Source organism: Lynx rufus, unplaced genomic scaffold (genome assembly GCF_022079265.1).
Source record: "Lynx rufus isolate CCGP_SWC_20201006 ecotype Redwood Valley unplaced genomic scaffold, mLynRuf1.p SCAF_8, whole genome shotgun sequence".
Lineage (NCBI taxonomy): Eukaryota > Metazoa > Chordata > Mammalia > Carnivora > Felidae > Lynx > Lynx rufus.
The window spans coordinates 8400868-8545046 of record NW_025814896.1 but is presented as its reverse complement, the minus strand read 5'-3'; the positions used below and the strand labels follow the sequence as shown (position 1 = coordinate 8545046).

The 144179-nt window shown below is 46.3% G+C and overlaps 1 protein-coding gene and 1 long non-coding RNA gene across 9 annotated transcripts; one reads left to right on the top strand and one right to left on the bottom strand.

Annotated features, from left to right (window-relative positions):
* Positions 1-24677: 24677 nt before the first annotated feature.
* LOC124504255 (uncharacterized) lies at positions 24678-39362 on the top strand. Of its 3 annotated transcripts, XR_006960354.1 has the most exons (6): positions 24678-24762; positions 26325-26419; positions 26977-27175; positions 37540-37639; positions 38348-38526; positions 38964-39362. It is a non-coding gene; the product is annotated as an uncharacterized LOC124504255 (long non-coding RNA). The 3 variants fall into 3 exon arrangements; XR_006960352.1 differs by lacking the exon at positions 37540-37639; XR_006960353.1 differs by lacking the exons at positions 26325-26419; positions 37540-37639.
* Positions 39363-42346: 2984 nt separating this feature from the next.
* BCAS1 (brain enriched myelin associated protein 1) lies at positions 42347-133166 on the bottom strand. Of its 6 annotated transcripts, XM_047069522.1 has the most exons (13): positions 133095-133166; positions 130957-130964; positions 130405-130466; positions 107578-108149; positions 86727-86885; positions 85695-85739; positions 83152-83286; positions 78384-78560; positions 72073-72114; positions 63930-64103; positions 55779-55844; positions 49790-50053; positions 42347-42469 (listed from the first exon to the last, which is right to left on the bottom strand). In XM_047069522.1, exons 1-13 carry the CDS (start codon positions 133164-133166, stop codon positions 42395-42397), a joined length of 1851 nt encoding a protein of 616 aa, XP_046925478.1. In that variant the 3' UTR covers positions 42347-42394. The 6 variants fall into 6 exon arrangements, with proteins under 6 accessions (XP_046925478.1, XP_046925479.1, XP_046925481.1 ...); XM_047069523.1 differs by lacking the exon at positions 83152-83286; XM_047069525.1 differs by lacking the exons at positions 55779-55844; positions 83152-83286.
* Positions 133167-144179: the final 11013 nt, after the last annotated feature.

The window sequence follows — 144179 nt, the reverse complement described above, 5'->3', positions numbered from 1 at the left end:
GGCTTGAGGTTCATTCTAGGGGTGGGGAGACTGAATCAAAGGGTATACGCTTTTAAATCATCCTCGATGTACCTGATGAAAGTGCTTTGCAGAAAAGTTGCCCCCATTTTACTTGGTGTAAGAGTTTACATTTAAAAATCGGGAGTCTTATGGTATTAAATAACAAACAGAGCTGGTTTGAGCTCACAATAACACTTCTAGAAAATTCTGATAACTGGAAGAGGCTTTCAGAAGGAGGAGCATACAATATGTTGGGCTCAAATTCTACTCGCCATTTGAAACTGAATGGATGGGGTGTATTTCCTCTCAATCAGTCCCATGGTACTCATTGCATTTTAATCCTCCCAGAATGCAAACAGATTGGATACAGTTCAAAGACTGGGCAGCAAAACATAATTAAGAAGTGACTGACTTTTGGGAAAAGACGAAAAGAGCTCCAAGTCCGAAAGTCATGTTGCAGAAACCCCTGGAAGGAGGTGATCACCATTTCCAAGCATGGAAATTCAGGAAATAAAAGACGAGGAGAGGAACTTCTGGGAGAGGGGCAGGAGTTCAAAAGGTAATGGGATCTACTTGAACAATGAGAATTCCAGAGTGAAATCTCAAGAGGAAACTTCCCCGTGGTTCTTTATAAGAATAATCTGTCAAGGAAATGATAGAATTCCTTTAAAAGAGTAAGTGGGTAAGCCAGTAAGGGAGCGCAGGTCAATTAGATAATGGGATTTTTTTTTTTCTCCAGAGGGTGTTGCATGAGAACCTACTAGAATGGGTAAGATTGGCCCTTCCCCAGGAGGTGAATGAATATACACAGTGTCTGTGATAAATCACAGTTGAATGGAGAACCGTGATTTGAAGGGAAGAGAAGGCACATTTCCTCTGAGGCTAAACACCAGCACCACCAAAAAGCCCATCATTTAGAGTGGGGGTCGGCCAACCTTTTCCGTGAGAAGCATGGATCATAAATGTTCTCTGCCGTGTGGCCCTCCCGGCTCTGTGTCACCTGCTCTACTCTGCCTTTGTTGGCTGAAAGCAGTCATAGATGATATGTAAATCATACGCGTGGCTGTGTTTCAATAAAACTTTATTGACAAAGACAGTGCTCGGGAAGCTTGGTTTGCTGACCCCTGATCTAGAGCAGCGGGCAAGAGGTGGTGTAAAAAAAACAAAACAAAACAAAATGAGGAGGTTCTGGAGATGTGGGCTCAAAGGCCGTTTCTACGCCCGCCGGGCAGTGTAACCCCAGGCAAGCAAATTGACTTTTTGAATATCACTCTTACCGACTCCCAAAAGGGGGTAACTGGAGGGTCTACCTTACGAATTTGTTCTCAGAATCAAATAGAACCATGCCTGTATCATGTTTAGCACAGGCCTGAGCACATAGCAGCGGTAAGAACAGGGGGAGAGAAAAGAAGGCAGGTTTTCCTGAGGTCCTTCTCCCATGGTATCTGGGTTTGTGTCCATGTTTCCTCCAAAAGCACAAGTTCCCGAAGTTCGTCCTGTTTTTTTTTTTTTTTTTTAAATTTTTTTTTTTTTTTCAACGTTTATTTATTTTTGGGACAGAGAGAGACAGAGCATGAACGGGGGAGGGGCAGAGAGAGAGGGAGACACAGAATCGGAAACAGGCTCCAGGCTCCGAGCCATCAGCCCAGAGCCTGACGCAGGGCTCGAACTCACGGACCGCGAGATCGTGACCTGGCTGAAGCCGGACGCTTAACCGACTGCGCCACCCAGGCGCCCCTTTTTTTTTTTTAATTTTTTTTAATGTTTATTTATTTTTGACAGACAGAGAGACAGAGCATGAGCGGGGGAGGGGCAGAGAGAGAGGGAGACACAGAATCGGAAACAGGCTCCAGGCTCCGAGCCATCAGCCCAGAGCCCGACGCGGGGCTCGAACTCACGGACCGCGAGATCGTGACCTGGCTGAAGTCGGACGCTTTAACCGACTGCGCCACCCAGGCACCCCAGTTCGTCCTGTTTAATACGCGTCCCGGTGCCTATGCCTCGGCGCGTAGCGACCGTCCTGTCTGGCAGGGCCTCTAAGAGCGGGAGGAGGGATGAGGACTGGGTGCCCACGGGTGAGCCAGGGAAAGCAGCCAGGAGACGGGGAGTGAGGGAAGCAGAACAGGGCAGGGAAGAAACTAAGTGCAGATTCAGCCTGACCGCACGGCGTTGGCCTCACCCGCAGGCAGAGGGGGCTGGCCTTTCACCCTGGGACAGTCGGTCACTGGCCGTGGGCTGACCACATCAAGGGCGAGGAGCTGTCCCCGAGACGCATGGCTCCTGTTGTGCCGAGGGCAGCTCTGAGCATGAACGTGGCTGGGAGCTGTTAGCCGTAGACCCAAAAGAGCCGGAGGAGGTGTTCTGCCCGTCCGGCGGGGATCTGGAGGGACACTGACGGCCTTGCACGCGGTGCCCAGTTACGGCAGGTTACGTAACAGCCTGCGTGTTCTGAGGTCATGCTCCAAGCCACCCACGAGACATAGCTGGCTTATAGAAAAAGGGAGAAGGGCCGAGCCAGGGTGACTAAGCCACCATCTGTCACTCCAAGGATACGTTGTTTAGCTTACAAGTTGGACCCGGGGATGGTGAGGTCTGGGTGGTGATGTTCTCGTTGTGCAGGAGCAGGAAGCGGCTCCTCTCCCAGCGACCTGTGGCATTTCCTTTGCCCGGAGGAGTGAGTGCTGTCGTGCTGATGACCCAGCACGGTGCTTGGCACAGTAGCTCTAATGTCACAATTCACTAGTGGGAGTTTGGCAGCTGGTGGGAGTGGGGTCAAATTCTAGCTCTGCCCCTCGAGCCACGTGACCCTGAGCCAATTACGTAGCGTTACTAAACCTCGGTTTTCTCATCCATAAAACGGGAATCACAATATTTCCTAATTCATAGGGCTTTCGTGAGGATTTGAGTTAATGTTTTTTTTTTTTAACGTCTATTTTTTTTTTTTTTTGAGACTGAGACAGAGACAGAGTGCGATGGGGGAGGGGCAGAGAGAGAGGGAGACACAGAATCCGAAGCAGGCTCCAGGCTCTGAGCCCGTCAGCCCAGAGCCCGACGCGGGGCTCGAACCCACGGACCGGGAGATCGTACCCTGAGCCGAAGTTCGCCGCTTCACCGACTGAGCCACCCAGGCGGCCCGAGTTAATGTTTTTAAGAAACTTAGTACGGTGCCTGGCACCAAATTACTGTTTAACACACAGTAATTTTTTTTTGCTTTTTCACTTTGTTGCGGTGGTGTTTTTGTTTGTTTTGGTTTGGGGTTTATTTTATTTTGAGAAACGGCATTGTCTGGTGCACCGGCTCTCAATTGTATTACTTTGGATTTTTGCCATATCTGTTACCACCTGTACTATTATGTATTTCGTGTACATTAACTGACTCTAAAAAAAAAAAAAAAAGAACCCTTAGGCACTATCCACTTGCAAATGAGACCAGTGGAATAATGGTTCAGGTGAACCAGTGCCCGGCACATGGCAGGTGGGCTATAAACAAGTGCTCCGATCACCATTGACGTTGACATTGAGAGGCTGCTAGGTTTGTATTTTTTTCTTGATGTTTATTTATTTATTTTGGGGGGGGAGGGGCAGAGAGAGAGCGAGACAGAGAATCCCAAGCAGGCTCCGCGCTGTCAATGCAGAGCCGGACGCAGGGTCCGAGCCTACAAACTGTGAGATCACGACCTGAGCTGAAATCAAGAGTCAGACGCTCAACCTACTGAGCCACCCAGGCGCCTCTAGTTTTCCGTTCCACCGGAGAACCTGCGTTGACCCATTTCATTCCTTCCTTTTAGAATCAACTCTTGGGAAACCCTTCAGAACCAACTCTTTCCCTCCACGGAGTGAGGTCACATCTTTGCTCCTGCATAAGCTCATTGATGTGTTCTCACACTGGCTTGCTTGGCTAGGAATTTGATGCATAATATCAGGGTGGTTTTTTTTTTTTTTTTTTCCTTTTAAATATCTTGGGCTCTGACAGATTACAAGGAAGTGGTTACTCAGAGGGGAGTGCTCACGACTGATTACAGGGAGCAGTGGAAATCCCCCTTCCTTGCCTAAAATAACTGGGACTGGAACACGACAATATGAGCTTTGTCCAGGCTTGAAACAATATCCTTTCCAAGTGAATTTTGTACGGAAATACTTACCAGTCTACGGTGGTAGTTCTCACTGACAGGCTAGAAAAAGGTTAGTCATTCCGTGTTCCGAAGCTAAAAGGGCCATTGTTAGTGACGATGAGTCCCAGAGGAGTGGAATTTAAGTAGGTGGACACGGGAATATTGGATTCACCAGGCTTCTCCCTGCCCCTTATCCCATTTGATTTCTCTACTATCACACAAGCCTAATTCCAGAAATAGACGTGCTCTCCGTTTATTCAGTTACTTTCATTGCAAGTCCGTTGGTGACAACCTTTCCCTGGACACTCCCGGGCAGATTCTGGGGAAGTGAGAGGAGGAAATGCCCGGGTTTTTATGGCACAGCAGAGTTCAGGGTGGCTGAGTCAGGACGAACGTCTGTGAGTTCAAATTCCACAGCAATTTTTAATCGCATGTCTTGAGCTGGGTCAGAAGGCCTATAACCAGAATGAGGGCAGGTGTCCAGCCTGCATCTGACTCAGGATGGAAAGATGTGGGATTTGGTTTGGATGACTATCCTAACACTGAAATGCTATTCTGACTCTTGCAGACTTAAAAAAGAAAGAAAGAAAGAAAGAGAGAAAAAAAAAAAAGACCGGGCAGGATCTCGAGAAATCCTTCCCTCTCCGTTTTTTGAAAGTTTTATTTGTTATCGTTTACAAAAATTCATGTAAGGGGAAGAGGAAGGGGGGGCAGGAATAAAAATGGGAACCCATAAATAAACTTCTTTTTCTTTGTTAGGTTCCAAGAAAATTGTTATTGTTGGTCATGCTAGCCAGTGTTAAGATTTTTCTCAAGGCCTGAGCTCCTGGCCTGTGATTTATGAAGGTAGAGCACCCGTGTCAGGGAAGATTTCCTTGTAAAAAAAGAAGGGCAGGGTGAAAGGTCCTTTTGACTCACTGTTCTTGGCTGAGGACTCTATCTGTCCACACTCTCAACACAGCTCAGGGAGGGTCCCCCTCCCACTAGCTGGGATGGTGGGGGGAGGAGGGGTGGAGGGGAGTGCCTAGGACATGGATTTGGTCCTTCTACCAAATGAGGCCCCGTGCTGGGGGGCCGGGGGGTGCTTCAGAGTTCACTCAAGCCTTTTCTCTTTTTTCCTTCTCCTCTCATATTTTCTTACCAATGCACAGGAGTTAGATCGTTATGCACATTGAATTTACAGGACTCCAACTCTGCATCCCAAGCTCGGCCAGGGGTAGTAACAAGAGAGGGAGAAAAATAATAAGGTTCGTGCTGAGGGTGCTTTGCGGATTCTCTGGAAGAGCCTGCGTGGGAGGCCCGCTTGCTCTTTCCTTAGAGGTGGGGGGCGGGGGGAGCCCTCTTGCTTCTTAGTGGGTAAACACAGTGTACTAATTCATTTTTTCCCCCCTTAAACCTTGGCACCTAAATGTAAGCCAACGATTGCACCCTGTATTCAAAGTAATAGCCACCTCTGTATTCCAGAGTGATCTAACATGAGTGTTGAGGGAAACCTGGAGAATTATCACGGCAGCCTGGTTTGTAACAGTTGAAACAACTGAATACACATAAGGTGGCCAACTAAGAGAGAATGTATTCTGGGTTGGCTATATACCCAAGACTAGTCAGTGGAATTCTTACCTGGGACTTTCGTTAGGGCTACTGGGAAAACTCTGTGTGTGTGTGCGCGTGTGTGTGTGTTTCCCTTGGACTCATAATCCGTGAGGATCATCTCAGCCTGAAGCTACAGATGACTGCTTTGCTACAGTCACATGGAGAGAGTATACCTGAGAATATTGCCAACATAAAGGAAAAAAGAGCCAAGAAATGGAGAATGACGTATTCCTGCTAACTGCATTTACACCCGGATCCAGCTATGCCTGATGTCAACCATAAATTTGGATGCTTCAGTTACATAAGATGATAATTCCCTTTGTAATTCTAAAACCAGATCGTGTTATGTTGCTGTCACTTGCAACTAGAGTAGTCTTGGCTATTAAATCATCCTTTTGCTGGTGCGAACTCTAAATCGATAGGTAAATACCGATCTGGGTTCATGACCAAACTTTGCAAGAGAGAAAATCCACTCATCCAAGAATCAAGTGCTTACTCTCATCTATGCTCAAGGTTAGACTTTTAATTTAAATAATTGGTCTGCTGCAATTGCAGATGAGTTTTCCAAGGGGAAGTGAAAAGGTTTTCTAATTGCTGTTGAATAGCCACTTATGGACTAAGTTAGGATCAGTCAATGCTATTGAATGTTGGTATCTGTGATGAGTTCCAAGCATTTCTTTAATAATTAGGTTCTTTATTTATTTTGAGAGAGAGAGAGAGAGAGAGCGAGGAATGGAGGTGCAGAGAGAAGGAGAAAGAGAGAATCCCAAGCAGGCTCTGCACCATCAGCATAGACACTGACACGGGGCTCGAACTCACAAACCATGAGATCATGACCTGAGCTGAAATCAGGTGTCCAACACTCAACCAGCTAAGCCACCCAGGTGCTCTTAATAATTAGTTTTGACCGAGGGATATAGGAGTACTGATGCATAGGGGCACTTGTACCCCAATGTTTATAGCAGCACTCTCAACAATAGCCAAATTACGGAAAGAGCCTAAATGTCCATCAACTGATGAATGGATAAAGAAACTGTGGTTTACATACACAATGGAGTACTACGTGGCAATGAGAAAGAATGAAATATGGCCTTTTGTAGCAACGTGGATGGAACTGGAGAATGTTATGCTAAGTGAAATAAGTCATACAGAGAAGGACAGATTCCATATGTTTTCACTCCTATGTGGATCCTGAGAAACTTAACAGAAGACCATGGGGGACGGGAAGGAAAAAAAGTGGTTAGAGAGGGAGGGAGCCAAAACATAAGAGACTCCTAAAAACTGAGAACAAACTGAGGGTTGATGGGGGGTGGGAGGGAGGGGTGGGTGGGTGATGGGCATTGAGGAGGGCACCTGTTGGGATGAGCACTGGGTGTTGTATGGAAACCAATTTGACAATAAATTTCCTAACAAAAAAAATAATAATTAGTTTTGATACAGAAGTGCAAACTCACCCGTTGAGTCACTGGTTGGCTCATAGTTCTTCCCCACCCCCTCCCTTTGAGATGGCTACTCACTTATATTTTAAGTTTATGACCAATGCATACTCCCAGATATCTGTCCTTAATGAGCCTCAGGGTAATGCTCTGGCACGTGGGATGCTGCCCCGTAATCCTGTGGCTTGGGTCTAACCAGGTACCCGTTTCCCATGGCTGCCCACTGAGTGAGCGGTGATTTCGCCATCATAAGCCCTTGACTTGTTTTTCTCGTAGAAATAGTGCTCCATGCCAAGTCATCGACAGAACAGCACGCAACCAGGGACAGAGCTGAGCTGTCTAGAAATGCAAAAGGAAAGTTTTGTAAGCTGGTTGCATAACCATTACCTCCTGTTAGAGCTTGTGCCTGAGAAGACTGTCTTCCTCTCTCAGTCTCCCAGAGAGCTGTGTGCTCCCAGGGGGTGAGTAGGATGGGGATCTATCTCGCAGAATGTGGACACTAAACAGGGACCGGGCCCAGGACCACACAGAAGCTGGGAGAGGCCCACGTCATACCTAATCAGTGAGGCGTCTGGCATCCCAAGATATAAAAGTGAAGAATCACCAAAAATTACGGAATTTTTTCAGCGTTTACATTGAACAAAATAAGAGCTTGAACACACACAAATTACTGGTCACTGTAATGATATAGTGCTTCGCAGAGGGTCATAAGATTTATAAGACGAATTACCTTAAAATGAAATACAGGCAGCGTGATCTATGGAGGAGACTTCTTCCCTGGAAGGCCTACAGTCTTCTTAGAGATGGCGTCAGAAGGTCAACACGAGGCTTAGGCCACATGCCCCCAGACCCCTCCCTACCAGCCCCACTAGGTGACATTAAAATGAATTTAAAAATGATTAAATTGTGTCTTGTGCTTCTTACTTTCTTAGACCTGGAAGTGAAGGGCATTATACTGTAGCAGAACCATTACTTGATGGGGACCCAAAGGAATTGAATGCTTGCCCTCTGGCTTTGCCCCAACCGGCTGTGTGACCTCGGGGAAGTCATTCAACCTCTCTTGGATTTCCCCATCTATACAAATGCAAGTGTTGGAGGATGACCTTGCAAGTTCCTTCTAAAACTTTATGATTATATCAGGTCCCTGTGAACAGTCTAGGTCCTAGCCATACAGTGGTGGGGGGGAAAATAAAGCTAAAACCACCCCACATAGATCCAAGTCCCTGCTTAAAGGGAGCTTCCATACGATGTGGGGTTGGGGTGGTGGGTGAGGCTAGGGATGTGGGAGTTGTGTGTGTATATGCGTGTGTGTTGAGAGTCAGCAAAAATGACCACGATACAATGCCAGGGAGAGTGCCCGGAAGAACAGAGCACTGAATGGAGAGACAGAGTGTCAGGGAAGGTATCTCCGGAAAGAGGACCATTAGTGCTTATTAACTGATGTGATACTGTTTTAGCAAGACACTGATAAAGGACGTGCAAAGACGTGATTGGAGGACTCAGTGGGCAGAAGGGCGACTGAAGGATCCAATGGATACAGGAAATGACTCCCTGACAGGTCAAGAATAGAACGGAGAAGAGGAAGGAGAGAACAGTGACATCAGACCTGGGTTCTTGTAAGCTCTTCTGAGCACGTCATCAGGCAGGTGTGGATTGGAATCCTGACTCTAACCATTCACCACCAGTGATCCCTACCCTCCTCATCTCCGAGCGGTTGCAGTGGGGGGGTGGGGGGCGGGGGCGGGAACCAGAAGCCCTGCCTTGAGGGGTATGGAATGGAATAATGTCTCCAAAAAAGGTTAGCACAGAGCCACGCACTTACTAAATGCCTAACCTATAATTAGCACAGTGCTGGCTAATATTTACTGAGCGTCAACCATGTCGTGCTTACTGTGTGTTACTTCCTCCCCCCTCCTCCAGACAATCCTAGGAGGCAGACACTATTATGATCCTATTTTATGGAGGAGGAGGCTGAGATAAGGCACTAAGCCAAGGCATGAATGTTAGTCATCATTATTTGTCCTCCGGCAACACTGGTGGAGGTTATGGTGACCCAACAGCTCAACAGGAATGTCAGCATAGACAGGCCACAGTTGCCGAGGCCGGCACTTTTTAGGCGGTGGAAGGTGAAGAAATACCATCTTTGACAAAAGCTCATTTTTGTTTTCATCCGACATGCAATGTATTTTATTGAGGTATAATTTACCTACAACACAACTGATCGAGGTCGTCTTCTTTAGAATTCTGCCAAACGGATACCGCCACGCAACCATGACTACAACGATGACAATTACTGATTTGCATTTTGTCTCTAGAGTTTTGCCTTTTCTAGAATTTCATATACACAGAATCATGCACTATTTTCCCTGAACATGTCTTTGGGATTCACCCACGTTCCTGAAGCATATTAGTAATTCCTTCCCTTATGTTGCTCCTGGGTAGCGCCTCGGAATGGGATTGTTGGGTCGTATGCTAAATGTTTCACTTTATAAGAGACACTAAATTGTTTGGCCAAGTGGCTGTGCCATGTTGCATCCTCACCAGCATTGTACAACAGTTGCAATTGCTCCACATCCTTGCCAGCAGCTGGCATTATCAATTTTTAAAACTTTAGCCATTCTAGTGGGTCTGTGGTAATAGCTCATCGTGGTTTTAATGGGCATTTCCCTAACAGCTGATGATACTGAGCGTCTGTGTGTCTTTGTTATTCTTTTTTTCTTTTTAGAGAGAGTGAGTGCGCCAGTGCAGGAGAGAGGCAGAGGGAGATGGAGGTGGGAGGGGAGAGAGAAAAGAGAGAGAGAGAGAGAGAGAGAGAGAGAGAGAGAGAGAGAGAATCTTAAGCAGGCTCCATGCTCATCGTGGAGCCTGACCCGGGACTTGATTCCACGGTCCTGGGGGATTATGACCTGAGTCAAAATCAAGAGTCAGAAGCTTAACTGACAGAGCCATCCAGGTGCCCCATTATTTGATATCCTTATTATCTCCTTTCGTGAAGTGTCTGTTTGAATATTTTTCCTATTTAAAAAAAAATTTGTCTTCTTATTGTGTCCTATAGATTTCTCCATATATTCCTGACACGAGTCTTCCATCAGAGATATGCTTTGCAAATATTTTCCCAATTTTTGACTTGGCTTGCTCATCTCCTTCCTTTCTTGCTTCCTTCCTTCCTTCCTTCTTTCCTTGTTCTGTTCCTTCCTTGCATCCTTCCTTCCTTCTTTCCTTTTTCCTTCCTTCTTTCCTTCCTTCCTTCCTTCCCTTTCTTCTTCCTTCCTTCCTTCCTCCCTCCCTTCTTTCCTTTCCTCCTTCCTTCCCTCCCTCTTACTTTCTTTCTTTCTTTCTTTCTTTCGGCTCCATGAGTTCAGCTTGGAGCTTGAACTCATGACCCTGGGATCAAGACTTACATGCCCTACGGACTGAGCCAGCCTGGAACCCCTGCTTGTTCATCTTCTTAACAGTGTCTTTTGAAAATCACGCATTTTTAATTTTATGAGATCTAATTTATCCATTTTCTCCTTTATGTGAATGATTGTGTATCTTAAGAAATATGTGCCTGACTCAAAGTCACAAAGATTGTTGGCCTGCCTTCTTCTAGGAGTTTTACAAGTTTATCTAGGTCTGTTAGCTCTATGGCCCATTTCAAATTAGTATTTCCTGTATACTGTGAGGAAATGGCCAAGGTTCATGATTTTTGCGTATGGATATCTGATTGTCCTAGCATCATTTGTGGAAAAGATGACCACTTTTGCCATTAATTAACTTGGCACCTTTTTATAAAATCAACTGATCATATTTGTGTGGGTATATTTCTAGATGTTCCATTGATCTCTCTCTATTGATCCTCACAGCAATGAGGTGTTGTCTCGGTTACCGTGGTTTGTAGGAAGTCTTGAACTCCAGTAGCTGAAATCTTCTAGTTTTATTTTTTTTCCTCAACATTCATTTGGATGTTGCACCAACTCCACATGCAGTCCCATTCATTTGTTCACCGACTCATTCAAGAAATATTTCTGGAGCGTTGATTGGGTTCCAGGCTTGGATTTACATGCGGGGGCACAGTGGTGATAAAATATATATAAATTCCTTGCTCTCATGAAGTTTACAATCTATTGGGGGTTGGGGGGTCAGGAGTTGGAATGATAAGCAGAAATATATACATTTCATTTGTCAAATTCATATATATATAATATATATTCATACATATCAAATACACATACAGTGCATGTGAGTGTGATCAGATAGTAACCAGTGCCATGAACAAAAATAAAGCAAGGAAAGGAGGGAAGCAGTGAGGGAGAGGCTCTCTGAGGACGAGAGCTGGACATCACCCCACAGAAGCAAGAGTTTGAGCCACACAACACATGCTCCTCAGTGCAGAAGGGAAAGAAGTACCCAGAGCCTGAACAGCCAGGGAAACATTCCGATGAGGTTTCTGCACTATATTTGTTTAGCAGAAACAATCCAAGTTATAAAAAATTCCACATAGTGGTCATTTCTATGAAAAAAATAAGTAGAATGAGCTGGATGGCGGTTGAGTTGAGACTTAAATGAGCAGCTGCAGGCAGTTATGTGAAGCACCGGACGAGAGCTTTTCAAGAGAGAGAGAACAGCAGGTACAAAGGCCCTGAGGTAAGTACGAGCTTGGTGTGTCCAAGAACCAGAAAGCAGACTACTATCAGTCTTGGAGATGAAATCCAACAGATAAACAAAGACCGAATGCCCGCAGGGTTTTGTGAGCCAGGGTAAAAGTTTGGACTCCATCCTAAGGGGCCACGGACACCTTTGGGAAGCTTTAGGGATGGGAGTGGCAAGCCTGATTTCTGTTTTTAAAAGGTTGTGTGTGCTTCAGTGTGACTTGGTGGCTTTTTTTTTTTTTTTTCGTAAATTTCGTAAGTCCTGGGAACCCGTTGGGGTGTGGCTGTGCCATCTGGCAGCTTCCTGGAAACCCCCTAATCTGGGAGAATTTATGAAAATGTTCAAGGATTGATGGACTTCACATTGTGACTGTTGAATTGTCTTGGGTGCCAACAGGAACTCTTCCTTTTATTGGAATGAGGAATGAATTTTGATATGTGGTCGGTGTGTGTGCGTGTGTGCACACGTGTGTGTTTGTGTGTGTGTGTTTGGAATCCTTAGTCTTGATGAGTCACGAGGTATATTTCCACATTTTAACTAAATGAACATTCTGTTTACTGTTCATAGACCTTCTCTGTCCCCAGCTTTTAACACATTTTGCTTGATTGTCTGAGTGCCCTCTCTTTCTCTCTCTCCACACACACACCCCAATAATTTTTTTCTGAACCACTTGTGGTTGTTATATCCATCATGGCCCTTGACTCTGAGAGACTCCAAGTTCATTTTGGCTAAGAATAGGACAGTCTCTTACCCCGCCCCTCCCCCGGGAGGGTTAACTTCGTACGTTTATACTGAGGTACCTCTTTGATCTAATTTATCATCCATATTCCGATTTCATCTGTTAACCCGATGCTGTTGTTTATGGGATTCTCCCCTCTAGTACAGGTATAGTCCAGACGTAGGATTTGCATTTAATTTTTATTTAATCTAATTTAATTTTAACCTTCTTTCACCCGGAACATTCCCACAGCTTTTCTTTGTCTTTTGTGACATTAGCATTTTTGAAGAATGTGGTCCTGCCTCTGTCCCTACCCCCGTTATCATAAAGTGGTCTTCATTTGTGTTTGTCTAATGTTCCCTCACAACCAGGTATGGACTATGCATTCTTGGCCTCAATGCGGCGCACAGAGGATGTCATTTTCCGCTCCGTTTATCACCTCCGGAAGCATACGATGTTTCTCTCTCTGTCATTCGTGATGTTAAATACCCCCAGCCTTTCATCCAACCTTTGTGGACGACATGAAGTGGAAAGAGAGGAAGAAAGTGGAAAAAAAAAAAAACGAGGAAACATGTGACTCAGCATTAAGTTCCTGACTCATCGTGTTGCTGATTTAACCACCCGAAGCAAGGTTTTGTATAATCACAAGGGGTGAACACCTGCGTGCCCACACACCCGAACACACTCACACACACACACACACACACACACCCCTGCATGCCCAGACCTAAGCTAAGTTCCAGTTTGCCTTTTTTTTTTTAATTAAAAAAAGTTGTTTTCAATGTTTGTTTATTTTTGAGAGAGTGTGAGCGGGGGAGGGGCAGAGAGAGAGAGAAAGACACAGAATCTCCAGGCTCCGAGCTGTCAGCGCAGAACCCGACGTGGGGCTCGAACTCCCAAGCCGTGACATTGTGACCTGAGCCGAAGTGGGACGCTTAACCCACTGAGCCACCCAGACGCCCCACCTTTTTTTTTTTTTTTTTTTAAGCTGACCAACAAAGTTCTGCGTCAGCACGTGGAGCATTGGAAGAAATAATCTGGAGAGATTTTAAAATTCTGAATTAAGGCTTCACATCATTATTACTTCCTAATTCTTTGGGCTTTAAAGGATTTGGTGCTATGGTTAGGACGTTTGTGGGTACCAGTCAAGCATATTAGCTTAAAGCAGTGGTTTTCAGCCCTGGCAGTGCATTAAATTCTCCTGGGGGCATTTACCATCCACTGCTGCTTGGACCCAGCCCCGGGTCAACTGAATCGGAGTCTCTCTGACGGTGGGGCACCGGGATGGAAGAATTTTATTTTTTTAATTTTTTTTAATGTTTATTTATTTTTGAGACAGAGAGAGACAGAGCATGAACGGGGGAGGGGCAGAGAGAGAGGGAGACAGAGAATCCGAAGCGGGCTCCAGGCTCCGAGCCGTCAGCACAGAGCCCGACGCGGGGCTGAAACTCACGGACCGCGAGATCATGACCTGAGTCGAAGACGGCCGCTTAACCGACTGAGCCACCCAGGCGCCCCGGGATGGAAGAATTTTAAAAGCTCTGTGGGAATCTTTAGCGTCCTGTCAAGGTGAAGAACCACCAGCTTATGGGTGCGATTCCAGAGCTTCTGTGATCCCGTCTTTAACTTTTGGTTAATGGCTAAAGTGTATCGAGCATTTACTGCTCGTCATGGGCATTCATGGATTTGGTTTCCACGGCATCTGTTTTCTTTCTACTGGTGAAGGTGAAAAAGCTCCCTGGCTTTTCTCTGGCTAACTACATCCCTGCTTACCGATTGTGTGGTTGATGACCCTGATTCTTGACTTCAGGAATGGCCAGCTGATTCTTAGGCTTGACAAGTGGTTTGATTCACGAATGGTGTCAGTTAGTCTGATGAGGCTTGAGCCAAGACTTTTGCTGGAATTACCGGCAAAGAGGTGTTTTAGTTCCCGTGGGGCTGGTAAACCAGGTGAACCAGGGACCGCTCCAGAAAGAGAACCTATCCAAGAGCAAAGTCAACGTAGAAGAAAGCAGGAAAAGAAACAACCTCAGCGGATATATGGCTCGGACCCCAGGCTTGGATCTAGCCACGCCTGAAGCTATCAGTCCTCGCCCTTTCAGTCATATGAGCCAACGAGTTCCCATTTTGCTTAAGCCATTTTAAGGTTTAAGAAGCAGGTAAGAAAATCTCAGCCATAAAGACCTGACAACTTGACCTGAGGTTGAGTTATCAGAGGCAGGAAAGCCTTATAGAGGGAGAGTTCAAGCCAGAACTGCGGGATGTCACGGTCATTGTGACGGCTCCGGCTTCCTCCTCAGTGGGGCAGAGGCCGGGTGGATGGGGCTGGCCACGCAGTGCTCCCTCCAGATTCAACTACCTAGCCTGCCATGGCCCTGGGCGCTGGGTGGTTGTTGATGCCATTTTTAGAAGCCCGTGTAAAAATCGAGAAGACATTTGGGAAGGTTGCGGGAGGAGGAGATGTGGATGTTTCTAGAATGAAAACCGCCTCCTTTGGCCACTGCTACATCTGCTTCGTTTGGGTCATGTGTGCACGGACACCGGCAGGAAGTTTGGGCTCTTATTGGTAAGGCCGTTTTCTGTGCTCTGTCTCCCCTACCCCTCTCCCATCCCCCAATTCAGGCAGAAGCCAGCCCTCCATCATCTTTGTCCCCGTCACATGGTGTACGCCCTCCAACCTCGCCCTCACCGGCCCGGCCTGCTGGGCCACTAGGACATCAGGTGACGCAGAATCTAAGAGCTGATGGCAGCCTGGGCCCTTACAATTTGCAAAGCCATCTGGGAGGCCCTCACGTGCCCGTGGGTCCTCTCCCCAGCCCCGGTGAAGTTCAAAAGAAAACGGTATTAAACCATAGAATGGAAAGATAGTATTGGAAATGACACACAAAATTACATGCAGCGATTATTTTCTTTTGAGACGGACGTTTTTTTTCTTTCTTGGGGAGGTGAACCCCTTCTTTGCCAGTGCCTCAACTAGCTGCCTGGTGAGAAACCCCAAGCTGACTTGTCCAGCCAGCTCGGCTAACACACCGGCCACCCAGTCCGCTCCCCAGCCCCAGAGGCAGGTGCTACTCAGTGATTCCTGTTTGAAGAAGTGGAGATTCTCTTGATCTTCTGTCTTTCTAACTGCATCCATCCACCCATCCATTTATCATCTATCTATCTATCATCTATAATAACTATCCATCTATCTTTGTCTCTTACTCCTGACTTTGAACTTACCCGGGTCTGTTATGTTTTTTGTGGTTACCTTATTCATCCTCCATCAGGATACTCCGGGAAGCGAAAGGAGGCCCAGGTGGCACTTGGGCACACGCTGGCGATGCCTCGGCATCCCGGGATGTGTGGTGGGGGTAGGGGTACTCCCCCAGTCTTCCTCCCCCCGCCCCCCGCCCTCGGCTCATCCCCAAGGCTCTGAAAGGTGTGTCGAGCGTGTTTTACCAACGGTCTCCGAAGGGGTGGTAAAGAAAGCTTGTGTGGTTCATTCAGTCGGAGAGAAACTGAGTCACAAAGCGATGACTTACAAAATCGCAGAAGGGAGGTCGCAGGTGAGGTGGGGCCAAATCGCTCACACAGGACCCCTCAGTGCAGGTGACAAAGCTCCCTCCGGCCAGCATCCGTGGGTAGGAATGGAGCTCCCGGCCTCCTGGAGCGAGCTTGTCGCAAAGAAATAATAAAACCCACTGAACCCACGCCCTATGCCTTCGCCAGGCCTTCTACACGCATGGGCTTATTTGTTCCTTAAGGAAAGTGCGGTTATTCCGGAAAAGGAAAATGAAGGTGCCACACATACTGGGGACTTGTCTCTTCCCCAAAAGGTATAATGGAGTGATACTAGGTGTTTGCCATTTGGACACCCCTTCAAAAAGGTTTTTGAAAATCTCCAGAAGGGCAGCAGACACTCATTCAGAAAGGAGCTTTCGGATCTCAGGAACGTGTTCAGTGTGCCCCAACAGGCAAGACGAAATAACCCCGACTGGCAACTTGCCTCAGCACCTCACCCCTTAGATACATAAAAACAAATCACCAACTATGCTCAGGAATGAGTTAGCAGCACTGAGGAGCTGAGAGCAGGAATCGAATCAGCTGGGGCTTCGGCCCCCTTCTGTAGGGGCAGGGACTGTGGTGGAGGGGGAGGAGGGGAGGAGGGAGAGGAAGGGGAGGAGGGAGAGGAAGGGGAGGAGGGAGAGGAAGGGGAGGAGGGAGAGGAAGGGGAGGAGGGAGAGGGGGAGGAGGGGGAGGAGGGGGAGGAGGAGGAAGGGGAGGAGGAGGAGGAAGGGAGGAGGGGGAGAGGGAGGAGGAGGTGAGGAGGGAGAGGAAGGGGAGGAAGGAGAGGAAGGGGAGGAGGGAGAGGAAGGGGGAGGAGGAAGAGGGGGAGGAGGGGGAGGAGGAGGAAGGGGAGGAGGAGGGGGAGGGGAGGAGGGAGAGGGGGAGAAGGGTGAGGAGGAGGAAGGGGAGGAGGAGGAAGGGAGGAGGGGGAGAGGGAGGAGGAGCTGAGGAGGGAGAGGAAGGGGAGGAAGGAGAGGAAGGGGAGGAGGGAGAGGAAGGGAGGAGGGAGAGGAAGGGGAGGAAGGAGAGGAAGGGGAGGAGGGAGAGGAAGGGGAGGAGGAGGGAGAGGAAGGGGAGGAGGAGGGAGAGGAGGAGGAGGAGAAAGGGGAGGAGGGAGAGGAAAGGGAGGAGGGGGAGGAAGGGGAGGAGGGAGAGGAGGAGGGGAGGAGGGAGAGGAAGGGGAGGAGGGGGAGGTAGGGGAGGAGGAGGAGGAAGGGGAAGAGGGGGAGGGGAGGAGGAGGAAGGGGAGGAGGGGGAGGGGAGGAGGAGGAAGGGGAGGAGGGGGAGAGAAAGAGGAGGGGAGGATGGAGGGGGAGGAGGGGGAAGGGGAGGAGGGGGAGGGGAGGAGGAGGGGAGGAGGGGGAGGAAGGGGGAGGGGGAGGAGGACGGGAGGAGTAGAGGAAGGGGAGAGGGGGAGGAGGGGGAGGAGGAGGAAGGGGAGGTGGGAGGAGAAAGGGGAGGTGGGAGGAGGGGGAGGAGGAGGGGAAGGGGAGGAGGGAGAGGAAGGGGAGGGGGAGGAGGGGGAGGAGGAGGGGAAGGGGAGAAGAAGAGGAAGAGGAGGAGGAGGAAGGGGAGGAGGGGGAGGCAGAGGAGGGGGAGGAGGAGGGAGGAGGGAGAGGAAGGGGAGGAGGAGGAAGAAGGGGAGGAGGGATAGGGGGAGGAGGAGGAAGGGGAGGAGGAGAGGAGGAGGGGAGGAGGGAGAGGGGGAGGAGGAAGAAGGGGAGGTAGGGGAGGAGGAGGAGGAAGGGGAGGAGGAGGAAGGGGAGGAGGAGGAGGGGAGGACGGAGGGGAGGAGGGGGAGGAGGAGGGAAGGAGGGAGAGGGGGAGGAGGAGGAAGGGGAGGTAGGGGAGGAGGGGGAGGAGGAGGAAGGGGAGGAGGGGGAGGGGAGGAGGAGGGGAGGAGGGAGAGGGGGAGGGAGACAGAGAAAGAAAGAGAAAGAAGGAACAGAGACTGCGGGAGAGAAAGAGAGAGAAAGGGTGAGACAGACGGACCGACATGGGGTTTGACTGACGGCTTGGAGAGGGGCAGCTGAGCCAGCTGTGTGACAGTCCACCTCTGGTCCCTGCAGCCACCGCTTTGCAGTTACCACCATTTTGTTGCCTGGCAGGTGTCTGAGATGCAAGGCAGCGTCCAGAGCCCCGCAGAGAGCAAGGCCATGGTCAGAGATGCCTCTGGGGGGGGCGGCCCCTCAGCAAGCAGTCCAGGCCTGTCCCGCGGGGCGGCACAGATCGAATCAGAGTTTAGACCCCCCTTCTGAAGAGTTCTGCAAAATGGTGTCTGTCGTGTTGACACTGGTGGCGACTGCGTCCCCAGCAGACTGTCCTGGTGCCCGCGGTTCCCTAACGAGCTGGCCGCCCGCCCGAACAGCTCTTATCTCCCTGTTTTGATGACATATCCTTAAGATGACCTATATTAGCTGGCACCTCGGATGGCGGCTCACAAAAAAAAGTATCACTGGAAGGAAAAAAAAATCCCTAATGATTGTGTAAATATTCTTAGCCCGGAACATTAAGCGCCGATGCCCTCTGCTGGGCGAGGCGGGCAGGGGCGCGGGTCGGCGGGCTGGTGGCCCTGCACAGAGCTGAGGGGGCTCTGAGGGAGAGCAGCGGGAGGCCTGCCTCCTACTCGGGACCCAGGGCACGGGGGCCAATCTGAGCTCCTTCAGGCACGGGAGATCAGACACAAACCTGAAATTACTTACAAGTACATCCCTCACTCGGAGACATTTCTGACCATCTCTTCCCCTGCATTTGTGTCCCCGGTTACTAATACTGGCGGGCCGGACAGGTGGGAGAGAATCAGGAGGAAAAGGCAGGGGCTGACGCAGGCAACTTTTTTCATCAAGAGAAAGCGTTCTGGGTCTCAACAAAAGTCCTGGCAGGGATGGTGACCAAGTTCATTTTCATCGTTCAGTTGTCTTTCCCAACCAGGACACTTTGGGCTTGACAGAGGGTGCTGTTAATGGTGATACCGCGTCAACAGGTGTAATCCAGGAGTGTTCGAGGCAAGTCAGGTGATCAGTCCAGCACTGTCCAAAAAGAACTTTCCACAACAACGAAAACGCTCTAGGTTTGTGCTGTTGGGTATGGTAGCCACTAGCCACGTGTGGCTATTGAGCGTCAGAGAGGTGGCCAGTGCAACTGAGAAGATGCATTCGCAGCTTCCCTTCATTTTTGTTCATCTAAACTTAAATGCAAATCATTGCATGTGGCTAGTGGCTAGCGTATCAGACGGTGGAGTGCTGGTCTGATTCTTCATAGGCAGATACCCTGGATGTCAGCAGGTTCTCAGGACTTGCTGAGAGAGGTCCTCAAAAAGAACTTGTTGAATAAATGAAAACTCCATAATCAGTCATTTGTGATTGTTGGAGTTATCCTGAATTCTTTTAAGGAGAAAAAGATTACAGAAAAATCCAGAATGTCAGTGGGAGTGTATTCAAGTTGAGTCAGTAAGAACTTGCTGAACAAGTGGAAACTCAACCGTCAGAAGTCACTGCGCTCTCTCTCCACAGTGGTGGAAATTCAGACCCCTTCTTGGAGTCTCCCAGGAACGTCAAGAAACACAGCTTCTCTGGGGAGAAGCCGAGAGCCCAGTGACCGCTTTCCTGCGAAACTGCATGGTGGCGTTGGGATCCATGGTGGGAAAGGTTGCTCGTCACTTGCTTCCAGCGCCTTCCCGGTAGTGTCTCAAAAGCCAGCAAAGTTGCTGCCTGCTCAGAAAAGACCTCTTTCATGTGGGATTTTCACCAGTAACTTAAAAAATGTCTCCAATCGTCTCCTGGTGTTATAGATTTGGAAAGAGGCATTTTTGTTTCTAATTATAAATGCCTGGGTGATGTCATTCAGTCCCCAAACCCCCAGTGGGGCCGTGCTGAATAGAGAAAGACAATATGCTAACAAGTTATCTGGAGGTGTCAGAAAGAAATAATGAAAAACAGTACAGTTTGGGGAAATGTTTTCCAGCCTGCTTTCTGGTTTTAGCAACTGCACTGGAAAAGATAAGATACACATGGCTTTTATAAGGAGGCCGCGGGATCTCCAGGGGATGTGAGGCAAGAGAAAAGAATCAGGCCGAAAACACGCAATCATCACATATTCACTGAGAAACAGATTCCAGCACAGCAAAGGGAGCTCTTCAGGGAAGGGCTCCTGTGTGGACCGTGGGGGCAAAGATTCAATGGGCTCCGGGAGAACTTGACTTCAGCTTGATGGTATTTGAATAATCTGCCGGAGAGAAAAACAGATATGGCACTCACTGTCACATTTAGCGTTGAAACTCTCGGTTTGACTGAGTAATGTTCAGCCATGCCCAGGGGTCAGGCCTACACTCACTCAGAAACAAGTGGGGAATTGAAGCAATTATTCAGATATCCACAGACACAGCTACTGGCCAGTGCTGTATCCCCGATTTAGCCCGGAAACAGTAACACCATTATAAGCTGTTTGCGAGTTGTGGAGCTATCTTGAATGTATTAAGGAAAGGAGATTACAGAAAAATCCAGAATGTCAGTGGGAGTGCGTCCAAGTTGAGTCATACGGACTTGGAGTGGGAAATTGAGGGCCTCCTACCACCGAAAGGAACATCTTGCTCTCAGCCAAAATGGAAATGGAGACTGGGGTTTAAGTTTTTCAGATGGGTCGGTTCTCCACAGTCGCCGTTTATTAAAGGCACACTTGATAAATTTCACGTTGTGTTGCATTTGGGCCCGAAGACAGAAAGTGGTACAAAGCACATTGGAAGTTTTGAGATACTATGAATAGAGTAATCTTGTGTAAGTTTATCCCTGAAGGGGAACCTTCCCATGATTCTCGGTAGGCCAGCCAGTGGGGAAAATTGCCCTCCCCGCACACACCTCGTTCAAAATAGCTTTGCATAGAATCCAGTTCACCCGCCTGTAAGAGAAAACCTAACACCGGCAGCTTAAATAAGATTTATTTTATTTAAATAAGATTTATTTTCCGAATTCAGTATGCAACCCAGAGGTAGGCGGCTGCTGGTGTTGGTGTTGTATGGATTTTAAGACCAAACTTGTTGGAATTTTTTTTCTTTTTTCATGGTCGCATGGCTTTTCAGGGAGCAGAAAAGAGAATATGTGAGTCTTCACCTCCCCCACCCTTCACCTGCCCCTCTCCCCGCCACCTTTAAGGAGCTTTCTGGGGGGCACCTGGGTGGCTTAGTCGGTTAAATGTCCGACTTCGGCTCAGGTCATGATCTCGAGGCTCGTGAGTTCGAGTTCAAGCCCTGCGTTAGGCTCTGTGCTGACAGAGCAGAGCCTGCTTCAGATCCTCTGTCCCTATTTCCCTCTGACCCCCCCCCCACTTATGCTTTCCCCAAAATAAATACTTTAAAAAAAAAAGAGTTTTTTGTGAAGGCCACCCCATGGCATATGGCATCTCACGGGCCAGAGCCGTGTTAAGTGGCCAAGTCTAGGTGCAAAAGAGGCTGGGAAATGTAGTTTTTAAAGCTGATGTTTTTAAAGCCTCCTTCCAACACTCCCATTAAAGTTGATATTCTATTAGTAACAAAGAAGGGAGACTGTCTGTGGGGTAGTTTCAGTAGACTTCATCACTTCAAAAAATCTTAAAACAAAATGGATTAAAAAAATGTTTTTGGGGCGCCTGGATGGCTCGGTCGGTTAAGCATCTGACTTTGGCTCAGGCCATGATCTCAGTTTGTGAGTTTGAGCCCTGCATCGGGCTCTGTGCTGACAGCCCCGAGCCTGGAACCTGCTTTGAGTTCTGTGTCTCCCATAACCCTAACTCCATAGCTTTTTTTTTTTTTTAAGTTTACTTATTTATTTTGAGAGAGAGAGAGGTAGGGGGAGGGGCAGAGAGAGAGAGAGAGAGAGAGAGAAGGGAGACAATCCCAAGCAGGCTCCACGCTGTCGGCTCAGAGATCCACGTAGGGTTCGAACTCACCAACCGTGAGATCGTGACCTGAGCCGAAAGCAAGAGTTGGATGCTTAACTGAGTGAGCCACCCAGGAGCCCCAGTAACTCAATAGTCTTTATAAACGACTTTTATTTATAACCAATTACCATGTAGTAAAATAATGGCCATGCATATTATTAAATATGTATAGCAACAAAGGAAGCGAGTTAGCGAAGCATTAGTGCTTGTGTATGTGGGCATGCTCTCCGTGAGGGCAAAGCAGCATTCTTACCGCATGATCTCCTGCACGTTTCCCCTGGGGGTAAATGAATTAGGTGCCACTTTGTCCATCAGCAGCTCAGTCTCCTCCCATTAGAATCCGAGGCTGAGCAAGGATACTCCTGAGAACTGGCTAAAGAGCTTCAGTAGGAGTTTCTTAAACCTGAAACACACCGTCTAGGGCAAGTTCAACTTCATTAGTGATTTGAAGAGAGATTTATTGAGCTAAAGGGAAGCCCTCTCTGAACAGAGTGCGTCTGTCTTGATTTAAGTAACTCGAACAGCCACGGCATTGAGCGGTGGTTAGGTTCAGGTCTGAAACAATTTCTTTGTGAGTCCGCCATTATTAGCGGTGGGAAAAAGAAAGGGGGTGAAGGATCCGGCTGAGAGGTGAGGCTGGGGGTGGGCAGAGGGGCCAGATGTGCTGGGGCTGATGTGCCCATTAACAGTCGAGTTTTAGCCTGTGGCTCAGGGGTCGTAAACTCCTTCAGGGCCAGACAGTACCATGGGTACGGGAGGCTGGCCAGGGGAAGGAGAAAGATAAGGGAGCAAATCTGTCCCCATGGTGACAGTCACTACTGGGCTCCGGCCAATTGCTTCCATGGGAGACAGCAGACCCAGTACTGCTAGCCGGTTAGATCTTTCAGGAAAAGCCCAATATCTGAATGTTTATATTAAATCCGATTTGATAGCGTCGGGTCACATTTCATAATGCTGGGGCAAGCGTGGACCGAATGTGGCCACAGTGGGCAACTTTGCTTTAGGGGCAATATGGTCTCAGCAGGGTTGTCTGAGCAGAGAAGCAACACAGATACCTCTCCTCCTCTCTCTCTCCATTAGCCATGGGGAGAATGTTCCAGAATGCAGAGGAGGGTACTACAAAGACAGGGGCAGGGAGGGATCCACTGAAGGCAGGAGAGTCAGACAATATGCTCTAGTCACAGCCAGAATGCGACTTGGCGAGCGTTGGGATCGATGCAAGTGGCAGTGAGGGTAGAGGGGTAGGCTAAATTCTGGAACAATTTCTCAGGCCCAGCATCAGAGCATTTAGTGACTGAGTGGATAAGGGACAAGCCCCAGATAGGAAAGGGGAGAGTTGAGGAACAGAGTGATTTTGTTTGAAGCGGAAGTTGCAGTCTGGCATTTTGGCAGAAGAATATGCCCCAGAGGGGCGCCTGGGTGGCGCAGTCGGTTAAGCGTCCGACTTCAGCCAGGTCACGATCTCGCGGTCCGTGAGTTCGAGCCCCGCGTCGGGCTCTGGGCTGATGGCTCGGAGCCTGGAGCCTGTTTCCGATTCTGTGTCTCCCTCTCCCTCTGCCCCTCCCCCGTTCATGCTCTGTCTCTCTCTGTCTCAAAAATAAATAAACATTAAAAAAAAAAAAAAAAAAAGAATATGCCCCAGAGGTATGTTCTGTGGGCCACGCAGGATTAAAATTTCCTTTATATTAATGTCCAGTTCTTGGGGCTCCTGGGTGGCTCCGTTGGCTGAGCATTCGACTCGATTTCGGCTCAGGTCATGATCCCACAGTTGGTGAGATCAAGCCCCACGTCAGGCTCTGCGTTAACAGTGCAGAACCTGCTTGGGATTCTCTGTCTCTCCCTCTGCCTCTTCCCCACTCGCACTCTCTTTCTCTCTCTCAAAATAAATAAGCTTAAAAAAAAACACGAACATTTAAATACAAATCTAGATTTCTGACTCCCTTTGAAAAACAATCTGAGAGTATTAGACATAGATTCCAATAACCAACAACAGCCGGCACCGGGCAGGGGTTGGGGCTGGTGGGGGGCACGGCATGGGCTCCCCCGGGGCTAATTTTTTTTTTTTTAATTTTTTTTTTCAACGTTTATTTATTTTTGGGACAGAGAGAGACAGAGCATGAACGGGCGAGGGGCAGAGAGAGAGGGAGACACAGAATCGGAAACAGGCTCCAGGCTCTGAGCTATCAGCCCAGAGCCCGACGCGGGGCTCGAACTCACAGACCGCAAGATCGTGACCTGGCTGAAGTCGGACGCTTAACCGTCTGCGCCACCCAGGCGCCCCTCCCCCGGGGCTAATTTTACCCACCTGGCTCCTCTAAGTATCTGAGTCTGTGACCCCTGAGGGAGCCGGTCATGCAAACCTTAGGAATATACGAGGTCAGCCCAGCAGAGCAAGAAGCGAAGTGATCCAGGCCACGAGCACATTTCAGGACAGAGTAGGGAACACTGCAAAGGGCTTTAGAAACCATAGACTGGAAGGGTGAGGACGCACTGGGAAGGCGAAGTAAGGCAAGAAATAGAAGCTGCATGTGAGTGCACAACGCTATGGAGGAGCCTGTGGTAGAAGGCTTGAAACAGGCTGTTGGTGAATGGCGTGCTGCCATCTTGGATTGGTGATTGGTCAATGCCCAGTAGTGTTGAAAGGGAAAGGGGCACACCCAATGGCCTGGGGCTCTAATTCTCTGTATCTGCCACAGGAACCCCAAATTGTTGCACAAGTGCAAGGAGAGAGAGACAGGGTGGAAGGTTCTTCGTTTCCTTGTTGTTTGTTACGGAACCAGAAGCAACCTCAATGTCCATCAGCACAGTTACAGGTAAGTAAACCATAGTCCGTGGTACCTCTGAGGTTGGGGATAAGTGCTTAAAAGGAATCTTCCATCACCTTTAAGCTGTTCGTTATTTTAACCAGACAAATGCGTTTCTGTATCAGTCATGCCATTAAAAGGTAATTGAGAGCACAGGACAATGCGTGTGGCGTTTTGCAAGGACTGTCTCTGTAGAGCAGAAGGAGTGGAGAGGAGATCACAACGTCTTGAGGAGTAAACAGGAGGTAAAGGGACAGAAACCGAAGCTGGGGGAATGAGGGAAAGAGGACCAGAAGGCTACAGAAAGACTCAGGTCAGGGAAAGAAGCAAGGGAAAGTTCTTTGTTGGTTCACTTAAAAAAATTTTTTTTGATGCTTTTATTTATTTTTGAGAGAGAGAAAGAGGGGAGGGGCACAGAGAGAGGGAGACACAGAATCCGAAGCAGGCTCCAGGCTCTGAGCCGTCGGCACAGAGCCCAACGTGGAACTCGAACCCACGCACCTCGAGATCATGACCTGAGGCGAAGTCGGATGCCTAACCGACTGAGCCACCCAGGCACCCCTTTGTTGGTTCACTTTTAATGGGGGTGACCGAAAAACCCAATAAAAGGGCATTTTGACTTCTCCTGACAGGGCATTACCACTACAGTAGATCATGGGGTTTACTTCTGACCCAAGCTCACACCTATAATTTAATTCCTGACTCTTCTGATGTAGAAAAGTCTAGAAGAATTTTGATGGGAAATTAAAATGGTTTCATTGGTGGAATAGGACCGCAATACCCGTATGAAGATGAAATATTCATTTGGGGGCAATGTTGTTTAAAATAGAACACAGAGGAATATCCATTTGATTAAATGTTATAATAATGAGTGGGGCAGATTAAAAATCGGGGTTTCCAGGTTTTCAAATTTTAAAACAGAGTGAAATGCTAGTAATACAATGTTTGACTTTTCAAATGCATGCTGCAAAACTTCCTGTGTGGTTGAGTCTAGTTGCACTCACAAAAATGAGGAGAGGCGTAAGGAGAAAAAGAAGGAAAGCATTCAATTGTCAACAATGCTTTGCTCTGGGTGATGGAGAAGTTGGTGATTTTACTTTTCCTGCATTTCTGTTGATGGGACAGTTTTCTATTGAAAACATTGTTGCTTTCATCATTCCCCAAAGGAACTGTTTTTAAAACTGTAGTTTGAAAATCATTTATGAGGGAAGACAGCCAAGGAAGGATTCCTGTTTGGCAAGGAATCAGGCAGGCTGGCCCTCAGCAGCCTTTTGGAGACTTTTTTTTTCCCCCTTTTACCCAAATGTCAAATGTCAGGCTTCCACACAGTGTGACAGAACCTAAAACGATCAACTTCCCCAATGCCGGGCGACAAATGTCAACTCCTCCCCACTCCCAACCAAAGGCCTGTTGTGTGTTCTTAACCCTCAAAGAGAAAACACAGAACTCAGCGGGCTGGGATATGAGCTGGCAAGAGAGGGCTGACCCTGAACGAGTTATGTGACATATAAAGAGAAGAAGGTCGCTCCTCTCCCTCCTCCTGAAGCCCCTCCTTTCCCCCAACATGGCAGGAAGCAACGCAGCCTCGTGATTAAGCCTGTGAACTCTGCCTTCGAACACACCCGTATGGAATCCCTGCTCTCACTGAACAGCTCTGGGGCTTCTGGTAAATTCTGTGACTTCTTTGCACTTCCGTTTTCTCCTGTGTAGAGAGGAGATGAAGAGTCCCCTCTTCACTGGGTTCCTTTGAAGATGAACTGAAATAATAAAGTGCATGGAGCCTCCATGTAGTGACGGTTGAGTCGGTGGTTTTATTCTCAGGGTGATCTGATTTTATTTTCTTCTCATGCCACCTTAGGGCCATAATTTTGGGGGATGGAAAAAGAAAGGGCAGTTTGGGGAGAAAGATATGCTTTTTAATCCTCAGGTTTTTCTGTGAGCATAAAGCCTCCAAATTCTAGGCCGGCATCCATTTGGAGCCAATGAGCAAATTTGTTGAGCACTCTTCCCTTCCAGGCAGTGTGCTTAAACCCCCTTTCAGGTGTGTGACTAGGTGTCCCATAGATTATCTAATCCTGTCGTGTTTTATTCACCTAAGTCCCGAAAACAGCCACTTTTTGTCCCTTCTTCAGCAACCATACTGATTGAAGCTGACCTCTTCTCTCCAGAAGCAATGGCAATGGCCTTCTACTTGGCCTTCACATTCATTCTTCCTGTTTCCAGTGAACTCTGGAAGCAACCAAAATAGGGGAAGAACCAATCTGGAGAGGATAGCCTTCTGTGTGGACCCAGGGGCTTTGGAGACAAAGCTGCTTTGTGCCCTCATAACTGCCTGGCCCCAGAGAACCCATGGAGGACCACCAGGCTTACAGTCACCCATCGTCGCTCTGGGAAACACCAGTGACTGTCTCTGCCTTACTAGGTAAGTGCCTCTCACTCACATCGAGTGTTGTGATTCACCTTTCCCCTGTTTTCCCATCACCAGGAGGGAGACATTTGTCATCCAACACGCCATCAGATGTTGGGGTTGCTGCTTCAGGAAACATGTGCATATCTGAAAATCTTTCTCTGCAGCTCTTTATTTTTTTTTTTTATTTAAAAAAAAATTTTTTTTAACATTTATTTATTTTTGAGACAGAGAGAGACAGAGCATGAACGGGGGAGGGGCAGAGAGAGAGGGAGACACAGAATCAGAAGCAGGCTCCAGGCTCTGAGCCATCAGCCCAGAGCCCGACACGGGGCTCAAACTCACAGACCGTGAGATCATGACCTGAGCCGAAGTCGGACGCTTAACCGACTGAGCCACCCAGGCGCCCCTCTCTACAGCTCTTTAAAGCCAACCTTTGAGTTAACCAGAGGTCTGACGAGATTTTTCCTTACGTATACCCAGCAGGGGTGACTTCGTTGTTGAGTTGGTTGCTATTATTTGACAAATGCATCAGACTATTCCTATCTTCCTTCTATTGATCTGTGGTAGGGGAATAGTGGATGTGAAAACAACTTTTTTTTTTTTGAAAGGGTGAAAGCAATCCTTCCAAACGATCATAGGTTCACCCCATGATTTTGTCATCTCGTGGAGTTCGTTTTATTACAAGCTAAACTTACGGAAGGAATCCCTTTTTGGCTTCATCTTTTTGGGACTCCTTTCTTGGCTAAGTTAAAGGTTTAGTTTAGAAAGTTCAATTTGGTATCTTATGATTGTCTTACAAAATTTTACAAAAAAGGCAAAATGCTACATAGAGAGCTGTTCACTATGGTGATGTCCAAAGAGTGGGGCCTGTAATAATTTCTCTTTTGCTCTACAGCAGCACAGAGAAATGGCTTATCCAGGGCTTGTACATGTCTGAGGGGTTGAGATATCCAAGATTATAATCATGCAGCTTCTGAAAAAACATCAGGGGAATGTATATGACATAATTATAATCATAAACTTATATAAGAAATTAGGTACCCAAAGCATAAAACAAAATAGCTTGCATGGAATTGGACAGTCAGGCAATTAGTATGCATATATTGATTACCTGCTGTATGCCAGGCACTTTCAAACCAGGGACATAATCAATATAAAAAAAATATTTGAAGGTACCACATACACATAAGATTGAGTCAGGGAGATAGGATTATGGTAGACTCTTTTACTTTTATTCTCTCCTAACATTTAAAAAAATGTTATGGTTTCATAATTTAAAAAAAGGGAGAGAAATATTTGAAACAGCATACTGATAAAAGTTGCAAATGCTAATTTTGTGAACTTCATCCCAAGCACTGCTCTTGAGCAGACTCTGAATACTATCTGATTTACCTCTGTAGTGATGGTATTATCCATAACATCACTCCCATGTTATAGTGGAGAAATTATTTTACATCAAGCCCAATGTCTTAGAGCTCGTTCAAGGGAGAACTGAGTTCCAGAACGTTGTCAACTGCTACTCCAAACATAACACACAAGGGTACATAACACAATTATGCGTGGGATTTCCTACAGTATTTCCTTGATACTTGGCTTTTGGAGCGGATGCCTCCTCAGCTATCTTGGAGTGTTCTCTGCTTTTCTTGTTTATCACTTTCCCAGACCCAAACTCACAGTCGATCCTCAATCAGCAGATGAATAAACCAATTGCACTTTGATAAGAGAGGCCAGGAACTGGGTTGTCTGCTTCATTTCTCAGAAGTGTCTGTCAACCCTGTGGGATTTTTATGGAGTTTTTGCTGTATGCCTACCATTGCAAACTGAAACACATGATGCCAACTCAACTCATAAGACAAGCAAACACATAAACTGGGAAGACGGTGATAAAAACAGGAAATAACTTCACCCTGGGAATATTCCAGAAACCAAGTTTGAATAATTGCTTCATGTTCAGTTGGACACAGGTTCACTCCCAGTCTGACTCACACATGTAAATACTCCTGACTACCTTATGACTGTTAAACACACACACACACACACACACACACACACACACACACACATACACCCTTATCTTTTCAAAATGCTAACTGTGCAGCATGAATCAGTCAGTCTGAACTTCAGAGCACTGGGTCCTTCATCATCAACCTTGACTCCTCTCTTTGTCATCCTCACATCCAATCTATCAGCAAACCCTGCCCTGCTACCCACTTTCTAAATTTGAGACCTGTTCTGTCAGTTTGAGTAAATGTTTCATGTGCACATGAAAAAAAATATATATTCTGCAGTTACCAGTTGCTTTGTTCAGTAAATGTCAGTTAGGTCAAGTGTGTTAAATAACGTTGGTCAAAATTTTTCTATTCCTCTTGATTTATTTCTGTTGGTTTGCCCATTATTTACTGATAGAGGAATATTAAAGCCTACCATTATGAATGTGGATTTATCTATTTCTCCTTTTAGATCTGATTGTTTCTGCCTTATACATATAGAGGCTGTATTAGAAAATGTTTCTAGATTTAGCATTGTTCTATCTTTCAATGGTACTGACCCTTTTTGTTATTATAAAATACTCTCTGTATCTATTATATTGCTTCTTACCTTAAAATTGACTTCATCTGGTACTAGAGTAACTAATCAGCTTTCTTTTGATTAGTGTATGCAATATATTTTCTCATCCTTTATTTTCATCCTGTCTGTATACTCATATTTAAGGTTTGTCTCTTGCAAGCAGAAAATAGTAGGTTTTTTAAAAATTTAGTATGATAATCTCTCTTTTCATTTGGGTATTTTGTCCATTTACATTTAATGTAATAATTAATGCATTACTAACATAATACTAACACATTACTAGCTGTTTCAATTAGTTCCACCTGTTGTGAGTTCCATTTTCTTTCCTTTATTATGAACTTTTACATTAATGACATCTTTTTTTAGGTCATTCTCCTATTAGCTTGTTATTTCCACATTTTTTGTTATCCTACAGATTATAAGTATGATCCTAGACTCATTATGGCCTAATGAAATTAGTGCTTTTACTACTTCTCTGGCAATGCAAGGAACTTAGAACATGTTTAATTCCCTTTTACTCTTACCTATTGCATTACTGCTGCTATACATTTTATTTCTACATATATTTGAAACCCCACAAGACATTATTATTATCTTTTAATGCAGTCAATATTCATTTAGATTTAACAACACATTTATTCTTCTGTTGCTCTTCATTCTCTCCTAAAATTTTAGTCGTCCTTATGAGATTATTTTCTTTTTGCCTAAAGGACTTTCCTTAGTCTTTCTTTTAGTTAAAGTCCACCGGTAATGTAGCCACTCAGTTTTTGTTTGTCTGAAAATACACTTATTTCATCTTAAATTTTGATGGATATTTTTACTGGATGTAGAATTATAGGTTGGTAGTTATTTTCTTTCAGGTCTTAATTTTTTTCTTTTTGGTAATGTTTATTTATTTTTGAGAGAGAGAGAGAGAGAGAGAGAGAGAGAGAGACAGTGCATGAGTGGGGGAGGGGCAGAGAGAGAGGGAGACACAGAATCTGAAGCAGGCTCCAGGCTCTGAGCTGTCAGCACAGAGCCCGACATGGGGCTCAAACCCACAAACCATGAGATCATGACCTGAGCCAAAGTTGGTGGCCCAACCGACTGAGCTACCCAGGCACACCTCAGGTCTTAATTTTTTAAAGGGTTTTGTCTTTGGACTTCCATCAGTCCTGCTGAAAAAGCAGCTGCCCGTCTCCTTGCTGTTTTCTATCTAAGTGGAGCACTGTGTCTCTATTTTAGGATAACTTCATATCAATTTTCTTGTCTAGCTTTTGTTTGTTCTAGTAGGTGAGATGGTCTGCAACTAGCTATCTGGACAGTTTCCCAGAGAGGAGTTTTACATATTAAATGCCTTTGGTTTTCCTTAGATGATGTTGGAGCTAGCGGCTGGAGGTTGAGGGAACGACAGAAGATCAGAGGGAGAGAGAGGTTAAGATAGACAGAGTAACTTTACTTTAAGAGGAGTGGACCCCAGAAGATTAGCAGATGTCTGCGACCATAGGAAAGATATAGGGGACAGAATGGCAATTTATGAAAATAAATGGCCCTAGAATCTGAGAGACTATGATGGCCAATATTACATTTTATTTCTCTTTATTATGTTGTACTTCCCTGAAGTAATGGAGATTCAGAGAGGTTAATCAACATGTGTAATCTCAGATAGCTAGCACACCTCTTGAGATTTGAACCCATGCCGGTAGGCTCTAGAGCCCACACTTTCAATTGTTTGAATGTTTATTTTTGAGAGAGAGAGAGAGAGAGACAGAGTATGAGCAGGGGAGGGGCCAAGAGAGACAGAGACACAGAATCTGAAGCCAGCTCCAGGCGCCGAGCTCTCAGCACAGAGCCCGATGCGGGGCTTGAACTCATGAGCCGTGAGATCATGACCTGAGCCGAAGTCGGAAGGTCAACCAACTGAGCCCCACCCAGGCATTCCCCAGAGCCAACACTTTTAACTTCTAAGCTACAAGACCAGAGCCTTCTAAAGTTATCTGATTATAAACCAAAGTGAGAGATACCTCATGAATCTATACGCACATATTCATAATCAAAACTTTCACTAATCAATATTATCCATATTATGTGTAATACATCATGAAATATTCTATTCTATTCTATTCTATTCTATTCTATTCTATTCCATTCCATTCCATTCCATTCCATTCCATTCCTATTCCATTCTGTTCGGTTCCATTCTATTTCATCCCATCCCACTCTATTTGCTGGGTCAACATAAATGGGTGGGTCCCCCATTTCAGATAAAAATCACTGCTAAAGACAATGACTTACCTTAAGGATTAGTAAAATACACAGCTCTGATTTGCTGGGGAAAGTTCTGAAAGCAAAAAAGCCACTTTTATTGTTGTTCAGAGATTTTAACCACAGAACAGCTTTGGGTCACCCCCTTCAGATTCTCTGGTAGGCAGCCTCCAATAGGCATGTTAACTTTCTACTGGCACCGAGCAAGGGAGGACATTATTTTGCTTGTTTGGGAACACATCTTAGTTCTCTCTACACAGCACAAGGGCTGACGAGGTCACTCAGTAAATGTTTGCTGCCTGAGTCAAATAAAGGGTCATCTCAGAGTTTTTCTCCTCTATTCTCTATTTAGCCCTGAGTAAAGAGAGCTATGCCATCTCACTCTGGGTCAGAGTCAACAGTAAAAGAATCTCCTAGAATGGTCACTTTCCCAAAGTTGCCGTTTTAGTCTGCTGTGGCACCGAGGGATTAAAGAAAAATTACCACCCCCCCCCTCCCTTTCCAGAATTTCCTGTCCTGTCTTGTGGTTGACTTAAAATATTTCAGCTCCCACCTCCCTCTTTCTCACCATTACTTCTTCATGGTTAAAGAGGTTATAAATTTGCAAAGGAAATGATTAAGCAAATCCAACGCTCTTGGCCCGGGACCTGATTTTTCAAGGCCCCAGTTTTGGAGAGCTGAAGAAATCTGTGTGATGAAGGGTTTGCACATGAGTTTTTAGCCTTAGTCAGGACTGGGGCATAGTTTCCTGTTTTTGTACCCGCAGAACTGCTAAGCTCCTGGTGAACAAGCGGCCAGCGGAGATAGGGAGGGGGTGGGGGCTCCGGGGAGAGGGTTGGGAGTCCAGAGGGGAGGACAGAGCTATTCTTCCATCAGCTTTGGCAGAGCTTTAGCGAAAGTGGAAAGATTTTTTTTTTTTGAACGTTTATTTATTTTTGGGACAGAGAGAGACGGAGCATGAACGGGGGAGGGGCAGCGAGAGAAGGAGACACAGAACCGGAAACAGGCTCCAGGCTCTGAGCCGTCAGCCCAGAGCCCGACGCGGGGCTCGAACTCGCGGACCCCGAGATCGTGACCTGAGCTGAAGTCGGACGCTTAACCGACTGAGCCCCCCGGATCCCTCCCTGTAGCCTTCTTTTTTTTTTTTTTTTTTAAATTTTTTTTCAACGTTTATTTATTTTTGGGACAGAGAGAGACAGAGCATGAACGGGGGAGGGGCAGAGAGAGAGGGAGACACAGAATCGGAAACAGGCTCCAGGCTCCGAGCCGTCAGCCCAGAGCCCGACGCGGGGCTCGAACTCACGGACCCCGAGATCGTGACCTGAGCCGAAGTCGGACGCTTAACCGACCGCGCCACCCAGGCGCCCCGGATTTTTTTTTTTTAAGGCAATGAAAAAGAGACTAGAGGCAGATTCTAGACATTGAAGTTGAGGCTTTGAGTGGTAAAGAGGGGAAGAGACAAGTTTGAGCAGGGCTTTTAATGGGCTCCCAGATACTCAAAGAACAGTTGGATCTCAAAACGTTCCAATGAGCATGAGCGTTTATTCGACACGTATGCGCCAGGCACAGTGCTAGCTGCTTGGCGTGGAGTAGATCATTAAATCCACTTGGCATCTCTATTTGATAGAGGTCAAAGCGAAGTTAGACACGTTTAGTGAGGTGGCGTTACTGGGACCATTCACAGACATGTTCATTTCTTTAGACGCAGGATGGGTGTGGGGCCCTAACCACTGTTGCTTTTCTCATTTTATTTTTTTTCTTTCATAGCAGGGCTTGAGGTCGTGCTGGGCATTTGCCCGTTAATGCCTCTTTCCATGTTTCCCTTTGAACTGTATTTCCCAGGTTCCATTGCCAACTGGATTCTAGTTAAGTTCCAAGATATTTTTCCTCTGCCCTTCTGTCAGCAGAAAGGCAGTGCTCCCTGAGAGCCCCACTCTGGTCCCAGCTACCCTCAGGCAGCCTCTCCCACCCCTATGCGGTGCCCCGGGCCCCCCCTCCCTGCCCTGCCCAGGGTGTCCAGATTCTCTTGCTTTGGTAGTATCGCCTCTTCCTTCTGTCTGTCTGGCCCCCATGGTATGGCGGCATTCTTCTTCTGTGTCTAATCTCTAGGTGGTCTCCTTGTCACGTGCTTCCTTTTTCAGCTCTGCCAGCACCTATAAATTCCCCTCTATTGAACCACGTGGCAAGGGACCCTAAGCGAGATACAGATGTTTGTGCCTCAGACACCGGACCCTGAGACAAGAGCTTGGAGGCAGGTAGTTTATTTGGGAGGTGACCCCAGGAAGCACAAATGACGGAGAGTATGTTCATGAGTGCGTCACTACTGTGAGCAGGTAGGATTCAGTTTTGCTGGGGACCCCGGGGGAACATTCAGCAGACACATCAAAAGTGTCCCTCGGAGAGGTGGGGAAGCAGAGATAATTATCTGCTATCTCCCATCCCTCATTGCTTGAAAGCTGTCCCTCGGGGCCTAAAATTTTAGGCATTTCCAAATTGCCCGGCAGGTGAGCTGAACAAGTTCCCCTAGCCCCTGGAGAAAGCCACCAAAAGGAAAAGCCAATCGTGGAGGGAATTCTGAAGTGGGCTGAAGAGAAATGAGGCGGACCATTCACCCTGTCTGCTACCATGGCAACCTAGCTTCTATTATAAGAAGATACAGTCAAGGAAAGGCAGACTCAAGTCAAATTCTGGGGAATTTCTAGAATTCCCCAGAAATTCTACTTTACTTGAGAATGGGATGGCCATCAGGGAAAAGTCAGTATTTTTCTTTTTCTTCTCTCCTCCTTCTTTTCTTTTCAACGTTTATTTATTTTTGGGACAGAGAGAGACAGAGCATGAGCAGGGGAGGGGCAGAGAGAGAGGGAGACACAGAATCGGAAACAGGCTCCAGGCTCTGAGCCATCAGCCCAGAGCCTGACGCGGGGCTCGAACTCCCGGACCGCGAGATCGTGACCTGGCTGAAGTCGGACGCTTAACCGACTGCGCCACCCAGGCGCCCCGCTCCTTCTTTGCTTTTTTCTTGGATGAGCCAGCCAGCCAACGCATTGCCACGATGGGGAGAGCCTGGCACACGGTTTAATCCTAAAGATTGGGTGGCCTTTGAGCCTATGAGAGTGACGCCACGTGTTCTACCTTGGGCAGATACCATCTGTCTCCTCATCAATAATGCTCACTGAGCACTTATTATTTGCTAGGCACTTTACTTACAAGCTATCCACGTGTTGTCGCACTTACTCTTCTCAGCAACTTTCTAAGTACTACTCTTATTCCCATTCTACAGAGGAACAAATTAAGGCTCTAATATGTGCAACCACTTGCTCACAGTCTCCCAGCCTTGGGTCACAGGCGCGGATCATCTGGGTGGATCAGAGGCCAAATTCCAAACCCACACTTATGACACTTGGAAATGAGTATTTAAGCACTCTTGTAGGGACCAACCCCATTTCGAGGTTTTATCTAAATGGGTATGTCTTCTGCTTTTTGAATCGGCTTAAGAAGAAAATGATTACATTTTGTAACACTGAGTAGAGAGTTCGGGTCACGCAATGAGTGTTAGTCGGGTTGGGTTTATGTCAGATCCTACCTACCGCCAAAACACAGGTTGGGTTCTGCCATGCTCCAGCTCCGATATTTTCTTCCCTATTTCTCAGAAGTTTAAACTTCTTCCTCTGGGCTCCTTACTTCATGACCTTGATGATCTGGTCTGTGCCTCCTCTCCAGCCTCCACTGTCTTATCTTTCCTCCCCACGGCCTCACTCTGGCCACACTGAGCTACTTGCCGTTGTCTCTGTAGACCCTGGGCTTCGGCACTTCCTGTTCCGCTGGGAACGCCTCTGGCCGACTCTTACTCTTTGCGAATCAGCTCAACTGTTACCACCGCAAAGGGCCAACCTCCCTCCCCTGGAGTCTTGCAGCAGTACCTTCCTCTGAGCTCCACAACACCCTACGTTTACTTATCACACATTATATTGTTCTTGTCCTTTTGCCTGCCTGTCTCTCCCACAGACATGAAAACATGTCTTTGGGAGCTTAGGTTGGGTCTCAGCCTTGACTCTGACATGTGTGTCCTTGGGCAGCGTTGCGTCTCCTCTCTGAGCCTTGGTTTCCTCATCTGTAAAACGGGTAGGAAGCAAGGCAATTTATGTGGCACAGGACATCTGGCATCTAGTAAGTCCAACGTTAGGTATGCATCTTCCGGGTTAATCTTTTTAAGTTGATGATCAGTGGCGTGGTAGCTCTACCTAGACCCGTGCTTTTCAAATTTCCCTGCGTCGGAACCGCCTGGAGGACTTGCTAAAACACACAATGCTGGGCGCCACCCTGAGACTTTTTGATCCATCGGGTCCGGAGTAGGGCTTGAGAATTCGCAGCTCTAATTCGTTCTCGGGTGCTGCTGATGCTGATTGTTAGGGGACCACACTCTGAGAACCACTAGCCTAGGCAGCCGGGGAGGGTGGATGCCTGATTAAAGTGATCGAACACTTCGTGCTGAAATAAACTCATACCAGAGCGTAAGGCAACCCACTGCCCAATGGATGTGGCCGTAGGGTATCTATCAATTAATACAACCATTCAGGCAATATTTGTTGAGGATCCACTGCATCTAAGCATTATGCCAGACATTGACGACGGAGCCGTGAGTGAGACAGACATAAAGTCCCTGATGTTGATGAGCTCGGTCTAATGGTCCCGTTCTGGAGGGCAAGGCATCATAAATGCACATGTCCCATCAGTCGGAATTGAAGGGCATCCTTGGTCTGAGGAGTGGCTAACTTTAAAGATACTGATGTCAATAAGTGCCTGTTTATTGCATCACTGGAGTTGCCTCTAAATATCTATTTCACCGGGGGCGCCTGGGTGGCTCAGTCGGTTGAGCGACTAACTTCGGCTCGGGTCACGATCTCACGGTTCGTGGGTTCGAGCCCGGCGTCGGGCTCTGTGCTGACAGCTCAGAGCCTGGAGCCCGCCTCGGATTCTGCGTCTCCCCCTCTCTCTGTTCCTCCCCTGCTCGTTCTCTGTCTCTCTCTGTCTCCCCAAAACAAATAAACATTAAAAAAAATCTATTTCGCCAAAATGATACATCAAAAATGGATTATGCTAATCCCAGAATCCCCTGGTCTGGCACTGCAGCCATCACTTGGCATTGATCTTAGGGTGAAGTCAACCCATGGCACATGGCAGAGCAGAGTCCGGAGAATCAGAGCTAGGCTATGATACAACATCGGAGAAATGAAATGATAAACATCCTTACTGCTATTATTATTATTAGCCAGTGGGAATGGGAGTTTTCTGCTACTTGGTGCTGGAAGTTCCCTATGACATAATAGCTCTCCTTTATTAGCTCTTTATTATGCATCAGCCACCAGCTCCACAAAAACAGGCACTAAGACTGTCCCATCGTGTAGGGAGGAAACTGAGAAGTCAAGTCACTTGCCCGCTAGTTGCGTGTAGAGACGTGAGAGGTAAGGCTGTGTCGTGGGGCGTGAAAAGCTGGTGAGGGTAATTTATACGCTTTGCAGTGACACCAACCTAAATGGTTTGCAATCACAATATCCTTTCTTAAGCCTCTTTCCAGACGAAGCTGACAAGAGTGGAAAAACCAACCAACCAACTCTATCTCTGCCTGGCGGCCTGGGAATCACCCAAGGCAGTTGACTTGCTCAGGTTGGCCCTCTCATTCTAAACTTGACGGCTTTCTAGAAGTTCATCAACAAACACATTCTTAAGAGCTCTTTTGGCCCGACCTCCTCATTAGGGAGTCAGGGAAAAGAGCTTGGCTGGAGATGGTAGCACCCTATGTTCTAGAACTCCCCCATGTGGCCAGATTTAAACAACAGCATCCGTGAGTGAGAGCCCAACGGGAAAGCTCCTTCAGTGGCGACCATTGGCAGCAAAGCAGCTGGGGGCCATTTTGTCAAGAAGTACTCCTTTGGAGAAAAACAAAACAAAACAAAAGGCATACAGGTGCACGCCAGTGTCCTCATAATAAACTATAACAAAGGTGGCAATTAAGTTCCATTAGGGGCAGACAGCTTTAAATTAGATAATGTATTCAGAAAGCATTCTATAAACTGCGGAGTGTGAGAATGTGAAGCATTATTATTATTATCCTTATTTCTGCAAAATTGCCCGGATTGCTATGCCTGCCAAGGCCAGTTAAAGGGCCAGGGGATAGAGAAGACCAAATGAGTAGCTCTCTGGGGAGAGGAGACAGAGGCGAAAGGGTTAAGCTCCCCAGAACACCAACGTATGCAAAGGGTTAGATCCCAACCGGTTTTCAGGCCAGCGCTGAGATCTGAATTACAAATTTACAGAATTTGCTGCTCAGTAATTTTTTTTTTTCCTCCCCTAATGGCGCCTGTTAATTTCCAGTTGGCCACTTTGTGTTCACTGATGGCATGAGGAAGGTCTAGCATGCAGAGACGTATTTCTACTCCCCGTGCGGACCCCCTTTTAAGAAGGCTTCAAAAGGGACATGCAGAGGATGCTTAAAACCCACCCTCATCATTCTTACCATTCTGCAAAGCGCATGCCCTGCGTCTGCGGCTTGGGTGAGTTAATAATCGAAATCATCTTCCTTTCCAAAACTGTCTTTAAAGTAGGAAGGCTAGCTGATTTACCTTTTTGTGGCTTAAGATCCACGTGGGACTATTTGGCCTAAGAAGTGGCGTTTGTCAGGTCCGGATTGTAGAAATCTGTTCCCTTCTGGGGGTGGGGGGGGCAGTCGGAGAAGGAGCCAGCAGGACACAGATTCCAGTCTCTTGGAGTCTGATTTAATGGGGCTCCATTGCCATTGCCTCTGGACTGTTTGCAAGCAAACAAGGACAGTCCAGCTCAAGCTCGTGCGTGTGTGTGTGCGTGTGTGTGTGTGTGTGTGTGTGTTGAAATCCTGGGTAGCTTGCTCCAAGAAAAGAGCAGGGGGAATGCAACAAAAACCGAAGAACTTAACTTTCTTTCTCTTTTCCCTCCGTTTTTGGCACTTCTTTAGGCATGCCTCCCCCCCCCTGGATGATGAATTCACGAGGGACCTCATGGGCTGCTGAGAACAAGCACGCTTTTGAATGAACTCTTTTACGGGTATCAGTCCAAAAGTCACCATCAGCTGCAACTGAAAAGCAGAGTGGGTTTTGTTTTTGTTTTTGTTTTGTTTTTGTTTTTGTTTTTCCCCCAGTGGCGGCCAGTTCGGCTCAAAAGCTCAGTTCTTGGAAGGGCCACTTCTTCTTGCCACTGGAGAAGACACACCTCCCTGTGCACCTAAAAATAAAAAGTAAATAAATAAATGAGTTTGTGAATTTTTAACGAGGTCCCTCCGGCCCCTCCTGCAGGCCATAATTCCCTTTCAGTTTCAGAGAGTGTGTTTCGTGTCTCCACGTGCACAGCTCTGCCTTCCAAGTGGCCCTTCTGGGCTCCGCAGTTTGAGGAACTTGGGTCCCTCAAGGCTCTTTGAGACCCCAGAGCCTTCTCCTGAGCTCATCTGGGGAGTCTCTGCTCTTTTTCACAGGAGTTCAGCGGGAGGCGTGGAAATTAGTATTGTCTGTAAACGCACCAGGAATGAGCTCTCAACTAAAAAACAAAACAAAATACACCACACACACACACACACACACACACAAAGCAAACCCTCAAAACTCAAAAATGGGGTTTTAACGCGCTTCTGAGGCTACTACTAGACTTCAAATCTCCCAAACAAGTCATTTTCCGAGTCTACTCTGGCTTCAGTTTTCTTGCCTTTTAAATAACAAAAAAACCAAAGCAATTTCATTAAAAGATTGCTCTCTCTTTTTTTTTTTGGCCAGGACGATATGAAACTGTTACAGAAAGAGTTGGGTTTGCAGAGAGGTTCTCAGCAAAGAACTCATTTAAGATTTTTTTTAAATCCAGGGAGGTGGGGGGGATGGGAGGAGGGCCCCTTCTGCATTAGTGACTCAGCCCTGCCTGGGGGCATTTCTCATCAGGGCAAAAAGCCCCTGTGCCCAGCGAGGTGAAACTTGCAAATGAAACTGTCACCTTTCTCAATGGACGACTATGGCCCAGAGCTCACCAAAGGTCACACTAGGCGCCCCCCCTGGTGTTTGGGGACAAAGGAATAAACAGCTGCCTGGCCCTGTGTTCTATGATGATGTTGGTGGAGGAAAGTCACCCAGCCAGTAAGGGCTTCCCCAAAGGACTTTTTCCTGATTTGCGCCAAGTTAAGCATTCAGACAGGAGGCGGCATGAGGTCATTCTCAACCGGGTGAGTCACAGACACTGATCTCCAGGTTGGAGCAGCAGATCCGAAGAGGCTAAAGGGAAAGCTGCAAGGAAAAGACCTCTGATCTTTATTTGAAACCTAGCAATGGGCATCCACGCTGACAGCTAGCTGGCCACACCAGCAGCCGACGCCACGCCCTCCCCCCCCATCTGCTTTTTTAGAGATACCATTTTTTTCCTGAATGCATTTTCCAAATGCCTTTTTTTTTTTTTTTGGCCAAAGCAATGGTTTTATTTTCCTAATGTAAGACTTGTCAGAAGAGCATATTCAATGTTTACTTCAGATCAACGCGTGACGGCTTTGCACAAGCCAGCGCGTATGTGCGAATCTGTGTTTGCTACACGTGCCTGTTTGTATGTGTGATTATGAATATGTTCATGAATTTATTCCTGTATGTAATATAGAAGTATGAATGCGTGCGTGCATTTGTGCATTTGTGCATTTCTGCACGTAAAGCGTGCTTATATGTATGGACGTGTCCCTACGTGGGAATGAACACATATCTGAATATCATGTGCGTATCTGTAATGGACTCTGCCCAGCCCCTCTCCTCTAGCTGTTATGGGATCCCAGCTTCTCAGCTTAGTGGGAGCACCGGGCCTGTCCCACCGCTTCCCAGGGTGGCCCGTGACTCATCAACAAGGGTACAAAGGCTGGCCCCCTTGGCTCAAGATAGAACCCAACTGCAGTGTGCAATTCGGGCTCCAGAGCCCCCTGAGGGATCAGGATGGAACTCAACTCCAGCTGAGACCAATCCTTGCTCAGCTCCCTCCCCTGCCCTGTTGTTCACTTCCTCTCCCTCCCCCCTCCTGGTCCTCCCTGGGTATGTCACATGCTTCTGAATCCCTACCTCAGGCTCTACTCCAGGCAGCCTGGCCTAAGGCAGGACTTTTATGTAAGTGGGAGTGTGTGCATGCAAATATATGTGTGTACACATTTGCATGTGTATGTGCCCATATACAAGGGGAAAAATCTAGGAGCATCTGCGAAGGAAAACAAAATGGAGGAAGAACACTGATTTCATGCTGTGGAAGATGAAGGTGTCTCAGAGAGGACAAGAGACCTGCTTTAAAAGTTGAAAAGTAAAAGATGCTTTAGATGTAAATGTATTTTTTTTATTAAATCAGAAAAAGAAAGGTACAGTATACATGATATCAATCAATCATATGCTACTTTGAATTACATTTTAATAGACTCATGGTCCTATTTACTCCTCTGTACACGTATTAAAAAAAAAAAAAACCTCGGGTATTTGAATAATCTTCTGGACATTTTTTATTAACTGGGGTTATGGGGAGGGTTTTATCGGAGCACATCCTGAAACATTAGGAAATTACAGACAGACTTTGAGATAAGTGTCAGACAGAACAGATGAAGGAAGTCCCTCAGCCATCTGAGAAGCATTAATAATGTAAGATGCGGAGACCAAATCTTTGTTAGGGCTACAGGACGCAGGATTAAAACGGAGACCTCGGTGCCCCCTTGTGTCGCAAAGTAAACTTGCAACTTCATTTATTTTGTGCCTTTTTTTTTTTTTTTTTTTCCCCCTGAAGTTGTAATCCTTGCCCTCATCACTGAGCGCAGCTGTCTTCCCAAATCATTTCAAACCCTCTGCGGTCAATCTTTTCCCTCTCATCAATAACTTTCAAGGACCCTATTCGAAAAGCGACTCGTATTTACTCCTTTTCCATTCCCCACACATTCCATTTCAGGAAATTGGCAACCTCCCGGCACAGAGCCCATGTTGTCCCTCCTCCAAATGTGAACTTAACCGGATTTTTGTCTCTCCTCTTGGAGCTCAGAAGAGGAGCCTGCATGTACTACAGAACTTAATTCCCTCTGCAACTTACTCACCACTGCCACGTTTCGTAACTTCGCCAGGATGCATTCCTCCGCCCCCTCCGCTCTCTGCTTGGCAACCTTCAACTCTTCTGACCTAACCGGTTAACCTGCTAAGCCATCTTTACGGTCATTTACCGGAAAAGATTGGACCCGAGACGTAAATAATACACCTCAATATACAACAGCTCAGGCTTAATTTGTAGGCAGAATTTCATTTGATGGCCACGAGAAGAAGACTATGTACATGGAGTGGGCTGGGGGAGGAAACAGAGTAGGGAGAAGACATCTTGGTGCAGGACAACTTGGTGGGAACTGTAGTAATTTGTTTACTTGGTTTTACCAGCTGGTCCGATGGATACAGGGTCTGTCTGCACTTGGGCGTCCAACATCCGCTTTGGTCCCTGGAGAAAAATAGAAAGAAGTTGCACCCTAATGAAAGGCTGAACCAAGGGCAACGACTGCCATCTATTTAGCGCTTACTCTGTGCCAGGTGTTGAGCTAAACAAATGCACTTTTTTCATGAGTGGTGGATAAAAGAATGGCCACCAGTCAGATGTTGCAGCGCAATGCCCAGTCATAGTCTTTCTAGCATTGCGAAATCTTGGAGAGATTACTTAACTCTTTTTTTTTTTCACTTAGTTATTTAAGTAATCTCTGTACCCAGTGGGGCTCGAGTTCACCACCTCGAGATCAAGAGTTGTGTTCTCTCCCGCCTAAGCCAGACAGGCTCCCCTTATCTACCTCTGTAAACTCAGCTTCTCCATCTTTAAAATGGGGACAATACAATGTCTCAGAGGGTTGCTCCAAGATAAAGTGAGTTCGTTCCTGTGAAGTACTTAGAACACTACCTGCGCTGTGAAGAACGCTTCACAGTTGTGTCTTGCTTTAGTTACCCCGTCCGATCACTTGTGAAACACGTTGCCCTGCTTAACTTTTTACGAAACATAATCACCATCTGAAATGATCTTATCATCTATGCCCTGATATCTGTCTCCTCCACCTGAATGGAATAAACTCTGAGTCAAGTATCATTATTACTATTGCTATTATTATTATTTTACCTTTTCTGCCCGGTATAATGTATATACAATAAAATCAACCTCTTTGTGTACAGTTCTGTGAGCCTCCACCAACCCAAATAGTCATGTCACCACCACCAAAATCAAGATATAGCGTAGTGCAACCCACTCCCCAGATCCCCTTTGAGTCTCTTTGGAGTCAACCCCTTGCCCCAACCCCCAGACCCCGGCAACCACTGATCTGTCTCCATCCCTAGAATTTTGCTTTTCCAGGACATCATATCAACAGAATCAGAGTAGATAGCCTTTGAGTCCAGATTCTGTCATATAGCATAATGGATTTGCGATTCATCCATGTTGCTGCATATATAAGGGGTATTTTATTGTTGGTCCTGTTTTACAGTATATGTAGTATAGGCTAGTGATAGTATAATATAGGATAGTATATATATTTCAGTAAAGTGTGTGTGTGTGTGTGTGTGTATCTACATATATATATATGAGATAGTGTGATATAGCAAAGTATATATAGTTGTATAGTATAGTGTAATATATAGTATAATAAGGTATATATAGTATAGTATATATACATAGTACAGGCTAGTATTATGTAATATAGGATGCCATAATATAGGATGATGTATATTGTATAGTATACATATAATGAAATCTAGTGTATTAAATGTAGCATGGCATATTATAGTATAGCATCGTATAAATAGTATAGTATATATTATATAATACAGATAATATATATAGGGTAATATAATACAATAAATATAGTATGGTATAGTGTATGTAGCACAGTGTAGTATGCAATAGCATATATACTACAGTATAGTATAATATTGGGTAGAATAGTATAATATGCTATTACAAAGCATATTTATATATGTATATAGCCTAGTAATACACATAGTATCATGTCGTATAATGTAGTATAGCGGAGCATACACAGTATAGGATAAGATAGTACAACACACAGTGTAGGACAATAGTGTAATGGTATAGTGAATATAGCATGGCTTAGTAATATAGCATGGCTTAGTATAGTACAACAGATAAGATGTACACAGGGTGCGTATATGGTGCGTATACAGTACAACGTACTGCGGCATATGTTGCATAGTGTAATACAGAGTCGTACAGTGGAAAGCATGTTCTGTAGAGTAGAATGCAATGTAGTGCAGTTTACCGCTGGAATCAGATCGCTGGGTTTTGAATTCCAGATCGGCCACTTCTGGCTGCTTGACTTTGGTCAGGTTGTCTTAACTCCGTGCACCTCAATTTTACCAGCGGGGCTTCGCAGGGAGGCCGTGCAGAGCAGATGTGAGCGTATGTGAAGTGCGGTCGCGCAGTAGGTGCTATAAAAGAGTTACTGTGATTGCTTTTTGTTGGATTCGTTCATTCACGGAACAGCACGTATGGATCACCTACTCTGTGCAATACATCGTGTCCGTCTGGGAAGACGAAGAGGAGAGGCCAACACGGAGTAGTGAAAGTTGGGACTCAAAGCTCGAGGACGGTTCCGTCCCTCTCAGGTTCCTGACCTCTGATCAATCCCTTGTCTGTGAGCCTGTTGTCTCATCCTGGTCCTCCCAGCATCCTCTGGAGCTGACCCCATCATCACTGTCACCATCAACTCAAAGGAGAGAGCTCAGTGAGCTCAAGTCACTCGTTTTCCACCAGGAAGTGGTGGACCCGAGCTCTGTGTCCCATGTGCCCGAGTCCTGAGCTCGTGTCCTGCGCTCTAGGTGGCTCCCAGCCAGTCCGTCTGGCTTGCACCGTGAACACCTAAGTCACAAAGTTGCCGGACACTTGGTGGCATCTCACTCACCTGCATCTTTACAGCCTAGGGAGGGGCTGACTGAAGAAGAATCATAATAATCATCGTAAGAATAAAAATCGCTGTTCCCCCCTGACAAATTACAACATGCCAGGGATGGTTCTAAGGTTGCCATATCTGATCTCATTTCATTCGGGCTAACTCTGTGACCGAATCGGCCCGTTGATAAGGCACCTGAAACTCAGGAAGGCGACTTGTCCAAGGTCACGCGGCCACTGAGTGGTAGAGCTGGGTGCAAATCCAGGGACGAGCTTCTCGAGGGCTGGACTTAGGCTGCCCCTGGGGAAAATGATCCCTTCTGTCCCCACGTCACCCAGCATGCCCTCCGTTGTGCTGCTGTCTGTCCTGGTTCACACAGGCCTCCCCCCGACACTCAACCTTAGCCTCCAGAGGTCCTATTCCTTCAGGTACTGAGGGTCTTTTTACATTTTTTTATTAGATTTTTTTAAAGTTTATTTATTTTGAGAGAGAGAGAGGGAGCACGTGCAGAGGAGGGACAGAGAGAGAGAGGGAGACAGAGAATCCCAAGCGGGATCCGTGCTGTCAGTGCAGAGCCCGGTGTGGGGCTCAAACTCATGAACTGTGAGATCATGACCGGAGCCAAAATCAAGAGTCAGATGCTTAACCAACTGAGCCCCCCGGGCGCCCCAGTGCTGAGGGTCTTGATGGGCTGAGTCTATCAAACTCAGCTCGCTAAGTGGCTGTCTTGAGCTGAGCTTGGCTTGTAAATGGGTTATGACAAACAGATTTTCTTCTTTTAGGTTTTAAGTTAAATGCTGACATTTAGAAATTAATGCCTTGGAGCACCCGGGTGGCTCGGTCGGTGGCCCGTCTGACTTTGGCTCAGGTCATGATCTCCTGGTTTGTGAGTCTGAGCCCCACGTCGGACTCTCTGCTCTCAGCACAGAGCCCACTTCAGATCCTCTGTCTCCCCCTCTCTCTGCCCTTCCCCAACTAGTGTTCTCTCTCGCTCAAAAACTAAGTAAAAAACATTAAAAAAAAATAAAAATGAAATGTTTCACATTACAATCCGCACTTTTGTTCTTCTCTCTTGAAAAGCGAGAAGACCTGCCATGTTGGACCCATAAACCTGCAAGGCGATAAATGACTGGGACCGAGTGGCGGTGCCCCCTTTTAGATGGGGCACCTGCTTTTCCAGTTGCCACAGACCCCTCCCAGGTCTCTTCGCTCACATACGTTCCCCCTCTGGCCGCCTCAGGCATGGACTTTGGCGATCAGAGCCCCTGGAGGCCACCTTTGTCCTGCCTGCTGTATCAGGACGGTACTTCACGGTTTACAACCAGCTGAACCAAATCCACTGCCACCGGGTCCCTCTCACCAGCCTGGTGAGGGGGGCAGTGATTAGTAACCAGTCCTACAGCTTATGTAGCAACGGACTGGCCACCTGGACTTGGAATCCGGACCTCAGATCACCTGTCGTCCAGGCTCCATCCCGTGCACCACTGCTCTTTCCAAGCCCTGGGCGGAGTAACTGAGCTAATTGTCACAAGCCTCAGTTGAGCCTGTGCCCAGTGGAGATGGGCAACGATGACAGGTAGGGGCCCCTGGGGAACGAAGAGCAGGCCTTGCCTTCTTTCCAATCCCCACCGCCTCCTCTGTAAAACGTGCAGATGGGACGGCACAAAATCTTCTAGCGCTACATAAAGGTGTCTCAGGGGCTCCCACAGGGGGAGAGATGGGGGGGCCACCAGCTAGGGGGTTCTTGGGCAAGACGGCGTGGGGAGCCCACTCCCCCTGCAATCGGGGCTCCGTGTCGGTCAAGTAGATGTGTTTCTATGTCCACACGTATGTGTGTATATACCCACATGCACACGCGTGAAGGTTCTCAGTTTCTTTGTGAACGAAGTCCCTCTGCTCAAAAACCAAATGCTTGCAAACAGCTGCACCTGCCGAGTCCTAAAGGCTTCCTTCCAGTTCTTTTCAGACGTCGCATGAACTGCTCAGGAGGCTGTTCCCTGTTAGAATTCAGGCAGCATGCTGGAGGAGGGGGAAGGAAGGCGCCGAGCAGAGACCACCTCGCTGGGAGGGCACAGAGCGAGCAGGGATTGGCTGGCGGTGAACTTGGGGAACTGACTGGGGCGGATGGTCTTGGGGAGGGAGAGAGAGAGGCGGCAGTGAACGGAGGGAGAAGGGAATGCAGGGAAAGGAGTCCTGTGGGGGGTTTAAGGTGAGAGCCACGTGGGCTGGTGTCCCCACTTTGCTGGGGGTTGAGCTCCAGTCCACACGGAAGGTCCCATAAAACTTGCCCGGGAGATGAGGGCGTCTACTACAGAACTCCTGCTTCGTGCCAGGTGCTGGATCTGGTAGGGTGCGTGCACGTGCGTGTGCATGTGTGTGTGTGCGTCTGTGTGTGTATTTACGTTTATTTATTTATTGAGAGAGACAGAGTGCACGAGCGGGGGTGGGCCAGAGACAGAGGGAGAGAGAGGATCCCAAGCAGGCTCCACACAGTCAGCACAGAGCCCAACACGGGGCTCAAACCCACCAACTGTGAGACCATGACCTGAGCCGAGATAGAGAGTGGGACTGACTGAGCCACCCAGGCGCCCCCCGTAGGGCATATATGCATTTGATTCTCATGGGAACCCTCAAATGGTAGCTGTGATCATCACCTCAGTTTTGCTTAAGGGACACCGGAGGCTCTGAGGGGTTAAGTGATTAGCCCAAGGTCACACAGCTAGGTAGGAAGTGGTAGGTCTAGGACTCGAGTAAGTGAAGCTGCCTGTCTTCACGGCACAGACTCCTCGGCACCGTTCTGTCCTTTCTACTGTCCTACGTGGCACCATTGGCACTTTGGGCTGGATACCTCTTTGTCATGGAGGGCTGTTCTGTGCACTATGGGACATTTAGCAAGGTCCCTGGTCTCTGCCCACAACATCCCAATAGCACTGACTCCTGGTTGTGACGAGCAAAATGGTCTCTGACGTTGCCCAGTGTCCCCCGCAAATAAAATCACTGATTCAGAACCATTGGACGAGAGCCATCCTGTCAGGTCCAGAGGTGTCATGGGTAAGGGGATATGCAGAGAACACCCCCATGAGCCTCCGACCAAAACAAAGAAAAAAGAAAGAAAAGAAGCCCCCCCCAAAAAAAACCAACCAAAACCAACAAGAAAGACTGGGCCCGTGAGCTCAGAACCTTTCTAGAACAGCACCCTCCCCATGCCCTATGTCGCCCTGTGCGCTGTGGTTTGGCAGGGAATGGTTCAACCAGAACTTTGGGCAGAAGTAGTAGTCGGTTTGGAAATGTCTAGAAAAGTGCGATTAGGGTTTACACTCCTCTCCAAGGAGCGAGAGCTGAGAATGGAGACAAATTTTCCAGCAAAACCACCCAAAGCACGATCAATCTTTCAGACACCCCCTCCTTTGGTGGTTGGTCTCCTTCACCTCTTAAGAACTGGAGAAGAGCTCTCACTGGAGGCTTGGGGGTGACGGAGGGACTCTGGGCCAGGCTTCCCTTTTCCAAACAGCCCCAGAGCTTGACTTCCGGCATTGCCTCACATTGAGGTTCTATACACACACTGAGACCAGATGGAAATGTGATGGCATTTATCTTAAGACTTTAAACTTGGGGCCCAAGACGCTGCATTTCTAACAGGCTTCCCACAGATGATATTTGGAGACCAAAGCTGGGCCCAGGGGAACCATCGGACTCTCCAGCTACCATCTGTCGGAAGTCATCAATACCTACAGATATTCAGGGACCAGGGCAATCAGGAGCGATCAGTTGGTCTTGGGCATGTCTTGACCATGTCCCTACCCCCAGCTCTATCACGACATGAAGGTTACCCCAGTGAACCCCGGCCCCATGGCTACTCTCAATGTTATTTCCGTGCCCTCCTCTATGGGCTCCAGCCACATTCCCACAGGGTCTAGGTATGACTCCGCTGTGGCTTCTGCGAATGGATGCTTGATTACCGCGCTTATCATTTGATTAATGACCTTTAGACTCTCCTTGTTTGCCAGGACTTATATAATAAAACATTTACCAGCGTCGTATTTCACTTCATCTACGCCTTCATCTGTTCAACAAACACTTACAGGGTGTCTATTATGCTCTATCCACCACGCTGCGGAGGACAGCACGTCTGCCCGTGACAGTATGGCCACTGCCCTCCCAAGGCTAACAGTCTCGAGCAGGAGACAGAGAAGAACCGAATAGACACAAATAACCCAAAGGTTCATCGATTATTGAATGTCTGGCCTCTGCTCACCCCTGTGTAGGCCTCTCTGGAAGGAAGGAGCTAATTTTTAGTCGCCTGTGTATCCCCAACACCCAAGATCGGGCTCACAGCAGTTTCCTGGTTTAAACACTTCGGGTCTCCCTTTGGCCACAGACCAACCCTGGTGCTCCTTATCACCACCCGTGCCTGCCTCCTATGCTCTCTTCCAGCCAGACTGAACTTCACTTCTGTGCTGTCTCTCCAGCACCCCCACGCACCTGCTGTGCCATAGGCAGGAACGCACTGGGCCTTCAGACCTCCCCTTGCCTCCTCCTGCACAGGCTAATTTGAGGCCCCACCTTAGAGCTCACCTCTTCTGAGAAGCCTTCCCCGACACTCCTTTCAACCCCAGGGCAGGGCCACATCCTCATACTCAGGTTCCCTTCACCTCCTGGCTCTCCCCGCACTCAGTACCCCTGCCCCCACCGATCCACACCCTGCAGGTGGGTGATGTCTGTGTCCACCTCGCTCTGCGTGCCTAGCACAGCACCTGGCACATAGAAGGTGCTCCGTCAGTATTGTGGGACCAATGTCCAAGCCAGTCCCTCCTTGAAGGCGGGCACCACACTTCCGGCCCAAGATCCCAGAAATAAGAGTCGCACAATCCACCTACCAGGCCCTTAAAGAAGCCGCCGAGGGACTGTCGCCGCTTCTCCGGTCTCTTCTGGGACTTGTCCCCGTTCTGCAGTGAGTTCACCTCCACCACGGCCGGCTCCACACACTGGGCGGGTTCTTTGGCGTCCTGCTTGTTGCTTTTCTGCTTGTTCCCCTCAGCCGCCACCTTCTTGTCTTTGGAGGAACCCTCCTTGCCCTTCTGGCCCGCCCCTGCCGGCTCCGGCTCCTGGGGCATGATGACCTTCTCCGCGGAGTCCGATGTCTGCAGCAAGTTCAAACAAAACGCATATTTAGTAGCTGCAAGACAAGTCTCCATAGCAGGTGAATAAACGTGTCAAAACAGAGGTGTTCAAGTGTTGGAGGGTGTCTACGTTTTCATGCATCCTGGACGAGATGGGAAAAAAAATTAAGAAAAAATGTGGGAATCCTCATTATGGTTCAAGGTCACAGTAGGGGATATTTATTTGTTTACCTAATAATTCACTCACTAATTTATGCTTTCCCAGCCAGTATTCTTTCCTCCCTCTCCTGGGACTACAACTTGCGTTTTCCCTGGGGAACCAGGATTCCCTTTCCTCTCTTTCATGTCAGACAAACTTATTCCACCCCTGTGGCTGGGGCCTGGCAATATCAGAGCCTTGCACGTGATTGGGCTGCTGCGATTGGTTCAGAATGGCTGAACACAGATTGGAAACTGAGCCAATCTCAGAGCTTTGCTAAATCAATCAAGAGAGAGGTCTGCCCTCTTTCCATTGGGTTTGAAGGGGTAGCTTCCAGGACCAGCACCATCTCTAGGGAAAAAAATCTGCTTGAAAAGGAAGCCAATAGGAAAGCAGAGTTGAGAGATGGAGAGAGAGAGAGAGAGAGAGAGGGAGGGAGGGAGAAGGAGTCTATAAGCTGATGGTATCACACATGTCCCTGGATCCAGCTGTTCCTGAAGCCCTTTTGAGCTTAAGCCAGATTTGAGAGCGTTTCTTCCACTGACAACTCTTTTCTGGGTGATGCCTAGTCTTTGTTTCCTGGTTACGTCTACCGTGGTTTCTGGTGTGAAAGTGTGCTTTCACTTATAAAACAGTGGTGAAAGAAGAGGAGTGTTTTGCTTTCATGCTACGGCGACATTTGTGCAATCCTGCTTGGTTCCTTATAATTCCGAGCGAGGAAGCTGTAAAATCCAAAATTCTAGCAAATGCTAGGTAAATTACAGATAACAAAATATCTGTGAAGTAGAAGCCTTTTTCCCATAGTTGGGGGCCACGCAGATAAAATAAAAACATGCCAGAGGCCTGGGGTAAGAATAATCACATGGAGACTTTACACCCCCGTTGGGAAAGCGACGTAAGAACTGTTTTTCTAGCGTAAGAAAAACACCAGTTCGAGCAACGCCGGCTTTGATGTTGGGGAGAAAACTGGAGTTGGAGGGGATTGTGGCGACTTATCACATGCCCTGTTTAAAGGGGCAATGGCTGTTCCGACCCAGCCAGATGCTCTACAGGATTGTGGCCCTAGTGCTGTGAAATCTTCTGTTTTTCACATGGAAACTTGAAAAGGAATTGTTTTAAATGCAAAATATGTCAAGTTTAAGATACTGACTTCAAAGCTTTAAGGCCCTGGGAATGCAAACTGGTGCAGCCACTCTGGAAAACAGAATGGGGGGGTCATCAAAAAATTAAAAATAGAACTACCCTACGACTCAGCAATTGCACTACTAGGCATTTATCTTTGGGATACAGGGGTGTCGTTTCCAAGGGACACATGAACCCCCATGTTTATAGCAGCAACATCAACAGTAGCCAAAGTATGGAAAGAGCCCAAATGTCCATCGATGGGTGAATGGACAAAGACAATGTGGGATTTTTATACAATGGAGTATTACTCGGCCATCAAAAAGAAGGAAATCTTGCCATTGGCAACTATGTGGATGGAACTGGAGGGTATTATGCTAAGTGAAATTAGTCAGAGAAAGACAAAAATCCTATGACTTCACTCATATGAGGACTTCAAGAGACAAAACAGATGAACCTAAGGGAAGGGAAACAAAAATACTATAAAAGCAGGGAGGGGGACAAAACAGAAGAGACTCATAAATATGGAGAACCAACAGAGGGTTCCTGGAGGGGGTGTGGGGCGGATGGGCCAAATGGGTCAGGGGCACTAAGGAATCTACTCCTGAAATCATTGTTGCACTACATGCTAACTAACTTGGATGTAAATTTTAAAAATAAATAAATTATTTAAAAGAAGTTTTAAAGCCCTGCTCACAGAAAACCACAGCCCCAGCACCCCCGGGGGCCGCATGGGACACACGGAATACACGCTCACAACTTATGATTTGTAAAAGTTACATATTGTCCCTCCGTTAAAAAGTTCTCGGACAAAGTTCCCCCTCAGTATCAAGTGTAGCCCTGAGAAATAAGCAAGAAGAGAGAAGATTGCCCCGTCCCCAAAGGCTCCGTAGGTCGCAGCCCCGTGGAGGGCAGGATTCCTTGGAGAAAGGAAACACCCAGGGCACCCCAAAGATGCTGAGCGATTCCGTCAGAACCCATGTGCCAAAGTCGTAGCAAAAGTCAAGACGCAGATGTCCAAGGGCAACAAAGCCCTGAGAGCAGGTACCCTTGCACAAGGAGACAGAAACGCCCACCGTGATGCTCTTCAGAAAGGCCACAAGCCACTTGCACACCGCGTTGCCAGTTTTTGTCGTATAGAAGGTTTAAGATCCACTTATTGGCTAAGGGCTTAGCGTCTGCAGCCGAAAGCACACGGTGGGCTCTGGGTCCCTTCACACCCTTGCTGGGTGACCTGGAATGAATTGTTGGGTCTCTCAGCTTCCTCATCTGTGGGGCAGTCACAGAAGACATCGTACCTCATGGTGGCCTCATCGTACCTCATGGTGCGTACCCAGGCCGACTGAGAAGAGTCCGTCATCCCAACCCAACGTTGTCCACGGTGATCCTTCCTGACAGATTCTTTCCGTGTGGGTCCGAGAGCCGGGGGCAGACAAGGGACTCGGCAAATACTTGTTGAATGGAGTGTCCCTGTGCCTCCCCAACCTCGTCTCTAATCCCTTTTTCCTCTGTTCCTTCTGCTCCGACCACACGGTCGCCTCTTCTTCCGTGAACAAGCTTATTCTCAAAACGGGGCCTCACGTTTGCTGTAATTCCTGCTCAGGACGTTTGCGGGGCTTGACGTGACAGCCACTTCTTTCCCGTCAAGTCTCAGCTCAGATGTCACCTCCCTGGGGCGGTGGCCCCTGTTTAGACAATCTACCCCTCTCTTGCAAAACACGGCTGTGTTTCCTTCATGCTTGCATTAATCTTGGGGGTTCTTGGCTCACTTGAGAACGTTCCGTCTGCCTCCCTCTGCTGGAAGGGGAGCTCTGGAGAACAACACTCTTCTGTCCTCCATGGCTTTATCCCCAGCACCTCGTCTGACACATAGTAAGTCTCCACCAAAAAGGGTTGAATGGATGGCCGGCAACTTGCCTTCCAGATTTTTCTACACTATTTCCCTCAGCAAATCATTGGGGAGTGAGAAGTGCCCGCAAGTCAATAGCTTTCACGGGACATTGATTTTTTTTCAGGAGGGGCGCTTTCAGTGGATCAGGTCCATTTACCGCATAATTACGCCACTGCTATTAGGGCTTAAATGTTCTTTTTAATGGCTTAGACACTAACTCCTGGAAATAACAGATGGCTGGTTCCTTACATTCAGAGTAAGCTAAGAATCTAAACTGTGCGATGATGCTTCGTCATTGAATGTAGATGATTTAAAATCTTTGCTTGGGATTTGACTCTGTCTCAGGATTTATCACACAAATTATTCTCATCTGAATCATCTTGAGTGTATCCTCTTGTAGAACTGAGTGACGCTGGCTGGAAGTTGGGGGACAAGGTCATGGGAACATCCCGTTTGATTCAGACCCTGAGGCACACCTGAACTGGGAGTTGCCTTGGGCTCCTTTTCCTAGAATCATCACCCGAGACTTTTCATAACTCTGAGAGGGCAATTCTGAAGGGAACAGAGAATGTCTATTCCCATCCCCCAAATTAAACAAAGCATTTATCATTCTCTCAACGATCACACATCCGTCTCCTCAAGTCTGCATCCAAGACGATCGGCATAACTGTTTCACGTTCACATTCTAGACAAAAATGTACAATTATGTTTAAAACTTTCATATGGAATAAAGTACATGTATCGTGTTTCCAAGATAGTTAACTCGAGGAGTTTTGGTTCCCAGTGGTCCGGAGAACACGTTTGGGGACAAGCACAGCAGGAAGTTGAAAAAGAAAAACAGAGATAATTTGAATGCAGCAAAAAGCAATATATTCCCTGTTGGAATATATAGGATAATCCAAGTATTATGGTCATGGAAATATAATGAATGGTAGTTACTGCTGTCCATTTGCGTGTGTGATAAGAACAAATACTGTAGGGTGGTAATTTCTTATCAGCGGCATAATAGGTAACAGTAACAAAACAATAGCAACTGCTATGGCTCCCTAGACTGAAGCCCTAACCCCCAGCGTGAAAGTATGTGGAGTAAGAAAGTAATTAAGGTTAACTGGGGTCAGAAGGATGGGGTCCTGATCAATAGGATTAGTGTCCCTATAAAAGCCACCCTGTGAGGACATAGTGAGAAGGCGGCTGTCAGAAAGCCAGGAAGGAGCTCTCCTCACCAGGAACCAAACCATTGCTGGCATCCTGATCTTGGATATTCCAGTCTCCAAAACTGTGAGAAAACAAATTTCCGTTGTTAAACCACTCCATCTATGACAGTTGGCATGGCAGCCCGTGCTGATTCGCACGGCCACTAGCATTCATCGCGTCCTCCGTGCTGGGACTTCCAGGTGCTTTACGTGCACTGACTCATCTAAGTGTGACAGTGCCGTGAGGCAGTGCTTTTCCTGGCTCCGTGATATAGGTGAGGAAACTGAGGCACGGAGACATTTGGTAATTTGTTTTCAGTCACACAGGTAAAAGATAGCAAAGCCAGGGTTCAAACGCAGGCAATCTGAGCTAGCAGCTCTGCTCTTAACCAGTTCTCTGTGTTGCAAAAATTAGTTGAAGAATACTTGTTGAGGTTTTTGTGGAGGTGTGTTTTTTTTTTTAATTTTTTTTTTCAACGTTTATTTATTTTCGACAGAGAGAGACAGAGCATGAACGGGGGAGGGGCAGAGAGAGAGGGAGACACAGAATCCGAAACAGGCTCCAGGCTCTGAGCCATCAGCCCAGAGCCCGACGCGGGGCTCGAACTCACGGACCGCGAGATCGTGACCTGGCTGAAGTTGGACACTTAACCGACTGCGCCACCCAGGCTCCCCATGTGGAGGTGTGTTTTTAAGTTAAGAAAGAGTGCAGGTTATAAAATAGGGTATGGAGCATGAGATGACCCCAATTTAAAGAAATGAATATGTGGAGTTATAAAAATGTCTTAGCTGTGTTTCTCTAGAGTGGAGAAAATAATGGAAAAAACCACACGATCCCATGTTTCTTCACTCGTTTTTCAAAGAAATAGCTCCTACCATATGCCAGGCACCATGCAGTGCGATGGAAAAATAGAAGAGGCCCCTCCCTTGCTCCAGACACAGAAAGAAAGGGGTAGAGGAGACAGATAATGAATAGACAGATGACTTACTACAATGTGTCATAAATTCCACGAAGTAAAAGAACAAGACACAACAATGATGGATGGAAATAGGACATCTCTTTGAGGAGGGGACATTCAGGCCAAGACTTGAAGGATGGGAAGGGGTTTGCTCTGTGGAGAAGAGTTGGAAAAGTAAGTGTTAAATAAGAAATAGCTGAAAACTCTAGCCTGTTCATGCATGTGTCTGTAGAGCCCAAGAGAGTGCCTCATGTACAGCAAGCGCTCAACCTAGAGTCGGTAAATGAGCCGTCTTGTGGTTGAGAATTGCACTGGGAACTAGGCTAGAAAGAAGAGCATGCAGGCTAACCCCACCACCGAACAGAGTTGACAGGTCACTTACTTGACAGCTGGAGTCTTTCCCATTTATTTCTTCTGAGTGGGTGATCCCTTCATCCCCTTTCACTGACTAAAATAACAAACAGACAACGGCCTTTCAGCTACTACAAGCACAGCAACATGGACAATGCAAGGGGAGTTCTGGAATGGCTGACCTCGGTCATTCATTATTGAGATGCAGCGTCAACTTCTGCACTTGGAAGACCAACTAGACCAACTGAGATGCGTGATTTCCATGTGGCTTCCAACCAGAGTCCGATTACATTCAAGTGTTGGCTTCCCCAAATCACAACAACATAAGTCTTAAACCCTGGGGTTAGGGAATTCTGGGATAAATAAATGATGATCAGCGTGCTAATGCTGGAACCAGGAGGTGGCTGAATGTATTGAATGAATGAACAATTAAACCATTGGTAGGCTTTTCTTGGTAACACATAGGTGGTGATGTTTCCTTGTGTTTTTTCCTCTAGCAGAGACATGGGGCATGTGGAACACCCTCTTTTCCATTTTAGTGACCCCTGTGGCCTGTGGCATCAGTGACAGAGCTGGATGGGCTGAATTCATAGGTTTGGCTCCTTAAAACAGACTCTCAGCGAAAGGCTCTAAAAGCACGTTCCTGGGACCACAGCTTTCAGCATCACTTGGGAGTTTGTTAGATGTACCAATTCTTGAGAACCACTCCAGATCTACAGAGTCAGAAACTCTCAGGGCTGGGGCCGAGCCGCCTGTACTTGACAAGCCCTTCAGGTGAGACACGTCTCAGTGTGAGCATCACTGCTTTCAGCTCACTGGTATAGACAAACGCCGACCAATACTGGGGACTGCAGGTTCAACTATGGACTCGGTGATTCTCCGTGCCCGATGCCCGATAAAGCACCTAAGAAATCCAGTAATGAACTGCTCCACTCTTATCAACAATTTTGACTCAGGTTTCATTCCCACATTAAACCACTAAGTCATCGCTAATCATCTCCTCCTCCCCTGCTGGAGGGAGGGGGTGTAGGAAACAGGTCAAGCAATGGGGGGCAAACAGGAAGACTTCAGATCCCACTGTTACTATCTTAGCTGTTCTGCCAGCAGATGGCAAGGATCCGTAACACCTGCATCAGAGAACAGTTAACAACATCAAAGGCACTCAAATAATTTTTTGATCGACTAATATTATATGCCTCTGTCATCTGGGGTACGGTAGTTCTATTAGTAAAGATAATAAAAATTGTTATTTATGAAAGCTAACTTTTCCTGGAGTGCTTACTAAGGGTTAGGCGCTCCAGTGAGGCAGTAACCCACACTCGTTCATTTATTCATCATGCAGAGCCTCAAGATAGAGGAATAGTGTTCTTTTCCTCGTTTTACAGTCAAGAAAATGGAAGCTCAGAGAAACTAGCATGGGTCACGGAACTAGCATGTTCGGGAGTCGGGATGTGACTCCGGGCAATCACTCTATTCCACCCTCTTAACTGCCTCCCCTCTGAGGCAGGAGATACCATTCAATGAACCCATATGTATCGAGCGTCCACTATGAAGCTCCCCAATTTAGAAAAATGGTAGGAGCTTGGATAAGATGTGGGTTGACGAGTCTCCAATAGGGAGGTCTGTGGGACGTGCCCACCCTCAGAGGTCAATCATGCTCATCTTTAAATTTTTTTTTTTTTCAGCGTTTATTTTTATTTTTGGGACAGAGAGAGACAGAGCATGAATGGGGGAGGGGCAGAGAGAGAGGGAGACACAGAATCGGAAACAGGCTCCAGGCTCTGAGCCATCAGCCCAGAGCCCGACGCGGGGCTCGAACTCCCAGACCGCGAGATCGTGACCTGGCTAAAGTCGGACGCTTAACCGACTGCGCCACCCAGGCGCCCCAATCATGCTCATCTTTAAATATTACTTGGTACTGCTCTGATTCAGTAGTCTCCACTAGGACCATCAGTGGTTTCACACAGAATGGGAATTTCCAGGTCCTTTCCTACCTCAGAAACAACCTTTACAGAGCTTGGCATAGCATAGAACCTTGATGCAAGCTTTTTAATTGGTTAGGAATGGAAGCGATCTTTGTTCAGCCTGAACCCCTGGGATCTGGAAGTTCCAGATACTTTTCTTAGGGACATTACCTCATGGGCTTCACCAAGGTGTTCAACCCAAAGGCAAAGAAAGATCTGTTTTTCCTCTACATAAACTTTAGATCCTTGTAGATGGAAAGTGGGTTTTTTTTTCTTCCTCTTGAGTCTTTTCCATTGCTCTACAAGGGCCAGTTTTGCTTGAGAACATGTAGAAAAAGAAATGGAGTCTCTTGCTTACAGTTTCTCTCCCTATAAACAGTTCAGTCAGCCTCCTCGCCCCATCCAAAGGTTTTACCGCTTTGGGATTTCCTTTGCCTCCAGAATTCAGGCCGTCATTAGGAGCCTTCCTGCCCAAACACGTTCCCTGGCGTCCTTTGAAATATGGAGTCACAAACTCATTAGTTGGTCAGGTAATTCTGAATGGCAAAAACAGGCAGCCAAACACACAAAGTGGCTTTTTAAGCTAAACCTGAATGGACATTGGGAGGCACAGCCCTGGTGCCACCTTTCCTCCCTGAGAGAGACTCGTAACTTCTCTTCAGTGGCTTCAATTTGGTATCTGGTAGGTCCCCTGCCAGCTTAAGGTTTTGATCTGTTTTCTTTCCATCCGTTTCCTTGCTAACCTTTGGAGGAGAAATTGGATTGAATCAGGAAGCTTTCTTGGCAGCGGTGGGTCTAGGCAAGCGTCCTGAAAACAGCCCCTCAGGCTGTCAGGGAGATCGTGGCAAAGAAGTTCAGTTTCTTAAAAAAAAAAAAAAAAGAAGGGAATACCTCAAGCTTTTCTATGGTTTTTCTGTTTTCTCTCATTTTGAGGCAGATAAAGCTGTATTAATCAAAGGTGACCCTATGGTGAGTTTAGACTAAGGGTCTTATTCGGTCCATTTGAGGTACTTTCAATAACAGCAGTTAAAAACAATTTCCTTCCTCCCTCCCTCCCTTCCTTCATTTTCTTTCTATCCCTCTTCTTTCCTCTTTGCTGAGTCCTCTTTCAGAGACCAATTCAAATAGTTCACTTTGGGCTTTGTAGTCCAAAGACCATAACCACAGACACTCATTTTCTCCAGCTGTCAAAAATAGAGCTACTGTTGAAAGGAACCCCACATTTTTTCAGGGACTATCTATCTAATACTTTAAAGAACAGTTTGAAGACCACCAAGTAATTTCAGATACTTTCTAGTTCAGTACCGAGCAACTCTCTTCCAGAGCTTTATTTTTATTCATGAGAGCCAAAGTACAGCACCTTAGGGCATCCAGCCTGCGGTGTTGAGATGGAATCTGGTTGTGACATCCAAGCTTTGCATAGTAATAAAGTCATTTTTATTTCTTTCACCGTGTCACGCATTCCTATAGCTTGATACTCTAAGGAACATTTGAGGCATCTCCAACATATATTACTTAGTCAAAATTCTAGTGGAAATGTTTGGTGGTCACTTCACATTTTTTTTTGAAAGGAACACAAGTGTATTTTGATGGAGCTCTAATCCCACTGAAGTTGAGATTTAAAAGAATTGGGAAGATGGGGCGCCTGAGTGGCTTAGTTGATTAAGCGTCTGACTCTTGACTTCAGTTCAGGTCATGATCTCACCATTCATGAGTTCGAGCCCTGCATCGGCTCTTCACTGACAGTATGGAGCCTGCTTGGGCTTCTCTGTCTTCCTCTCTCTCTCTGCCCCTCCCCCATTCATGATTGATGTCTCTCTCACAATCTCTCTCTCTCAAAAAAAACCAAAAAACAAAAAACAAATAAACATTAAAAAAAAAAGAATTGGGCAGATATTTTAATTTAGTGTGAGTCTATCAGCAAGATTGTTTACTAGCTCTGCCTCATTGGAACAAATCTAAGGAACTACACCGGCTAGAAATATCCAGAATCAACAAAGGCTATGCGTCCAACCTTTGTGTTTTATCAAGATGCTCACTTGAAACGGAATTGGACAATCAGACAAAATTACACGGCCAAGGTAAATTCTCATTCTAATGACAAATATATTCAGAAAACGTACATCCGAGCTTTATGCAAATCATGTATCAATTCTCCCCTCTCTTGCCTTGTTGTAATTTCAGATAAGCCCAGCACAGAAAGATGTTTCCACAGGAAACACTACTAGGAGAATCACAAAAACGGGGCGATGGTTGTTCTACCTCCTTTTACTCTCACAGAAAATCACTTTCCAGGAGCACAGGAAGCTGCAATAACATGAATATAAGAGTAAGCTTTAGAATGAACAAAAACCTGAGTTTGAATTCTGGCTCTGCCATTTACCGGCTCTGTGACCCTGACCAGATCACTTAAAACACACTGAGTCCTCATGCCCTTCTGAGCACAGAGGGGCAGGAATGTGTTGCACAGAGTTTTTACATTAATGAATGAGATAACGCAAGCAATGTGCTAGCATAGTGCCGGCCATGCTGCCTGCACGTGATACATAAACAGCAGCCATTCTTATTAATTATTATTATTAACCGAGAGGGCCAAATGGCCACAGAATCCCCTTTAAGGGTAGGAAGGAATGCCAGCTGCTGTGGAGACAGGAATTGCCCACACAAATGCTACTTTCAGAACCTTTTCCTGAAGAGAAACTCCGTGTTCATAGTTCAATACTCAGGGAAGAATCTGAGATCAAGAACTTTAGCTAGGAGACTGCTGTTTTTGGTTTTGGTTTTGGTTTTTGTTTTGTTTTACAATTACTATCACGAACCATCCCCTTTTTCCTCCAGAGGGTACATTTCAACAGGCTTTACTAGATTTATAGATTGAATATAAGCCACAAAAGACCATTATTGTGTGGCTGTCTCCCCCTTCGGTCTTACATTTGCCCAATATTAAGGCTCATAGTCTTTCTCTGCACCTGAGAACATTATTCCAACAAAGAGCTTCTTACAAAACTAATGGTCTAAAGAAAGAGACAGGAGGAGGATTAAATGAAACAGCGTGTGATAATGGTTTGGAGGAGGAAAAGCACTTTCCCAGGACAGGGTGTTATTAATATTGACAAATTATAAATCTCTATCTCTGTATTTCTATCTACCACCTTTATGGTTTCATCTGCCTATGTGGTTTGCGGGCGCATGAATATAGTTCTCCACCCACTCACTTTATAAAAATACATTGTCACTTCAAATACCCAATCTCTTGACGTACAGTTGAGTTAATACATATAAGGATCTTGTCCTATGTAGGGCACGACAGATGTCTTAGCTATTTCTTGCAAGTATTTTGAAAATCTGTAGGAGCCCATTGGATTTTCGTGAAGCGGCATATATCTACATGTGTCAAATGCAGTGCAAGGACTTTATGTGACTCTATTTATTTTCCCTGAAGTATACTTATTTGAAAAATGATATTCTCTTCATTTCTATTTTTACGAGAGGTTAATTTCCGGAAAGAAAAACATCTCTTAGAAGTGAACTGGGCAACGCGCTTAGTTTAAAAGGAATATGCAACCATGAGTCACATTGCCATGGGGCAGCAAATCAGTTTGACACATTCGCTTATTTGGCTCAAAAAATAAAAAATAAAAAGCTCAGTGATGAGTCGGATGTTGTCTCTATTTTCAAGTCCTTACAGCAGGGTTTGGTTTGGATTTACTGCATAAATCCGCACTTCAGATTCGTTTGGAAGTCATGAAACGTTAGCTAAAAGTGTTTCCTGAAAACGATTGCTGAAGCCAACAGCCAAGATTGCATGCCGTGGGGATAATAACACAGAGGCATAAAGGTAAGTGTACAAGGATGTTCATGCAGGTCCGCAAAGCACCTAGATCGTGTGTGTGAGACACATGGTGTGTGCTCACTGCCTATGGCCTAGGATTAAAATAAACACCCGTTTTCCTTATTAGGCCTTATTCTCTATGAGGACAGGGGCCACGTCTATTTATGGTCACTGTTGTATCCCGGTGTCTAGAATGTAGGGGGTACTCAAAAATTATTTGCTGAATAAATACATAAATGAAGTCCCACAAGTGGGAAACAAATCAAGCGTCCATCAAGAGAGCAATGGTTAATCTGAGTACGATAAATCTAGACGATGGGATTCAGTGAAGTTGCTGTAAAGAACGAGGTGGCTTTACATTGGGGATGCAACCCCAAATACCCCCAGGGACAGGGACAGTGACATAAATGAGCTGGGCTGGGTGTGACAAGAGGAAGTGACGGGGATGTGGTGAGCTGGAAAGCCATGTCTTCTGTGTATTTGAATTATTCACAATGATAATATATTGTTATAAGGAAAACAAAGCAGACTGCAAGAAAAAAATCATTAGGATATCTGGAATTTTTAGGAAGAATCCCCCAAATCATTGAAGGTTTGGAGTTCAAACATTAATAGAAGGGAAGAATGTTCAGGCTTCCAGACATAACTCTTTCTATGCACGGTAGATACTAAGAACAATGGATGTTATAAGACCTGATGCTACGAATCCACTGAGGGTTGCTGGGGAAAAATGTGTCTTCCTCTACTCCTATCCCTGTCCTAGGGAGAATTAATTAGAAAGGACTCTTTTGTTTCCAGTTTGTTCCCCTAACAGTTCACAGGTACCCAGGTTGTATTGCTAGAAAATATCCCCGAGAAACCTCTAAAGGATAGCTCTGGAGGATGAATTTAAGTAATGTGAGACCTCGTTAGAATTTAAGGATTTGTTTCGAATGGATGTAGTGAGTGGTTTAGATGTCTTTCATGCCTTATTTGGAATCTCTTGCATTTTCTTGTCTTTTAAGTAAAGAAGTCTCAGGTTGGTTATTTGGAAGAGAAAATCATGCTCTTTGCTATCGGGGAGGCGGGGGAGGGTATCTCTCAACTCCATCCAGAAATGGGAAAGTTGGATCGCTCTCAATGTTATGATGAGCTATTTGGGGATCCCATTTGTAATGTAGATGGGTTTCCAGAAACAGGCCAAATGTTCTTTTCTTTCCTGACATAGCATAAAAATTGGTGGAAAAAATCTCAGATCTTGATCCCCATTTTTAGCGCCAAATTGCAGAGTAAATGACGAGGAATGTACATGGAGTCCCAGCCATACAGCTGATTGCTACTTACTGTATACTTCCTACTCTCTGAGAATCCACTGATAAGAGAAAATGAATCTTGTCAACAATTTCTAACAGGGTTCTCCTTAACGTGCCTCAGCTCCCATTGGCATGGGTTTTGTGTTGTGGTGTGTGGTGCTGTGTTGTGTTGTGTTGTGTTGTGGACCAGAAAGAATTTCTTAACAGGCTGAGCCTGTGAAACCAGAGAGTTGCTTTCTCAAAGGATTAAACTCCCAAAGACTCCTGAAAATAAGGGCACACTATAATGAAATTCTTGTTTTTCATTAAAAGAGAATTAAACCAATGACCTTTTACATGGGTCTTTGTTTTTTGTCTTCCAACCAAGTTGGGTTTTGTCGCATTATATTATTTAAGTTCTTGGATGTTTAGTTATTTCATGTACATGACACTTCATAGACACCAAAACACGTCTGCCCACATTCTTTCCATTTTATACAAGCTAAAAGCACGGAACAAGTTGTACGTGCTCGCTATTAGAAATTATGTTGCCACTTTATAACTGGAACTATTTATAAACCGGCTTTGTCCACATTTGTGTGACTCACATGTCACTTTCAGAATTTTTCTAACGTCAACATGTAACTTGGCCTATTTATTACCTGGTCCTCTAAACAATGCCTTATGTTCTTTATGTAAATATATGGATTTTCAAAGGAAACAGCATGTCATTACCATAATGAGAAAAATAATATCATTTGCCATACACAGAAGGAAACTTTAAAAATAAATTAAAAGTGAACAATAATACTGACTTCCAGGTAGGTGCGATTGGCTACCACAGCTCAGGACCCAAGGCCAGCTCTGTCTTTGTTAAAGAGTGAGTTGGCAGGAGTTAAGGAAAGATTAAGGAATATTAGCAATAAAGTGAGACTTTCTCTGTGATGGAGTCAGAGGGATGAAAGGGAATTTTCTCACTGCACACTTCAGATTCCACTTACATCCCATCTACACCACCCACAGTTATGTCTCACCCCACCTACGATGCGGGTCCTTCGCTCTCGGAAGCTGATCTGGGTATTTCAGGTTTCCTGTGCTGGAAGCAGGTGGCTTACCATTTGTCTGAGAAACGCCATCAGGGAGGCTCTTGGTGGTCTGGGGTCTTCTCTTTTGAGTTTTACTTCTGTGGGTTCAGGTGTGGTATTTCCTTCCTCGTTGAGATCCACCGTTTGTAAGGCTGATTCTACTTCCTCGGACTTTACAACCTCTACTGGTGATTCACACACCACCTGGATTATTTTGCCAGGTAATAAGACAGTGAATAAAAAGACATTTCCCAAAAGAGGCTTTAGAAAGTGGGGTCCTGGTCACCCCTTCTTCACAGAGTAGCTACAGGTTTGAGCCAACGATCATTTCTACGCAGGCACATCTTCCAGAAGTAATGCTCATGTCATATAGTGGGCTTTCTTTCTCTTTTATGTTTATTTATTTTGAGAGAGAGAGAGAGAGAGAGGGAATGCCAGCAGGGGAAGGACAGAGAGAGAGAAGGAGAGAGAATCAAGCAGGCTCCTATTTGCTGATCGCACAGAGCCAGACTCGGGCTCGATCTCATGAACCATGAGATCATGGCCTGAGCTGAAATCAAGAGTCAGATGTTTAACGTACTGAGCCACCCAGGTGCCGCCATGTAATGTGCTGTCAAACAGCCAACTTCTAAAAAAATGCCAAATCCACTGACGGGAGTAGTGAGATTCCTCCTGCCTGAGGTTCAAGGCTTCGACAGAAAGCCCCTCTTGGGGACTGCCGTCCGTCACATGCTCAACGCCCCTCCCTTCCAGGAGGCCCACCTCTTTGGTCTGCCATCAAGGTGACTTACACCTAGCCTGTGTAAAAATCAGGAGTGAATCGTTTCCTTAAGGGTCCACCCTCAGAGACAGTGACCGTGACATCTCCCATCACGTGCCCTACATTTACCCACAACTGTGGAGAATTCGTCCTCTCTGCGGAAAGGATAGAGTGAAAGCCACACTGGATTGAACAGACTGGGCTTCCTCCTAAACTTACTTCCCACCCCACCCCAGGGCCGGTCATTTGCCATTGTTTCTTAACTGAAATTCATGCTTTCAGAAGAAAACCAAACTTGGCAAGAAAACTGGCCAAGTTCCTTACGGCCCCCAGCGAGGTACCTAGTGAGCTCAGTGCCCCCCTGGATGTCCATGGGGGACAAGGGACGGCCAGCAACGTGGGGTTTGGATGGAAGATCCCATTCACCTGCACTCTGATTCCAAATTCCGTTTTTTGCATCGCCTCACCCCATTTGTGCTGTGCCCCAGTCACATCTGGAACAGTTTCTGCTTTCACACTGATCCCTGCAACAGATTTAATTGGCCCTGAGAGGGCTTCATAATTTCTTTTTTGGTTTCCTCGGGCAGGGGCTGGCAAGCTACTCCCAAATCCAGCCCAGAGACTGTTTTAGTACGGCCCCGAGCTACAAATGGATTTTACATTTTTAAGGGGTTGTAAAATGCTTTTTTAAAAGATGAAAAAGTAGGCAACAGAGACCACATGTGGCCTGCAAAGTCTGCAATATTTACTGCCCGGCCCTTTGCACAACACGCTTGCCTTCCCCTGCCTCAGAGACAGTTGCTCTAGAGCCAAAGGTATCTGTGCATTTGTCTTTGCTGGTGCCAAGCGCCGCCCCTTCCTCGGAATCTTGTTCTTGCTGTCAGGGAGTTGGGGGGAGGCAACTTAGGTATTTCTAGAAACACAGCATGCCTGTGGAGAAATCATCTTCCTTCCGTTCATCCAGAATATACCATTGGTTTGCCCGTGACCCCAGTGATCCAGACTGAGAAGGACCCTGAATTTCTGCACTGTCAACCGAAGCCCGTTAACCGATCAGCATGAGGGACCAGCCTGAAATATAGCAACTGAATCACAGCCGTCTCTCCCCGCCTTCCATTTCATAACACATCAGCATGACTTCGAGCATCTTCCGTCTGTAGACAAAGATACGGGGAAGTCATCAATCGATCTGGGGAGTCATCAACTCGAAAGTCTGAAGGACGCAAAGCAGGGGAGATGGGCATGGATTGACCATAAGAGAGCAAGGAGCTGCAGGGGCTGGGGTGAACACAAGCCAAGTTGTCCCATCTTAAGACATAGGAAGAATGAAAGCACTGGACAGCCAAACAGCAGATGTTTGGGAAGAGGCTTCTCCTGCTGCAGGGCTGCCTTGCCCTGACCCAGGCCCATCTTGGGAAACCAGGATGAGATTGAAGCCAGGTGACGTACTGGGAATGGTGGTCAGAAGTGGTCATGGGTTTCCATATCTGGGCCTGGTTCAGTTCAGTTGCATTTCTGAAAAAGAACCTTCAGCCACAAGGGTCCCGGGGTGAGCCTGACAGGCAGGCGGTCTGACCTAGTGATCACGAGATCAGCCACAGTGCCTTCCTGGCTCGAAGTCTTGACTTCACCCCTTACGGAGGCTCTAAACAGAGGTCCCTACTCAACATCCCGACATTGAGACGATGGGGTTTCCATCTTCTCGACGGGGACAGTCTGTCTACACATCAGAAAGTTGTCTGCAAAATTAAATCCAGGAAGTGCACGTGAAGCTCTTAGAACGGTGCCTGACACATAACAAGCACTCAGTTAACACCACTGGCTGTTACTTGAGCTATTATGAGAGCTGTTTACTTCATGGGCCTGAATAATGTGGAATCACCCGCCACGCACATGCCCATTTTTTAGAGATGATATTAATAACCACCTCTTACCATGCCTGACATCGTGCAGAGTATTTTTAATATATTCCCCCAGTGAATAGTTATTGAATTATTAAAGAGCTCAGAGTAAGATAACATTGTCCCTATCCTATAGATGAAGAATGTGAATGACTGAACGGCTTGACCAAAGTCATAGCAGAGGTAAGTAGCCATTTCAATGGGGATGGAGTTGTGGACCGGTAACCGAATACCTAATATGGCTTAACCAGTAATGATACAGAACCAGTTTGAAAGTAGGAAGTTCTAGGATTGGTTCTATGGCTTCACAATGTCTTTAAAAACATGGGTTCCTTCTATCCTTTGGCTTTCCCATCTTTGGCATGCTGGATTTTCACCCTTTTATTTGTTACCTCATGGATATATAAGTAGCTGTCACAGTTCCAGGCATGACATCCTCAACCCAATGTCTTAAAAAATGGAGGAAGTTCCCAGCAAAAGCTTTCCTCCAAACGAACGTCTGTATTTTGATTCCCTACCTTAGCATACATTGCACTGGCCAGAAGTTGTCACATCCTTACCCCTAGACAAATTGTTGTTGAAAAAAAAAATGGGAGTACTGTTTTAGACTAATAATGATCAAATACTTTGTGGGTATGGTAGTTGCCAACCTTGCCTGAGATCATGGGGAAAAGGGTGGAGAAATGGGAAATAACCCTGAGGTCGGTAATGACCAGAGTCTGACTCATTGAATCTGGGTTCAGAATTATTCTGTCTCTGAAGCAGCGAGTTCCTTTTTTTGTATGTAAGGGCCTGGAGGGAAAATTACATAATAAAATAATCAGACTGTATGGTAACCTCATCAATCAACCTTTCGATTGCCAATGGTTTTCTTGCTGGGCCTTTACAAATGGTAAGTGGTATCAACTCATAAATCCTAGGCCAGAGTCCATTCTTCAAAACATAACTATTTCGGTAGGTGGAAAAAAAAAAAAAAGTCTGATGTGGGCGATACTTCTAGAGAGTCCCATTAGCTTTGAAGTCAGGCCAAGAAATTGGCTTTCAGCAGCCAAGGAAAATCCACCGATTTCCAGTGTGGAAATCCAGAAGGATTTGAGCTGAGTGAGGAGCTATACAGACATAGAATTTGATTTTTGTCCGGATAGTTTTCCGATCTCCTTCCAGCCAAGGCTTTGGAAGAAGTCGCTCCTTCTTTAGAATATATAACTGCATCTGCACATTTTAATTTGGGGCATGATGGATGTGGTGAAAATCAGATGTGTGCTATACTTCAGCGTGGATTGGCTTGACTTCATTAGGGGATATTATACTTTGCATGAAGATGGCTAGTGCATTTAAGACAGAGAATACACATTTCAGCAAGTTTCCACTTTTTGCCTCAAAGATTATACCATCCTTACTCTTGGCATTTGGATTATACAGTTTTCACTAGAACTGCGAGTTCTGGAGACTGATTTACAGCAAAACAGATTTCTTCCCCCTAAACTTCACCCATAATACAAAAATATTGAAATTAACAGTTTTTACTTTAGAATCTCTTTAAGATGCTGTCTGATTTAATTTATAACACGATTATTTGATTACCAAGACTGGGCGAAGATTTTATTTTTCAACCCAGGAACTATTCTCCTTCGTTCTCTTCATGGAACCCCCATTTTGCTTTGGGGGAACAATACACCTTAACCGTAAGACTGCATAACTGGGTCGAAGTTGCTTGAGCAGATCTAAGCCAATCCACATGGTCTAGCTCATTGGCCATATGAGTTTAGGGATGGGAACATGTGGCAGAATGTATTATTTTCCCAATTTTTCACTCTGGCTTCCTGTACAGCGCTTATAGATCTGTGCCCATTGTTGTGTGACGTGCTTTGGCAAATGCACCGTGAGCAGATGTGATGGAAAGCCGGACTGAGCGGGAGGTCTCAGAGCCCTTGCATGGTTCACCCCCGGCACTGTCTTCCCTTGGTCACTACAATTGCACACCCTTGTTGAAGGGGCTGTTTTTCTCAGTCTAGATCTCAGCGGGAAGAAGCCACATGGATCAACCACAGAGAACCCACAGCTGCCACATAGCCTGAAGGAGGAAAACAAGAATCCTTGCTACTGAAAGCCACTGCGGGGTGGGGCTTCGATTTTGCACCAAAATCTGGCCAAAGCTGATTAATAGAGCACGTGAATCCGTGTAGGTCCATGAAGGAGAACAGATTCGAGGACAGGCAGAGTTTGTACCGGACCAATCTCTCCTTCGCTCAGAACTGGGCGACGTGACATCGGAAGGTGGAAATGTAGGCAGGCCAGGAAGGCTGAGCCACAGGAAAGCCCCGAATCAAGACTCATTTAAAACCAATTCTGGGGGCGCCTGGGTGGCGCAGTCGGTTAAGCGTCCGACTTCAGCCAGGTCACGATCTCGCGGTCCGGGAGTTCGAGCCCCGCGTCAGGCTCTGGGCGGATGGCTCGGAGCCTGGAGCCTGTTTCGATTCTGTGTCTCCCTCTCTCTCTGCCCCTCCCCCGTTCATGCTCTGTCTCTCTCTGTCCCAAAAATAAATAAAAACGTTGAAAAAAATTAAAAAAAAAAATAAAACCAATTCTGCTTCCCAGTGATGAGTGCCAATAAATTCCTTTTTAAAAACAAATCCAGATTGGGTTGGGTTCTCTTTCACTTGCAACCATGAGGTTACTTCCTAAGAGAGGTAAAAAACAGAAGTACCTATTTCCTTGATGGTATAGGTCATTGGGAGGGAAAGATTTTCTTCCCCCATTACCTAGCACATTAATTGAATTAAGCAAGGGCCAAAATATTCTCAGATGACAGAGGAATGATTCTTTAGTTTCTGTAGCAGATTTTATTTCTGATAGGACCCGAAGCACATTCTAGGAAAAGCGCTAACCTTCCACAGGTTTTTAAAAAAGCAAAACAAAACAAAAACGAACCATATTCTAGCCAGACGTCGCTAGATAGGACTCTTATAGTATGGTTAATCACACTTAATAGTTCTGTTTTGAACTGTACGTTGTTTTGATTAATGCCATCTCTCTTATTTGGGAGGAGGAAATTAAACTAATTATTTCATGCATGCCTTCACTCGACGTGGGCACTTAGGGATGTGTAACTGCTCGAGGAAATACAATCTCTGATCACTGGGAGCACTCACTCTACAGCTGCCATTGAAGTGGGGAGGCAGCCACAGGTGATATGCACATGAATGAGTGTGGTTGTATTCTAATAAAACTTTATTCATAAACAGTAAAATGTGAAGTTGGTGAAATTTTTATGCACCACCCCCCCACAAATATTATTCTTTCAGTTATTTCAATGATTCAAAATGTAACAACCAGGGCGCCTGGGTGGCTCAGTCGGTTAAGCGTCCAACTTCGGCTCAGGTCATGATCTCGTGGTTTGTGAGTTCGAGCCCCGCGTCGGGCTCTGTGCTGACAGCTCGGAGCCTGGAGCCTGCTTCGGATTCTGTGTCTCCCTCTCTCTCTGCCCCTCCCCTGCTCTTGTTCGGTCTCTCTCTGTCTCTCAATAATAAAGAAACGTTAAAAAAAATTCCAAATGTAAAAACCAACTTTAGCTTGTGGGCCCTACGGCAATGGGCTGGAATTGGCTTGTGAGCTGCTGTTTGCTGACCCCTGAATTACTGAATGCTTTCTGTGTTTTGGGCACTGAAACATGCACGTTAAATGCATTGTTTGCTTAATTCTTGCAAGAACCCTAAGGGGTGGGTAATATCATTGTGGGCATTTAAGAGATGAGTAAACTGAGGTCCAAGAGGGGGCAGAGTCTGGGGATAAAGGGCCCAAGACCCACTGCTTTTAGCCTCATTCCCTCCAACTAACAGGCAAAGAAATGCTGGAGCTTAAAAACAGAAATGTTCTTTTGAGGGTTAAGTAACCTAAAGCCATTTTGATAATGCATCTTCATTTTCTTGAGAAAATATTTTGCTTTCTTTGATACCTTCACCAGCTTTTTTGTTCTCTTTTGGCATCAGTAATTTGACTTTAGTTTACGTTTATATTTCTGTTCCAAATTTCACATTAGAAAAGGAAATACTTCCTCTTTGTCAGAGGTCAACCCTGCGTTGATGCGGGGTTCCTTGAACAGGTAATGGCACACAAACATCCAAAAAGAAGTTTCTCTCCAAAAAACTCAGAACCTCAATGCTAACTGATGCCCCAGGGTTAACCTGCAGCTTTTAAATGTAAAGTTCATGGAGGAAAAGACTCGCACTGTTCCTCCTCACAGGTTGCTGAAATAGAGGCTTTGGCTCCGTAGAAAATAGCTGGTAAATTCATGAGAATTTTTTGGAATTATGAAAGACCTGGGCTTTGCTGAGCTTGTAAGTTTGACTCGTAAGAGAAGGGGAAGAAAGAAAGAAAGAAAGAAAGAAAGAAAGAAAAGAAAGGAAGAAAGAAAGAGAAGGAAGGAAGGGAGAAAGAAAGAGAAGGAAGGAAGGAAAGAAGGAAGGAAGAAAGGAGAGGTGGGGGGAGGGAGGAAGGGAGGGAGGGAGGGAGGAAGGAAGGAAGAGGGAAGGGGGAGGGAAAGAAAAACAATTACAATAACAAAAAAGCAGATTTGAAAGACCTTTCTCCTAGCAAGAATTGTAACAACCATTCTAATTTCCATCCCACATCACAGACAACATTTCTGGAACAGACTTGGATTTTCAACATCAGTTCAATGCCAGCAATTAAATAAAAATGAAAACACAAGCTCTCTCCAAGGCTAGCAAACAAGAGACACCTAGAAAGAGCCAAACATATTTTGCTTTGGCAAAACGATAATGATCAGTTTCTATCTTAAGGAGCTGTGAACTCGCTTATCCCCACTTGTAAAATTTTCCAAGACTGTACTCCATTCAGAGCAGAAAGCTGCTGACTCATGAGGACAATTGATTAATCTCCCTGGAAGATGCTTTTGGAAAACTGCATTTTTGCGGTGCCTCTATGGAGCCATCCCCTTTAGACGTGAACGCACCGTCTGGAGGGTTTGGACAGTGAGGTCCAGCCTATGTCTCCCAGGTGTAGACCCAAGGAGTCGGTTCTCCCGCCCAAGAACAACAGTCTTAGCATCAAGTGCAGCAAGATGCTTTCATGCTTGACGCACTTATCTGTCCTGGGTACCGCCCACAGTTAGTAGAGAATCTGGGTTGCCATGGAAACAGAGAGCGATCAAGGTAGAAGAAGCGCAGGGGGCAGCATCATTGCCCCTTAAGGAAGTGGAAGGATGGTCTTAAGTGTGATAGACTCTTTCAGCCCCTGGATGATGACAAATTATAAAAACGCATGCTCTGACTTTGTGATTTCGTTTGTGCTGATTTCATAGGCATTGCAAATACTCACCCAACGTTATTCCCCACTGGTCCCTAATCACATGAAAGGCTGAAAGAGTCTACGGCAGATGGGAGACACTTGGGGCAATGCAAGAACACAGGACCCCAGAGCTGAAATGCCCAACGGTCCAGCATGCGGAAGATGAGAATGAAATGGTTCTGCCATTTAACGCATAACTTACATTCTCCTCTGCACCTGCGGGGACTGAATCCTCTTTAACTGACTAAAGGGAAGATAAAAACAAAAGTAAGAGTCAGAATGTTACCAAAAAATGGAGAGTTCTTTGGGCCAACAGCCCTCTGGTGCCATTCTTGGACACTGAATTGCTTACGCACACCTGGTTCCAAAGAGAACTTGAGAGAGACTTACGCGGGATCACACGGTACAGCAAGATGATAAATAGTTATGTATTTGAAAATGCAACGAAGGGAAAATAAATACCCAGACGCGGCCAGGACACGAATGGAGTGGGGGAGAAGCGTTGCTACAGAAAACACAGACCACAGCCTCGGCTGTGGGTCAGCGACACGTCTGCCTTAACGTTTTCTGCTTGTTGATGAAAATCACACAAGGCACAGTCGCTGTCAGGTAAAAACAAACGAGCCGCTCAGGAAAGTTCTGGCAGTTGAGTCCAGAGACATCCATCCCATGGTACACATAGAGCAAACAGGTGGTGAGGTAACGAGCAGGGTCTTTGGCCTTATCCTGACCGTAGAGCAGTGGCCAGCATCGATAGCTCTTCATCCCTCAACATAGGCCAGTGGCATCGTGCCAAAGTTGAATCCGGCTAGAACCCTTCTCTGGAGGCCCAGAAGGCTGGGGTCTAACACACCCAACTTCAGACACTATTCCTCCCTACAGTATTCTGTCATACGCAGACTGCCTCAAGGAGGGGAGCGATTGCCCCAGTGCTGTCAAAGGTCGAGGCCACCATTACATGACGACCGTTTGCGAAGCTTCAACTTTGGAGATGATCTTTGCAGTTGTTCTTAAATTTGGCAGGGAGGGGTTGTGGCGGGGTGATGTTCGCAGACCGCTTTGAGACCCGCTTGGCAGATCTGGACTCTCTTTCCAGAAAAATAAACACGAACCAAATATTTTGCCCATCATTTTAGGGTGTTCATAGCTGGATGCCAGGCTAAGAACTCTTCCCTACGTTCATTTTGTTCTAAGTCCTGTGCTTATTTTTACCTTTAAACTATGCAGGAGGGGGGGGGAGAAAGGAATCGACCTTCCCAAACACGTCTCCCTGTGCCGTGGACACGGATCGTACACCTGCATCTACCTTGTATGTGCAGGGGCTCTGTACACACCATCGCACTGAAAGTGGCCTCAAGCGGTCAGGAGGGTGATCGTCATTTACGTAGACAGAAATGGAGACACAGGGAGGCGAAGTCACTTGTTTAAGGTGGTACAGCTAGGGAGCGGTCAAAGTGGTTCCAAGAGCCAAGTTCCAAGACCCTCAGACCTCAAGGTTCTGAGTCACGCTTTGTAGTAGCTGTGTGAGCTTCCTTCTCCACGCCCAGGTTTGCTTTCTCTCTAGATGACACGTTCAGCTTGGGCCACATTTATCAACAAATCTCAAACTAGAAACTTCTCATCTCCTTCAATGAACTGGGCATCTGGCTCTTATCCGCTGAGCCTACGGACTGTCCAGCCTCCTTCACCATCCCAACCAAAACCCACTTTGAAACTAAAGGATCCTGCTTGGGCATTTATATTGCTGAGAACGAGGGCCTAAACAGTTCCTGAACTCATCAGTATAAACTCGCACAGCAAAGGATCCCGTCCTTTGAAGAGCACATTCGTGAAAGGATGTTTCTTTAAAATCCCGTCACATGGTAGCACTTAAGCCAACAGACATCCCGTGGCTAGCAGGTCTTCTGGAAGCATCATTTTGATCATGTGACAGCTGTTCTGAGTTCACTGGTTTCACAGTGGCCCTAAGACCTTTCCTCAAGCTTAGACGTTTCGGCCCGCCTTTCAAGTGCTTCCATAATTGTCCGGCCATATGCCAGACTCTCTTAACCAGGATTCCCGTGGGTTCTGGGATCAAATGCAGGCATCTGTGTTTGAAGCAGATAACTCAGAGGATCCAGAAGTTTTTCAAAGTCCTCTCAGTCTGTTTTGACCTACACCGACTGCTCCCTTTTCTAAACACCCACAGCATTTGTAACCTGCACCCCACACATTAACACCGGATTCCAACATCATCGTTTTGGAACAGGGCCAGTCACTTTGCATTCGTTCTCCAAGTCAGTCCTCCCACTAACCACAGAAGGTAGATGCCACGGTCTGTCCCCAGAGCTGAGGAAAGTGAAGCATGGGGGATCACATTCAAACGGCCAGTAACTGTCAGAGCTGAGATTTGATGATGTGTCTCTTTGACTTCAGGGCTCCCATTATTTTTCCCACACCATCGTTCCTCTCCTCCAAAGGAAAGCAGGGAAAGCTGCTTTCCGGGCTAGAACTCTTCCCTATGTTCATTTTGTTCTAAGTTGTGCTTATTTTTACCTTTACACTATGCAGGAGGAGGGGAGAAAGGAATCGACCTTCCCAAATACGTCTTCTTGAGCCGTGGACATGGATTGTATACCTGCATCTACCTTCAAATACCCATTTGAAGATATTTCAAATGTAGCATTTACTAATGGTGCATGTGCACACACACTTGCGGGTGCAGGCATGTGTATGTGCCTTGTTCCCCCAAATGGACTTTAGGTGTTTCGACAGCAGTACAAATGAGCCTTAGTCTTGTTTTGTGCCTTTTGTTGGCCTCAAACGCCACACATGGATGTTTAGATCATCACCAGCAACTGTTCATACCTGAAGAAATGATAAAACTGTTCGCGGAGCCCTTACTATGTCCGAGGGTCTCTCTGGGTACAGTTATTGGACTGTCACAACAACACAGTGAGATGAACACGTCCCTACTTACACAAAGGAAAACAGAGGCTTTCGGTGGTCAAGCAATTTGTCCAAACTTTCTGATTCTGTCTGTTATGCAAGACTTGCCACGTACAAGAAATTTTCAAGATCATCTATTTCCTTTCAGGATCAACCCTTTCCTTCAACAGATGAGGAAAAAGAAACTCAAAGAGGCTGAGTAACTTTTGGGAGGTCACAGAACAAATGGTATACCAAAGACCCCACAACAATAAAGGGCATAGGTAGTCCAGTCACTGGACTCGAAACAGTTTTTGGCAAATACGACATCATTTGAACTTAATTTTCTCAAAGGTTATTTTTGTTATTTTTGTTTTATAATAAGAATGACTTTCGCAATCAAGCCTATAAATCAAAATAACTTATAATCTCATATCCACAGCGTGTTAGGGGAGAATTTTATTTCTGATGTTCATATTGTGGACGCACACACTTCAAAGTCAGTTTGCGTAAAAGCTTCTCAGTTACAAGAGGAGAAGAAAGAGAGCTTGGGTTAGCGGAAATATCAAAATTCTCTAGGATTCCTCTTTGTTTCTTTTCCAAAAATTTTTACAACAGTGATTTTATAATCAAGTGTTTTCTAATTCGAAGAAAACAGAGGTCTTCATTTTGTTTTCTACTAAAACATACATCCCCCCATGAGATTTTCAGCTGCACAAGGGGACCAGTCTGTTCGCTCTCTTTTCAATGCCTTAGCACCCAGCACTTAGCACAAAAAACTCAGCACAAAGAAAGAAGCTAAAAATACTCTTGCATGAGTGAATCTCGCCTGTGTTTTACTTTCATCTAGAGCTGTCTTCCTGATTAGGTGGAAGAAAGAAAAACAAGATTTACCGGTGACTGGGTTTTAGTGTCTCTTCATTATTTTTTTTTTTTTATTTTTAAAAAATTTTTTTTTTCAACGTTTTTATTTATTTTTGGGACAGAGAGAGACAGAGCATGAACGGGGGAGGGGCAGAGAGAGAGGGAGACACAGAATCCGAAACAGGCTCCAGGCTCTGAGCCATCAGCCCAGAGCCCGACGCGGGGCTCGAACTCACGGACCGCGAGATCGTGACCTGGCTGAAGTCGGACGCTTAACCGACTGCGCCACCCAGGCGCCCCTCTTCATTATTTTTATAATCTACTCAAGAAATAAAGCCAGATAATTGAGGAAAAGGAAAAAAACCAATGAGACGGACCTATATGAAATCTGATCATTAGGGGGATGAATGTCAACTGGTCCTGTTTTTTCTTCAATGGAAATAGCTTGAATTTCAAAGAGGAACCAATATATCCCTCAGAGACCCCAAAGATAAGGAAAAATAAAGTATTTGAGGCTCAGTAGCTTAGCAGCTTCTCCAAACTGGAGGGTATAGAAAGAGGAAGTGTGTCCCCTCCTGAACACGCAGGAGATAAATGACATAGGTCAGAAGGACAATTCATTGGCCACTTTTTTTTGAAAGTTTATTCATTTATTTTGAAAGAGAGAGGGCGTGTGCATGAGCAGGGGAGGAACGGAGAGAGAGGGAGGGAGAGAATCCCAAGCAGGCTCTGTGCTGTCAGTGCAGAGCCTGACCCAGGGCTTGATCCCACAAACCGTGAGATCGTGAACAGAGCTGAGATCAAGAGTCAGAGGCTCAACCGACTGAGTCACCCAGACCCCTGTCATCGGCCACTTTTGTGCTAGGCGTGGTGTTAGGGGGTTTGCGGGCATTCTTTTTATCTAGTCTTCATTTCTCTGTCTAGGTACCCTTATTATTTGCATTTTACAAATTTTGAAACTGAGGCTGCTCATCCAGGCTCATCGGACCCAGAGTCAGATCTGTCTGCGCCAATCAGCGTTCCTCAAACTTCCGCCACTTGCCAGCCTCCTGCATGGTCTTGGCCACATTTCGTGTACTGTCTGCGGCAGCCACGGAGCGTGCCGTTTCCCTGCTGGGAGAGCTTCCCACCCACACCTCTTCGGCATCCACCACCGAGTTAATGTTGAGGCCACGCTCCCAGACAATGACTGAGCACGGCAGGGTACTGGGCCATTCTCGTGGGCAAGCTCTGCTCTGGGATTTCCCGTTGGCTCAGCGCCACCCTGAGTCCATGGCTTTTCTGACCTTCTCCGCCTTCCTTCCCTGTCTCTCTCTTATCCCGTGTCAGACCCTCACTATGGTGTGAAGTCTCTCTCTACCTACTCCTATCCCCTGTCCTTTATCCTTCATGCCGCTTGCCTCCAATAAATCTACTGCACATCAATTCTGTCTCAGTGTCGCTCCTTGAAGGATCCAAATTTATGATCAGGTAACAGTTCCTTTTTAATAGGATTGCTTCTTAAGCTAATCATCTACAGTCTCACCTTGAACAACATATATATTAAATCTTGAGTTTAATGTGCTGGCTCGATTTTTCTAATGCACTTTAAATATGTATAATTGTTTAAATAAAAATGTTTGAGTACGGGTTGCCTAAGTCATCTTCCTGGCCACCAAACTGCACATCTGATTCACTCGGGAACTGTTCCCTGCCTTGTAGTGGTGATAAAAGCTTTTTTAAAAGTAAGTAATTGGCGGTTGGGAAGGAAGGAGACCAGAACAGGATGCCAAATGACATCACCCAAAGTTTTCATTAAGTATTAGAGTTTGTGTTTTGGGCAGGACCCAGAAGAAAGATATCTGTGCAACAGAAAACAAACAGGGAAGAGTTCCAGAAATCCAGCTGGATTCTGGACCAAAGAATACAACGAACACCACAGGGGCATCTGTATTAATCACCTGCCTTGTATTGCGTGCCAAGTTTTGCACGTTTTGCGTGGATGTTTTGATGAAATTACTAATTAGATCTTTTTCAGCTCTATGAATTATATTCCACTTTCTCACCCACGGCTTCTTGCTCATCTTTTGGCCACATTTAAAAGAGGCAAGAGTTCTGAACATGTGTGGCAGCTGGGGTTTGCTCAACAACGATGATCAAGGAATAGCTCTCAGACTGACTCAGCCCCACCCACCACACTCCCTTGCACGCCACCTTAATTCTAGAGGGAAAAAGATCGGACGGTGGTGTGAATGCCCCTATCACAGAGCACGCTGTGTGCCCTGCCCTGGTGGAGAATGGTGGACACCTTGGTTTTCTAAAAGGAGAGTGAGCCTTAGTGGTTCCTAATGACAGATTATATCTTGCAGGGAAAGAGGGAGGGAGCCCAGAGGTGGTTCAGCTCGCTGGAGTGAGAGTGCTCGGAGGAATCCGGGAAGAAGCCAGACTACTAAGCCATTTTAGTAAGAAAATGAAGTCACGAAATACCACAACTGTCTGTCATGAGCCGGAATAACTCCAAGAATGAAAAAATCTGCTTGTTTATTTCCTTTCCTTTCCCGTGAAACATATGCACATGACACGATAGGCATTTCATTCTTCCCAGGAGTAAATTACAAGTCTTCAACTCAATGGCTAATTGAGTCATTTGGGAGAAGAAAAATAAACTGCGTGCTTTGCGAGCACATGAATTGGCCCAGTTGAAATAGTTTCTCAAGTCTTCCGAGCCCCAACGTCTCCCCAAGTCTTGAAAATAGAACTTACCTTTTTCCAGAACAGTTTGCTCAGAGGCAGAGAGGTGGGTGCCCCCTTTTCCTTGGGGGCTTCCTTCGCTGTTTCAGAGGATGTAGGATTCTTGGCCGTCCCTCTGGTCTCCTGGGATATAAAGTTAGCTTTGTCTGACTGGACGTCAGGTGACGGGACAGGTGGCTTTTCAGCACCCTATAGAGTGAAAAAAGAAGTAAAAATTAAAGTGATGTCAGGATTCCAAAAGCGAAAGGGCTCTTTTTTATAAATACAGGCTGGGGTTATGCATGTTAGTTTTCTTTTTCACAATTTTCTGTACTTGCAAATATTCTATGTGAATGTGGATTTGTGTTAAAATTTTGGAAAAAGTCAAGTTATTTTCCTTTTGCAAAAAACTATATTATGTTCTTGTGAGTCATTACGGATCAGGGTGCTCGTAGGAGGCACTTTGCTGTTAGAATGTTGTTAGTTCATATCGAGTGGCCTTCAAGTGGTTCTGATCATGTTCCCACCAGTAAAAACATCTGGAAGAGGCACCTCCAATACATCCGTGTTCCTATTATAAACGTATATTATTTCACTCGTCCAAATTAGACATTAAAGGAGGTATAAGGGACATAAAGAAAGTATAGGTATAAGGGACATAATCTCCAACTTGCAGCTTTTAATAAAACTTAACTTTTACGAAAAGGTACCTGTGCCAGGCACTGCTCTAAGGGATTGAATGTACTAACAATAGCTCTACGAGGAAGGAACTAATTACTATGTTCATTTTACAGTGAAGGAAATGTTGGTCCCAGGTTGTTATAAAAAAAAACTTCCCTACGACTACACTAATAAGGGGGCAGAGTTGACATCAAAATCCAGGGAGTCTGATATCCACACCCAAACTCTTACCAGCTCCCCTATAATACCCTGCCTCTAATGAACTAAGGTCTCCCCACTCCCTGTGCTATCGTATGCAGCCAGGGAGAAAATGTCTAAAAAAAGGCTTCATGGCCAGAAGGTGAGAATGACAAAAAAATTGAGAAACACATCTACACCCATCAGTTTCCCAATGAAACTGATGGGTACTCCTCTTCTCTTTACACTGGGAAAGTACCCAGAGACCCTTGAAAAAAACATCGCAAGAGGATAACTCTATTATATATAGAATAATATAACTGTAGTATATTTGTGTAATTGTTCGTTGAATAGGCACCTCCCTGGCCAGACCATGAGCTCTGAGGGTAAGAGCCATTGCTTTGGTCAGCATTATATCCCTAGCTCCCATCAGGCCCCGTGTCTGGCATAAGATAGGCATTAAATAAATAGCTAAATAATTGTCTAGAAAGGACTGGAGAGCAACGCCTACACGGGATCCTGTTATGTTGTGTTTCTACCCACCCTGCCCCTCCTTACTGGGCTATGGGGTCATAGGCTACCAGTAGTCTTTTCTCCTTGCCCACCCATCTCCTCACTTCCCAACGAAGTGCCCCAGATGGTGTTCTGCCAGCATAAACTGAATTAATACTCTGTCTGCATTATGGAAGAGATTACAAAAACTCTGTGTTTTTTGGAGTCAATCTCCTGGTTGGATTCAGACATGCCAAATACAGCAAACACTCTCAGTAATGAGAATATAAGATACCCTGTCCATTTGCATTTCAGATCAACAAAGAAAAATTCTGAGGCATCAGAACATAGGTCCCCGGGACATATTTATCTTTATACTAAAAAATTATTTGCTGTTTATCTGAAATTTGAATTTGGCAGAGTATCTGTAGGTTATCTGGCAACCCCACGTACGAAATTCTAACATTAGATTTGGAGATTGCATTTCAGATGACCTTACCTTCTTCCCTAATACGTCTTCACATCTGGGTGTGGGAGAGGAGAGGGGTTAGTAAGATATAAACATTACACTGAAGTGGAAAACAATGACCGTATGGCAGAGCTTATGAATTAAATGAGCCAGCTACTAAAATTTTAGCTGCCCTGCAGAGAGGGCGGACATCAGGAAAACCTGAGTGGGGAGAGGAGCATTCCTGGGCATGGCAAAAAAAGTCCTAAAACAATGCCTTGCTTTGTGTGCATGTTGTCATGTTCAATGTTAGAAGAACATGTGAAAAAGTTTGATTCCGAAGCATAGCATGTGACAAAGCCAAGAGAAAAAGATCCCGATTCAGCAAAGCAAAGCTGACGCTCTTATTATTTACAACAATAAGCTTATTTCGCTTATTAACTCCTGGCCTCCCTACTTTTTTAAACCAAGAAAAAAATGTTTAAGAAAATTCTTCTTATAGAAAGAAAAATTGAGATACAGAGAAATGAGCCTAGGAGTTGATCATGACTGGTAACCACTGCATTTTTTTTTTTTTTAATAGCAAAACCAGAAGACGATGTTTAATCCCTGAATTTGCTTGGATTTCCTCTTTTCTGTCCTAGGTTCCAATGAAATTGAGGGTGAGTGGCACAGCTCCTATAATCATGCCACAATCTGGCTGGTTGGTCTTAATGGCCCTATTTCTCTCTCTGTTTGGATGACAAACGAAGAAAAAGGAGGCAAAAGTCAGTAAGTTCTACCAAACTCCTGCAAAAATGAGAATTGAGAACATTTGAGAATTGTCTCCTTTACTTTTACACAAAAAATAGACTGAACGTAACTCAAGGCAAAATCTTTCAGTCCTTGTGTTGGCCTTACAGAATCCCAGGAAGGGGCACCTCTTCTTGCCAGTATTTCCCGAATCCTATCTTTGCCCGAAATGCAAGGCAGTGGCAGGATGTGAGACCAACGATTGGGGGAGAAACCTTAGGAATAGTGAACTTGGGTGGTCCCCTTTGTGTGGAGGAAAGAGATTCTGGAGACATGAAACTTTGCTGTGCATGAAATGAATTTCCTAATGAAATGCAGACATGAGGGGGAAAGTCATACGTTTTGTAAACTTTCAGGGCCCCCTCCTCACAGAAGCTCCGGGTGGGAATTCAGCTGGATGGCTTTGCATAAGGTCTATGACACATTTCGCTAGCGATTACCAAATTGTCTCTCACATAGAGTAGCACCACTTTTTAATCTCCACCCTCCCCCCCCCCGCCGCCCCCCACCCCGTAATTTCTATCACTCCACCCTCTCTGTCTTTACAAAACAAAATAAGCCTGTACGGAAATTAAAGCGTGGCTTCATAACACGGTTTGCTTATGCAAATATAGATGCAGCCAGGAGATCTCTCTATGGAGCCTTTCTTTGCATACACCATCCTGGGACTCTAACATCCAGCTGGGGAAGGTTTTTTAACAAGTTCATTCAACCTAGTGGAGAACGGTTGATGTTTTAAACACATGTCCAACGAATGGATAAAGAAGATGTGGTTTATATATACAATGGAATACTATTTGGCAATGAGAAAGAATGAGATCCGGCCATTGGCAGCAACGTGGATGGGACTGGAGGGTATTATGCTGAGTGAAATCAGTCAGGCAGAGAAAGACAGAGACCGTATGTTTTCACTCCTGTGTGGATCTTGAGAAACGTAACAGAAGACCATGGGGGAGGGGAACGGGGGAAAAGAAGTTACAGAGAGGGAGGGAGGCAAACCAGAAGAGACTCTTGAGGACTGAGAACAAACTAAGGGTAGATGGGGGGTGGGGGAGAGGGGAAAGTGGGTGATGGGCAGGGAGGAGGGCACTTGTTGGGATGAGCACTGGGTGTTGTATGGAGACCAATCTGACAGTAAATTATATTTTTAAAAAAATAGATAGATAGATAAATAGATAAATAAATAAATAAATAAATAAATAAATAAACAATGTCCAAGCATGCTGGCCCAATTCAGGGATCTTAACTGGTGGTTTCAGACGAACACTGGTCTCTTCCTAGAAATTGAGAGTGAAATCTTCACAACTAATTCTATGTTGTCCTCACTTTCCAAGGACATGGAGATAGAAATTGCTCTGCATTCATTGTTTCGTTCTGTCTGGGCTTTTATTTGGGCTCAGGATGAGCTTAGTTAATACTGAAAATGGAGGGAACAGGCCACAGAAAGATAACGTTATTTTCTTGAGGTTAGAAGAGTATTTCCCAAAGCGTAGGAAGCATACCATCGGTGGCATCACAGGTAATTTTAGATTGCACAGAGACGTAACGCTTAATAACATGAAAATGGCAAAAATACTTTTCTTTTTTCAATTTGCATTTAATCTTCCTGAGAACGTTCGGGGAAAAGCTCAGTCTGGTGCCGGTATATCTTTAACATTTTTCTATTGCTGGCAAATTGCATTTTAATGGAGCTAGAAAGGCATCGGATTCGGAGCTTAACACAAACAAGGTAGCTAGAAGGTCGTTATTTTTTAATTAGCCATATTAATGGTTACCTCTTTGTGAAAAATGACTCCAGTTTTCCATGTATGATGTAATAAAAGTTTTCTTTAAAGATACCTTTAAATAGGAATTGAGTCCATTTTAATAAAAAAGATCAACTGAACTGTGCTAAATCTGACAAAAATGCATACGATAGTATGCATGCTTCCGACGTTTGGGAAACACGGAGTTAGAAGGATCATTCCAGAACCCTGGTCCACACTAGGAAGAAACGAGCCAGATGTTTATGTATAACGATGGAGATTTAAAATAATCATTGAAATTTGATTCACAAAATCTTTAATGCCCTCTAATGATCCCAATCATACAAGGCTGTCTTCCCTGAAGCAGGGCTGAGGGGACATAGGACATGGGACAGCCACCTGTACCATGTGGTGAAGACCAGGGTTCTTTTTTTTTTTTTTCTTTGTCATTTAACAAGATACAGACCTTATGCCTAAAGAATTTGCTAAAGGCGAATCCTAGCCTGGGGCTATGCAGGGGCTTTTTCTTGGTGGCTTTAGCTTGGATCTCACAGCTCTTCTGCCCAGCTTGTCCATCACAGACACTTTCTGCTTTGGATGCCTTTTGGGCAACAGCGGTCACAGCTTAGAACTTTGTTTTTAGACAGAATCCATTTTTTTCCCATTGTTTTTAAGTGCATTGAAACGCTTTGACAATTAACTGCCGAGACAGCACCCCCCCATCCCCAAACCACAACATTCCCATCACGTGAATGACTCTCTTTTCTTAAACGCTCAGAGACAATGTGCTGCACAGTATACTCACAGTCCATTTCAAGCACACCTTAATTTTCATCAGGGCGACCTACTTAAATGACCCAGATTAACACGACTTGCTAAAGACAAGGACCGGACATTTGAGCTCCGTCTATATGATATAAAATATTCAGATTTCAAGAAGATACACAGCCCCTACTTGACAGTTTTCAATATCCAAATGCTATTGTCACATGGGAAGGAAAAAAATACCTGAAGACACACAATTTATTCTTGCATCCGGAGTCAAGGCAAACACTGCCTTGAGTGGCTTCCTTTCTCCAAACGATCTTTTATTCAGTATTAGAAACCTCAGGGAAGCAGTATCATCCATAAAAATTTCAGCTGACTTCTAGACGAGCAGATCTCTCTGGCAAAAAAAGTGTCTACTGTGTGCCAGTCCACAGAGCCAGAGTGGGGGTGGGGTGGGGGGAGATTGGAACTGAAATAACCCAGCGACAACCATTCAGAATTGTTGACTCGAGTTACAAATGGCGGGGGATTTTGTGTGGGGTGTGTAGTGTGCTAAAAACCGTCTGGGCCAGATGGGAGGATGGACAAATGGTGTAGATGTTTCAAATGCAAGGATCCAAGAACTTCAGTAGAAAGGATGTTAAAAAGGCAGGTTTGTATAAAGGGATCTGTTTGTATCATAGACAACCTACATTCACAAAACTCTCTTTTGAGACTCAGTTCTACTAGCAGTGACCTTGACCTCTCTGGGCAGGGTAGTGAGATTTTATCAGCTATGTACGTGCAGTTGGGACCACATTCTGGGGGGGGGGAAGAGTCTTGGTGTATGGGCAGCGGAAGAGAATGAGCGCCATCAGGTCACTTGAGAAGCCACGCAATTCACCCACATACCCCACTGTTTTTAGCCTGTTGTGCTGACTATGTGACTTTAAACCATGCAAGACACAGAATCAAAAGAGAAACATTTGGACACAACTATTCATTGAACTTGACCCTAGCTGACTTGCAGCAAACGACTAATTTTAAAGGAAATGCATGTAGATGCCTCATATATATATATTTTTTTTCTAACGTAAGAAGAACATTCTGGAAGGACCAATCAATACAATACAAATGTAATAGTGGTGGTTCAATACGTCCTGCAGCAATTATGGAAATCGTGATCACCTACATTTGAATAGAATTCCGTGGTTTACCAGGCATTGTGATATTTTCATTCAATGCTGGGGGATGGGGGGAGATGGAATTTTTGTTGTCCTGATTTGACAGATGTTGAAATTTGGATTCACATAGGTTAGGATCACATCATACAGCTACCACATAGCAGGCCTGGAGCTCAAACGCAGGTCTTGAGATAAATTCCAGGATCCTTTTCACAACCTGGCCCCTTCGAAAATTGGTAACAGATGTATCGGGCTGGCCACGCCATTTATTTGGTCCCAGTGTCTTTCAAAGCAGTTATCAAAAGGAGGACCCAAGACACTTATCTGTCACCAAGTTAAACTTTCCTCCCGATTCCCGTGAAAGTTAAACCATGTGTTCCATTAGGGATAATCAGTTCTGTCAAGTGTAAAGGAAAACATCTCTAGAAAGTAGTTGATCCAAACAAAATTCATTTTGAGGGGAATTGGTTGAATCTCTAGGAAGACGGGAAAAAACTCGGTCTCTCTAGGGCATCCTAACTCTAAACATTCCTTCCTTTGGCAAGTGTCCAATGGTGACTATTTCATTTCACCAAACAACTGCCTTTGTGGTGATTTATTCTTTTCAAATTACATGAAAGACACAGAATGTATTTTTTAGAAACCAGAAATATGGCAGCTTACTTCTACTTCCAATTGGGTCTCATTTCTTTCTCATTTCCAGTGGCTTCTCCATACTCTGTACCCTATTCCTATATTCCTTGGGTCTCTCTATACACAGCTAACAAGACTAACATGATATACGGTTACCGGTATTCGGTTCTTACTTTATATAAGAAACTGGTTACTGTGACATTATATATCCAGAGTTAGCATATATTTCAAGCTTTCCACTAAAATTTTCATTAAAATATCATTGACATGAATGAAATGTTTTAAAGACAGTCTAACTGCACTTTTCAATTACTAAATATGTAGGTAAGTATACACGTGCCTACAAACACATGCACACACACAAAACTCAGGACGCGAAACAGCCGACGCAAACCCAAATCCAACTCTACACCCAAACCCAAGCATCACCCTTCAAACTACCTACCGTATCTTCCAGATCTTTTTTTGTTTCAGCTTTGTTAGGTGAAACCTTAAAATGTAAGAAAACCAAATATTAAAAATCATAGCTAGCTCATTAGGTAGGGTGATTTGATTTCATAGATACATTTTTTTGTCTTTGTTTTTTTTTGGGGGGGGGGTGGTAAAATTCACTCTGCTGGTAAAGAATGTAATGAGAAGTCCTTTCCAGTAGAAAGGAGTTCTACCAAGTTCAGTAGAAAACCACGGACTTCTGGATAATTTCAAGGTATAGAAAAGCTAAAAAAATTAATATTTTATAATGAAATGTATCAGATCTTACACATTCACTAAGGGCTTGACCACATTCAAAACTGTCTCCTGGAAGGCCACGGATTTTCCATGAATTCTACCACCAGTCCAAAGAAACGCACAACACTTTGGTGTTTGTGGCACGTTCTGTTGACTTGTTTTACCTTTTGAAGTTAGTCTCGGACTTGGGAAATAACTCGAACACACCTGCAGCTGTCTGTTTGATCATTCATTCATTCATTCAGCCCCCTTTTGCATGTCTGACATGTGACTGTCTGTGGCTTCCTTGAGGAATCGGAGATAAGCAAGCAATACAAGACACGGGTCCTTGCCTCTATGCAGTTAAAGTAGATTTAGATGTAACAAGATAGGGAATTATTTCTATAGTTTTATCTGCCATTTGGGTGGCAAAACTACTTCGATAGGTCCACAACTCAAGGAGCTATTTTCCAACTATGTTTATGATCAATGACCATAAGACATGAAACTACTATAGAGTTCCATGACAACACAGCTCATGTCACACAGTTTGGGCACCCAACGTTCATATCATGGTCCTCAGCTCTGAGGACTGCGTGATGTGACATGATCCCCTTGCAAGGCACCTCTTGTCCCCATTCTCCAGTGTTCCAGCTGCACCATCATGGCACCCCATTCAATACAATGACATCCAAGTACGTGTTATTCTTAGAATTAACCAAACTTTTGAGCAATGGGATTGAGGAAAGAGGGGGAGGAAAACACTTACCAGAGTTTTAAAGAAGCTCATGATGGAATTACGATTCTCTGTTGTATCTGTTGCCTGGGGGTCCTCCTTTGCAACGTCCAGTTCCTCTGGGTCCCCAGGGACAGAGCACCTCACAGTCGGGATCTCTTGTCCTTCCTTCCCCTTGCTGTTAACTATGTCCTAGGTGTCAAACAGAGTCGTCACAGTTTCCACTTGTTGAATGTGGACTCTCACAGCAATATTTTTGCTTCACACCCCTCTCTCCCTTACCCCCTAATTCCAGCCATACTTCTTCTGCCCACGGGGATGCAGAACAATCGGGAGCTTATGAGAATCACTCTTCCTTCCCCTCCTCTGCTTTCTAACATATTCAGCATTTGCAGTCAGTTGGAGGGACATTGTTTGGAGCCAGAGGGGAACAAACACAGCAGGGCACGTTGCATCCCCGAACAAAACCTCTTTTCTCCCAATTCTACAAAGAGGCTGTGTATGATGCCAATATTTCCCAACTTCGTGGTCACCTAGTCTAACGATCCGTACGTTAGCCCCAGAGACGCCTCCATTTGACTTCCCATAATCTCCACAGTAAGAATCATATCAGCTTTTTAAAAGTACCGTTGTTTTATTTTTAATTTTTTTAAAGTTTATTTATTTTGAAAGAGAGAGAGATTGAGCGGGAGAGGGTCAGAGAGAGAGAGAAAGAGAGAGAAGAAGAGAGGGAGAGAGAATCCCAAGCAGGCTCCGCACATTCAGCACAGAGCCCGATGTGGGGATCGAACTCATGAACCATGAGATCGTGACCTGAGCTGAAATCAAGAGTTGGATGTTCATCCGACTGAGCCACCCAGAGGCCCTTAGCCCTGTCCTCCTTTCCCCATCTCTACAGCCGTGACCCTAGCCTAAGCCAGGTTACTTCAAACCCATTCATTCTTCAGGCTTGATCTCGAGTTTCCCTCCTCCTCCCCCCACCACTGACATCTCTCTGGGTCTTGCCGGCCACGACATCTGTTTCCTTCTCTGAGTTTCTGTGCCCCGTTCTCCTCTGCACTCACTTTGGGCGCAGGTTATGTACATAAGATTAGCTTAATGCCAGAGGCCGGGCCAGAATAGCCTGCATTAAAAATGGGGCTTTTGTGGGACGGCTATAAAAATACAAAAATACGTTTTGATGAATATTTTAAAAGGTAATAATAACACACGTATCCTGCAAGGTTTGGCTCAGCCCCGGCACTCTTTCTAAATGGAGAGGTGCTTCTCGTGAAATGTCTCATAAAGAAGTGGAACTTCGTAAAACTAAAAGCAGCTAAAAGCTGTGGCCTTGACAAGCTTGTTGGGTTTTCTAGTTAATTCCAGGCAAAAACTGTTTTGCTTTGGAAGAGAGGCTCTTTTGAAAAAAAGAAAGAAAAAAACAGGTTTCACGTGAGTTGAATTTTTTTTTATTCTAAGGTATAACGTAGTGATACCAACATTATTTATTCAGTTGATAGGAAGGATGGTTGAAAATGTTGTTTATAGCAGATGAGTAGTAAGATACCTACACGTACGGGGATTTCATGTTAGGTGCTACGCACGCACACACAGAAAGTTATTGTTTTGGTGTGCTTTAAAAAAATATTATTCCTGGCACCAGACGTTTGGTACTGTGGATATTTTTGCTTAGGTGAAGCTGAGTGAAAAGAGATTAAAAAAAAAAAAAAGTTAGTTACCCTACAGTGTAGTCTTGGTCTCAGGAGTAGAATCCAGTCACTTACAAACAACACCCAGTGCTCATCCCAACAAGCACCCTCCTTAATGCCCATCCCCCATTTAGCCCATCCCCCACCTCCCCTCCAGCAATCCCCAGTTTGTTCTCTGTATTTGAGAGTCTCTGATGGTCTTCCTCCCTCACTGTTTTTATCTTATTTTTCCTTCCCTTCTGTTATGTGCATCCGCTGTGTTTCTTAAATTCCACAGACGAGCGAAATCATGTGGTATTTGTCTTTCTCTGACTAATTTCGCTTAGCGTAATACCCTCTAGCTCCATCCACATCGTTGCAAATGGCAAGATTTCATTCTTTTTGATTGCCGATTAATACTCCATTGTATGTATATACCACATCTTCTTTATCCATTCATAGTTCCTCTCGAAATAACACCAGCATTCTTCACAGAGCTAGAACAAACAATCCTAAAATTTGTATGAACCGGAAAAGACCCCAAATAACCAAAGTCATGTTGACGAAGAAAACCAAAGCAGGAGGCATCACAATTCCGGGCTTCAAGCTGTATTACAAAGCTGTAATCATCAAGACAGGACGGTACTGGCACAAAAACACACACATAGATCAATGGAACAGGATAGAGAACCCAGAAATGGACCCACAAATACACGACCAACTAATCTTCGACAAAGCAGGAAAGAGTATCCGATGGGAAAAAAGATGGTCTGTTCAGCAAACGGTGCTGGGACAACTGGACAGCGACGTGCAGAAGAATAAAGAGAAAATTTTAAATAAAACTTGAAACAAAGAATATTATACCAATAATCCAACAGGTGTTTTGGGCGATGAGCCATTTTGAAAGTGGTACAAGGAATAAATCTAATTGAGAGGTGTCCCACTGGGTCTGACTTACGACGCTGCCTAGGACAGAGTTATCTCCGTTCACTCATGCGCTACGTGGGGGAACTTGGACTGTGCCCAAGCTTCAGAGAGACCACGGAGGGTTAGCATGGGCTCTGGAGCTGGCAGTCCGGACACTCCCCACTCCACCAGATCTATAGTTGCCTAACCCAGAAAAAATGAGCACAGTCGAGAAAGGACAATGGCACCAGCAAGGCAAAAAGACCAGAGCCCTTTTCTCTCAGTCCTTCCTCCCCGAACTCACACACCTGAGGACAGAGAAGTAAGAGAGAAAATCCTATTCCTTCCAGATTACAAGTCCAAGGTGGCATCAGAGCTTGGCTCCAGAAAAGAAAATGGATATGAGATTAGAGTTCCCGAATGGGACTGGACTTTTGAATCACTGCAAGGTTTGGGATCTATGACAGCATAAGAGTTAGGAAGGAAACTATTTATTGAACGTCTACCGGGTGCCTCAAATGGACACATTCGCTGGGAATACAGCCGTGAGGGAGACACACACAGCCGTGTTCTCAGACAGCCCACATTCCAGCAGGGAGGCAAAGCAAAACCCAACAAAAATACAGAGGGACCAATAAGTGAACTTCATGACTCGGGAAGTGAAGACTGCAAGAGAAAACATGAAGAAGATGAAAGAACAGAGGGTGAATTAGTCACTGGGTGAAATCCTCCAAGAAGGTTATATGTGGGGGTGGGGGAGGCATCTATTCTGCAGGGGGTGGGGGGTGCTGACCTCCAGGTTAGGTCAGCTGCTCTGAGCCCCTCTGGCCCCACAGCCCATGGGCTCCCAGTGCTCCTCACAGTGAGTGAAAGAGTCTGCATCTAGAAGGGTCTGCCAGCTCCCAGATGGGCTCTTCCTGCAGGGAGGAAGAGGCGATGATTCTTCTCCAGGGCTAGACACACAGGGAACACTTACTGAACTCCCTGGAAACAAAACGGAACACAGTGAAGTCAATGAAGGGGAAACGGATTGGTAGAAGGTCAAGTGGTGCTCATGGGTCGAGGTGGTCATCAGGGAAAGCCCGCCATGATGGCTACCCTCTGAGGAAGGCAGCAGATAGCCATTTGTACCTCCTTGCCCAGGACAGAGCAGTCTGAATGGAGGAGACACGGCTCAACAGAACTCCAGGGACGGAGGAGTCCTCCAGTTTTGTCCTCGGCCCCATGGCGTCTTCTCCAGACATCTCTGAAGATGCTTCCCTCCGCCTCCCTGATTTCCCCGGGGGCAGCAGTGTCTCAAGTCTTGGACAGCAGCTGAGAGATGAGACCCCGTAGACCCTCCTGCTCAGTGCGAGGAGATGGTTTGTCTGCCAGCAGCTCTTCCCCAGTGACAGCTTTATGGCCTTTCAAATTGAAATCCTCGGCTTGAACTTGAGCCCTTCTCTTGAAATAATTTTTTCTTCTTAGCCTGGCTTTTAAAACAAACATAACTCTGCTTCCAGAAAGATGGAGAATACGGATGTTTCCTTATCCTCCCAGTAAGCAAAATGGAAAAACCAATCCCTGCTTTCTCTCTCTGCCAGGTGGACAGGGGCAGGTAGACCAGCTACAGAATGGAGGAACCATATGGTGGGGAGCTCCCTGGGATTTCTTTTTGCCTCATAGATTCTAGACCTGGAAATGGAGCCAGCAACCTGGAAATACCAACAGTCACTGACCCCACCCCACCCCCCCTCCAAAAAAACCAAAAAACAAAAAAGAAAAATGCTTACAAGGAGGCAGAAAACCTAGATCGCACACACATTGCTTGCTGGTGGGCACAGAAAATGATACAGCCCGTCTGGAAAAGGGTTTAGCAGTTTCTTACTCAATACACAGCTACAATACAACCTAACAACTGTACTCCTGGGTTTTTTCTCACCAGTAAAATGAAGACACATATTCACAAAAAATATATGAAGACATATATTCACACTTTCCTCCACAGGAAAGTTTATAGCAACTTAGTTTGGAATAGCCCCAAACTGGAAACAACCAGATGTGTTTCAATGAATGAACGGTTAAAGACAATGTGGTCTATCTGTAGCATGGAAGGGTATTCAGCAACAAAAAAGGAAGGAGAGGAACAGTATCAATTAATAGCGTCCATGACCTTGATGAGTCTTCAGAGGATCCTGCCTGTCCCAAGAGTACACATACCATTCTAGAAATGACCTAACTATAGAAAGAGAGAACAGATGAGTGGTTGCCAGAAGTTAACGGAGGTGTGGATACGGTAGGGAAGGGGATGTGCCTATAAAAGGGCAACATGACGTGTCCTTGTCTTGGTGGGAATGTTCTCCATGGGATTGTATCAATGTCAATATCCTGGTTGTGTTATTGTATCATAGTTTCACAAGATGTTACCACTGAGGGACCCTGGATGAAGGGATTTCTTCGTATTACTTCTTACAACTACATATGAATCTATAATTTCAAGATTAAAAAAATTTAAGTATATTGTTTTAATGTTTATTTATTTTTGAGAGAGAGAGAGAGAGAGAGAGAGAGAGAGAGAGTGTGTGTGTGTGTGCATGAGAGGGGGAGGGGCAGAGAGAGACAGACACACAGAATCGAAGGGAGGCTCCAGTCTCTGAGCTGGTCATGATCTAAGCCAAAGTCAGATGCTTAGCCAACTGAGCCACCCAGGCGCTCCAAGGTTTAAAAATTTTTAAAAAGCATTGTAGGGTAGTTCTGGAAGAGTAAGATTGAAGAACCAATAAAAAGGCCAACAATTCTGGAATAGATCGATAAATTAGCATGTGGCATTAACACGTGAGATTAACCTCTAAGCTACATTAGCCTCCATTTCTACATGTAGGAATTAACATACGTTCCATGTGATGGAATATTTTGCAGCCATGAATTCTTTGAGGAATGTATAATAAGGAAAAGAAATGCCTATGGAAATAATAAAAATGGCCAAGCTTTATGTGTCCAGCCCTAAGAAACTAGTTTAAAAGGCCCCATTTAGTTCTTACGATTTCATGAAGTATGTACTATACGCATTTTTTTTTTTACTGATGAAAAAATTGATGCATGACAACAATAAGTAACTTGTGTATGGTCATAGAGTAGAGCTGGAGTTTGACTCCGAGCCCAAATTATTCCAGAAGCAAAAAACGTGTAGGCTCTCTTCTACATTGCCTTAAACAACTCCCTTTCTTCCGGTGTTTACTTAAATATCTTTCTACCAAGGGTTTTCCTATTTTAGTTTCTCTGATCTGTTTCTTTTCCTTGCTATGCAACACGACTTACCCAAAGATATGTGAGAATTTAGCGTAAGATAAAAATGACACCTCAGATCTCTTTGAAGTGAAGGATTGTTTAATAAAAGAGAGAGGGACAACGAGGTGGTCATCTGAAAACCAATTAACACGGTGTCCTAACTCAATCCTATAACAGGACAAAATCCAAATGGATAAAAACACTAGAAGAAAACACCAAAAAAAGTATATATTTTATAATTTTGCGTTGAGAAGGCTTTTGTAACTATGACTCAAAATCCAGAAGCCATAAAAGGAAAGATTGAGATTTAAAAAAAAAAATCCAAATGTTTGAAAACATTCCATTGGGAGGCTGGTTTGGGAAGCAGGCACTGTTGTAAGTGATGATTGGAATATAAATTAATTCTGTCCTGATTGAGGGCAATTTGGCATTATCTATCAATATGTTTTTTAATTTTTTTTAATTTTTATTCATTTTTGAGAGACAGAGCGTGAGTCGGGGAGGGGCAGAGAGAGAGGGAGACACGGAATCCGAAGCCGGCTCCAGGCTCTGAGCTGTCAGCACAGAGCCCAATGTGGGGCTCAAGCCCACGAGCCATGAGATCATGACCTGAGCCGAAGTCGGACGTTCAACCGGCTGAGTCACTCAGGAGCCCCTACCGATAATTTTCAAAAGAACGGACTCTTTTCTCTAGCAATTCCATTTCTAAGAGTTGACTCTAAAAGTCAGTTCACACACGTGTGAATACACAGAGGCATGAGGCCGTTCACCACAGTGAGGCAATTAGCCAATGTTCGGAAACCAGCCCAACGTCATTCCCAGCGTCCTGGTGAAATAGATCATCGCACATCCACACAGTGGATTACTACACAAGTGTTAGAAATGGGGAGGGTGTACAGATATTGATACAGTGTCGACTGGGGGAAAAAAAAGCGTGGAATAGAACAGAGTGTGTATTATATTATTTTCTGTGTAAAGAAAAAGGAATAGGAATTTACGCTTGTATTTGCTTATGTACATCCAAAGGAACCCTGGAAGGATACATTCAAAAATGCACACAGTAGTTATCTACAGGAGTAGCACTGGGACACAAGCACACCGTCTTACACTTTCTTATTTTGAGCCGGGTATGACCTATAACAACCAAAATTAAAACGTAGGCGACTAATACCAAATTAAAAAAAAAAAAAAAAAAAACAAAACCCAAACACTCAGAGGGTGAAACTAAACAGAGTTGGGAAGATGACGCCTCAAATATTGAGTTATTTATGGAATGATCTGTGCTCCTAACTACGAATATGTCTTTGCTATTCTCATCAGGCCTCCAGATCATTCTCAGTGCACAGACATTTTAGACCAAAGCACAAACGTTCCTCAGGAAATATCTGGAAACTTCTTTCATACAAACAGGTGTTCGTGCTGTCAGCTTGTTTTTCATCCGTGCGGAAGAAGCCTAGGTTCCCCCCTTGCTGTTGCCTTCAAAGGGCAAACAGACAGGAACACTAGTTAAGTGATCACAATTTGTCATGTTGAAAAATAATGCCGCCTTATCATAATTTGATTGTCTATAATAAAACCCATATGGAACTTCTGGCACCTTCCTTCAACTGTAAGTTGTCAACTGGATTTCAGCCTCTTTAAGCAAGGCCTACATCGTCAAAGTGAAAACATAAGGCAGAGGGGTCAAGGCCATAAAAGCCTTGTCTGGAGCTATTAGTGATAAATGTCTCCCTCTTCTAGCTTTACCTCTGACGGCGTGTCACTGGTTTCGGTTCGAATGCTGTACCTGGAATCGGCACTTAGCGTACAGTTTAACACAGGAAAATTTGTCTGGAAAACACCGAATGGTACAGAAACCCATTACTCCATTCCTTTCCATCTGTTAGAAATTTGAGCCACATGCTGCCTAGGATAAAAGGGAAAGGTCTCTTTCCTCTCCCACTTGGATGCCCCGACAGCACAAAGGGCATCGTGTGCCAGGCAGCAATGGTCTCCAGACCGTCTTCTTCTGAGAGCCCCGTCACCTGCATGGAGCCATTGTCAGATGGAGGGAGAAAAATGGAATGTGGTTAATTCTTGAAGGTAGAATTTATCTTCCCTTTTGCCTAAAAGGGAAAGCAAATGAATCAACAAGCAGGAAGGAACTGCAAAACCGAAGTCTACGGAAAACGTTTTTGTGGAACTTCAAATTTTCCTAAGCCAATCGGGGTACGTATATACTACATATGTTATATATGTCTATGTTGCATATATTATATACGTCTATATCACATATATTTCCTTTGTGTTACTAGGAAGCTCCAAGCCACCTAAGGAGAGTTTCTCATTGTAGCTAATTTTTATTTTTCCCACTATTCCTGCCCAAATTCACATCAGCTGGTAAAGAAATGCCTTCGCACCGTTTGAGCTTTGGCAAAAATAGGGAAAGAACACAGCGCCTAAGGAATGCTAATCATGGAAGGGCTTCAAAGACTGCCCATCCGATACCACAAAATTCCTCTTGCTCATCCCCTACTGGAGGTTACTACGCACTCGTTGTAAGCGGATTTAATAAGTCGGGGTTATTTCTGAACAAGGAATTGGCACACTAGCTCTGAATTGCAGAGTTCCGGAATTACCGTGAAGAAAAAATAACCTAGTGGAAACCGTCACTACCAGCAGCCTTTCTCCCGGTTGTGGTGCAACCCCGGGAGGGCCTCAAGCCTCACAGCGCAGCCTAGTGGAGGGATCGGGAAATTTCCTAGACTGTGGTCCTGTGTAACTTTACCAGGCAGTGCGTGTAGACGAGCGGAGTAAAAATGTAAAGTGCACCCATCATCCCGTTACTGAAAGCGACAGACTGCTACCCACAATGTGCAGTTTTTTTCATTCCACACCCCTCTTTGGGTTCCGGAAGGACGAATATGTGTGGGCAGGCGGGCACACATGCTTTTTACCCTAAGGGGGTCTTTTCCTATTTTGAAACCCTCTCTCCTCGTTTAACATTGCCCGTCACAGGTCGCCCATTCCATCTCTATGTCATGCCGGCCTTTGATGTCCAGTGCAAGGGTGTGCCATAATCAACAGAACAACGCTTTTACTGGATCTTTTCGACCTTCCCAACGGTGCCCTTATAGACGTTGCTGGAATTAAAAAAAGAAAAAAGTCTTGCGGATAAAATTTTGCCCATTTTCTCAATACATTCCGAGATGTCAAACTGCTCTTTCCAAACGCACGCTGCTTTGAGACTTTAAAACTGTGTACTGTTAAAGTGCCGGGGTTGAAACAGGCTTCCTAATGATCCGGGGAGTTAAGAAATTATCGAAGATGTCAGAGGGCAATATAAAATAATATAAAGGTATGGAAACGTGAAAGCTGTCTTTTCTTTGTCTTCTAGCATGTTTTCGAAGAGGGGAATTTAAGCTGCATGACACAGATCTAAAAACGTTCCACTTATCCATTTTCCAACCCCTTTTTTGGGAGAAGAGAGGCAATATTGTTCATTTTATCCGCTTACACTAATTGAATCGGGCTAGGCTGGACCAGCTATCCAGCGTGATGCTCTTTATTGTAAATCGTAAGATCACCACCTGCTTTAATACTCTGTAGACCTAACCTCAGGGTATTAAGAACTCATCTCGTATCTCGGCAGCAAAAGCCAAACACAGCACCTATACGTAGTACAGCCTCATTAATCCGTCGTGTTGACTGATGCAGAGATATTGTATTTATAAGATTAAATAAAGTGGTTGTGTATTGTGGTCAGAGACGGAGGGTGGAAAGAAATCTATCAAAGAAAGCAATTCACACCTGCTTCCTGTGAGTAAGGGTTTTCCATTTTCTCTCTCAGAACTTCTCTCTACTTGAGGGGTAAGTGAATTTGTCAACTTGATTTCCAATGGCAAGTGAAATGTGGGTAGAGAATTAAGCAATGAAATGGTCTTTTCCCGCTTCTCCTTCTTTTTGTCCTCAGCAGTCATTGCTTTGGGGATATTCTTAAGGACGCACGACTCGGCATCTGCTTAAAGGCCACTGCGTATGATATAAAATGGAAAAATACATTTGCTGTGGGCAAAGCGTGGGTGGGGAGGGATTCCCAGGGCAAGTCACATCGGGCAAAAGGGATTTGTGGCAGATTCTTCTGTTCCACGATCAGTTTCAACATGTACAAGTTCCAGAGTGATCATGGCATTTCATATTTATTACAGGGAAAACATCCAGCTTAAAAAAAAAAAGTATTTCAAAATCTAAAAGCTAATGACCCATAACCTAGAATATGTTTGTCATCTGCTTCACAAACACTTCTCAGTAACAAGAAGACTGTTTTGCATGTTGCCAAAATTAGGTTGTAGACCTTCTAAGAATGGTTTGGCCTTGTGCAGAAAGAGAGAAAAAAAAAGTCCCATCCTTTTTCCTGAATTTCTAGATTAGACCAAACTCCTGGGCCCTACCTCTACCCGTTTAATCATCAGCCACCTCTCCAATCTACTTCCTGTCTCAAAACGCTACCGATTTAATTCATAGCCCTTTTTCTGCCCTTGGAACTATCTGCTTGTTTATTTTCTTATTCACTCTTGCTCTCTTCATTGGAATGAAAGCTTTCGTGAGGTACACCATTCTATCTGCCCTAAAATCACTCCTGACACAAAGGAAGTACTTGGATGTTTGTTGAATGAATGAATGAAAGCATTCACGCTTCCTGTTTTTATTATACAACACCTGCCAACAGATGGACTCTCGGGCTGGATTTAGAGTTTATTAACCAGATGGTCACCTAAGTAGCTTTATTTACTTAAAAAATGGTTTTTTTTTAACCTTTATTTATTTTTGAGACAGAGAGAGACAGAGCATGAACGGGGGAGGGCCAGAGAGAGGGAGACACAGAATCTGAAACAGGCTCCGGGCTCTGAGCTGTCAGCCCAGAGCCCGACGCGGGGCTCGAACTCATGGACCTCGAGATCATGACCTGAGCCGAAGTCAGCCGCTTAACCGACTGAGCCACCCAGGCGCCCCACTTAAAAAATGTTTTTAATGTTTATTTATTTATTTATATTAGAGAGACAGAGAGAGCGTGAGCAGGCGAGGGGCAGAGAGATAGAGACAGAATCGGAAGCAGCCTTCAGGCTCCGAGCTGTCAGCACAGAGCCCGACGTGGGGCTCAAACTCAGGAACCGTGAGATCATGACCTGAGCTGAAGTCAGATGCTGAACCGACTGAGCCATCCAGGTGCCCCCCCTAAGTAGCTTGAAATTGTGATAAGTGCTAGGAAGGAAGGAAAGTGGTCTGTGATGGAGATATTTCACTTTACTCTCAGCCCTACCACAGGAAAATAATAATGCAGGTGTTATAGCAAAGGACAACCCCACGCCACACTGTTGGGAACAAGGGAGGGGTGGGGACTGGATGGGCTGGAGAGTAAATGTGCCATCTCCAGGGGCAGCCACAACTCACATTCTATCTGAGAACACAGGACGAAACTTCCCACTTCCCAGAAAGGTCCAAAACGTGGATCTGTGTTCAAATTTTATCATTTTAAAATATTGTCAACTTGATCAATTCCGAAGTATTATCAATAAATTAAAATATTACCCAAAACACTGTGAGATTCACATAGACTCTATGTCTGATTTGCGGCCTCCAACAGGAGGCCATTTTCCAACTTGGGTCTACATGCCTAGCTCAGCATTTCTGAGAACAGTCCCTCGAAAGTTCTGGCCAGCTGGTTAGAGGACTAGTAGTTTTATGGACAATTAAGTTGGAGAAACTCTCAGTTAAACAAACTGAATCAGGTCTGCTTGCTGCAGGACTTCTCAGGTCTTTAGGAAGCTGATATCCATTGGGAATCTTCAGGAGAGAAGATAAGGCAAACAGTATTTTCTTTTTTCCTTTTCTTAATATAATTTATTGTCAAGTTGGCCAACATACAGCGTACACAGTGTGCTCTTGGCTTTGGAGTAGATTCCTGTGATTCATCACCTCCATACAGCAACCAGGGCTCATCCCAACAAGTGCCCTCCTCCTTGCCCACACCCATTTTCCCCTCTCTTCCACCCCCCATCAATGCGGAGTTTGTTCTCTGTATTTAAGAATCTCTTACGGTTTCAGAGAGGGAGGCAAACCATAATAGGATTTTCTAAAACTCTGGTGGTGAGCCCTGTTTCTAGGCACATCTCATTGGACTGATGTCGCATAGAATTAGAATTAACTAATGTCCCAAAGTATTAGCTTCAGAAATTTTTAAAAATATATTTTAAGCCCTCTTTTGAGGGGGTTCAAAATGTTCACCATGTTCCCTGTTTTTGAACTTCTAGGCCCAGTGGCTAAACGTGTGGGTGCTGGTGGTGAATTCCAGTTCCGCTCCTTTCTACCCAGATGATCTTCTGCACGTTATTTCATCTCTCTGTGAGTTAGTAAAGGCTCAATAAACTAGGACTGCTTGGCTGCCTTCGCTGCTCCTTCGCTGGAAGGAGCGAATCAGACTGGATGACACCAAGGGGAAAGCTAACTCAAAATCTGTTTTGCAAATTCATTGCAAAACACCAGTCACTTGATATTCAACCATGATTATTAACACCATAACATGTTAAAGACTGATTTTAAAAAATCGAATAAATGATACAGTTATGTGATTCTACATAGCTTATCTCAGTGAAGGCATCTATATCCTGCATGCATTTGAAGTCATTTCCTCTTTCAAGTTGTGTCAGGCAGAGCTGATAATGAGAATATATTCCAAGATTCTTTGCAAAGTGGTGACATGATGTGCACCAGCTTTATTCTTGTTAGGTTCACCTCACAAACATTGCTGCATGCCAACAGGTGCCAGGCATTGAGAATAATACCAAACTGCCTAAGACACAGTCACGTCCCTCAAGTTCACCATCTCTGTATATGAGAAGGGTGATTATGGTAGAAGAAATTCTTTCGGACTTCATATTGTGACCATTAGTGGATTGGAAAACAGCTCAGTGGGTCAAGACCAGCATTAAAACCATCAAACGGCAGAGCATTAGAAAAGAATACAAAGGGCGCCTGGGTGGCTCAGTCGGTTAAGCGTCCGACTTTGGCTCAGGTCATGATCTCGCGGTCCATGGGTTCGAGCCCCGTGTCGGGCTCTGTGCTGACAGCTCGGAGCCTGGAGCCTGTCTCGGATTCCGTGTCTCCCTCTTTCTCTGACCCTCCCCTGTTCATGCTCTCTCTCTGTCTCAAAAACAAATAAATGTTAAAAAAAAATTAAAAAAAAGAAAAGAGTACAAAATGCCAGCATGTGTTCCGTGCTGTAAGAGCAGCACTGTTCTGTGCATTCTTTGCTGCATTCATGAGCATGTGCATCAGGTCAAGGTGTAAAATCTATTTCTTCCTGCGGGTCATGGTCAAATGAGGCAGTTGTGCAATGAGTGAATTCAAGTAAACTACCCTGAGGGCGGGAGGCACCGGAACAGTCTCTGTCGGCTCCGTTCACGCGATGATTTCCTGATATAAAGTTGGATCGAGAAAATCTATCTGGTTTCTATTGATGGCAGATCATCTCTGCTGAAGAGTCTGTTCGCTGCTGAAGAAACTTGACAAGCCCCGCCTTGTACCTTGACACAGATATGTGACTGGATCTACCATCGACCTTCGGAAACTTCTCTTCCCTTTCATAGGACACTGTGACTGTGTGTGTCCACTACTTGGACCTCTGGCAGCCACAAGTGACGCCACAAGTGACAAAATCTGTGTACCGAGCCAATCATACATGGCAGGTGCTGGAGACTGACTCATGCTAGGGCTAGGGAGATGTCGAACCAACGTAAACCCCTTACCTCCAGAATTCTTATTATGCTCAAGAAATAATAAATTCTCCTCATTAACTATGCCACTAGTGATTGGGCGAGCTTTTTCTTTTCTTTTCTTTTCTTTTCTTTTCTTTTCTTTTCTTTTCTTTTCCTCACAGCCAAAGGTACCTGAAATGATATACTACTCAAAGTCCGGCATACTGGAAGACCATTTGAGCTATTTCGTAATTCTTTATTTCTAACTTTCTGAGGACTTAGAAAGCATACGTTTTATTTAGAGTCATTGCTACTGACTGCTCGTGTCATCCTCTATCCTTTACAATACCCCCTCAGGCACTATCTTCCTCTTCTGAATGAAAGCACCAGGTTTTGAAATGACTGAGTGACACATGCTTTGGCAACGGATGGCTGCCAGTGGATGAATATGGTTTTGCCACTAATTTAGCTGTGTGGTCTTGGGTAAGTAACTTCACTTCTCTGAGCTCTAGCTTCCTCATCTGTTAAGTGGTAACAAAAATATCTACCTTGGGGTGGCACCTGGGTGGCTCAGTGGTTAAGCATTCAACTCTTGACCTTGGCTCAAGTCATGATCTCGCAGTCTGTGCGTTCGAGCCCCGCATTGGGCTCTGTGCCGGCAATGCGGAGCCTGCTTGGGATTCTCTCTCTCCCTCTCTCTCTCTGTCCCTCCCCTGCTCTCTCTCTGTCTTTCTCAAAAATAAATAAATAAATATTAAAAAAGTTTTTTAGACATCCACCCTGTTGTACTGTTATAAGAATCAAAGCAGGTAGCAGATAAAATATGCAAAATACTTCCTACGCAGCCTATGAATAATGAATTGTTAAAAAGTGATTATTTAAAAAGGATTATTTAAAAAGTGATTGTTAGGGGCGCCTGGGTGGCGCAGTCGGTTAAGCGTCCGACTTCAGCCAGGTCACGATCTCGCGGTCCGTGAGTTCGAGCCCCGCGTCAGGCTCTGGGCTGATGGCTCAGAGCCTGGAGCCTGTTTCCCATTCTGTGTCTCCCTCTCTCTCTGCCCCTCCCCCGTTCATGCTCTGTCTCTCTCTGTCAAAAATAAATAAACATTGAAAAAAAAAATTAAAAAAAAAAAAAAAAAAAGTGATTGTTACAAAGGATTATTATTAACTCCACCTCACAGCTAATAAGTGGTAGAATCTGAACTCCTTTCCGGATCAGTCAAGGTCCTAACACTTGCACATGACCTCTGCTGCTGAAAACATTTCATATCAAATGTTTTGTGGTGCTAAATCCATGCAATTTATAAACATTATACTAGTAGAGCTAAAAACCCTGCTTACTCCGTAATTTATGTAATTTAAGGTGGATTTTCCCTCTGTCTTTGGAGTGGATAGTTCTCTTTGCCTGTTGGAATGGCTTGGCCTTGAGGCTGACAGGTAGGCCAGACAATAAAAAACCACAGCTTAAAGTTCACTTAGCGCTCAAACCTTGGAATTAGGTGAGTTTTACATGTTTAAATTTGAGACTAACTTGTCATTTGCAATGTTGCACACCCTAACATTTAAAAAAAGTTAAATCAAAATATCCTCAGATGAATATTCAATTTCACAGAGTCACAACACTATCGCACAAGTTTCCAAAAAATGGTAAAAACATAATGTGGAGCGTGGAAAGTATGGGCTTTGGGGTTGGGCAATTCTCTTTAGCTACGTAGCTTGGAGTCAATGATTCGGTTTCCCTAGAGCTTGGATTTCTTCATCTGGAAAATAGTAAAGATCTAGAAATTCCCACTTAAGCTCTGATGTTTCAAGATGATCCCTTGGGGGCACCCGGGTGGCTCAGTCGGTTGAGTGTCCGACTTCAGCTCAGGTCATGATCTCACAGCTCGTGAGTTTGAGCCCCGTGTCGGGCTCTGTGCTGACAGCTCAGAGCCTGGAGCTGCTTCGGGTTCTGTGTCTCCCTCTCTCTCTGCCCCTACCCTGCCTGTGCTCTGTCTCTCTCTGTCTCTCAAAAATAAATAAACATGAAAAAAAAGAAGATGATTCCTTCAAAGTGATTTCGCAACAGAATTTGACTTAGCCTATAATATAAAAAAGAAATACTGGAGGATTCATGTCACCAGAAACCACCCAGGAGTGGGGACATCTGGTCAGCCTCACGGAGAACTTGGCACTTGAAGGTGAAGTGAATTTTAAAAAGAAAAAAATTTTTTAATGTTTATTTATTTTTGAGAGAGACAGAGACAGAGCATCAGCAGGGGAGGGGCAGAGAGAGAGGGAGACACAGAATCCGAAGCAGGCTCCAGGCTATGAGCCATCAGCACAGAGCCCAGCGCAGGGCTTGAACTCACGAGCTATGAGATAGTGACCTGAGCCGAAGTCAGATGCTCAACCAACTGAGCCACCCAGGCGCCCCATGAATTTTTGATAAAGAGAGAGAAAGAGAGCCAGGCGGAGAAAATGCAGAGAAGCAGGTCACACATGGGCCGTTCTGACTGGGTACATTTAAGAGAATAGTGGGAAATATAGTTGGAAAGATAGGGGAAAGCTGGTAGAGACCCTTGAACGTGACACTAAGAAGCCACGGCTTGTAGGCAAGGGCATTGAACTTCTATTGTTTCTAAAATAATTTTACAACTCCTGCACCTTTTTGGTTTTTAACCCAAATCCGGACTTCCGCCTCTGGTGATTTCGCTTTCAAATTAGACTCACCTGTGCTATCTCAGTGAGGTTTGGCCGAGGACTACGGAAGGGCAGAGTAAAAGACAAAAATGTTGATTCATAGGTGGGGGCGGGGTGGGGGGGGAAGGAAAGCCGTGATATTAATAATAGCTGAATTTTCTTTTTCTCAAAATGCAAGATCTCTGGGCTAAGTTCACTCCACATGGCTTATCTCGTTTAATTTTCACAAGTGTGAACGATGTGAAATTGTGCTCAATACTATTATTATTTCCATTTTACAGATGAAGAAACCGAGGCTCAGAGAGGTGTAGTCACTTGTCCAAGGTCACACAGCCAGGAGGCGACAGAGGCCGAGTTGAAATGTAAGCTGCTTGATTGCAAGGCTTCTTTATACCTGCTTTTACACCATGTAGGATTCTGGAAATCTTGGTTCTCTCGTTCCACTTCTACCACCAAACAGCAGTGGCAGGATGGAGTGTCCGTTACGTGAAATGAGGAAGCCCGTAGATCACACAGGTAGGCATGTTGTTGCTTGTTGTTGGGTGTGAATGAGGAGTTCAGTTTTGCACACATTGAGGTCGGGCGAACCTTTGACTGGAGATGTCGAAATTCAAGAATATGTGTCAAGAGGCAGCTGGATATTTAAGGCTGGACTTGAGGAGTAGGTGTAGGCTATAGACATGAACTTGGGGCGCGTCAGCAGGGGGCTGCATCTAAACCCTTGGGACTCTGCGGAAATAACTGTAGTCAGAGACGATGTCTAAGAATTCAGTTCTGGGGAACTCCAACGTTTAGAAGATAAGATCCAGCAAAAGAGATTGAGGAACTCCTTAATCAGCGAGGGGGAGAAACTGGCAACTAAGTGAGGGTGATATCTCCAGAAGGAAGGGTCGCCGATGTGGCTGGCAAGTCCAGTGGGATAGGCCTGAGACGTCCGGGGCTTGGCAGCCGCGTTGAGGGTTGGGGGAGGCCACATCCTGGCCACATTGACAAGAACAGTTTATATGGAGGAGAAAAGCCTGAATGGAGTGTGTTCAAGAGAGAAAAGGACACGAGGAAGCAAAAACAGTATTTTTCTTAATATCTGGAGACTGCATGAATTTGGGGATCAGTGTAATTATCACAGCTTCCCGTAAAAAATTGTCTCTTAAGGGGCGCCTGGGTGGCTCAGTTGGTTAAGGGTCCGACTCTTGATCTTGGCCCAGGTCATGATCTTGCAGTTTGTGGGACTGAGCCCTGCAGTGCACGATCCTGCTTGAGATCTCCCCCACCCCCACCTCTCTCTGCCCCTCCCCCATGTGCATGCATGTGTACCCGAACACATGCTCTCTCTCTCTCTCAAAATAAATAAACTTAAAAAAAATTATGTCTCTTACTAGATCTTTGAAGGACTAGACTGTGATTCATCTTTTAAACCTTTGCAAAGGTTGGTGTTTAAATAACAGTTGCAGGATTTAATTAAACTTTAGAAGAAAGGCATCTTCTTGTTCAGATCTCTTGAATCTGTGCTTGGTAACAGGTTAAGCCCCGCCCCTCCCCTTTCCCTCCAACACAAAGACACTTCTGGAATTACTGGTTGGCAACAGACACTTAGTGTGTTTTTTTAAACCGATGAAGATCAAATTTTCATGATGGTTTTTTTTTTTTTTGTTTTTTTTTTTTTTTTTGACAATGAATCTCTTAAGTGTGTATCTTATAGCTCTGGTTCAATTGTCGAGGGGCTGGAAAAATTAAGAAAAAACAAATCTCATCCCTGCCAACACAGTTTGTGTGAATCACAGCTCAGTGAAACCTTTCAGGCATATAATTTATCTTTTCTTTGACCTATGCACTAAATGCTTCATTTGTTCATGAATTCTGGCCTTGTTTTAATTCTGCTATGCTCTGAATGTAGTTTTATGAGGCACAAAAATAAGATTGTCGATCCGAAAACACAGAAGATTTGTGTGCCTCTCCCAGAATGCAATGGGGGCATCCTTCCCCCAATTCACAGCTCTGCAGGTTTGCGGCTGGAACTCCAAGCCAGGAAGAAGCATGCAGTGAGACAGGGGGGAAAGGTTCGTGTGGGTGGGTGGGGAGGGGACAGCTGATGTGGCTGAACCCAAGGCATAATTTACGCTAAGAATTCTGAATCAATACATTGACGGCCATTTATGCATAGTGTGGTACTCCCACCAAGAAAGCCATTGGCTGAGAAGTTTTATTCGTGTTACTTTCCCGGGGGTGGATTCTCTCATTGCACTCCTAGAACAATCGATCCCTCCTCCTCCCTCCCCTTCCCCCAAAAGCCGTCTGTACAGCCAGGGATCGGATGAGAAACCTTAATAATCAGGAAGCTGTGGTTTGTTTACAGTCCTCACAGATGCATGTATTTGAATGTCCGCAAGTTCACAGACTAAAGGAGAAATAAATGGCGTAGCCTAGCTTTCCCATGTTTTACATGCATATGGTTCGGGGTGGTACTCGATATTTAAATTCCAGTGATGTTGCCAATAAAAACATGGAAATTTGTAGTGTAACAAGACCAAATGCAAACCTCGTTGCTGAATCTTAGGGAGCTGACTCGCTTTTTTTTCTGACAGTTTGAGGGTCTTCTGAGAGGTCACTGTAACTTTAAAATATCACCCACGGGCTTGACTCTATCAGATACCTGCCATGTTCCCCATACAAGCCCCCATTTTCTGAACTGTATCTCATTTTGGAACTCACTCCACTCAATTCGAGGTGCTGTCCCTAAGGGTCTCCAATAACAAAACACTGGGTTGGTAAAGTACGAGTCTGAACTTCCCTGTGCTTTTCTTAGAACAGGAGTGGATTGACCGCATTGGGGCTTTATGGTTAAAAATGTTTAAGGGTCCGGTATCAGATGCTACACTGGTTTTCTTAATTAAGGTGGGGATTTGGATAAGTTACTTAGACACCTGTCTCCAGATGGGTAAAGCTCAGTCCTTCATCCTTGTCCCGTAAGTAACTCAATCTTTTCCTGACTCCAGTGATGGGTTGGCTTTGGATGCCCCAGTGAATGAAACGTGATTATTCAAAAAAAATCACAACCTCAGAACAGCCTTAGGAGCCCACGATGGATAAATGAGAACTCAACAAGAGTTTCCACTCAGAGTCAGGTAGTAAATCGTTTCTCAAATATTCATGAATATGGATGACCAGTTTCTAGCCCCAAGACAAATAACATTCCAACTCCCGGTTTATACATTTGATGGAATGTTCTGGGAGCCAGGGAGGCCAATTCTCTTTGTGTCGGAGCACCCTGCCCAACACACGGCCTCCCCAGCGAGAGCACTTGGCATCTCCCATAATAATGGTGGTGGTGGGGGTGGGGGGGTTGTACCGCATTTCTTCCTGGACCAAAGTCCCTGAGGACAAGGGCTCTGTCCCAGCCTCCACTGTAGCCTGGCCTCACCTGCACCCGGCAGCGTCCCACTCAGTAACGATTTGGTGCCTGGATGCGTTTGAAAACTTACTTTGAATTATACAGAAAGCTATTCGATTGGCATCTGAACTGGTGCATTTGGGGAACCGGGCATTTGCGGGACAAGTTCTTAAGCTTTTGAAAGAAAAATTGAAAATCAGTTTGTGCAGTAGAAATTTACAGAAAGATCAAGAACGCTGATAGTGAGAGCCTGAACCCACGAACCTGATGACCTTTCCCCAATTTTAACTCTCCAGAACTTACAGCTGGTGCCTGACACTTACAGTATAATGTTTGACACGGTCCTGCGTGCATTGAAACCACAGACGGAGGTGATACTTGTTTTCCTTATGGAGAATAATATATCCGTACAGCGCTTAGAACAGAGCCTGGTATACTGTCAGTGCTCAATACATGACAGCCAGTGTTATTAGCAACTTCCCTTGAAACACAGTGTATCAACTTTTATTTCCTTCTTCATTGAAGGAGTTTCTTTTCTCGGCCGAACACAAACAAACTCAAGATAAAAAGCAAATGCTCTTTTTCAGATCAAAAGAACTCGTGTTTCTTTGTGCAGGAAAGAAAGCAGCTGATGTGGAATACCTCCTTTAAAAATATCTAGTTTTTACAAAGATATGACCCCAGCTTGTGGGAAAATAATTAGTACATAAAAGGGTCTGCCCAGAGCTGTAAAAGCTCTTTATTTAAACCCATGCTTTGGTGCAAAAGATAGTTAAAGATCAATCCAGGCTATTAAAAATAAGAAATGAAATGTATTCCAACAAAAGCCTATAAACATGCTGGTTGTGAAACAAGCTACCGAGGCCAGGTGAGGTATTTAAGTCTTTTAGGAACCGTTTTTATTCCGCTAAGGCCTTTCCCTCCAGACTCCATTGATCATAAATGCAACCTGTCTTCCTCTACCTTTGATAAATGGAAGGACGGATTCATCTGTATGTAACTCACCTCCTCTCTTCTTTTACATAAAACAGATGCCACAGCTGTTATTGTTCTTCAAACAGATGTTTCTGTCCACAGGAACATGGGGAACACTACAATGTGCCATTTGTTCTAGAGGGCTGCGTACCTTGTCGGGGCCCCTTGGCGACTGGAGAGCAATATAGACGCCGTCCGCTTACCCCATCAGAGCTCCCCCCCCCACCGGAGCTTAACAAAAGGGATCGTCCCTCATCAGCACTTACCCTCTCTGCAGGGACATCATCGGGCGGCCTTGACAATCCAGGGACTTCCTCGGCCTGGTCCTGACGCTCCGCGCTCTTGGCTTCCTGTTGGCTGTCCACTGGTGCCTTTTCCCGTCCCTTGTCCAGTTTGAAGAGTTTGTCAAAAAAGCCGGAGTCCTTAGGCTTGGCGGGGGCTGCTCCCCCTGACTCAGGTGAGACGGGCGCTGGTCCCCAAGTGGCAGAGACGCCTTCGTCCCCGGCTGGGCTCTGCCCCGGGGTTTTATCTGGGTTGTGCCCCCGTGCAGCTGCCCCCGGAAGAGTCACGCTCTCACTTGGTTCTTTGTTCCCTAGAGCTTTATTGGAGCTGACATCAAGCTTCACTGACCCAGTGGATGCATCCGTGGCTTGGTCTCCAGCACGTCCTGGTACAGGCCGAGCGAGTGTCAAGAAAAAACGAGATTTAGCAGCTGGCGCCCCGGCTTTGGCCTCGTTCCCAAGATTCTTTCCGTTGGCATCCGCAACAGCGCTCATCTCCATTGTCTCGGGGGAAGAAGTGACCGCATTATCCTCCTTGACACTTATTCCCAAATCAACTGTAAACACAAAGACAAACAGCAGTTATTCAGCCCGGCGAGGAAATTCAAGGATCGGTAATGGACTCCAAACGTTTGATATACAAAGGCCAGAATGCAGCCGGGGCTCTGTGGCTGTCCGGTCACACTGCAAAGCAGAACCTGGTCACCTAGAACTCCTGTGACCTTGCTAGGAGAAAAGCCGGTTAGCAGAAAGCCCACACCAGGCGCTGCACTGGTGACACGCATGTTAATGACGCCGTCGGCCTGTTGCACGGATCCCGAGAGAAGAGTGTTGTCACGATATCAGCTGGGAGGCAGCACAGCGATCGCGAGCTTGGGCTCTGGAGCTAGAACAAAGTTTCTCAACCTTCTGACTTCTGACATCGGGGGCTGGATCATTCTTTGCCAGGGGGGCTCCTCTTGTGCGCTGCAGGATTCTTAGCGGCATCCCTGGCCTCTACCCAATAGATTCCAGGGCCACCCCCAAGTTGTGACAACCCAAGATGCCCCCCTATGTCCCCTGGGGGCCAAAAATCACTCACGTTTGAGGACCACTGAGCTAAAGTGTCTATCTGCACCTGAGGTACCCAACCGTCCCATGCCTCAATTTTCTGGTAAATTCAGGCAAATAGTAGAACTTCCCTCCTAATTTGGTTATGAAGGTTACATGACTTAATACGCTTAAAACCCACAGAACTGTGCCTGATGCATGTTGGTCACTGTCATTATTCACGAGTGAGAAACCTGGCCACCAGAGAGGTTGATGCACCTCCCCACGGCCGCCCAGTGAGCTGGTAAGTAACAGCGTGTGGTCAGGGGCAGACACCTGACTCCGAAGTTTGTGCTCTGTCTTACCATGAGGCCTATATTAGCAGAGACTAAGGGGAGATTTTTAAAAGTAGCACTCGGAAAGTTTCCAGAAGGCTGGAAAAACAAACGTCCACGTAAGAAGGCCAATTAGACTTCAGGTGGCCCAGAATCAGAGGCATAGGGTCCGCTTGTGGATGCAGGCTCCGCCCCCTCCGGGGAGGGGCCCTGGCATCCAGCTGTTTCTGCTTTGACCGCTGTGTGGGTCCCATTGAACTGCTCTCTTTCCTTGTTGCCTTTTCTAAAGCAGTGCAATATTCGCGGGGGGGGGGGGGAGATACCACAAATTTTGGAATCAAAGTTAAAGATCAAGATTCTCTACTGATAAGCTGTGTGACCTTGGGCAAGTCACCAAACACCTTTGAATTTCCTCATCCCTCAGATGGGAGTGCTAACAGCTCCCTTGCAGCATTTGCCCGGATGTTTAAGGGACACAGACTGCTTAATAATTGACAGGCACTGTGATTATCTTGAAGGATTCTCCCATGCCTTTGCCAGCATTGCAGTTTGCTTTATACAGGTGCAGCCAGCCACTTAAAAAATATCTGTTTGCAGGAAGAGAGAAAGAGAAAAGGGAGAATCTGTTGGTCTGCTCATAGGGCTTGTTAATATGCGTGAGAAACACACACACACACACACACACACACACACACACACTTCTATTAGCAATTGTTTTTGCCAAACTCTGGTATCTCCCAGTGTCTAGAGTCGGGAGCAAACATAAAGGAGAGAAAGAAAGAGAGAGAGAGAGAGAGAGAGGAGAGTCGGATTCCTAGGTAGAATGAAGGGTCCTCTCTGAGGAACACGGAAAGGACGGTACAGAGGATGGTGACAAGCACTAGGTTGTGATATTCCTCACAATCTCGGACCTCAAGGAAGTCACCCCGTAGGGGCACTGGGTATGTCACCCAGCTCTTCCTCACCCCTTTCCTGTGCTCTAGGAATTCATAACCGTGGTAAACGCTGTACTCAGGGCAAGAAGGCGGGAGGGAGAGCCGGAATAAGGAAGTGATAGATGTCAGGGTGCTGAGTAAGCCAGGCGGGCAGCTGACGCATCACAGTGAATATAAATGAATTGTGGGGATGGCCCATGCCAGGAGAAGAGGAAACAGTTGACAAAAAGGCAGAGACTGAGATTCAAAACAAGGGAGGGCTTTTCGAATTGCCAAGAGCATTAGCCTGTCTCTTTCCCTTTTTCCTCTCTTCTTGACTCTCCAGACGGGAATGAAAAGAGCTAACGGTACATGAGAGTGTCCCGCTCAGGGAAAAAGTCTTTGAAAAGAAAACCCTTCTCCAGGAAAGACTTTTTAAAAATTGAGGTAAAATTGGCCCATATCGTTGTCTTAGTTTCGGGCGTACAACGTGATAATTCTATATTGGTATACACTCCATACCATTCGTATATATGACAGCAAGTCTGGTGACCATCTGCCGCCACGCGGTTAACCCCCACTTCACCCTGTTCACCCACCTCCCAACCCTCCCGACCCCTCTGATCACAACCACTCTGTCCTCTGCATCTGCAAGTTTTGTTTGTCCATTTGTCTGTTATATTCCACATACACATGACTATGACATTTGTCTCTCTCTCTGTCTGACTTATTTCACTTAGCACAGTATCTTCAAGGGCCATTTACGTTTTTGCAAATGGCAACATTTTCTTCTTTCTTATAGCCAAGTAGTATTGATTATATATATATATATATATATATATATATATAGTGTATATATATATATATATAATATGTATATATATGTATGTATATAATATGTATACAATATGCGTGTATACACACACACACACACACACACACACACATACATATACCACATCTTTACCCATTCATCTGTTGATGGACACTTAGGTTGTCTCCATATCCTGGCTGTTGTAAATAATGCTGCAACGAACATGGGGATGCGGGTATCTTTTGGAATTGGGGTTTTCATTTCCTTTGGATAAATACCCAGAAGTGGAATTTCTGGATCATATGGTAGTTCTATTTTTAATTTTTTGAGGAACCCCCATGCTGTTTTCCGCGGTGGCTACACCGATGTGCATTCCCACCAATGGTGTACAAGGGTCCCCTCTCTCCATATCCTCACCAACACGTGTTATTTATTGTCCTTTTGATAGTAGCCTTTCCGATAGATGTGAGGTGATATCTCAGTGTGGTTTTTATTTGGATTTCCCTCATAATTATTGATGCCAAACACTTTTTCATGTGCTGGTGGGCTATCTGCATGTCTTCCTTGGAAAATGTCTATTTACATTCTCTGTCCATTTTTAAATCAGATTTTTTTTTTTTGCTATTGAGCTGAGTTTTTTTATACATTTTGGATAGTAATCCTTTATTGAATACATGATTTACAAATATCTTCTCCCATTCAGTGGGTTGCTTTTTTATTGTGCTGATGGTTTCCTTTGCTGTGCAGAAGCTTTTAGGTTTGAGGTAGTCCCTGGATAGACTTTTTAAAAAGTGCCAATATATTGCTTTAATATAGGATAAATTCTTTACATTCCAGGTATCTAGGCTGCACCTCAGTGCATTTACAAATCACGGTAGATGAAAACTATATAGCTCTTGATATTAGAGAATGGGAAAAGTATGTTTTATAACTTATAAGAACTAGCACTTCCTAGATGGGGCATTCCACGATAATGAAGGTCTGCCCCCCAAACTTGGTGAATGCATATGCAAGTCTATCACCCAGAGCTTCTAGTTCCTTTACTAAAATGCTTACTTCCCAGGAGCGCCTGTGATCTAAGCTAGACTAATCCTGTGGCTTTTGCTGAACCCATTAGAACAGAGTCACACCCTTTATGCTTGGGTTGGCAAACCAGCGGGGGTGCATCTGTTAGGGGTGGCCCTGGCCATCACATTCACAAGTACTTGCCTGAGAACCAACACAGATGAAAGCAGAGTCAAAAGATTCAGGGAATAAATGCCCGATGAGGACATTTGAACACCTGGATCCAGCTGTGCCTGAAGGTGAAATTTACCGTTACGCGGCCAACAGATCTTTTTTTTTTCTTTTTTTCACTTATGCCAGTTTCTATTAAGTATATACTCAGTGACTTGGAGAGAATTTCAGAGAATTGGCCAGTACCTATTCCACTTGTGAAGTAATGGCTAGCAATCTTCTTCTTGGGAAGTTGTCTCCAGGCTCTTCAAGTCTGTCTAGGAGGCATTTACTGGGAGGAAGGAGGATAAGGAGAATGAAACAAGGAAGTAAGTTCCAAGGAACTGGATAGAAGAGCCACCAACTCTTTGTCTTAAAGTGAAGGGGAAAAAAATCCACTTTGGGAGAGAGATTGCAACCTCTTGAGACCTTCAATAAACATTAGAAACAAAATATTTCCATGGGGTGCCTGGGTGGCTCAGTCGGCTACATGTCTGACTTCAGCTCAGGTCATGATCTTGCAGTTTGTGAGTTCAAGCCCCACATTGGGCTCTGTGCTGACAGCTCAGAGCCTGGAGCCAGCTTCCGATTCCGTGGATTCTGTGTCTCCCTCTATCTCTCTGCCCCTCCACCGCTCACGCTCTGTCTTTCTCTCTCAAAAATAAATAAACATTAAAAAATTGTTTTTTAAAAAATAAAAAAAAGAAAGAAAATATTTCCCAAGATATCGACTTAAATGCACACACAACACACACACGCACACACACACACATCCGATCTGTGAATGAATAGGAAGAAAACCCATTGGAGTTACAGGTCTTATACCGTTGCAAAGATAAATTTTGTTTACATGGTGTCCTCACATTATTATGGAAAGAATTGAACAGTGCCTTCTAGATGATCGGAACTCAGCTTTCAATTCCTATGAAAAATCTTGAGAGAAGCCCATCCCGAATCTGGTTCCAATAAAAAGTTTTCTCCTAAAGCAGACAAACAGATGACATACCAAAGAGATTTTACTTTCCATGAAAAAAATGAGTAAGAGTTTAAGGAAGATAAAAAGGAATCAAGCAGAACGCACATGACAGACCCCAACTATCTAGGAGGGTTGAAAATTTTGATCTTTCTACTGCAGAAAATACATTTTGTATTATGTGTGTGGCTTTTTAGAAGAAAGCCATCTTATGCAGACATGTGATTGAAAACTTATTTCCAGTGGCTTTTCAGCATAATTGTTAAGAACTTAGATGGTGGAGCAGAGGACCTCGGTTTGACTCTAAAATATTAAATACAGATGGTCTTTGGGGCACCTGGGCGGCTCAGTCGGTTGAGCGTCCGACTTCGGCTCAGGTCATGATCTCACGGTCTGTGAGTTCGAGCCCCACATCGGGCTCTGTGCTGACAGCTCAGAGCCTGGAGCCTGCTTCGGATTCTGTGTCTCCTTCTCTCTCTGCCCCTCCCTTGCTCATGCTCTGTCTCTCCTTCTCTCTCAAAAATAAACATTAAAACAAATTTAAAAAATATTTAAATACAGATGGTCCTCGACTCGCAGCGATCGGACTTGTGTTTTTCGACTTTACAGAGTTGCAAAAGTGGTTCTCATTCAATGGAAACTGTACTTGGAATTTTGAACCTGGATCCTTTGCTGGGCTAGTGACACGCGGGGCGCCCTTCTTTCCTGATGCTGGACAGCGGCAGCTCCCCGACAGCCACGCAATCATGAAGGTCAACAACCCGTAGGCTGACAACCATCCTACCACAGAGCCACCCCGTCTCTCCCTTCCACTGCAATTTTCAGTACATTTCGTGCCATAGTCAACACTTTATTACCAAATAGGCTTTGTGTGAGATGTTTTTACCAAACGGCAGGATAATGGCAATGCTCTGAGCACGTTTAAGGGAGGCTAGGCTAAATTATGATGGTCAGTAGGTTGGATATAGTAAATACATTTTCAGTGTACAATGGATTTATCTTTTTTTTAGGTTTATTTTTATTTATTTTGAGAGGGAGATGGAGAGCAAGCAGGCGAGGGGAAGAGAGAGGGGGACAGAAACCCAAGCGGGCTCCATGCTGTCAGCGCAGAGCCTGATGCAGAGCTTGAACTCATGAACTGTGAGATCATGACCTGAGCCGAAGTCAAGAGTTGGGCGCTTAACTGATTGGGCCACCCAGGCGCCCCAAGAGGTAGCCCCATCTTAAGTTGAGGAAGATCTGACTGTGATCTGGGTGAATTACTTTATATCTCTATGCCTCAATTTTCCTATAAAATGGGCAAGAAAATAATAGTGCCTTCTTCAAAGAGTTTTTAGGATTAAGCGAAATACTTCCTACAAAGTGCTTTACTGCTTGCGGGTATGTGGTGGATCCTCAATAAAAATTAGGTTTTGTGTGTGTGTGTGTTCTATATATATTATTACTATAATCACTATTTCATATTTCTAAACATAGGTTATCAGAAAAAAATTATTCCAATGGTTTAACCTACAAACTTGAGTGCTCTGGAAAGACGTTCAAAAGTAGTAATGATAGGAATTAACTTCTCTTCAGAAATCTAAGAATCTGGGCCAGAGAAGTTTCAGGAATGCTTATCATTTTCTAAGTAGCAAGTATTTTCAGTCAAAACAGCTGCTTCCTCAAAGTTCTACTGTATGTTTAAACACACACACACACACACACACACAGTCTCTTTTCAGATTTTGTGAGGCAGGATTATCTTTGGGGTTGTTTTTTTTTTTCATGTGCCAGAGTTTTGAAATTTTCACTTGCTGCCACTGTAAACACCATCTCTAACATTTAGTGGATGTTTCCCATATGCCAGCCATTATGGTAAATGCTGTATGTAATGAGAAGCATTTTATTTATGTATAACAGGAAGGGTATAAGTTAGGTACTATCGTCACCCCCCCCCCCATTTTACAGATGGGAAAACCAAGGCTCTGAGAAGTAAGGTCACTTTTCAAGTGGCTTTTTAATTGTTAAGAACTTAGATGGTGGAGCAGAGGACCTCGGTTGGACTCTGAAATATTAAATACAGTGGTGTATTAAGGGTGGAGGCAGGATGTGAGCCCATGTTTTGCCTGATTCCAAAGCTCAACCCCCTGACATGTTGGAGTAGAAGCAAGAACAGAAGAGAGGGAGGGAACAAAGCAAAGTTTGGTTAATGGAATTAGTGGATTTTCAAGAAAACACTATGCACGAAAACAACAAAAAAGCCTGTGTTTTCTCACATCTGGGAAAGATTGCTGTGTGATTCTGTTTTGTTTTAAATAAAAATTAGATCATGTCATTCATCTACATAAAACTATACAAAGAGGGGCCTCAGCACCACTGAAATCCAGCCCAAACTCTACCACGGAGGACACCAGCTAGACCCTCAGCTCATCCCGTGTTCCTCCTCTCGACACACCAACCTCGTCCCCACCTGAAGCCCTCTGCACTAGTCGGTCTTTCTGCCTGGGAATGCTTCCCTTCTGATCTTTCTTCCCATGGCTACCTGCTTATCATTCAGGTCTCAGGTCAGGTCTTCCTTGACCACCCTCCTACTCACCCCCCTTCCCTCTCTGGACTCTGCAGAGCATTCCATAGTCTCTGAAATGATCTCATTCATTCATCGCTCGCTTGCTTCTTCCCCATTAGAATGTAAGCGCAAGTAGATAGAGACCTGGTCTGTTTTTTTTTTTTTTTAATTTTTTTTTTCAACGTTTATTTATTTTTGGGACAGAGAGAGACAAAGCATGAACGGGGGAGGGGCAGAGAGAGAGGGAGACACAGAATCGGAAACAGGCTCCAGGCTCTGAGCCATCAGCCCAGAGCCTGACGCGGGGCTCGAACTCACGGACCGCGAGATCGTGACCTGGCTGAAGTCGGACGCTTAACCGACTGTGCCACCCAGGCACCCCGAGACCTGGTCTGTCTTGATCATAGCTGCGTCTCCACTGCCCCCAGAAGTGCCTGGCACCTAACAGGATTAAGTCAGGGAACAGGAAAGGCAGCAGCACAGAGCCCGGCGCGTACCAAACACCAAGGGAACCTGGCTATAACCATGGCAAGAGTAACAACCCTTGTGATACTAGCGGTGGGGGAGGAAGAGCTCTCCTACTCTAAGACTCCATTATCCAAATCCTCCTAGCGACTGTTAGGGTTGAAGAAACCATCATCATAATTTCACTCACAAAGTGTCCACTTACAAAGGTCATCTCCCACTCGGGCATCCCTTCCGGGGCAATGCTGTCCTATGTGTCAATACCCCGATCGATCAGGAGAAGGGACAAGTACGGGGGAAGTACGATGCACACCACTTGCAAAGGGGAATTGCACACCTTCCAGAAGATGCAGGAGTTCATGGAGTGTTGGAAAGTACCACTCAGATCACACGCGTGGTTTTGTTGGGTGAGAAACAGGCAGAGTTCAAAGAGTTCACCCAAGAAGAGAGGAAGGTAGAAGGGAAACTAGGTGACGACCCAGTAAGCTCTTCGAAAGAGAATTCTACTTGAAGGTCAAAGGATAATGAGAGGCCCTTGGGAAAACTGATGAAGACCTCGAAATGTTTTGCAAAATGACCCTTCTGCGGTCTCGCTGCAAGAGTCAAACGACACATCAAACGACTGTGGCTTTCTGTGTTGTGCAAATGCATTTGTTGTTTTACAGGCCTTGAAATAAGGATTCATGTGGCAGATACTTATAGCTTGGAGGAAGATGTTAGATTGGAACATTTCACGGCATGATCACATTTCATGCTTTGCATCTCAATATGAAAAGGCCACGATGTCCTCACCAAGACATTCCAGCATAAATAAAAGGGAGGAACGGGCTAGGGGGCATCTGAGAGCTGAAGGTTCCCAACCCTTGGCGTGATACGGCATGTCTGAACATCCAGTGAGGTAAATGCTGGCTTGAAACGTTGGGTTCCAACATCATGTGGGCAAAAAGGTAACTCCTCACCCTGTGCTCTCGCGAAAGTCAGCTGTGACCTCCTGTCACTGTGGTGCAAGACCGTACTAGTGAAGATCATAATTTCTACTCTCCTCTCTGCTCACAGATATCTTATGATTCATATGCTTCAAAAGTCTGGAACATACAAAGATAATTCAAGCACAAAACCACCTTCGTTCCAATGGGAGCCAATATCATCACTCAAAGACGCATTTAATGTTTGATTTTGTTTTTTGTTCTTTTTTTTTTTCTCCATTTGGTAATAAGACACACTCTACGTGGGTTTACTATCCAAAACAATTTATCTCTTAACTCTCTTTTTCTGTCTAGACCCTCCACCCTCATGGCAACGTAACTCGCGTGTGCAACCCAGCGTGGCTTATCAAGCTTTGTCCATGTTCGTATAAATACATACAAGCGTTCCAGACACACGTAGACAGGGGCTTGTTGGTTTTTATAAAAATCGGGTCAGAACAGATGTAGGTTTTGATCGCTTTTATATATCACTGTTATGGATTGAACGTGTGTGCCCCTGCAAAACTCATGGGCAGAAATCCTAACCCCTACTCTGGTGGTGTTAGGAGGCAGGGCCTTTGGGGGGTGATTATATCGAGAGGGTGGAGTCCTCATGAATGCGATTAGTGACCTTATAAAAGAGGCCCCAGAGAGCTGCCTTGCCCCTTCCACTGCTTGAGGACACAGTGAAGAGATGGCCTTCTGCAACTCAAGGTCTTACGAGACAAGGAATCTGCCAGCATCTTGATCTTGGACTTCCCAACCTGCCGAACTGCGCGAAACAAATGGTTGTTGTGTCAGCCCCCAGTCTGTGGCATTTTTTTAGAGCAGCCTAAATAAACTGAGACAACCATAGTCATTCCTCAGAATCCATATGTCCAAGTCTATCTTATTTTTTAAAACACTGCCTAATATTCCTTAGTATGCACACACCAAAAGATATTTAAGCCATTGCCCTAATCAATGAACATTCTGATAGTTTTCAAGTCATTGTTTCCATTTCCATTTCTTTTTTTTTTTTAATTTTTTTTTTCAACGTTTATTTATCTTTGGGACAGAGAGAGACAGAGCATGAACGGGGGAGGGGCAGAGAGAGAGGGAGACACAGAATCAGAAACAGGCTCCAGGCTCTGAGCCATCAGCCCAGAGCCTGATGCGGGGCTCGAACTCATGGACCGCGAGGTAGTGACCTGGCTGAAGTCGGACGCTTAACCGACTGCGCCACCCAGGCGCCCCTCCATTTCCATTTCTATTACAAACAACACTGAGATAAACCTCCATGTTCAAAAATCCTAAACTAGTTCTTTTTTTTAAATTTTGTAATGTTTATTTCCGAGAGAGAGAGACAGACAGACAGACAGACAGAGTGTGAGTGGGAGAGGGGCAGACAGAGAGAGGCACACAGAATCCAAAGCAGGCTCCAGGTTCTGAGCTGTCAGCACAGAGCCTGATGCGGGACTTGAACTCACGAACTGTGAGTCATGACCTGAGCCAAAGTCGGATGCTTAACTGACTGAGCCACCCAGGTGCCCCACTAATGCCTTATTTCTATAAAATGTAGAACTGCTGCTCCCAAATCAATGTGCATTTAAGTTTTAAAAATAGACACTGTCAGATTTCTTCCTAAACAAGGGTTCTAGAGGGCCGCCTATGTGGCTCAGTAGGGTAAGCATCTGACTCTTGGTTTCGGCTCAGGTCATGATCTCACGGTTTGTGGGTTGAAGCTCCTCATCAGGCTCCATGCTGACAGTACAGAGCCCACTTGGAATTCTCTCTGAACCTCCCCTGCTTGCGTTCTTTCTCTCTCTCAAAATAAATACATAAATGGGCTCTAGAAATGCGTATTTCAGCGGCAAAGTAGCAGAGTGTCTCTCTCCCACCCCCAAGGGTAGCAGGGATGTGAAGCAGCAAGGACACTGATCAGATAACATAAAGCACATTTTAAATGGTAAAAGACGTACCAGGAAAAGCCACATATTATTCTAAGAGGGTCCTCAGCTGTTGGAACGCCAAAGGTTAGCCTTGGACATGGGTGGTGGGGTGAGTAGAATTCGTGCCACAGAGAACCCTGCTGAAGATTGACAATTATGAGCCTGGGACTCTGGTGCACTAAGAGTACCCAGCCAGAAGGCGGTATGGGACGAGAGGCTCAGGGAAGAAGAACGGGAAAAGCAAACGAATCCAGGAGACATCGTGTTCTCCAGAAACGATCAGGGCCCGTATGAAAAGATGCTCCACAGCATCAGTCATTGGGGAAAGGCAACCGAAACCTCAACACGGTACCAATTCACACCCACCAGGACGGCCATAGTCAGACAGACGGACAGTAACCAGTGTGGGCGACGACGTGGAGCCACCAGAACCCGCATGTGTTGCTGGAGGGAATGTAAAACGGTGCAGGTGTTTTGGAAAGAAGTGTAACAGTTCCTTCGTGAGTTAGAGTTACCGTGTGACCCGGTAATTTCGCTCCTCGGTAGGTAACCAAGAGATTGAAAACATACGTCCGCACAAGAACTTGTACACAAAAGTTCACAGCAGAACTATTCAAAATAGCGGAGAAAGTGGAAACAGCCCAAACCTCAATCAACTGACGAACGGATAAACAGGAAGTGGCCTGTCCGGACAGTGGAGTCACATGCAGACATGTAAAAGAATGAAGCATGACCGCACACTTTCCACGTGGGTGAACCTTAAAATGCGACGCTAAGTAAGAGAACCCAGATATAAAATACCGCCTATTACATGATTCTGATTACATGCGACATCCAAAAGAGGCGAATCCAGAGAGACAGAAAGCAGATTAGTGGTTGCCAGGAGTGGGGGGGAGGAGATACGGGGAATGACTTGTTAATGGGTGCGGGGTTTCTGGTTGGGGTGCTGAGAATGTTCTGGAATTAGATAGTGGGGATGGTTGCTCTACCTTGTAGATATACTCAAAAGCACTGAACTGTATCCTTTATCTCTTTTTAAGTTTATTTATTCATTTGGGGGGGTGGGGCATAGAGAGCAGGAGAGACAGAATCCCAAACAGGCTCCGCGTTGTCAGCACAGAGCCTGACACGGGCCTCGATCCCACAAACCGTGAGATCGTGACCTGAGCTGAAACCAAGAGTCAGCAGCTTAACCGACGGAGCCACCCAGGCGCCCCTGAATTGTATACTTTAAAACGATGAATTTTGTCGTGTATGAATTATATCTCAATTTTGAAAAAGGAGACACTGCATAAATCAACATCAGACAGTGGGGAACAGGATGGACAAATGAACCCCCAACGTGAGCACACAGTTAAGAGAGAAGACACACAGCTGGCTTTCAAGCACAAAACAAGATGCTCAAGTTCACGAATAGTTAAATATGAGCAAAATAAAATTACAACGAGACTTAGTTTTCCACCTATCAACCCAGTGAAAAAGGAGACGTTTAGTAACCTGCATAGGGAGGGGGAGACTGTGAGAAAAGCAGCTGCTGTATTTCGGCAGTCTCCTTGGAGGATAATTTAGTAAGACAGATCAACATTTAAAAATTCACAAACTCTGTGAACTCAGAGAGTCTGATTTTTTTAAGTCACCTGGGGTTGACGTGCCCTTCAGAGGTCATTTTAAAAAGGACTCACGGGGCGCCTGGCTGGCTGTCGGTAGAGCATGTGACTCTTGATCTCGGGTTGTAAGTTCGAGCCCCACGCTGGTGTAGAGATGGCTTGAAAAGGACTCATGAATGAAGTGCATAGGCAGCTTCAAAGGGGAGGGAGCCACTGGTGACCTCCGGCCCACACAGTCCCTCCTTGGTGGCAATATATACAGGAGCTCTAGAAAGGACAGGAGGCCTGGTGGGCCCAGAGGCCAAGCAAGCACACTGAGAACTGGCTATTAAATGTTTAGTTGCTTCAAGCTGGGATAGCCTGCTGCTGCTGCTGCTGATTTTGTTTAATGTTTATTTATTTATTGATTTTGAGAGAGACAGAAAGAGAACACTAGTGGGCGAGGAGCAGAGAGAGGTGGAGAATCCCAAGCGGACTCCGCTCCAAGCCGGATGTGGGGCTTGATCTCACGAACCGGGAGATCATGACCTGAGCCGAGATCAAGAGTGGGATGCTTACCTGACTGAGCCACCCAGCTCCCCCCCCCCAACCTTTTTTCTTAAAGGTTACTTATTTATTTTGAGAGAGAGAGAGAAAATGAAGGAGGGGCAGAGAGAGAGAGACAGACAGACAGACAGACAGACAGAATGCCAAGCAGGCTCCATGCTGTCAGCACAGAGCCAGACACGGGGCTTGAACTCACAAACCGGGAGATCACGACCTGAGCCAAAACCAAGAGTCAGACACTGACTCTGAGCCACCCAGATACCCCCCCCCACACCTTTTTATTTATTTATTTATTTATTTATTTATTTCAACGTTTATTTTTGGTACAGAGAGACACAGAGCATGAACGGGGGAGGGGCAGAGAGAGAGGGAGACACAGAATCGGAAACAGGCTCCAGGCTCTGAGCCATCAGCCCAGAGCCCGACGCGGGGCTCGAACTCACAGACCGCGAGATCGTGACCTGGCTGAAGTTGGACACTTAACCGACTGCACCACCCAGGCACCCCCACACACACCTTTTTAAAAGTTAATTTCGTTGAGATACAAAAAGTAGGGAGAACAACTTTACATTCTCAGAAGTGGCCAACTTCCAGATCTGCTAATGCGGCTAGTGCGGTGTTGGCCCAACAGGGTGTTTAGATTTTTTTGAATCGGGAAATTTCTTTTGAAAACCCTAAAATGGGGCTTTCACTGAAACATCTTATTATCTGCTGAGGGATTCCCCCAGGGAAGCCAAGCCCGAAGCTGAGCGGAGCTCTGATCGCCAGCATTTCTGACTCACAAGGTGTGGGCTGGCGCCCTAGAATCTGCTGGTCTGACCTGTTCAAGGTGACGGACGCGGCGGGTCGGGGCATCTGAGAGTCAGTTATGCATCACAGCTTTTGTACCTACAGATGCAGCCAGACTCTGTTCACATTTCCCATCTCTTGTTCTCCGAAACATCTGGTCTTTGAGGTCGGCTCTGCGCATAGCCGATCCCACCCACCAATACGCTGCTTTGATTGTTAGACTTCTAGAAATTTTAGGGCTTCTTAGCATTTCTTTGGTCTCACTGATTTTTTTTTTTTTTAAGTTTTGTTCAGCGAAGAGCGTTGGCCAGTTCTCCCCAGTGTGGTAAAAGGATGTGAAAGGAAGGTATTTAGAAAAGTCCACTCGAGGATAAGAACTACGGTGGACGCATTTATTCCGCGTCACGATCTGGTTCAAGTGCGCCCTGGGGAAGAGAAACGAAATGAAGTTCAGCTCCCGTGTGACGATCCTGTTTCTCTCTTTGCTGTTTTTCACGCTTTCTCTGGGTCTCATTCTGGCTGTCGTGGCCTCCCCGTCAAGAGGAGGTCAGGTTCACGTTGCTCATGCTTCTGAAACTATGTCGCTGTTTCTATGTTCGGGGCCCAGTGTGCCGTTCCAGCTCCTTCGCAGTCCAGAGAGGCCACGAGCAGATTGTGTGTCAGTGGGCAGTGGCCGCGTGGAAGTTAGTGGAAGTTAATGAAATCAGACCGTGGGAACCCTGGAACAAAAAGCTGTGTCCAGGGTGTCAGCCACGGTAGGGACAAAAAAGTCCCGGGAGACTTTAAAACAGGAATGCCCATGTTTTATTTTTGAAAAACGTTTGACTAAGGAATTTTCTGTGCCAGTGCCTTCCCAACGGTTTCTAACGCTGCCGAACGTCAGCCGCTCGAAAAATCCTTATGCCCGCAGGGAAACTTGAAAAAAGATTTATGCCTGGGCCCTACCCTCCGGAGCCTCCGATTTAACTCCTTCTAGGTGGGACCCGGTAATGGGATTTTCAAAATTCCCCTGGTGATTTCAATGTGCGTTAAAAATTGGGAACCCCATGATTTTAATGGCCATCATTTACTGTTTCAGGCACCAAGCAAAGGGATTTACAAGCATTATCTTATTTACTCTTCATAACACCATTCGATGGAGGACTTAAGTCTCTTGTTTTTTTTTTTTTTTTTTTTTTTTTTTTTCTCAACGTTTATTTATTTTTGGGACAGAGAGAGACAGAGCGTGAACGGGGGAGGGGCAGAGACAGAGGGAGACACAGAATCGGAAACAGGCTCCAGGCTCTGAGCCATCAGCCCAGAGCCCGACGCGGGGCTCGAACTCACGGACCGCGAGATCGTGACCTGGCTGAAGTCGGACGCTTAACCGACTGCGCCACCCAGGCGCCCCTTAAGTCTCTTGTTTAAGCTCACAGCTGCTAAGAGGTGGGGCGAGGCCTCAGATTCAAGCGGTCTGTCCAGAAAGCACCTGCTCTTGAAGAAACTATCTCAAATGCAAAGGATAAAAAAAAAAAACACGTACAAGAATACTCACTGCAACAGCGTTCAAAGTGGAGAGAAAGAAAAATAATGAATGCCCAACATGGGGGTAATGGCTGAATGAACTATAACATACCCCCACCTTCAAACATTTTGTAGCTGTCAAAAAACAATGAATTAAAGATTGTACCGGTTGCATGAGAGGCATTTGTACATGTTTGTGTAGCCCAGGGATGTGCCCTGGGCTGGGCTGGATGCACGTTTGGGGACTCGCTGGGCCTTGCTCTCTTTCTTGCCCCACGGCTTCTTCGTGGGACCAGTTTGGGCTCCCCCCACCCCAGCAGGGCAGTCTCAGAGTACTTGGACTTCCGACTTGGCAGCTAGCGTCCCCCAGAGCTACCGCTGCAAGAGACAAAGGCAGAGGCTGTAGGGCTTCTTAAGGCTTAGGCCTGGAGTTCATGGGTCCTCCTCTCCACTCTATTATTGGTTACGCAGGCCAGGCCAGCCCAGATTCCATGCGAGAAAACTACAACAGGGAGGCATGGATGATTCGGGGCAGGGAGGGGAGGAAGTAGGGGTGTGCATATCTGGAGACGGTCAACCACCACAGTGTAACAGGCAAGATGACTTTATCCGACAGAAATTCTCCACTAGAGTTTTTGGTGAGAAAAAGCACCAGGGATGAGACCTCCCAGGGCATGCTTCCAAGGGGGAGGAGGGGCAAGGAGCCGCTGGGCGCCCCCCGGGAGAGCCAGTTTTCCCGAACGTTCGGTCGCTGCTGTCTACCGAGAGGCGATGCCGTGCAAGGCAGAAGAACAACACAAGGGCCTGCGTGGATGGGGGCAGAGCAGGATTTCAGCTGCACGGCCGAGGATAAAGAGCTTGTTGGGTGGGAAAATCTAGAGCACATGTGGGGAGAAGAGGGGAAAAGGGAGGCTTGGGAGACGAGCTAGAGCCCTTTCACGTCTTCTGCAAGGCCTGAGTAAAGATGTGTGCTGCTCTCCATTGCCCTGCTGTAATTCTCTCAGATCCATGCTGGCAGGCACTTACCCTGCCCACGGCCTACCCACACCGGCCCTGTTTTCTTCCCTTGCTGCCCAGAGATGCGGGCCTCCCAGCATTCCGTGCGGCTAGCCTGGCCACGTGACCAGCGTGGCCCCGTGACCTGGTTCCGGCCAATGAGATGAAGAGGATGCCTACTGGGGGCACGGGCTTCTGGGAAAGGTCGCTCTTTCCGTGCTAATGAAAGGGGGGGAGATGGCGGCCGATCTTCGCCTTTCTCTTCCTGTTATGGTTTGTTGGTGGGTTTTTTGCTTCGTTTTGTTTTGTTCTTGGCCTTTCTCTTCCTGCTTTTGTATCCCATCGTGTGAGGATGTGGTGTCGGGCGGTGGCAGCCCTCCTGTGAGCAGCAGTGACCTCACGGGCACGCTTGTTTGGTGTCGCGCTGAAACGCTGTGGAGCCCCCCCCCCCACTTCCTGTTACAATTAAAAGGGGTGTTTCCTGAGTCAGGGTTACGTTGTGGCGTCACACGTCGGGGTCTAGGAACTTTCTCATCAGCCCACTTTCCTCACCCCTCGGCTGCCCCTGGCCTAGTTGCCGTCGTGCTACAACCACAAGGGGAAGGCTCGCGCCCCCTTCTCAGGGACTTTTATTTGAGTATCGGGAAGCGATTTAAAAAACAGGCCAACTGGCGGGTTAATAGTGCTCAGATGCTCAAAGGACACATGTAGTTGCTCCCCTCCCGACCAGTGATGTGGGTCCCACGTTCTCCCCCTCTCGGGGAGCTCTGAGTTTTGGCCTGGGGCCTCCCATGACACTTTGTCCAAGCATCACTATCGGCAGATGATGCGCCTCTTCTCATTCATTATGTTGTCGCATCAGCAGGGGGACTCGAGTAAGAATTTCTAATCCCATAAGACGATTCACCTTTTTTTTTTTTTTCTTTATTTTTTAAAGCAAAATTAGGCAATTCTTTTTTGGAACAATCGACTAGGAGCCGAAAGGGAAGGTGTTAATATTTTGGAAACTTCTTATCCAGGAGAAACAGAGACACTCTCCTGTTTCTGAAAAATGATGTGTTCTGGCCGATAAATCATGCATTTGTCTCTGCCATCCAATAGCAGTGAGGACTGAACAATTTTTTTTTTTTAAAGCAGGAACTAATGTGATACATTTGATAGAAAGGAGTCGAAGGAGGAGAAAAAGGAGGCATTTTTATTTCTCCAAAGATCAGTGAGGTTTTAGGCATAAGTATACAGGTGGGGAAACCTGGTCGGGTGACATGATGGGTGAAGCGGGACATACGGCACACACATGACTATAGACTCTGCTCATCAGCCTCTCCCGTCCCCTGTATTTCCTCACATTTACCCTGGGCCAGCCACTGTTCTTCTCGCTCTCTCCGAAGTTACTGTCATTATTCCCATTTTACAGATGACTCTCTGAGATTGCAAATTCCTTGCCAAAGTTGCACAGCTAGTGAGTGGCAGAGCAAGGACATTAGCTCAGGTCTGTTAGACTCTAAACTGTGAGCGCGGGGACGCCTGGGTGGCTCAGTCCATTAAGCATCCAACTTCGGCTCAGGTTATGATCACCAGGTTTGTGGGTTCCAGCCCCCGTGTGGGGCTCTCTGCTTGACGACTCAGAGCCTGGAGCCTGCTTTGGATTCTGTCTGTCTGTCTGTCTGTCTCTCTCTGCCCCTCCCCCACTCGTGCAGGTGCTCACTCTCAAAAATAAAAACATTAAAAAAAAATAAGGCATGAGTGCACTCACATTCGTTTTCTATTGCTGCTGTAACAAACCACCACGATTTTTGTGCCTTAAAACAACACGGATGTATTATCTTACAATGCTGAAGGTCAGAAGTCGGAAATGGGTCAGCTTCTGGGTGCTCTAGGGTAGAATCTGCTTCCTTGCTCTTTGCAGCTTTGAGAGGCCCCCTGCTTTCCTTGGCTCATGGCCCCTCTCTTCACGTCGAGGCCAGCACTGCAGAATCTTCCAGAATCTGTGTCTGTTTCCATCCCTCTCGTCACCCTCTCTGACTTTGACCCTCCTGCCTCCCCCTTATAAAGACCCTTGAGAGGACATTGGGCCCACCCGGGTATAAAAGTTACGCTGGAGATAATCCAGTTGACTTCCAACTGTAATGACAACCTCTTTGAGCATCAGCATTGACTCCAACCCAGAACAAGTCACGTTCCCCACGTGTTCACCACATCCCAGGCGCGATGCTCAGTATTTCATGCCTATCAACCCATTTCAGCCTCACAATGGTCCTTAGAAGCTTGGTTCTACCAGTAGTATCGTTCCAGTTCTACAGATGAAAGGACAGAGGCTCAGAAACTTGCCCAAGCTCACGCAACCGAGCCACAATTCAAATTTAGCGCCCTGGCTTCCTAGGCTGTGCGCCCAGTCACCCCACCCCTGCTTCTTAGTAAGCCCTCACAGGAAACGTTCCTGCATGGCGATGAACTGTTGCATCATAATAGGAAAAAAGTGGGGGAAATCTAGATAAAAAGAAAGAAAACAGTCACTCAGAATCCCATTTATCTGTTTCTCTGGTGACTTTACGGGCCATGTGTATACGTACACATTGCCAGAGATGAAAACAGATGGTGTCTCAAAAGATATGGTCAGAGAATTCTGTCGAAAGGATACAAAAAAAAAAAAAAAAAAAAAAGTCCCCCGGAATCCTACTTTTATACCCCCTTAAAAACTGCATTGAAAATTATAACTCAGTTAATAACCTGGGGAAAACAGCAAGAGGGCGGGAACAGGCCGCCTTCCTCATTAAATGGGATAATCACTCCAAAGCGAGTTGCGCTGGGCTCAAGTTGTCAATGAATGACGGGCAGGATTCTGACCTCAGAGGATTAATCTAAACTCTTTACAGATTCTCCGGCGGGTGCCAGATAAGTTGAAAGGAAGGCTGCAGGGTAATAGAGCTAAATACAACCAACCCATGCCTCACCAAAATGCCATTCTCTTTCTCTGTGTCCCTTGTCACGTGTAGGTCACAGCAATATGCTCTTCCAGACTGTTGTCCTGTATTTCTGTTACCTGTTTTCTTCCTTGTAGGAAGACTATGTATTTGTTGGGGAGGAAAGCAGGGAAAGAGGTAGACAAGGAGGGAGGGAGGGACCAAGGGAGGAAGGTGGGGGCGCGGGGACTTCCTCAATTCCCAAACACTGTGTTCTTCTTCGTACACACGCCTTGACCTTGTGCCCTATACTAAAAGCAGGAGAATGGTAATATCGTTATGATAGAGAAAGTGATTTCTGGGGGGCACATTATATTCTCAACGCCTCTCAGTTTCTCAAGAACAAACATCTACGGTTTGTAAATTATGTAAACGGTACGGTTCTCACTTCAAAGCCCATGCCTCTCAGTGGCCAGCTTGCATACCAGTCCCGTCCGAGGTCGTGGCTGTATGTGCGATCCATTTTGTGTATATCAAAGTGTAAGTTTGACCCACAAGGTTTAAAGGCAGGAGGAAACTTGGGACCTTGTCTCAGCCAGTGGTTGCCAATCCTGGCTGCGTGTCAGAATCCTCTCGAAAGCTCCCAGCCTTAGGTTAATGGTGGACAGAGGCTAGTGGAGGAGACCTGGCGTCCCTAAGCTTTTAAGAAACTCCTCGGGAATGATATGGTAATATAGAATAAGAAATCCATATTTGGTCTTCAACCCCGTTCCTGGCCCAGAACTCCTACAACTTATGAAAGATAAGAGCCATGGAGATGTCTTTTGTTATTCATCACAAGCCCAGCCCCTTTTAACCACGTCTGAGTTTATGCTAATGAGGTGACTTTGGAAGGCCCCTAAGGATGGGGGCCCCGGTTGCCATGGGAACCAGCTTTGTGATTGGAAGGTTGGAACTTTCAGCCCCTTCCCCCCTCTCTGGGGAGGGGGGAGTGGTTGGATTATCGAGTTCAATCACCAATGGCCAATGGCTTAATCAATCATGCCTGAGTAATAAGGCATGCACAAAACTCCCTGAAGCACAGGGTTGGGAGAACTGGACTGGTGAACACATGGCAGGGGGGGGCGGCATGGGAGGGTGGTGTGCCCAGACAAGGCATGGAAGTTTCCCCCTCCTACTCCCCACTCCCCCAGAGCCCTCCTACCCTGCCCTCTGCGTTCCTTCCATCTGGCCGCTCCTGAGTTGAATCCTTGTATAATAAACTGGCAACCTAGCAAGTAAATTGTTTCCCTGAGTTCTGTGAGCCATGCTAGCAGATAACTGAACCTGAGGAGGTGAGGAGGGGGGTCATGGGAATCTCTGACTCGTAGCCAATGGGTAGCCTGGGGGCCCCCTGCCTGCAACCGGCAACGGAAATCTGGTGGGACTGAGGCTTACGTCCATGGAGGCTGATGTGAACTTTAGGTAGACAGAGCGAGCACTGCGCTGACGTAAGGGACACCCACCTGCTGTCTCGGCTTAGTGGGCAGTCCCACACTTGTGATGTCAGATGTGGTGTGAGTAGTAGAGTATAAAGAAAGGAGTTCTCCCCCTTACCCTAGGAAATTCTAAAACCCCCAGAACCAGTAATAAAACACTTCCTCATTGTTCAGAAGAGGAAACGGGAGCCCAGAAACTTACATGCAAATGACCGCAGCCATCACCATAAAATAATAATGATTGCAGCTAAGACTTACAGCACTTGCTACGCGGCAAGCACTGAAATATGTGCTTTATTGAATCTGACACTTGTGTTGTAGGTACTGTCGTTTTCCCACTTTAGAGACGCGGAGACTGAGGTCCAGAGAAGTTGAGTAGCTTGCTTAAGGTCACACGGCTGGTAGGTGGCAAAGCCAACAGTTTGATTCCAGAGTTCTTGCCCTTTGCCACTTCTTCTCATGTAGTTATGTACGTATTCTCTGCGTAGTGGAACCCAGCCACTTTTGATGCACTGAATTTATCGTCTTATATTGCAGGATAAAATAAAACAGGTTAAGTATACTGTCCCATTTTAAAACTGCCCTTGTGTAGAGAAAATTCTGTGGCCTTGTAGCCTTTACCAGTTTCTGCGGAGTTCCTATGTGCTGGGTGATATGTAAATACTTCATGGACGGTCTCCTTTAACGCTCTCAGGAATTTTGCGAGGTAGGTGTTCTTATCCCCACAGGAGAGGTGAGAAAATCCGGGTTTTGAAAGTCAGATCACTCGGGTTGCCTGGATGGCTCAGGAGGTTAAGTGTCCGACTTCAGCTCAGGTCCTGATCTCGAGGTTTGTGAGTTCGAGCCCCGCGTCGGGCTCTCTGCTGTCAGCGTGAAACCTGCTTCGGGTCCTCTGTCCCCCTCTCTCTCTGCACCCCCCCCCCCCCGACAAATAAATAAACATTAACAAAAAAAAAGTCAGATGACTCCTTCAGGTCACAGAGCTAGTCGGTTACCGGCAACGATTTTAACCAGGTGTGTCTGACCCAAATGCCCACCTCTTATCGTTTTCACTCTGGCTTTTGTCTCATCTGCTGTAGATCCTTGGCCCCTTCCAGTGGTTGTGAATACCAGAAGGAGTGGGTGCTGTTCAGAGTTGAACTGTATCCCCCAGTGCCTGTGACTCCATTTGGAAACAGGGTCTTTGCAAATGACCAAGTTAAGATGAGGTCAATTAGGGTGGACACCAATCCCACGTGACTGTGTCCTTATGAAAGGGGAAATCTGGACACGCAGACAAACGTGCGTAGAGAGAATACCATTCAGAAGCCACCGAACGCCTGAAGCTGCCAGAAGGCAGGACAGAGGCAGAGAACAGATTGTCCCTCGCTGGTGCTCAGAAGGCGCCACGCTGCCCACGTGGTGATGCTGTGGTAACGAGGATCGTCCACGGTATGGAGGACTGTCCCCTAGCTGGGATCTCCATCACTGTGTTCATGTTCTCTCCTACCTAGGCGGTTCCCCCCGCTCTGCCCGCCCCGTCTCATTGGTTGTACGTTCATTTTTGTTTCTGTGGTTTTACTTTTTAATAAAAGTGAATACAATCGAAAGAAAAGACTTCTTTTCTCCCAGTGCTGTGAGACAACACATTTCTGTCGCTTAAGCCACCCAGTTTGTGACACTGTCAGCGCAGCCCCAGGACACGAATACAAATGTTTTCAAAGCCAGCCTGTGGCTTCAAGCCTTGCGTTTTCTTTTCACCGTAAACAGGATGGGCAGACCCCTCCCCACCCCAAGGGGAGCGGCTCACTTCCCAGATGGCACTGACCTTCATCATAGCAAGGAATGTCGCGGGTTGATATGATCACCGGCACCCCGTTTTGTGCGCATCTACTCTCAGACGCCGCCTGGAACAGAACATTGGTTCTGGCATTAGGAGTCAAGTCTTTGGGGGAAAATCAGAAGTCAAGGAAGAAACTCACGGCCACAGGGCGCATCACTAAATTAAACTTAATTTAAAGGCTGTGTTTCCAGAAACTACCCAGCTTCCCATCCTGCCTCCGAGAAGCTACATAACCCATTCATCTCGGTGAGCCCCACAGAGACAGGCAGGAGGGACCCCAACGTACAAACGGGACGCCCAGGCTATCTGGGGCCACTCATCCAACCAGTGGGGAGCAAGAACTTGACACACCGATTCCTCACCCTGTGAGGTTAACTGCGTGTCGCTTTCCTGCACGCACGGCACCGTCCCCAGCCGGACCTTTAGTCAACAAACTTGTCAAATACAGGAAGTTCTCCGTTGCTTTCGGTTCCGTTCCACACCCACTCCCTCCGTCTTCACTGGAACCTCTTTCCAATTTCAGGTCACTGCCCTGACAGGTTTTCCTCTTGTTATTTATTGCAAATATTTTTAAAGCTTTTATGCTTACGTATATATGTGTGCGTGCATACATACGAATATACTCGGACAGAAAGAAAAATGTTACGAGAGAGAAGGTAAGTTGCCTGGCTCTATTTTAGTGATAAGACCATCTACATTATACCACTAATAGTTGGCATTAATTGGATATTGATTATGCGCTAAGTACTCTGCACGTGGTAGGGATTTTGCTAAGCCTGTTCTATAGATTGGTAAGTGCACAGAAGAAAAGCAGAAGACTGAATGGCAGCTCCTGAAGGTGGGAACCTCCTGGGGCAGACACAGAAGGCTTTTCCCTTTCTTCATGTGTTTGTAATGGTCTCCTTGTTTAAAATAAGCCTGTGGTCTTGAATCAGATCGTCAACCCTCCCAAGAAATCACAAGAAAGAGGGGCCCCTGGGTGGCTCAGTCGGTTAAGCGTCCGACTTCAGATCAGGCCGTGATCTCACGGTTCATGAGTTCAATCCCTGTGTCGGGCTCTGTGCTGACAGTGCGGAGCCCGCTCCGGATCATTGGTGACCCTCTTCTCTGCCCCTCCCTCTCCCCTCCCCCCCCCTTGTTCTCGATCTCTCTCTCTCTCTCCAAATAAATAAATAAACATTAAAAAAAGAAATCACAACAAGGAAACGTCTAACCCATGTGACGGTCTGGCCCCGAGCTCATGACTGGCATCCCCCAGGGACAATCCTGGATGTGCCGATTTGGTTTACTTGACTTACGGAGTTTTTGTTTTCCGGTCTTTGGGAATCAGTTGCCAATCTTTAAAAATCAGCTTTCTTTCACACTGTTTTCTAACTACGAATGAAAAACCAGGCTCTGGGGACACCTGGATGATACCTGTCGGCTAGAGCCAGCCATTTCCAAATAGACCCTTGGTCTCCGTTCCCCCGGGGGCCCTGCCTGCCCCCTTCACTGACTTTTGTCACTGCTGAGCTCCTAGAGGCCAGAGGCTCCCAGACTAGGAGTCGCTTGGGAGCTCGAGAGACTCCTGATGCCTGAGGCTAATCCAGGTGTTGTGTTTCGGTTGCCGTCGGTGGGGCCAGACAGCAAAACTTTCCCAGATGACATACTACACAGGCAGGCTTGGCCCCCAGTACACAGGCACCGGAGTTTTAGCCCGTTTCTCCAAATCCGGCCTCTTCTGAGCAGCGATTCTCCAACGATATTCTCAACATCAGTTCGTAGGCACTATCTGCCCCTACAGAGGTGTCCATGTTTAACCGGGCTCCAAGTCTTACATGGAATCGAATTCAGAAGCACTGGATGGTGGACGTGTAGGCTTTCTGCGACTGGGTCGTAGAAGATCCAAGGAGCAGTGATTGGGAGTCCCTGGCCTCAGCCCTCCAGAGCAGTCTCCTGAAGGAAGGGTTCCTGAACTCGGCTCCCCACCTTGGCTACACGGGCAGCAGCTGAGACGCTCTAAAAATGTGGCTGCCTGCCCTCAGTCCCACACACAGATTCTGATTCAATTGGTCTAGGGTGCTATTCCGGCATCACAATCTTTTAATACCTCAGATGATCCCCATGTGCAGCCAAGCCGGCCCGCTGCCGACCCTCCCCTGGGTTCCCCATCCCAGGCACCAGTGATGTTTGGGGCCAGGTCGCTCTCTGTTGCACGGGCTTTCCTGTGCACCGTGAAGCAGCATCTCTGGACTCCACCCACTAGATCAGCAGCGCTGAGTTGCAACAATCAAAAATGTCTCCAGACATTGCCAAGTGTCCCCTGGTAGGGGCAGGCAAAATCGCCCACAGTTGAGAACCACCTGCGAGTAGGTACAAAATGAGCCCCATGGGATGCACCTTGGAGGTCCTTAAAGACGCAGGTTGCCTAGACTCCCGGCCTTGCAGTCTTGGATTCAGTAAGCCTGGGGGAGGAGGCGGGGCTTAGGTGGAGTCCGCCATCTTGAACAAGCTCCTTGATGGATTCTGGAGGTTTGACCCCAACTGATCTTGAATACAACTGTTCCATGGGAATATCAGCACATCATCCTCATCAATAATGTCTGTGTGATGAGCTCTGAACAGGCCATTTATTTTGCCATCGTTCCCAAATCCACCTGCTAGTGGCGAATCACCCAATGAGCATAGCTACCTACCTTGTTAGTGTCTATCTCTGATTCATTCTCTTGGTCTTCCACTCTTTGTGGGACACTCATTTGGTTGCCCATTATTCCTGCGAGAGAGAGAGAGAGAGAGAGAGAGAAATTAAAACCCAGGACAAACAAAAACCTTCTTCCCACCTCTAAAATTAAGGTAGCAGAGAGTTGACAAGTTACTCTGGATGTGTCAACACAAGCCCAAGTTAGGTCAATTGCTTATATTTATTTTGAGGGGTGAGAAGCGGTTTGGGACTTATATATTCAACAGAATTTAAGTCAAATTCAGCTCCAATTTTCAACTGCATTTCATTGCTGAGAGGAGATGTTTATCATCATGGAAAGTGTATTCAGTCCAGATAACATTTTCTTCCCTCTTAGCCCATCACAGCTGTCGCATCAAGGAGATTTTAGAAAGAGGATAATTAAAATAATACTTAGAATTTTTAGTGTTCTCTGATCCTCAAACGAAATTAGATCCTTTGCTAAAACCTCTCATAGCACTGGTGGTGTTTGGGTTTTGTTTTTGTTTTTGTTTTTGTTTTTTCCATAACACTTAGTGCTACTTGTAATTATTTATTTGGCTGTGTCTTCATTCATTCATTGATTCAACAAGTAGGTACTGAGCACTAACTCTACACCTTACGCTGTGCCAGTCATGAGGGCTAGGGCTGTGTATTAAACAGACTAGGCCCCCTGACTTCACAGAGCTAAAGTCTTGTGGGTAGATAATAAAAAGACAATAAATCCATAAGCCAGGCCATTTCCGATAGCTCAAGGCAGCATGGCACAGTGGTTAGGAGCGGGAGCCCGAAGCAAGACAACCTGGCCTCAAACCTTCTCCCTGCCTCCTCGCTGTGTGTCCTTGCATGGGTTAATTAGGCTCTCTGTGCCTCATAGACCTGCTACAAGGACTTGACAATTAATGCTTGTGAAATGTTTAGAACACTGTCTGGCTCAGAGTAAGTAATATCTCAGTGCTTCTTCAACCCAAACACGTGGGGTTCAATGCCTTGAATAAAAGTAAACTGGTGGGGCGCCTGGGTGGCGCAGTCGGTTAAGCGTCCGACTTCAGCCAGGTCACGATCTCACGGTCTGTGAGTTCGAGCCCCGCGTCAGGCTCTGGGCTGATGGCTCGGAGCCTGGAGCCTGTTTCCGATTCTGTGTCTCCCTCTCTCTCTGCCCCTCCCCCGTTCATGCTCTGTCTCTGTCTGTCCCAAAAAAAAATAAATAAAAACGTTGAAAAAAAAATTTCAAAAAAAAAAAAAAAGTAAACTGGTAATACAACAGGGGCTGGGGGCGGGGGGCAGGAGGTGGCCGTGCTACGTACGATGGTTCTTGAATGCAGTAACAATTGGTCCAGCCTGGGAGGGCAAAACAGAACACTTAGCTTCTGTCTCTCTTCCCCCAACAAATTGTAAGCGCCATGAGGCCAGAGACCATCGGTCTTCAGCCGTTGTTGTATCTTCTTCTTTAAAATTGTTTTTAAGGGGCGCCTGGGTGGCGCAGTCGGTTAAGCCTCTGACTTCAGCCAGGTCATGATCTCGCGGTCCGTGAGTTTGAGCCCCGAGTCAGGCTCTGGGCTGATGGCTCAGAGCCTGGAGCCTGTTTCCGATTCTGTGTCTCCCTCTCTCTCTGCCCCTCCCCCGTTCATGCTTTGTCTCTCTCTGTCCCCCAAAAAATAAATAAACGTTGAAAAAAAAATTTTTTTTAATTGTTTTTAATATTTATTTACTTCTGAGAGAGAGAGAGAGAGAGAGACAGAGCACGAGCGGGGGAGGGGCAGAGAGAGAGGGAGACACAGAATCGGATGCCGGCTCCAGGCTCTGAGCTGTCAGCGCGGAGCCCGATGCGGGGCTCGAACCCACTAACCACGAGATCATGACCTACACCGAGGTTGGACGCTTAACCGACTGAGCCACGCAGGCGCCCCCCACCCCACCCCCCGTCCCCGTCGTTGTGTCTTCTGCTTTCACCATGGTGTTTGCATTGACCAGATGCTAATTTATTACTTACTGGTTGGATGGAGGGAATAATCATTGATAGCTACCTCTCACCCGGCAGGTGCCGCTCATACCAGTAACTGAGCCTTGTTTTAGTAATAATGATAAAGGTCAACAATTATGTAGCATGTTCTCAGTTCCCAGCACCGTGTTCCAAGTGCACTCCCTGTCTGGTTCTATTGAACCCTGCAGCACCCCTGTGAAGTGGGTGTTCTCATCACCTCCTTCTAGATACGAGGAGGCTGAGTCACAAGAAGACTGCATTACTTTCCAAAGGTCACCCAGTTAATGATGGCGGGGGCAAGATTCAAACACAGGCCGCCCGTGCTGCTAACCACCGGGGTGTTCCGCATATTATTTTCTCCCTCCTTCGAAAGGAGGGAATGAGTTCTCCACCACTCACCCAGGACAGACATCCGGAATACGGCCAAGTGAGGGTCTGACCCGGAGTATGCCTGCTCTCAGAAGTAGGGCTCTTTCAGACATTCCGAACACCTGCTGCCTTGCTACCCAAAAGTTTCTTTTTCACAAGCAGAATAATGTATGTTGGATGAGCTGCCTCATCAGCTTTTGGTGGCTTTCAGAATAAAAGCCGGGACTTTTCATTTCTGGTTGAAAACAGTCAGTGCATCTCCAAGGATTCCCATGGGCTTCTGGCCCATGGTATGAGGTTCCCTGCCACGGGAATAGACACATTGAGTCATTAGAAATTTCGGAGGCCAGAAAAGGGCCATAGATCTGACCACCTGCTCTCTTGGGGGAGTTTGGTAGTAACAGAATCTGGGGATTTTATGTTTTCTAATCATACCGGGTAATAAGGCTGAGCGATGCTAAAACCTACAGGATGTTAGGTTATTTTGCAACATTTCCTGTTTATAAAATCCATGATGCACGTACTTGTAATGGACTGTCACTTCCATCTATAAACAGGACATAATGGTTATAATATTGAATCCTCAAGACTGGGGTTGGCAGACAACAGCTGTGGGGCCAGTCCAGCCTGTCGCCTGTTTTTAGTGTGGCCAGTGCGCTAAGAACGGGCTTTACATTTATAAGTGGCTGGAAAGGGGCACCTGGGTGGCTCAGTCGGTTAAGCATCCAACTTCGGCTCAGGTCATGATCTTGAAGTTTGTGAGTTCGAGCCCCATGCCGGGCTTTTGTGTTGACAGTTCGGAGTCTAGAGCCGGCTTCAGATCCTGTGTCTCCCTCTCTCTCTGCCCCTCTCCTGCTCCTGCTCTGTTTCTCTCTCTCTCTCTCTCAAAAGTAAAATAAACATTAAAAAAATTTGTAAGTGGCTGGAAAAAAAAATCGGAAGAAGAATCACAGATTGCGATACATGAAAATTACATGAAATGCAAATTTTGGTATCCATAAGTACAATTTTACTGCAAGGCAGCCACGCCCATTCATTCATGTTTGGTCTCCATGTGGCTGCTTTCATGCTACAAAGACAGAGTTGTACAGTTGCAAGAGACTCTATGACCTGAAAAGTCCAAGATAGATATTCACTATCTGGCCCTTTCTGGAAAGTTCATCAACCGCTGTTGGAGATATATACTGAGTAGTGCATATACCTAGTTTGCAAAAAAGGGGGGAGAGGCAGCTGAGAGACAAATGTTGCCGGTAGTAAGACTGACCAGGAGTTGAACCTACTGTATATAAACATAATGACAACTCTAACAACCATAGCGATGATAAAATAGTAACAACAACAACAACGGCAACAGATCTGGTGAGTGATTACCATGTGTTGAGAAACTGTTCAAAGGGCTTGACTTGTAGTAAACTCATTGAGTCACTGCAGCAAATCAGCAAGGCAGTGGTAACATCATTCCGATTTTGCAGATTACGTCGCCACCGGAATCCGGCTTTTCACAGAATTGAAAAGCGATTCACCAATGGGTTTGCAAACGTGTAAAGCTCTCGTTGTTCAGTTCGGACTTCGTTTGGGAGCTACTTTCAAAACATGTTCGAGGGTTACGAGAAAACCTGTGGGCTGGGAGACGTGTGATGTGAGTGGGCAGGAGAACCTTTTCGTCCCGTGGAGCTGGGGTTCCATTTTCCTGATCATTGCGCGTTTGGAGAGCCTCTTGGCGGATTCAGGGCCGAGTGGACTAAAAGAAGCACACTGCATTCGCCCGTCTTTTGCAGGGCCTACCTGGATTCAGGTAACATTGCTTCCCAGCCACAGTTATAACACAGGTGTCGCGAAATCGTTCCTGCTCTTCCTTCATATTTTGCAAAGAGCAGGATTTACGTGGGACAAAACCAAAAGGTCCCTGCCACCTATTGGCCAGCGTCGGTATCAGCAGAAGCGAATGCGTTTGGCCGGCCCACAGGGCGAGGTCAGGATGTTTGGGGAGGTCCAGGGAAACAGTATCCCAGTTAGCAATTACATCCTCTGTTGACAGTTGGCAGGAGACTGCCTCTCATGCCCTGGAGATAGTACATCTAATAAAACAATAATGATAGTCATATCTGATGTGTACGGAGAGCTTGCCATGTGGCTGCCCAGTGCTGAGCATTCTGGGACACAGGATAAGAAGGCGAGTCACCCGGCGCCCCTGGCTCGGTTGGTTAAGCATCCGACTCGACTCTTGGTTTTGGCTCAGGTCACGATCTCACGGTTCGTGGGATCGAGCCCCACGTCGGGCTCTGCGCTGACTGTGGAGGCTGCTTGGGGTTCTCTCTTTCCCTCTCTCTGCCCCTCCCATGCGCACTCTCTCTGTCTCTCAAAATAAATAAATAGACTTTAAAAACAAAAAACAAATACCATGATGGTGAGAGTCAATCTGGGCTGTCCTGGGAAGGAAGGTGCTCGGGGGTACAGGACTTTTGTGCTAAAACTAGGGAAGCCCTTGGCAAACCAGGCTGAGCTGATCTCCCTCTCCCTCTAACCCCACTCAGGGAGTCTGTGAGGCAAGAACTCTTTACCCCCAGTTAACGGATGGCCACACTGAGGCTCCCGATGGTTCAGACAATAATTCCTGTCCGTGATGGAGTTTTCTCTGGTCTCCCACAAACGAGAAAGATCAATCAGATCAAGAGTTTTTCATCAAGAACACTGTATTCATTTGAAAGAGCCAGATTTGGGGGCCTGGGTAGCTCAGTTGGGTGAGCGTCCGACTTCGGCTCAGGTCACGATCTCACAGCTCGTGAGTTCGAGCCCCGCGTCGGGCTCTGTGCTGACAGCTCGGAGCCTGGAGCCTGCTTCGGATTCTGTGTCTCCCTCTGTCTCTGCCCCTAACCCACTCACATTCTGTCTCTGTCTCTCTCAAAAATAAATAAACATTTAAAAAAAGAAAGAAAGAGCCAGATTTTACTTTGAGGAAAAAAAAAAAGAAAGAAAGAAAGTTTGAAGGTGACGCCCTTTCTTTCACGAACCAATAGTGTTAGTTGTTTTGTTTTTAATGACCTACTCTGACATTGAACACAAGCCAGGCCATGTGGCAAGGCGTTTTGGTTTTGAAAACGAACTCATGCTTGAGGCCTTAGCATTTGAGAGCACGGCGTCAGTCTTTGCTTGGAGGTCATCCAGATGCGAAAGCCCTTTAGCTTCTCCACGTCCGGCTGTGTCCGTGAGGCCAGACCTCAAGCTGGGTTGCACATTAGAACCGGTGGGCACAGGGCAACCGGGGGCACATTTAAACCCCTGCGGCCCAGGCCCCAGCTGGACCGGTTCCCTCAGACTCTCCACAGTGGGGTCTGTCTGGGCACCGGTACCTTTTCAAGATCTTCGGGTGATTTCCGTGGCAGCCGAGGTCACTGGTTTGGATATTTGGGGGGTCAGGGACCTCCCCCACTGGAGGCTGTCACGGGGATTCTCAGAGGAAGGCCCTCTGCTTCAGGCCCCACAAACCATCATCAGCCCAGGCGTCTGGAAACCTCCCCCACCTCGTCAGGGCGCTCTTCGCGGGTCTTGTGTTTTGTTAGCCTGCAGATGCAGGGCAACCGGAGTCTCCAGCTGTCCTTCCCCGAGAAGGGGTGTGCAGGGCACGGTGGCCCCGGCCAGCCTCCCCCTCCCAGGAGGCTGTTGAGAAGTGAGGAGCAAGGCCCCAAGGGAGGAGGGGGAAGGGTGGCCTGAGCGGGCAGTAATCTCTCCCCGCCGCTCGCCTGGGCACTGCGGCCTGCCCCTGAGGGGAAACTGGTGTGAGCCAGGTGCGAGCCAGGCCTCTGGTGTGAGCCAGGCCTCCATACATCTCATAGTTGCGAGGTTTGCGGCAAGGCACCGGGCCCTCTGAATGCATTTGCCTTGTGGGAAATGACGGTCTTCCTAGTGGGAACAACCATCAGCAGGCTTGGAGAGTTTTCTTTAAAAAAAAAAAATGTTTTTTTAATGTTTATTTTTGAGAGAGAGACAGACTGTGAGTGGGGGAGGGGCAGGGAGCGAGGGAGACAGAATCCGAAGCAGGCTCCGGGCTCTGAGCCGTCAGCACAGAGCCCGACGCGGGGCTCGAACTCACAGACCGAGAGATCATGACCTGAGCCGAAGTCGGACGCTCCACTGACGGAGCTACCCAGGCGCCCCAAGCTTGGAGAGTTTTCTATGCGCCTTGCGCTCCCGATCTGCGTGTATTGACTCCCCGGGTCCCTGCAACAGCCCTCTGGGTTGGACGCTATTCTGCCCTCAATCTTCTGCTGAGAAACTGAGGACAGAGAGGCCGTGGCACTTCCCCCAGCAGCCCTTGCTCTCCTCAGTTTTGCGGGGAAGGTTCGATGAGGGAGGCGTGTGCCCGGCACGGAGCAGGCACCCGACCAGGGGAGAGAGGGAGAGGTACGTACACACCCAAGGGCTGGGGTGTTTGGTCCTGATTCCCAGGACTCTATGTTTATATTTCGTATATTGGAGCTGCTGAGACTTCTTGGTTATATGCAAAGGTTCGCTTTAGAAATAGGCTTCTCTTTGTTTCTCAGAATAACTGGTGAGCAGTGTTTCTAGAACGGGGGGGGGGGGCTGTGCTGCCCTCCAGGTCACAGCTCAGGGTGGCGGCGAGGGCAGGGCTGCTACTGGCGCCCAGGGGGTGGAGACCAGAGATGTTGCTGAACATCCTGTGGAGCACAGGACGGCCCCCAGCAGAGAGTGATCTGGCCCCAAATGTCACCAGTGTGGAGGACGAGGCATCCCGCTCTGGCGGTGGGACTGAGCCTTCTCCTCTTGCTTGTGGCCCAGTGTCCCTGCCGACCTTAGTCCCAATGGTGAGCCGGTAAACGCTCCGTCCTGTGTTCTCGACCCGGCTCACGCCAGCTGTCTGCCTTAGCTCCTGCTCTGTAGGGGTGGGGGGGGGGGGTGGAAAGATCGTGACACATCCGTCCTCCTCACTCTCAGGCGAAGATAAAAAGGGTGCAGTCCACATGGTGTTTAGCCCAGCGGCTGGTGTTTACTCTTTAGGGACTGAAGATCAGCCATTATTATACGGGGCAAATAAAGTGTGCTGTGTCTTTGTAAAAATGACACCTCATACTTCTCCGGTCCCTACTCTACGCTGAACACAGCTCTGAGTGTTTTCCTATATTGACGTATCACGTCCGAAATAGAACCCCCGAGGCAGGCAGGCCGGTGTTTCCATTGTCCCATTTTATGGACGCAGAACCTTCATGCACACTTTCCTTGCCCACGATCATGCTATGGCCTGAACTGTTGCCCCCTCCAAAGTCACATGGCGAGGCTCTGACTCCCCCTGGGTCTGTGTTTGGAGATGGGGTCTCTGAGGAAGCAATTAAGGTCGGAGGAGGTTAGCGGGGCGGGGCCCCGAACTCAGAGGATTAGTGTCCTCGGAACAGCAGACACCGAGAGAGAGCGTGCGCTCTCTCCACCGTGCGAGGACAAGGCGAGAGGACGGTGGCACGAGAGAGCCAAGGAGAGAGTTCCCACCAGAACCAGAGTCTGCCAGGACCTTCATCATGGACTTCTAGCCTCTGGAACTGTGCGAATGGCATTTTTGTTACGGCAGCACGAGCTGACTGATACAGATTACGTGCTGGTAAGGGGCTGAAGCAGGCTTTACCCCTCCGTAGCCTGGTACCACAGTTCAAACTCTTAACTGCCTATTTCTCACCTTCTACTGTGTCCTCTGCCTTAGAAGTTATGCTTTTATCTCATTAAATATTTATATGCAACGTAATACAACACAGAATATGAAATATCGCCTATCTGTTTTTGCGGCGAGACATCAAAATCATAACTGGTCAAGGAATGTGGTCTGCTCTAAAGTCAAGGCATATTTTAGGACGAACGCAAAATTGAAGGGTCATCAAGTATCTTTGTGCAGAGATTTAGCACAAGGGCTTGGCAGTAGTCAGGTGAGAAAATGTTAGTCCTTGCTGATACTATTTATTTCTCTCTCTCTCTCTCTCTCTTTTTTTTTTTTTTAATTTTTAAGTGTTTATTCACTTTTGAGAGAGAGAGAGACACACACACCCAGAGTGCGAGCAGGGCAGGGGCAGAGAGAGGGAGACACAGAGTGCAAGCTGGGCAGGGGCAGAGCGAGAGGGAGACACGGAACCCGAAGCGGGATCCAGGCTCTGAGAGATCATGACCTGAGCTGAAGTCAGATGCTTAGCCGACTGAGCCACCCCGGCGCCCTCTATTTATTTCTCTTATTAATGTTACGATCCCATTGGCTCTGTGTTCTGACCCACGCGTGAAACAGCTACACCGGAAGCTGGCCCTGGACGCCTCCCTCGTCTTTCACACCGACGACTGTAATCGCATCACCTCGTGTTAGTTACAGGTTAACAAGTCCTGCTCCGGGGAAAGGATTAAACACGAAACACAGTGCAGCTGCCCCGGAGAGAGCATTTCTGAAGCCGCCCGGCCAGCGAGCAGCTAAATGATAGTCAGGTGGAAAGGGCAGGTCCTCGATGGCGGAATGGTGACAGAATTAGTCACCAAGTAAGCAGAAACACCTTTGATCAATGCCATGGAATGCAGGCAAGGAGGTGGGGCCTCCTCACTGCCCCGGCGAGGGCAGGGCCCACACAGCCATCTGGCACACCCAGCGGAACAAGCCTTCCGGCCCCCACCTCCGAGGGCGAGATCAATATGAGTAAAGAGACCAGACCTGCTCGGCCAGGTGCCGTGACCCTGCATCTCCCTGTGGTCCCCAGCACAGTGCTGGGAAGGGGAGATACTCTGAGGGCGTCCATGTGCAGTGGTACAGGCTGCCTACGTCACAAGGGGGCACGTGAGGACTGAAAATCAGCCTTCGCTGTGCTCCCCAAGCCCCGTTCTCCAGTATGGGACCACGTGGGCGCAGGGGGAGACGTGCCTTTACCAAAACTGCACTGGGGGTTTCAGGAATGCTTGGCAATTGACGTCTTCCTGTCAGAACACTCAGTTACGTTTGTACAAGTGGTTGATGTTCCGGAAGGCTTAGAGCTTACTGTCTTCTTCTTAGTGTTGCAGCAGACATCTTTAAGCTAATAGCGTAGCGGGTAGCATCATCTGAAGGCTTACTCGGAGCCAGGCAGGGCCAGGATTAGGGTAAGGCAAGGGAGGCACACAGGTGCCAAACGCAAGGAGGCATGGGAGGTCTGGGCAGGTGCAGAATCCGCACTCGGGAATGAGCACCCGCCCTGGATTTTGCCCCCGGGTGCCTCGCTTGCTTCCCGCTGGTCCTGGTCCTAGGGCCAGGACCTTTCCTTCTATTGTGTCCGTTTTTCCTCGCAGCATCCCATCACTCCTCCATTACAGAGATGGAGAGACTGAGGCTCCGTGATGCAGTCCCCTGCCGCCTAGAATGCAAACTCCACGAGGGCAGGTGCCTCCTTGTCCTGCCCGTCTTTAATTGACGCTGGTGATTAAATGCATAAGAGGAGTCATGACACCCCCCCTCCCCCCCCCCCCCAGAAAGCTGCAAAGAGGCAGAGCTGGGGGCAAACCTGGTTCCAGTGACTCGGGCTCCTCACGTCCTTTACCTCGCCCAGCGCTGCTGCACAGAGGTGACAGAAGCCGCCAACAGTGCCGCGATCAGCAAACGTGTCACTCCGGTGAGACAGGCCTGCGTGGCGCAGGGTCCTCGGCCCTCCCGGGCCCCTTTCCCTCCCTCCCCGTGAGCACCCGCCATCGTGGGAAACCAGCCAGGATGCTTGCTTTCCAGAAGCACATGCCTGCTTGGGAAAAAGACAGCCCTTCCCAAGTTTGAGAAATCTTGGGAAAAAAGCCTCCTCCCGAGGAGGACCTGACATCACAGCGTTTAAATAACCGCAACGATGCCATTACTGATCCTATCTTTACTTAACATGCTGTTGTTTTGTTCACCGTGGGTGCTTTGGCGTGAATTTAAAACAATTTTAAATAGTGCTTTAAAGCGGAATTTATCCTGATGACTGAGATTTTTGGTGTCTCTTAAATTCTGCACCCATACGAGTGCCTCACTCAAATCCCGAACGGCTTGGGTCTCAGTTCCGTTCGGTGAGACCTGGGAAGAGGTCCCTCCCTCGTCTCCCGAATTGTAAAATCAAGACGATGATGGCAGCAGAAGCGAGAGCCAGTGTTGATTTCAAGCGCGTAAGTGTCCGTGAAATCAGTCTCAGCCCTCACAAAGTTCGCTTGGATCGCGGTAATATGATTGTGCCCATTTTACAGATGAGGAAATGAAGCCCAGAGAGGTAAGTAAGATGCCCCAGGGCACCCGAGGCAGGAAGGAGCTGCACAGAGTAATGCCGACTGTTGGAGTCCGACAGCTGGGATTTGAATCCAGCATTTACCTCGAAGGATCGTTCCGAATGTTAAATAACACAATTCATGTAAAGAGCCAGGTCACACAAGGAGTCCTTCTCCCCGTCTGCTCCACTTCCTTAAACGATGCCCCTTGGCACAGACTCAAAGCCAGCTTTACCGGGGCGGGGGGGGGGGGACTCTTGTCCTGCCAGTGGTCCCCGAATCACATAGCATACCCCTCCGTTCGCTGGTTTTTCACCCCAAGTCTTACACTCGAAATGGCCCTCAATCGTTCCACGCAAATTGGAGCTATTGCTTCGTACCTGACACCGCCTACATTGTCATCTAATCCTTCTAGAACCCCTTGAGGTAAGGCTATCTTTGGGTCCATTTCGCAGAAGGTGAAACTGAGGCTCACGC

Coding starts and splice junctions, on each gene's coding strand:
- BCAS1 (XM_047069522.1), bottom strand. CDS start 133,166: ATGGGCAACCAAATGAGTGTCCCACAAAGAGTGGAAGACCAAGAGAAT. Junction 108,150..130,404: donor CATTCCTTGCTATGATGAAG/GTCAGTGCCATC, acceptor TTGTGTTTACAG/TTGATTTGGGAATAAGTGTC. Junction 64,104..72,072: donor CCGCAGGTGCAGAGGAGAAT/GTAAGTTATGCG, acceptor AAAATAATCCAG/GTGGTGTGTGAATCACCAGT.